We start from the raw sequence: 110,410 nt of genomic DNA, 5'->3' as shown, positions 1-110,410 counted from the left end.
CGTCTAATGCAGAAGCTGAATGTCACAGGCAGAAGAACCAACTTCCTGTTGAGCACAATGGGGCAAAAAACAGTTGTGCCAGCCTACTCATTGGCTGGGTTGGAGGTATCGGATCTAGATAGCAATGATGTTCATGTTCTCCCAGAGGTTCTCACACAGAGGAAAATGCCAGTCACTGTTGAGAACATGGTGGCACCTGAAGAACTGGCAAAATGGCCATATTTGTCCAAGGTGAACATCCCAAGCATAAAAGCAAATGTCGACCTGTTGATTGGCACCAACGCCCCCAAGATATTAGAGCCTTGGGACGTCATTAACAGTTGCGGGAATGGCCCGTATGCTATTAAGATAGTGCTGGGGTGGGTTGTTAATGGTCCACTGAATGGAAACAGTGGTGCTGCGGAGGCCAAAATGATGGAGTACCAGCAGCAGATCTCAAGTCTGGAGGGAGACTGTCGAGAGCTGAGGAGCTACCTGCAGGACCTGGAGAGGGCCAACCAGATGCTGAAGGACAAGTACGACGCTCTGCAGATCACCTTCTCTGCTCTGGAGGAGAAACTGAGGAAGACCACCAAGGACAACCAGGAGCTGGTGTCCTGCTGGATGGCCGAGGAGGCTGAGGAGGCCAACAAGCTCAACACCGAGAACGAGAAGGACAGCATATGCAGACAGGCTAAGCTGCAGAAGGAACTGGCTGATGCCGCCAAAGAGTCTCTGCCCATCGACCCGGCCGATGACATCGAGGTCCTGGCAGAGGACGGAGGGAAGGGCGGTGGAGAGACCTCGCCCAACATGGCGCTCAGCAGGACTCCCAGTAAGAAGATGTCCCAGCCTCCTCCTGGTGGTCTCCTGGACTCCATCTCCAGCATCTTTGGGTGTCGAACAGCCAACTCCTTCAGCACGTCACCTGAAAACACTGAGGACCCCTCAGGAGTGTGTGTGGAGGTTCGAGTCCCCTCAATGGCTCTCCACGTGGTTGAAGCTCACAACGGTGAGGTGAACGCAATGAGGTTCAGCCCCAGCTCTCGTCTCCTAGCAACAGGAGGGATGGACCGCAGGGTGAAGCTGTGGGAGGGGGTGGCCGGTCACTGTGAACCTAAAGGAGCTCTGACTGGCAGTAACGCCGGAATCACCAGCATCGAGTTCACCGCAGCACGTGGCCAAACCAACATGGCTGCGCCCTGTGCATGTTAGTCAGAAGTGGAACATAGATTTGTTTGGCTGCACTGTGTTTTGCTGTAACGTGGTTTATCATAACATTTTGCTCCTTTTTTGTTGTTGTTGTATTTTGAATTGTTATGTCAGGCTGCCAGTAACAATTAGGGGCCGGTGTATAGGAGCCAAATGTGTTATTGGGAGGTTTTGCATTTAACTGTGTAATTCACTGTGTGGGCATTGGGAAAACAGTAAGTTAGCGAAGCGCGTCAACCAGGTTACTCTGGGTCAAGCATCTCAGTAGCTAGTGTAAGACGTAGCTCCTTTAATACCTGCGTTCTCAGAGCGCAGAGTTCTGGTGGGATAATATGGCACTATGAGCTCTCTAAGATATGACGGAGCTTGACCATTTAGAGCTTTATAAGTTAACAGTAGGATTTTAAATTCAATTCTGGATTTTACAGGGAGCCAGTGCAGAGAAGCTAAAACAGGAGAAATATGATCTTGTTTCTTAGTTCCTGTTAGTACACGTGCTGCTGCATTCTGAATTAGCTGGAGAGTTTTTAAGGACTTACTAGAGCTACCTGATAATAGAGAGAAAATCACACAGCTGGTCTGCGACTACTTTCTCAAGGATCTTTGAAAGAAAGGGAAGATTAGATATTGGTCTATAGTTGGCTCTGGATCCAGGGTGGGCTTTTTTAGGAGAGGTTTAATTACAGCTACCTTAAAAGGCTGTGGTACATAGCTTGTTAATAAGAATTGATCATATCTAATATATGAGTGTTAACTAAAGGTAAGACCTCCTTAAGTAGCCTAGGTGGGATGGGGTCTAAGAGACACATTGATGATTTAGATGAAGAAATCGCTGCGGTCAATTCTTCAAGAGAAGTTGGGGAGAAGCAATCTAAATATATATTAGGTCTTACAGCTGTGTTTGAGGTTAGATAGGTACTATCTGAGGACAGGAGGTCATGAATTTTGCCTCTAATAGTTAGAATTTTGTCATTAAAAAAGCTCATAAAATCATTCATGCTAAGGGCTAAAGGAATACAAGGCTCAACAGTGTTTCCCACAGGATTTTGGGAAACCATGGGGGGGACAAGGGAGAAAATTTTGAACATTGTATATTGAAATTGAAATGAATTTGTATACAATATGTACAGAACGGTAAAATCATCAAGTTTTGAAAAAGTATTGCAATTTAATTTTGTCTTTAATGTTATTATCTTATATTATCTTTGTAATATGATTATCTTATATAATGTTATTACTATCCTAAAACATTCTCCAGGTCCTCTGTAACTCTGCAGGACTTATTTCCACCCTGCCCAGCAGCAGTACCGTGGCGAATGGTCCCTAACTGCGGGGAGAATGGAGCAGGCTTCCCCGGAGGTCCGCCGCTTTTCCCAGTCCCTCTTCTCCACACTTTGGGCTCTAGTTTCGCAGACCGGGCGAGGCGGGGGTGCAGTGCACCTGCGCTTCGCCAACTGGGTGTGGCCAGGTGGATTTTGCAAGTTTGGCACACCGTGCACGCTGGCGCAGCTACTCGTCTGTCCCACCTCCTTCCCTCCTACCTGCGCAAGTCGGAAAGAGGGAGGAGAGAAGGCGTGGAGTGGGTTTTACACACATCACACCAATCAAGTGAGTCCCTCTCCTCGCCCTTAAATGTGCCGCACGAAGGCGTAATGAGAGTTTACTCAATTCGCCATCGCAGAAGAGAGCAGCAGCGTCAGACGGCCAAACTTCTCCCAGGAGGAAACTGATGTTTTGGTCCGGGAGGTCCAAGCTCGCAGTGTCCGAATATACGGAACTGCGAGCAGACCTCCACGGGCTGATGATGCAAAGCCTGGGAGGAGGTCACCACAATTGTAAATCAATGTTGCGTTTCTCTCGTGCGCACGTGCGCTCTCTCTTTCTCTCTCGCAGTCTCACTCTGTTTCTTTTTTTTTTGGCTTTTCTAAGATGACAGATGCTGAATATATACTCCCTATCTGATGCTGTGGCTGTTTGTGGTTGGCTGAGAGGGATGTGAACTCATTTGTTTTCAGGCTGTGTTAATCAAATCAGGTTGGGTTTCCATTACGCGTGCCAAACGTGCCAAACGGTGCCAATCCCCTTTGATCTGACATCAGATGTGACGGGACAGAGATACAGGTATAGAGATACATTTATGTGCTGATTGCAGATAGTTGTATTGAATAGTGGTTTTGTGGCTATTTATTGCATTATTAATGTGCCTGACATTCTGGAAACCTGCCTGTGAGGTTTTGGTGACGTGTGCGCACTGTCCGCCGGTCAGCCAAACTTCGGCTTACACCGCCTGTGCTCCCCCTGTGCTGACAGTAGACGTGGTTTCAGATGGCGAGCTTTTAGCACACCTTCAGCGAAGCCTTTTGGCATGAAACTGTCACTGCGCCAAGCTGGATCTGTTGACACATCCCCCTGCTGCGCCACCACACCCATCTCAGCGCACCTGGGTCTGTCAAACTACCAAACTGAACGTGCCTCGGGTTGCGCTGCTCGAAACTAGCTCTGCGCGGGGTTCGCCACTCTGCGCTGCGCTGCGCTGCGCCGGGAAACTAGAGCCCTTTGACTTATTTCCACCCAGCTGACAGTGGGACTTATATTCATTGTGCCAACAGTGGCTTGGAAAAGCGCCCATAACCGTGTCCCACGGGGAAGAGGGAAGAGGGAAGGCGGCTGGAGTTCCTCCAACATTTGCGGTTAGATTATCATTTTTTTTTATTGACAAAAATATAGGCTGCTTCGGCTGATTTTTTTTTTTTTTTTTATGCGCACATGTGCCCCTAAATATTTTTTACAGTTTGCACACACCTATTTTTAGTCGAATTAGTGAAACGCTTGCACTGTCGAACGCTGGATCTGACAGCCTGAGCACATCGGCACAAAACGCTACAGCGTTCGAGATATTGTTTATATCATGAGAAGTCAATACTTTCGGCAGCCTAAATCTTTTATTTAGAAACTATGGCGGGTCAAATTAAACTATGGCGGGCCGCCATAGTTTCGTTAATTAATGGGAAACACTGCTCAATAGAGCTTTGACTCTCAGTCAGCCTGGCTACAGTGCTGAAAAGAAACCTGGGGTTATTCTTGTTTTCTTCTGTTAATGCTGAGTAATAGTTTGCTCTGGCATTGCGGAGGCCCCTCTTATACGCTTTGAGACTGTCTGCCCAGATTAAACGAGATTCTTCCAGTTTGGTTAATCGCCAATTCCTTTTAAATTTTCATGATATTTGTTTTAACTTATGGGTTTGAGAGTTATACCAAGGAGCGAACTTTCTTTAATTTTAGTGACCTCCGATTGGCATAACCGGGTGTCATTGCCGCCGACGTGAATAACAGTCTTACTGAATCTACGTTTAACTTTAGCCAGCAGTTTTAAATTTGACTCAGTGTCGCCCGCTCTGGCCCCAGGGATACATTTGACTATGGCCACTGGTGTTGCTAACTTCACGTTCCTCAGAATAGAGCTGCCAATAACCAGAGTTTTATCCTCAGCGGGTGTGTCACTGAGTGGGGAAAAGCGGTTGGAAACGTGAACAGGCTGGTGGTGAGCCGTGGCCGTCAGCTTGGAGCTGCGCCTCTGGCGAACAGTTACCCAACCTCCCGGCTGAATGGGTGTTACCGGAGGACCGCTAGCGGAGGCTATGCTATGTGGCTCCGCACCGGCTACAGGGGACTGGCTAACTACCGCAGCTACTGAATGGTTTTCCATGGTGCGGAGCGGCGCTTCTAATTCACTAAGCCTCGCCTCCAACGCAGCAAATAAGCTACACTTGTTACAATTACCACTGTCGCTAAAGGAGGATTTGGCACACCGAGCAAGAAAGAGCAGAGGGAGAAGCCATCACTAACTGTTAAGCTAATTTAGCTACCAATCTAGTAATGTGCAAACAACAGCTAAGAGATTAGCAGGGAAGTCGTAAGAAGGAGGAGAGCTATAAGTGCTTAAACAGAACTAGTGTGGGTTAAGACTTGAAGTAGATGTTAAAGCAACTGAAGTGAGAAAGCAGAAAGCAGGCTAGTAGAATTCACTAGAGCAGTACGCTGAGACGCTGTCACAGAAACACCGGAAATGACACAACTTGCTTACCGCAATACGTCAGCACCTTCTGATACACCCTCTGATGCTCTAAATACTCACTAGAGCTCTAAATGTGTAGTCATCAGCAGCTGAAAATAGTCCCCAACAAATGCACTGAATCCTCCTGTTTGACTAACATTTGCTTAAAAACACAGTGCCCAGCTGTTTTAGCAGATTACATACTATTTGTGTAGAAGTGAAATATTCAATAATTGTCGTACATCTTATGATGTTTGCAGTCCTACTTATCAGCTAAAATATCTGTTGCTACTTGTTTTTCTTTTTTTTCTGTCAGTTACATCTTTATTTTGCTATCTCCAAGTTTCCCAAAATGTACATCATCCAAAAGTTATGATTATGTTCTCAAGTGTTGTGAAATTCAGAGGTCATGGTGGCTCAGAGATCGTGTTTGTGATGGAAAACCATATTGTGTACACATGGGTCTACACCTTTCCCCTGCATTCATGTAGCAGCACTAAAGCAACAAGAAAAAACGAGGGCACAGCACCTACAGTGGTGGAAAAAAGTTTTCGGACACCCTTAAAATTTTACACAATCTCAAATATTATCATGAAATATTTGTGGAAAAATCTTTTTTGTGTTTCAAAAGGTGTGGCTGCATTAGACAGATACAAACAAATACAAATTATATTTTTTTGTTTATTGTTTACAAGAAAAACTAACAAAACTAAATTCTTGACAGTTTCAATATGTCAGTTCTCAACATTGTCGGTATCAAAGTCAACAAATAACAGAGAATGTGTTCAAAACTGAACAAAAAATAAATAAACCATCACATCATCAAATTAATATTTAGTAGTCCTGCCACTGGCACATAGTAGAGCTCTAATCCTGGCTGGCATGTTCCCCACGAGCCTTTCACACTGTTGAGGGGTAATCTTGTCCCATTCTTCTTGAATTACTGCTTTTAATTCTTCTGAATTCTTTGGTTTATGCTTTGAAACAGACCTTTTGATAATCCACCACAGATTTTCAATGGGGCTCATGTCCGGGGATTGAGCTGGCCACTCTAAGACCTGGATACTGTGCTCCTGCAGCCAAGTTCTACTGGCCTTGGATGTGTGGCAAGGGGCATTATCTTGTTGAAACATCCAGTTTTTACCTCGACGGAACAGTGCACGCGCAGAAGGGAGCATGTGGGTTTCGAGAATGGTACAATACTGGAGTTCAATGTGCCATCACAGACAGTGAGATGACCAACACCAGCAGCACTCATGCATCCCCAATTCAAATAAACACAAGAAGTTTAAAAAAAAAAAGGATCAGCATTCAGTGAATAACCTCCTAAGCCCTACGATAAGCTATTATGGCAAGGCTTAACTATACAGACCAGTGAGCAGTGATAACTAACATGTCTTTGGGGTCATCGGGTGGGAACCTCCTTTCACCGGTGTTTCGTCTAGTTGGTCCCATGACACCTCCAGGAGGCTAGACAGTGATCTCTGGCGTCCCAGAGACACTCCCCTAATGCCAGGTCTCACTGCTCCCCACACTAACCGAACAACCTCCTTTACCTTACCTATACTACCACAGAGGAGGTAGACCCAGCCTAACAAGGCTTCCTATCACACTCCCCCGCCAGGTTAGGCTGTACAGTCTACCTCCCCAAGACGAGCCCTCACAACAATGACACCTCCAGGAGGCTAGACAGTGATCTCAGCCCAAACAGCACTGCCACCTTCAACCAAACCCAGGCTCCATACATGCAAGCTCCAGGCAGAAGCAATGCTGATACTAGCTTTCCTGTCACATTCACCATACTCTATTTCACACACTACATAGCATAACTACAATATAAGCTAAAGTTAAAGGAGCTAACTGGACTTACAGGATCAGCAAGCACACTCACCTTGCCGCATGGCCTCAAACAAAATGGATTCCAATAGGCCACTCCCACACTTAAATACTTCCTCTTCCTGGATTTCTCCTGACAGGAAGTGGATCTCTCCACCTGATCTCAAGGAGTTATGTGCCCTGCTTAGTAGTTCCCCCTGCTGGCCCCCAGCTGACATTATTTCTTCTGTAATAGATAAACTGGCTGCATTTAATTGCTTCATCTGACATTTCCCTCACTGTCTTCCTCAAACTCTGTCCCCGCACTCCGAGTTCCCCCAGGAGTGAGACAGTTGATCTTGCTATGAATCCCCTACACCCCACTTCCACTGGACAAATCCTAGTCTTCCATCCTCGCTGCTCAGCTTCTGCTCCTAAGTCTGCATATCTAAGCTTTTTTCTTTCATAGGCTTCTTCCACTGAGTCTTCCCAAGGAACTGTCAGCTCAGTGAAATAAACTATCTGTTGACTCACTGACCACAACACTAAGTCAGGCCTCTGCCTGGTACAGACTATTTCCTGAGGAACAACAAGCTTTCCCCCTAAATCTACTTGCATTTCCCAATCACAAGCACCTTCTAGGCGGCCACACCCTTGCCTCCTCACTAACTTATCCCTTCTGTATTTCTCTCCCTCACGGACAAACTGAATTACTAAGCTCCTATCCTTAACACCTTCTGAATTCACCTGTCTTCGTTTCCCTTCGATGCCTGCAGCTAAACATTTCAACACCAGATTATGTCGCCATGTATATCGGCCTTGTGACAAGCTAACTTTACAGCCTGACAAAATATGCTTTAAAGTTGCGGTACGTGAACACAATGGGCATGATGGGTCCTCATTTACCCACAGTTTTAGGTTCTGGGGAGTTGGTAAGACATTGTATGTAGCCCCTACCAGGAATCTAATACGATTCTCCTCCATACTCCACAGGTCCCTCCAACTAAGCTTTCTCTTCTCTACACTTTCCCAATTCAACCACTGTCCCTGTTTAGCCTGGGCCACTACCTTTGCACCCCTTACTATCTCTTCCTGTCTGCGTATCTGTTCTACAACCAGCTTTCTTTTATCTTTGAGGCCCGCTGTATTTCATACCGGTTTACCTGAGCCAAGCCCCAGGCCTCCCCGGCCAAACTGAACATTACCTACAATCTCTGCATGTCTAAGAGCTGTCTCTGCCTCCTGAACTGCCGATCTTGGGTTCCACTTCCTCCCCTTGGTTGGATTTGGAACCACACTCCTAACTACCACGTCCTTACTCCCAGATAACAAGAGCTCTGTCCTGACCTTGGTACATTTAAATTCCTCTGTTAAACTAGATACTGGCAGCTGAAGTATCCCTTTTCCATACAATGCAACACTACTTAGGCACCTAGGAGCGCCCAACCACTTCCTAATGTAGGAGCTAACCGACCTTTCAGTTCTCTCCACAACAGATATTGGAATTTCATAAATTGACAGTGGCCACATTAACCTAGGATATAGCCCAAATTGCAAACACCACAACTTCAACTTTCCTGGAAGTTCTGATTTATCTATTCTATCCAATCCTTCAGCCACATCTTTTCTAAATTTCACCACCTGTTCCTTATCATTCAACTCTACATTGTACAACCTGCCTAAGCTCTTTACTGACTTTTCCCTAATTGTTGGGATGTCCTCATCATCTATGACAAACTTCCTATCACTTAACTTCCCTCTACATATCGAGATGCTTCTAGATTTACTAGGCTTGATTTTCATGCTGGCCCACTTGAGGTTCTTATTTACCTTCTCTAGTAGCCTCTTTGTACATGGCGTTGTTGTGGTCACCAGTGTCATGTCATCCATGTAAGCCCTAACTGGTGGAAGATGCAACCCATTCTGCCATCTCTCCCCACCTACCACCCACTTAGAAGCCCTGATGATTACTTCCATTGCCATAGTAAATGCTAATGGAGAAATTGTACACCCTGCCATGGTGCCTATTTCTAGCCTCTGCCAACCTGTTGTGAAACCTGCTGTACTTAGACACAACCTAATATCCTGAAAATATGCTTTCACTAAGTTAACAACTACCTGTGGCACTCTGAAGTAGTCAAACGCACTCCAAATGAGGCTGTGCGGTACTGAACCAAACGCATTTGCAAGATCTAAAAATATTACATGTAGGTCCCTTTTGTTAATCTTCGCTGCCTGAATCTGGTGCCAGATCATGCTAGTATGCTCTAAACACCCTGAAAAACCTGGTATTCCTGCCTTCTGCACCATGGTATCTATTAAGCTATTCCTTTCTAAGTAGCTAGCTAGTCTCTGCGCTACTACACTAAAGAAAATCTTCCCCTCCACATTCAAGAGAGAAATCATCCGGAACTGGCTAAGGTCCACAGACTCCTTCTCCTTAGGAATGAGGACACCCCCTGCCCTACGCCATGCTCTTGGTATAATTTGTTTTTCCCAAACTATTCTTAGCTGTTTCCACAAAAATTTAAGGGTATCAGGCGCACTTTTATAAACCCGGTAGGGGACTCCATTAGGCCCTGGGGCCGAAGAAGCCTTTGCACGCCTGACCACCTCCTGAACTTCCTTCCACCTAGGTGGCCTGACATCCATCTCATGCTCTATCCCTCCTAATGGAGGGATATCAGGTGGGAAACCTACTATCCTATTCTTCTCCAAATCTGAATATGTGTTTCTCAAATATTCTTCAACCTCTAACCTTTCTGCTTTAAGCCATGATACTGCCTCCACCATGCTTGACAGTGGGTACTGTACATGCTGGAGATAATGCTTCGCCTGGCCTTCTGCGTACCCTCACATTAGTAGGAGGAAGATAAAGCTGGAAACTGGACTCATCTGACCACAAAATCTTCTTCCAATTCCTGGCTGTCCAGTTCTTGTGTGCCTGGGCCCAACGACGCCGGGCTAACCTCTGTCTCTCATTGATCAGGGACTTCTTGATAGCCTTGTAGGACCTTAAGCCATGATCTAAAAGTCGGCCACGTACAGTGCGGGTGGAACACTGGACACCAGTTTGGTTTGACCACTGCTTCTGAAGCTCCTGTGATGTCATTCGGCGGTTTTGCCTGCATGTGCGGATCAGGATGCGGTCATTTCTTGCTGAAGAAACCCTTGGACGCCCAGATCTTGGTTTGTCTTCCAAGCTGTTGGTTTGTCTGTATTTCTGCAGAGTGTATCCAACTGCTGAAGGACTGCATCTGCACTTCCTGGCTATCTGGCAGCAGCTGTACCCTTCCTGGCTGAGAATCTTTATCTTCAGGCGTGTTTCCTGCGTTAGGTTCCTTGTTTTAGCCATTTTTGTGTCTGAAGAACTTTCAAATGTGCTGGCTTTATGTAGACACGAAGCTTGGCAACAAAAATTGTGTCTTTTAATAAAAAGAACGACCTTCATTACTGGTACCAAAATGACCCAATACTCAAAATTTCTTATGTATTTTTATGGAACCAATCAATTTTAAGTTTTTAATGGCTTTTTTAGGATTTATTTAGTATTTTGGCTGTGACTGTACTAAAAGAAATTGCACTTGAAGACCTAAGAGTGATTCTTAATGCAATATTTCACAAATGCATGGGGTGTCCGAAAACTTTTTATCACCACTGTATTTATACCAAATATTTAGGTGACACTGTTCATTTAAGAAAGCATAATTATAACCATGTTGCAGTGTTTGGACCTGTTCTCCTCAACGTGATGGTGACGCACCTTTTATTTCAAGTAAAGTAAACATAACAAATTTGCTCTACTGAAATTAAAATTGCACAACTTTATTGGTCGGAAGTTTGAATTCTTACCGGCTCTTAAAGACAAAACTGTGAACTTTTCTTAAAATAAAAAGTCCTAAAACATTCAATTGTCAAAATTAGAGTGCAAATCTTTCAGCTTATAAGGATGTAGTCAGATATACAACACATTTTTAATTTCAATTTATTGGCTTTACAGCCTCGAAAACTACACCTTTACCTTATTTTAGATGTTCCTAACAATATAAATGCTCCCCTGTTTTTAATTATATGAAACTGACATAAAGGTATCTACAAATCAAATTCCTGTTTAGGTTCAGGCTTGTTTATGGAATCAGTTTTACCGAGGCAGTGCTAAACAGGGCATGTTCTCAATACAAGAAACACAAGAAAGTCAGTTAATGCTTTAGTCTTAACCATAAATAATGTATTTGTTTGTCTGTGTTGGGATTAGTTTGTATTTAGATGATCTGTAACTGGAGTTCTCGTTTATATTTTAGTTACTGAAGCAGCTAAAGTAGAATAAGAAGCCCACTGCTCTCTGCTCTAAATATGACATTAGCTTTCTTTTCTGACGATGAAAGTAGATGAGGCCCCTGGATCACTTCCTTTAGAAACCATAAACACACACACACTCTCACACACACACACACACACACACACACACACACACACACACACACACACACACAAAGGAGGTGATCTAACTGCTCTGACAGGAAGTAACCTTGATAACTAAAAGCGGCTGTTCCTCTTGCTTTCTTAAATGTAGAGGATGGTGATGAAGATGGCTGCTGTCTCTGCCATCTCTCTGCTCCTGCTCTGTTGCTTCACCCTCTCCTCAGCAGGTACTGTACAATTAAACAATTACATTTCATTAAGTAGTAAGATATTATAATTTTAGGATTTTAAGGATTTTAATTTGACTCAAAAATGTAACCAGTATACATTTTGTAGGATCTTCATAAGCGACTTCCTGTAATGATTCTTAATGTTTATTTTCATAGGATTTTTAAAAGCAGAACCTCTTTTTAAAGAAAAATAATAATTAACTCTATAATTTGAACTCTATAATGGTGTAATATGAGTTAAATGAGGGTCATGTTTTCAGCACCAGAAAATTGATTTGCTGTTCTGTTAGTTACATCATGTTTTAATGACAGTCATTTTCCAGTGCATACTGTATTGTTTTAAAGTGTCTAACACATTTTAGAATTTGTCACTTAATCTGACAATTATTTTCTCAATTAATCAGTTTATTTTTTTTGGTCCCTAAAATGTGAGAAAATGATGGTGAAAAAATGTCAGTGGGTGTTTACGAAAACCCAAGATGACATCCTTGAATATGTTATTTTGTCCACAACTTAAAGATATTCAGTTTACTGTGATAGTGGAGTAAAGAAACCAAAACATATTCACATTTATTAAGCTGGAATCAGAAAATTATGACTTTTTTATTCTTTAAAAGAATACTCAAATCAACCAGTCAATTACCAAACTAATTGGGGATTAATTTAATTGTTGTTAGGTTGTTATTGTCCAGGACAATATTTATTTTACATTTTACAAGAGTTGCTGGATGATCTGTAGTTGATCAAAATAATAACACTTTAAAATCATTTTAAAACTTTCCAAAACTATTGTAATTTAAACTCCAGACATTACTTGTTTTTGTTATTGCATAAAAATGAAAATTAATTTTGTGTATGCTCAGCTACACAAATTATGAAAGCAGAGCAAAACCCCAATTTCAAGTACAGGACAATGGTTTAAAAAAACTATAGTTTTTGTTGCAATTGATTCAAGATAAACAGTAAAACGGCTTAAATCTGCAAGATCACCAGATTGATCCTTTAAATTTGACTGTTTTATTGAAAAAAAATCTCAAAAACTAAATAGTACAGATCCAAATTTAAGACTGTTTTCTAGCTCAGTAAAATAGGAAGTCGATTAATCACGGTGACACAAAAGGGGGAACCAATGAAATGTTCATGGAACGATATAAATGCTGCCGAGTTGAGGATTCAATTCCCACTTGAGTTGCTGTTAAATGACATTAACAACTTCTATATTATGAAAAAGTTGGTTTACATTCACATGTGCGTTTGCGCTGACTGTACTTATAAGTATAAATGTCTTTTCTATATTTGTTTTTCCATCTACAGTCGATATTTAGTTGTCTAAAAGGGGCCTTTGTGAATTCTGCCAGAAATAGACACGGGTTAGACGAGAGAAATCATGTTACCTGCAACAGAAACGCGCTGCTGATGTGGTAAAGTCGGTCTGAAATGAGGTTACAGAGGACGAACAGGAAGCAAAGCCTAAGCACTTCAGTACAGGTGACCTACAGACAAAGCATCACACAAGACAGGAAGCAAGAATACGATTCCCGCACCTAAAATAAGAAGAAAGAATACGTGAATATGCTAGAAATTAAATCACGTAAATGCAACAAATAATGGCCACGTTTTAGACTGTTATGTACAAAGTAACAAAAAATATTAACAATAATATAACTAAATAGATTTTTGCTGTTCATATGCATATAAAACATAGAGAGTGGAAAATTTGAAATGGTCAGAAGTTTTATTTTAAATCCTTTTCATTTTTAGTCTTTCCTATCAAAAGCAAAAACTGGCCAAATGTGTAGTAAATTTGATCAAATATAATGATCAAAAAGCAGTTTTCAGTGTTGCAGACGAACATTTTGAGGGTTTTATTGTCTCTCATACTTTAAATGTCAGAGTTGATATCTGGCCAGTTTCATGGTTGCAGCCTCGGAAAGCGTGAAGATGTGGTGTCATATGAAGCCTGCTCGCATTCTTCTGTTGCTTCCTGGAATTACACTTTGTTCTGTGGTTATAAAAGACCAAACCGTCTCCGTTTAATGAACAAGAACTGTCATCTGAGATCCCAACACAGCTTTTATAACAGACTGTTTCTTTTGTTTTAAAATCATTCTCCTGAGATACACAAATTGAGTTAAATTATTCTCTGGTGATCACGACTTTATCATCTCTGTCACCAGATTATAAATACTGTTCCTAATATTTCTGAGACTTTTATATCTGTTAAAAAGAAATGAGTTCAAGAAACTGACTTAGGTAGACCAAGAGGTACAGAATCCCATTATCCCAAAGATGATAACATTGAAGTTACATCAAAACAGTGTGTCATATCTTAAGTAATCGTTACAGGGGAAAATGGGCTTAAAAGTCTGAGTGTGAGCAGAAGTTATCTTTAAGAGGGGGCATACTGGGTAATAGAAATGTCTTAAGGTGAATTTTGCAGTTTGACATGTGTAGCTGTCGCTTTTTTCCACTTCAACGACTTTTAGATTTAATGAATTGCATCACTGAATTCAGTTTGATGGAAAAAGCAACAATATCCAGTATATAACCTTTCTGTTTTGGGTTAGAAGTGATTGTCAGAGATAGTATAACAAAGACAGGAGAGAAACGAAAAGCCAGTCAGTGTAGTGGATCATATATTATGCAACTGTTATTTTAGAGAACCCCACATAGCCTGCTTTTGTAGAGGTGTATGTGGAGCGTTTAGATGACTTTTGATTAAAACTGCATAAATGTAGACTGATATTATTATCATCATACTGATGAAGCTATTTTAAAAAGCCCATTCCTCCATGAGAAACTTCCACAAAAAAGGGTCATTTTCCTGCTAGATTAAAAGCTGTGCCATGAATCCAGTGTCATTCCTGCAGAGGTGCTCATAGATTCTCTAAGGGGCAGGGTTAAATAAAGGGCGCACCTCTTTCACATCACGGAATGACTTCCAGTCTCTTCCACTGTTTGTATGTATACCTACGGAAAATAATGCACCAAAATTCATGCATAACCCACATAATCATGCCAGTAAGCTAGTAATTAGTGTACAACCCACATATTTGGGGTGGTTGAGATCACATGACCAACAGGCTGATAGAAGTAGTCCTTGTAAGGGGCCGTACACATGCCGCATCTTTAACTGCCTGGAAAACACAAAGTCAGGCAGTGGGTGCAGAGCTGAACTTCTCCCAGGCGCTGTTTGTGTGTAGGTCTAATGTGCGTGGGACAGATGTAAAGCTCTGGCAGCTCTGCACTAAAATGATCAACTTCTTCTCCATATTTATCACAGACTGATATTAACAGATGAAGGGATTGTGATTGGATGGTCCTTGTCACATGACATGTGGAGCACTTTGGCATTCTAAAATGATGTTGTGCATAAACGTGTTCATACTTTTGCTAAACAGTGAACTGGAGGTATACATTGGCAACTAATGAACGTGAAAGCTTGCATAGTTAACTCTTGTGACAGTTAACAAATCTCACACACTGTGTTTTAAGGCAACTGGTATGTCGGTGTTGTTTCTCTGTCTATACTTTGTCTCCCCTTAACCGTAACCACAGACGGGGGCGCTACACATATTAACAGGAGGGAAACACTATCTGGCACGGGGAGCAGACTTTGACACAACACAAATATGGCTGTTGCAACTGACAGTTTAGACAGCTGCTGGTACTGATGAAGCCAGTTCATATGAATATTTGAGGGCGTTTTAAGAACTCGGAATTAAGTACATATTCCAACAGAAGAAATATGACATTTTTATGCATATTGTCAGCTGAAAGTCGAAAGCCGAAAGGAAAAAAACAAAACAAAAAACATAGTTATAAAATTCCAAATTGTGCATAATGAATGCAATCTAGTTCATTGCAAACTGAGCTAGCTCCTGTGAAGTGTGAACATGCACAACACCGCTCTGAAGCATGCGAGAACAGTTGGCCCCACATTTCTGTAACTGCAACTGAAATGGTGACTCTGTCTTGACTAATGACTGATGTGTGTTCCAAAGAAGGCCCTAAACCACAAATATGTTTTTTCTAATATTATATGGAAAAGTATTAGCGTTCCACCTCATCACATGATGACTCATGTAACCATTAATTTCCTGTGGATTGCCTTCACAGAGAATGAAACTGTTTAGGTTATACTCTGTGATTGTAAATCAAAGGTCCAAGCCCTTCTTTTGTACACTGCCTCATTACGGAAAGTGTTACTGGCATTTTGCTTCAGAACTGCAGACCAGCTCTGGTCTGATCTTCACCTTTAGCACGTGGAAATTATGGTTAGACATTAAGTAAGACACATACTGTTTTTATGCTTTTCTGTGTGTGGCTTGTGAGCAGACTGTGGTGTGAACAGAGACAACAGGATATAATACACATATCATGCAGTGTTCAGTGCAGTCAGGCTTTGCGACAAGGTGAAATGATCTGCGCAGTGCGGCTGCAGAGTTTCATTTGTGTACTTTTGTGAGTTTCAGATTTGGTATATGCACGGCGTAAAAGGTGCACACCTACACACGGGTGTGGGGGAAGGGGAGCAGGTTAAAAAAAATACAAAATAAATGTGGCTAAATGTCTCAACACCTTTTAAAAAGCAATAATCTGCATCTAATATATATAAAGAACCTGTGATTGATTCCAAATGTCAGCCTGTTATCAATGATTTCTTGGATTTCTCAGTTTTATACAGAACTTTGGTCCCTCAGTTAGGGTTAACCCACACAGGAAGCATTTTATTTGAACCTATTTGCCTTCTTATTCCCTCAGTTTCAGCATAAGTTTCCCAACAGTGGGTGGGGAAAGTATTAGAAATTAGTAACTTATTAAATGTATCTGAAAATCTCACGGCATATAAGAGCTTCCTCTTTTATTCTTGAGCAAACAAAAGGAGGGAGGCAGGAGGTGGTGGGATGGTGTTGGTTGGCAGTGGCACAACACACTCAGGGTGTAACAGACGAGTTGTTACGTTGGTTCCTCTGTGCTCTTACTAACTCTGACTTATCCCTAACTCATGAGATTTCCTGAGAAGAAGAGTATTGCATGGGTATGGTAAAAAAGTGTAAGCCCACAGTAATCATGTATCATTCACCACTAATGTTTGACACTGGTCCAAACAAAGGCATGGACACACACACACAAAAAAAAATAGTATTTCACATACCAGTTGTGGTGATTGTTTGAGAAAGTCGCTCCTTCTCAATGCTACATTTGCCACCTGATTCTCTGAATTTCTCCACCTTTCTCTTTTGCTCCTATTCTAAGGTTCTAAGGTGTGCGACCACTACGCCGCAACAGGCAATAACTTCACCGTGACTCTGGATCACAAACTGGTCAACTCACAACGACTGACATGGAAGCATGGCGATGTCACAATTATAGATCGAAGAAAAGACAACAAAATTATCACTGGAAATAGGGAGCACCTTGACGAAAAGGGATCACTGAGGCTGAAAAATCTGAACAAAAACCATTCAGGGATATACACCCCTGAAGTTTTCGACACAAATGGAAAGAAATTAGCAAACTTGAAAGCTACAAATTTATGTGTATTGGGTACGTAACAAGAAATTTTTATTATATTTCCATTGTCTGAAACTAATGGCACAGTTTTCATTATGTTACCTCATCTGTTTAATCTGTCCACATATTCACACTAATCATGTTTGGTTTAACTATTTCTGCTGTACTCAGACCGTGTACCAAACCCAAAAGTGACGATGGAGTGTCCCAAGCAAAATGTCAGATTTACCTGCAAGTTGCAAACTCAGGTGAGAACAAAAGTACAATGTGTTGTATTTGTATTTGTATTTGTATTTGTAGCCTACCTAATGTAATCCAGCCCCGAGTTTCTCAAGTTTTAAAGTGGCATGTAAGGTTTTACTTCATTCATTCATTACATTGTTACCCAGCAGATGGAGGATCTCCAGTATGAATGGCTCCAGAACAACAATGTGGTGGATAAGAAGAAATACTCTGGAAACACTCTGACACAAGTAGCTAAAACGGTGGAAAAAGATTCCTTCAGATGCAAAGTTTCCAATAAAGTCAGCTCTATGGTCAGTGAAGCTGTTGAACAAACCTGCTTTAAGCCCGGTGAGTATAGACGAGTGGTCACAATAGCCACTCGTCTCTGTGACTTTTGGCTCATATGATGGAAATCACATAGTTTAATGAGAATTAGAATTGATTACATACAGAACTCTATTATTAACAATTCCTCTGAATTAATCAGGCTGTTTGTTGGAACCCTGAATTTGAATTCTAAGGAGACATTTGATTATATTTCTGCCAAGACAAAAATAAAAAAATATCTTTCTGGGGAAGCACAATAGTTTAGTGGTATGATCACATCTATCTTTTTTTTTTTTTAAATGATATTTTGCCTTTAATGGACAGGACAGGTAAGCGGGCCACTGCGGCAACAGCCTTGTCACCTCTGGGGAAGCACAATAATTTCGTGGTATAATCACACCTATAACTTTTGGGGAAGCACAATAATTTAGTGGGATAATCGCACCCATCACTTAGGGGGAAGCACAATAATTTAGTGGTATAATCACACCTATAACTTTTGGGGAAGCACAATAATTTAGTGGGATAATTGCACCTATCACTTTTGGGAAAGCACAATTATTTAGTGGTATAATCGCACCCATCACTTCGGGGGAAGCACATTAATTTAGTGGTATAATCGCACCCATCACTTCTGGGGAAGCACATTAATTTAGTGGTATAATCGCACCCATCACTTCTGGGGAAACACATTAATTTAGTGGTATAATCGCACCCATCACTTCGGGGGAAGCACATTAATTTAGTGGTATAATTGCACCCATCACTTCAGGGGAAGCGCAATAATGTAATGGTATAATCACACCTATTGCTTTTTGGAAAGCACAATAATTTAGTGGGATAATTGAACCTATCACTTGTGGGAAAGCACAATTATTTAGTGGTATACTTGCATTTATCACCTCTGGGGAAGCACAATAATTTAGTGGGATAATCACACCTATAACTTTTGGGGAAGCACAATAATTTAGTGGGATAATTGCATCTATCACCTCTGGGGAAGCACAACAATTTAGAGGTATAATCAAACCCATCACTTCTGGGGAAGCGCAATAATGTAATGGTATAATCACACCTATTGATTTTTGGGAAGCACAATAATTTTGTGGTATAATTGCATCTATCACCCCTGGGGAAGCACATTAATTTAGTGGGATAATTGAACCTATCACTTTTGGGGAAGCCCAATAATTTTGTAGGATAATAACATCTGTCAGTGAATCCTGACATATTTTTCTTTCAGAAAACGACCAAATAATTGATGCAGGTTATCTGTTGCCTTCAGCTCATATATCCATCAATCACAAGCTGAATAAACCATATTAATAAACCCATTTGCTGGGAGAAGTACATGGAATCAATGCTTATTCAGTTTGTTTTTTCTCCTCTTCTTTCTCTCTCAAGACCCCATTTTCCCTGAAAAATTATTAGGAATTAATACCTGGATTTTCGTGGGTGCTGGAGGAGGTATGTTTTGTTCTCCTGTATCAGACTGTATGAATTGTCTTTAACTGTATATATATTTCTCCTCATAGTGTACTGTTCTGTATAAGGTGCAGCTAAAATACCTTGGAATTATGATTAAAGGAATTACACTTGATTGAAATACGCAGTTGCTGATATTTGAACGTGTAATACAAGTTACTACTATCCATCCTCATCAGGTATTGTTCTGGTGCTGATTATTGTCGTTATCGTTTGCTGCATCCGAACCAAGCGGAGAAAACGCATGCAACTAAAGGGTATGCTTTTTGATTGATTGTTTGTTTGTTTGTTTACCACCTGGTTGTCATAATTCATGTAAAAAAAACTGGTGATAAAATGTGTATCTGAAAATATACACATACAATAAATGGCTTTGTATTGAAGACCTTAGTTTAACCAGGAACATCAGACCCATCATTGTGCTAATGTTCTCACTCAATAGAGGAGGGAGAGCTTCGTTTGGCATGGACGAATGAACAACATCATCAACATAGCCATCCTCCCGATCAACATCAACGTCAGCACCATCACCACCACCATCACCACCACCAGCAGCAGCCGGCCGGCCACACCGGTCCTCGCCAGCATCGCTCCAAACAGCACCGCGACCAGCAGCGTCCCAGAGCCCCCGACCACCACGGTGGTCACCCTCAGCACGGTGGTCACCCTCAGCCCGGTGGTCAGCCTCAGCCCAGCCCCCGAAGACCTGCACATGTAGGAGACTGCAGTGGATCTGTGAAGGAGAACTCAACATCTTATGTAGACATCAGTGCGGCATCTGATCTCTACTTTTCCCTTTCTTTCAGGCCCCCCCCAGACCAGTGGATAACACTGATGACGAGCAGCCTCCTCCTCTTCCTCAGCCCAGGAAGAAAGCTCCGAAAACACCAAGAGTGTGACACCATGTGAGTGTTAGAGTTTAGAAAACATAATCTATCCTCTTTTGTCCGGGCTCATCTGCTCTCTTCATTTTCTTTTTCTTTTTGTTCCCAATTTACTTCTCTCTTCCCCTCTTCTCTATTGATGCGTCATTCAAACTCAGCCAGGAAATACAGATTAAAGGCACTTCACTCCTCCATACGTCCGTATTAACATCATGATTTCATCAGGGAGTGGTGAAAATTTGATCAAACTTTTGTAATTTGTTGTTGTAATTAAGTGGTTGAAAATCACTTAGAGCAAAGTCAAAGCTGTGAAAGCTGAAGTCAAACTATGAGTCTTAATAAGCTTTCAGTTAATAACATGATGAACAAACTTGGACTGCCCTAAGTCGTATAACATTGTATATCATTCGTTTTGTTATTTAGTCATCATAACTTTATAATTATATTTTAACTGTTTTTTTTTTTTTTCAACATAACCCACCATCTTACTATTACAATTTAATGACTTTATCATATGTGATAACAAATAATACTTTAAGGTCATGATGTCAAACTATTAGAGTGCTCTTTAAAAGGGTTATTTTTGTACTTCTGTTGTTTTTTAACACAGGTCCTCTTCTTTATATATTTTGATGTATGTGTCAGATATAACTCAACTTTTCAGAAAGATGTATGTGTCCAGAGACTCTTAACTTTCCTCTAACATGACTGAAATCAACATGGAAGGGAACAAAAATAATGAGCTACATTCAGCAAACTACATCTGTCAAGGAAGACCATGACATTCCAGAAAGATCAGGGAAAAGCTGGTTGTTCCACCTTGAGTTAAAGGTTAAAGGCGCACTCCCTGATTTTGTGATAACCTCTTATCAACCCCTATATTCAGCAAGCAGTACTGGGTGCTAATACAGAGTCAAGGAGCGTTGAGTTTGATGAGAAGATTGAGGGGTGGGCAGATGGATCTTAAAGTATCAATACTCTAGATACTACGTTTTCATTTTGAAAACTGATACTAGCATCAGTAAGATCAATACCTGAAAAAAGGATTAGTTCCTCTTACACATAGCATCCAAACCTCTGACACAAAGCCAGAGTTCAGTCTTCTCAGAGAGGTTCAGAAAAGGAAAATCCAGTTACACAGTAGCCAAGTGAAATTAATATTTTAGTCAAATCAGATCTTCAGCATTGGTTATTGTTGCATTTTCGTACTGTAATATTGGTCATCAGTTGCTGTTACTTAAGCATATTTATGATTGGCCTCATAAATCATGACACCGCTTCTTCCCAAATTAAAAAAGACACTTTTAAGTATCGTATCGTATCGTATCGTATTGCTATTGTCGACTCCAGCCCTCTATTACTTGGTATTGGATCAAAATCAAATTTTGCGGTATCGCCCACCCCTAATCTCTCTGCAAGAAACCAACTGAATGTAGTTCCCTAAATATCAAACTATTCATTAAACATGTAAGTTATTTCTTTGGTATTTAATTTTATATGACAGTTTTCTTGTTCCAGTTTCTGGATTTGTTTTTTCCTCCATGATTTTTTTATAACTATTTTATGTACATTTGTAAGCAGTTCTTTGTAGTCTCTTTTTTTATGTATTTGTGTTGTGAATTGATGAATAAAAGGAATGTTATCAGCTGCAATAGACTGAATCAAAATGTTTGTTGACAATAACGCTTGGGTAGAAAACTCCAGCGTCACATACGTACAATTAACGGCGCTGAGCAAACGGGGGCAAGAACCAGCTTAGTTAACAATAAAAAATGGTTACGTTTCGTTGTATTAAAGTGTACTGGGTAACAATAATAAATGGAGGAGGGTTTGGGTTTTTCTAATTTATCAGATTGGCCATGAACTAAAGAAAAGGACAGCTTGATCCCAAATCTAGCAGTTCAGTCAGGAACACTTTCGTCAGGGAAAACTTAATGTCCATTTGCAGTGTTATATTTGGTGGTATGGCTCTGTTCTGGGGCCTCTCTGCCTTTCCTTTGGGTGTATGCAGAAAGCCGCTAACGCGCCTACGTGGAAAGCATAAGGTGGAGAGTGCACATCTCTCTGCCCTTCCATGCACCTACATGGAAAGGGAGAGCAGCAAAATTACAATGTAAATAAATCACATTTCTCTGCAAGTCAAAATAATTGATCATTGTCCACCCAGAAGTGATTGTTGTTGTTAGCATGACATCATTTTGATTCGGTCTATAAATCACACAGACCTAACAAACTATGTTGCCGTCATTTATGCTTTACTTTTGGAAACTTGCTCGTCCCTCAGGGTTGGTCTATGCAATAACATGAATAAATGTCATTCATGTGTTTATATGCAGTATTATGCTTTTTATTTATGTATAAAACCAACGTGCCAAAGCATTTACATCATGTCCATCGAAGTATCTGCTGTAAAAATGTTGATTTGAAGTGTACACAGTGATGTCTTTAATAAATGGTGTCAATGCTAATGCAACTTTCTACTGAAATATGAGCAGGTTTCACACTGTGTCATTTTCACTTCTGCAGCCCGCTGTTTTCAGGCTGAATGCACAGAACAACGCAGACAGACTGTGTGTGTGTGTGTGTGTGTGTGTGTGTGTGTGTGTGTGTGTGTTTCAGTCATATATCCTGTGCCTTTTTGCTGAAAATGTGTTTGTGGTTTTGAGCATGTTAGCGTTGCTGAGCTCTGCCGAGTGCAAGATGATTATCTGGTGTGTGTGTGTGTGTGTGTGTGTGTGTGTGTGTGTGTGTGTGAGAGGTTTTCCTGTACTTGCAGCTTCATTATGGCAACAGAAAATTACAAAATTTGACATCAAAGACATGTTTTATTCTGAAGTGATCTCATTTAATTTAATAAATGTAATGTATTTTAATTTTCTGCTCACTACTTCTGTGCCTCATTATGCTGTTACTCTACACCCACATTGTGCTGCTGTTCACTGATTTTCACACATTTCTTTCCCTCTTTGTATGTCGAGCTATTGTCATAGTCTCTAATATTAGGTGTGAGCAATTGTTTGAAATGTTGATTGCACGTTAATAAGACTTGTGAAATGGATAGATAATTTCCTAGAGGCATAAAAAGCGACAACTCTCCAGTTTTTCACACGGCAGCTGCAGTTCTTTGAGAAAGCTCAAAACAAACTTAACATTTTTATGTTGAAGAAATGTTTTCTTTTAGCTTGAGATTTTGCTCTGCCTTCTTCTTTATGAATTTGGCTGGTAAAAAACATGCTCAGCGTGTGGATTGTTTCATCAACTAGCCTCCATGGCTGGGTGGTCTAAAAGTTAATTTAGGACACTGTACGTAACTTTTTGTTAAGTACATAACAAAATTCATGGGGCGCTAATTCATTAAATATCATACCAACCGTTGTATGAGGATATGTTGACACTTTGAACCTTAAATTAGACACCTTCTCACAATTCCTATATTTTATTTCAATCTACAGCGTGCAACTTAATTTTGTGTTGTTAGCCAACACAGGAGTCCAAGGTGTGTTTGCTCTTCCTGGGACGGTTAGGACAGTTACCCGGGGCAGTTTGTTGATTTCTATAAATAGATTTAGACTGCTGAGCTGAATTAATAGGTGTCATATAGGCCTACCTTTCAACCACTGAGTATATTTGTAATATACAGACTTCAACTATTTAACTTCATTTTCACTCTCAGGTTGTTGTTATTGACTTCTGTTTAATTTATGGCCTTCTTTTCGTACTAAAACTCTGCAGTAGTACTACTAGTGTTCTGTTCATGTTGATTTCTTGTTTGTTTCTTTTGTTTTATAAGAAATGCCATTTAATCCAAATCCTCTGGTACAGCTTGATTCTTGTTTGGCAAAGTGATCTATTGGTTGCATTAAAAACTGCAGATTTATTTAATTCTATTAAAATGTATGTTGGAAGAAACTTCAGAAACAGCAGCCAAACAGCATGGTGCATGTGCAATGTGGGGGACAAAACAAAGATTTTCTGATTTTGATTTCAACTCTGCATTGCCTGCATTGACTTACCATGTCCACCAGATGGTGGTGATGTAGCTTCATGCACACAGGACCAATCAATTGGAATTAGATCTGTTCACAGCATCATTATCAAACATGCCAAAATAATCAGATTTCATGCAGTTTATGCAGATTGTTTGTGTAAAATATGAATTTTATATTTTTACTCAAGTATAATGTTTTCATTTTACAGGTTAGGAAAATTCTCCAACCCAAACCTCCTTTAAAAACTCAATTTATTATCCAAAAATATGAGTAATGATAGTGATAACACACATCACACTGTGAAAACACATTTAATGAATCAAAGAGTATCATCCCCAACCTTTTCAAGGTGTCAAGTGTCATGTATGTTATTGTATTGTATTTGTATTGTTAAAGTTCTTTCTCTGAGGCCAGAAGGTGGTGCCATAGGTCCATTTTTTCTCTACTATAGGTCAGAATGTTGACCTGTACTGTTACATCACGGATGGCGTTTAATCCAACTCTGTCTTGCACCATCCAGTGTCCAGTGTTATTTTTCAGCTGTTCAAATTTATTTGTTCTTAATCTTGATTTTTCTGGTAGATTAATATTCAATAAAATGTTGTTTTTTTAATGTGCATGTATCTTTTTAAAGTTAATGAAATCTTCTTAGCTGAAATCTTCTTCAGCTTCTGAAATCCACTTTATTGTTTTCTGTTTCTGTGAAGAACTGATTAACTTCTGTAGATATAAAGATTTAATTCACTTTAAAGCCACCCCTACTACTTCAACTACAGATGCTACCTTGTTGGGACCACATACAGTAGTTGGCTACACACTTGTTTCTGCCACACACATGCACATTTTAAAAATAGGGTACTCCAATGTATCACAGTAAATGACCCGTGAGGTTTTAACCTTTGACCCTAAGGTTACGATCCCAAACTTCTCAGCTCCTCTGGCCGGGTGGTGAACTTTGCCCTGCCCAGTGGGTCTGTGTAAATACAGCACAGGGCTGTAGCTGACAACAGGCATGTGGCAGGCTTGTTAAAGGTCAGTCTGTGGGACAAATTAGACTTATCCAACCAGTTAAACCAGCTTTGGGAAACAATAGATATTAATGCATTTAATGCCAATTATTCTGAGGGTTAGATAAGAAGATTGATACAACTCTGGTGTCTGTCTATTAAATGTTTAGCAGGAGCCAGCAGTCAGTTAGCTTTGCTTAGCATAAGGACTGAAAACAGGCAAATGGTTAGCCTGGCTGAGTGTAAGGGAAACAAAATCTGATGACCGACACCTTTAAAGCTCACAATTTAAAGGAAGAGTGTGTAAGATTTAGGGGGATTTGGTGGCATTTAGCAACGAAAATTACAGATTGAAACCAGCTCAAACTTCTCCTGGTTAGAATTCCTTCAGTGTTCATTGTTCAGGAGATTTTTACAGGGTGCCGAATTATCCACAGAGGTCTCTTCCTCTTCAAAGCAAACAGAGCCATTGATTTAAACCGGAAAAAAACACTGAATAAAGCACTTGCATGTTACAAATTTGTGTTTTTCCAATGCTGTTCGGTATGTCAGAGAGAGGCAGTCAGCCTAACACCTGCTAATGTGTGCTTACCTTGTTTCTCTGATGACTTAAGATCCAGCGGCCAGTTGCACAAAACACCTTAAGCTGAGGTTTTCCTTAAAGTCCCAGTTAAGGTTTCCTTAAAATAAAATCAGTTCCAAAAAACACCTTCAGTTTTCTACCTAAACGTTTCCTTAAAAAGTTCACTTAAAGAGATAGTGCACCCAAAAATGAAAATTCAGCCATTATGTACTCACCCATATGCCGAGGGAGGCTCAGGTGAAGGTGAAGAGTCCTCACATCCCTTGCGGAGATCCAAGGGGAGAGGGGCAACACAACTCCACCTAATGGAGGCTTACAGCGCCCCAGATTCAAACGTCCAAAAACACATAGTTGAAACTCTCCATACCGCTCGTCCGTAGTGATCCAAGTGTCCTGAAACCCCGACATAAAAAGTTGTTTGGAAAAACATCATTTGAACTTATTGCAGCCTGTAGCTCTGAATGCCTCTCTGTGCACCGTGCTCACGTGAGACCAGCGAAAGCACGTGAACACACATGAAGGTGGTGCCCATGTCTCACGGTCTCGTGGGATCTCCACAAGTGATGTGAGGACTCTAAAACTTCACCTGAGCCTCCCTCGGCATATGGGTGAGTAGATAACGGCTGAATTTTCATTTTTGGGTGCACTATCCCTTTAAGTATTTATGGTTTTCTCCTTGTCTTGGTCTTACACTTAAGGAATCCCTAGACTGTTGCCTCAAAGACCGTAGTAACCAAAGCAAGGTTAAAAACGCTTAAGGTACCCCTGACTCTATCTTAACTGCAACATGACTGAGTTTATGGTGATTAATGAAAAAAACTAACACACTCTGGGAAGAGTGTTCTGTGACCAGGAGAACCCAATAGATACGCTTTTGATTTTACACTATAGATTTGACTGAATTCATTTTTCCAATAACTAAGGAAACCTTTTAAGGGACTCGATGCAACTGTGTAAGTCCCTCAGTTAAGAAGAAATTACGCCTAAAGTGTCATACTTAAGGTGTTATGTGCAACCAGTCCCAGACGTTCCGGAGGTTTTTACCTGGAGCTGAACTGTCTCTTCCTCTCTAAAACAAACAGACCAGGGATTATTCATTTATAAACGCTGCATACGCACATATCGAGGCTAAAGGAGGTACACTTCACACTCAAAAGTTAAAACAGACTTGATGGGAGAAACTTTGACCCAAGCTCACAAACATTTTGGAGACATGAAATTGGCGATGCAGATGGTGAGGTGGAAGCCTGATTGTAGAAACCGTCAAATATTTTTAACACTAAAATGCAAATGGTCCTATCTAGAGCCAGTGTTTAATTTGTCTGTTCTGGGCTACTGTAGAAACATTGCTGTGCAAAATGGCGATCTCCATAGATGAGGACCTGCTCCCTTTATCAATATAATTCACTACATCCTGTTTGTAATTTCTGTTTATTGCAGACCACTGGTGACGCTTTTCAGCAGTAAAAAGAAGTTAGCTGCAGCAGACGCCTCGACCTGAGTTATTTCCTCTCAACACAGGTCCTTCAGATGAAGTTTGGGCTGTATGTGGCCCATGAACTAAAATAAATTTGGTCAATATGCTACAAAAAACAGTAAAATCGACAATTTGCAGTTATAAGGGAGACTTGCCAGGCAGCCAGTGGAGGCATATTTACAGAACAGAAATTAGTTTAAATTTGAGGTGTGCAGATCATGTAAGTGTTTTCACCCTGGATTAAGAGCCCAATAAAATAGTCAAAGACAGTATTTTGTGTTTTGACCCTCCCCACTAACAGATGAACAGTCAGGCAGCAGTAATTCAGACTGTGTTCAGGAGGAATCCATCATATTAGCGGTGATTCACTGGAACTGGACAATATCTGTGATGTAATTACAGTTAATATCTGCACCATAAACCTTGTGACAGCTCAAGATTGATATGGGAATGTGTCTGTCTCTTCACCTGGGACCTCCCTGCTTCCCTCCACTCCTCCTCCAGCCCGTCACCTAACTTCCGGCCACTCTCCCTCCCTATCAGCCTCCCTCCCTCCCTCTCTCGCTCTCTATCGATCTCGCCCTCATTCTCATGCACACGTTAAACCGGTTCAGTGTCACTGTGTGTGAACCGTGTAAACACTCCCGTCGGGATTTGGCCTCCGTTTTACAGGATTTGGGAACCGCGCGCGTGCATCCGTTTTGCTTTGCGGCTCCGCCCGGTGTGCGGTGCGGACTGACTGCTCACATCTGAGACTTTTATTGGATTGACCGACAGCGGCGGGAGAAGGACTGGTGTTACCCCACACACAGGACAAAGAACACGGGGGGAAATTAAGGAAGAAATATCAGAGTGGAAGAAGAGAGGAGTGAAAATGGATAAATGTCTCCTCACACTCGTCTTTGGTCTTTTAATGCTCGGTAAGAAACGTTTCTTTGACTGTTGATAGCTAATTAACTCAGATACGTGTCGGCATTCTCCAGCTGGGAGAACCGAATGTTGAACCCTGTTTAGAAATCTCTCAATTTATTCTTTACTTGCTTGTCGGCTTACGTACACACCCTGTAAAAGAACAGTTAAAGCATTTTTAGCATCTTTAACACCTACTAGCTAGTTCGGCATACATCAAATCCATCAAGCAACACTTTATTTGAATTAATTTTGAACCTTTTCAAGTGGTTCACACTGCTAGCTGCCGCTGCCCACTGTGTAATCTGAAGGAAGAAGTTCGGGGGGGTGCAACAAGCCAACCGATTCAAAAAGTTGAAATTTAAGTGAATGGGAAGTATTGGATAATGCATTGCATAATGCCGAATTGAAGAATCAGTCCAAGGCATTGATACATCAATAAGCTATGTTGTCAGAGATGTCTACATGTTACGACAAGCAAAAATGCCAAATATGCCAAGTTGTTAAAGGGGGTTTGGCACGACAGTCTCTCCCTGTGAGGGCTCCGGGTAGATTAACCTCATAGCTGGCTCACTGTGTTGAAACTGCTAATGTAATGAATTCTTTTCGATGGATGACTCATTATTTACCGAGATTAAGATTAGATAAAACACAAGGGACGAAGACATGGGAGAAAACTTCCCATTTTCCCATTTTAACTAAAATGTGAAACAGCAGATGTGTGACAGTTCTGCTGTGGGGAGAGGACATATAGTGGAGAATAAATACTTAAACACTTTTTTAAAATGACAATCCTAGCTGGATGTGTTAGTCTCAGTCCTGTTCAGCCTCATTATCCAAAAAAACCCTGAACTTCCATGAGGACCAAGTGGCCAACATGAGGTGACCAGCTCTGACAAGGTCCCATTAGTCCGCCTGGAAGTCAAACTGTGCTGGTCATCATGATGAGCCTTATTATTTGCCTTGTCTTCATACCAGAGTCAAACCAGGCTGACTAATTAACTGACTGGTTTGAACCAAAGGGGCCAGGCCAGTGCTTAGTCATTATCCTGTTTTCACCACAGAGACAAACCAGGACTTGTTCATTGGCCCACCTCGGGGCCAAACAAGGCTAAACATGACCTAACAAATACTGAAGTTGCCATATGTTTGAGAGCCTTACAGTGAATGCCATAGAGGCTCTCCTGTGAGTGTGTGTGTGAGGGACTTGGCTTAAATTAGTGCAGTGTAAGATGATCAAATGTCGCCAGCTCTCCTGTGGTGTGTTTCTGTAAGTGTGTGTGTGTGTGTGGGTGTGTGGGGGTGTGTGGGTGTGTGTGTGTATTTTGACGCTGCAGATAGGGACGTGGTCATAATGTACAAATTACTTCCCTTCACATGGATTCAATTCGCATGTCTCAGCTAAATTATAAAATGCATTTACTGTTACACACAGCAATGACCTGCACAGTTTTGGGAACAGATGATGCACACTTACAACTGAAATGTTGCCATTTATTATGCAGTCTGCATGTCTTACAACCCCAGATTTTGCCCTTTATGTATGAGAAATATTTTATGACCGTTGGGTCAGGCCAAGAGAGCAAAGAGCTGTTCAAAGAAAAGTTAAAGTTGAAGAGAACAGTGTGTTTGTAGCATTTACCCTGTGAAATTTGAGGTAGAAACATTTATGGTCAGGACCTTCAATCTTAGTACAGTCCAATTAAATATGGATCCATTTCCTGTAGACTGATAGTGTATCAGGGTCTAATAAATCATAGAGTTAATCTTTAAATCTTAATTTGTGTTTATTTACAATTTTTAATATTTTTTTAATTTGTTTACCTATCTTGCTAGCTCTTTAATTTTTCTTTCCTGATATAGGCAAAAAAGCCTAATTTCTCTGCTCAGATTGCACAAAAAGTAGTGCTGTGATGTTGGATGTGAAAGGGACTGTGATAAATACGAATGCAGATCCCACTGTTGTGATTGCATAAGAACATAAACTTCTTAATACATATAATGGTGTATACTTTATGGCAGTTTACCCAAAATTAGATTTAAGAAAACATCAATACATTACCTTGCTTACAGCATTGCAATATATAGCAATATATTGACTTGTACCCGCTGTATCGTGATATGTATCGTATCGCCAGACTTTTGCCAAATTACAGCCCTACTCTGGTGTCTCATGCTTTACTTACTGTCATGTTTCAAACCAGTAATGTCATAAGATGAGATTCTGAAGTGCCAGGACAAATACCACAAAGACCAACTGTCATATCTTGACAGGTAATATCTTGACTATGTACAAGTGCTGAACAACTATGACAGAGGATGTAAATAAATATTAATATACGTTTTCTTGGCCACAAAATCTCATGAACTCACAGTGCTTTGCGTTTAAGGCAGATCATTAAGGTGAAATTTAAAGTAATGTAATTTAATGTAAGTGTTGCTAATGAAGTAGTGCATATTTAACATAGGATTAATTGTGTTTTTTTGGGTTTTTTTTGTTTGTTTTACCATGGTATTGAATTGTGTATCAAGAATCATGGAATTTCAAGCATAAGCTAAGCATCATCTGGCTGTAGCTTTATATTTACCGCTCAGACATGAGAGTAGTATCAAATATCCTCATCAGAAAAACTGAGAGTACAGACAGGAGGAAACCACGTCCTGTCTCTGCCTCCAGCTGGCGCTCCACACATGCCTGCCCAGCCACAGTGACATGAAAATGAGCCACTGTCCACTTTTTTTTCCAGATCCTTGACTTGATTATTAAACTTTGCGGGTGTCTTCAGGCTCCGCTGGCTGTGCAGTATTCCTTCCAGGAGAGACAGGCGGGCTGGATAATTGAGTTTGAAAACCATAAATCTCAGCAGCTGGCCAAGAAAATCTTTTATTTTTCATGATGAATGGCCCTATCACCTCTCACCCACAGGTGTACAATATATGATGGTCATTTTGTGGTATGGCACAGCAGAAATCTTATTGCGCCTTTGAATGCACAGAAAAGGACTGTGCAAAATGCAGAGTGTAGCTGGGCTGCTGCGCCTCAGATATTCTTCATGCTTGATTTTCTTGAGTTGAATGAATCACTTTGTCGTATTAGCTTGAAATACAACCACAGCCCCTTTGGTAGAATTATAAGTGTCATACTTGTTAGACGTCATATGGCTTGTACGTGTTAAATGATTCATTAATTCACTGTTAGAATAACATTGTGGCTGACAGGAATAAATCAGTCTCTGGTTTATCTGATAAAGATTACCTAAAGCATTTTGACCGCTCCTGACAGACATAGTAAACAGAAACAGAAACATACAGTAGGTTTAATGTGGCGTGTATTTCATCGTGACTTGTTACTGACTAAAGCAGAAAAAGGCAGCAGAGAAAAGCTCGCACTCAGCAGGCTCACACACATAACACCAGGCCAGCTGCCAAAAACTCAAGTATTGATGGAGTCTCTCAAGTATTGATGGACCATACAAGCACAGGACTTGGTTATGAAGCACTTTTTTGAACCCAAGGTCGATCCGAGAACAGATTTTTGTTAGGAAGAATAAAGGAGAAGATATCTGATTTTCTACAGAAACCCCTTTTTTTTGTTGACAGATTTCAGTGATGTCTTATGTAAAGAGTCATACAAGACCTAAGAATAAGTTAACAAGACCAGTTATACGAAGAATATGAGCAAGCATGTGCTCCCAAACTTGATAGTTTCTGATACATGGTCAATCTGGAAATCCATCGGTAAAAAAACAAAAACCAAAAACAATTGCAGAATCTGTCTTGAGAGATTAATATATGGTAGATAGATAGTACTCCAGATAAGCTGAGGCTCCATACTCAAAATGACTACATGTCGGATTTTCTAAAGATGGTTTCTAATGATTAAAACACTACTTAAAATACTGGACAGTTAATCACTATTAAAGGGTGACTTCAGTATTTTTCAACTTGAACCCTATTCTCTGATTTTTTTGTGTCTGAGTGACTAATGGGAACAAAAGTTTTTGAAATTGGTCCAGTACCGAGCAAGTGTCCTGCAGCCAACAGCAGTGAAACAGGCTGCAATGTAATCCCTGAGGGCAATTGTGCACCATCAATTTACGCCAACTAAAAGTGTTTGTTTTTGCCACTGACAGGCTCAGATTGTTGTTATAAATGTCTTACAACATTATGAAAGGATCAGTCACAAAATCGTTATCGCCAAACCCACCGGACTTCATTCAGTCTGGTTACAAGTGAACTGCTGTTCGTTTGTGGTGAGAACACCGATCCGAACCAACTGCAGTCACATTACGCATTGTTTGGGTTAAACATGAGCATGTTACAGTCCTGGAGGATTATTAATGTGCACCTCCTCCTGTACTGCCTTAATATGCACATTCAGCACATCCAATGCATCAAAACATTGTTTTCTAGTTGGAGCCGCACCTCGTTTTCAAACTGTATGGTTTGACTAAAATGAACAATAACAGCGATATAGTCCACGATAAACAGCACTAAAATCAACCTGCATAGTTGTCCCTCCATTGTAGTGCTGCAGGATTAATCTAATAGCAATCACAATGTCAGGCTGTGCGATTACATAACCGCATAAAAGGCTGCGATTTGCGATTTAATGTAAATAAATGTTAACGTGTGTGCCTGTGAATGTGACTACCTCTCCTGTAGTGTGTGGAGTTTGTTGACATCACGCCCACAAGCTATCCTGGTGTGTGCAGCATGTATGGTCAGGTGACCAGCCGACGTGCAGCAGTGACCAACATAGACGCTGAAGAAGAGCATGAGCACGACCAAGAACAGGCTGAGTTGGTGGCAAAAAAAACGCAACGTCTATTATATGGCGATACTTTGGATTCAGGTACAGCAACATTGTCAGATCAGGTCAGTGCCCCACAAATATAATGTAGGGGAAACACTGAATCAAGCAAGAAGACTAATGATACCATTTATGTATTATATTGTAATCGCAAATCACGATATTGTCCACTCAAATCGCAATCGCACATTTTTATCAAATCGTGCAGCACTACTCCATTGTGACATTAGAAAGTGTCACATTTATCTTGCAAGTGGACTCTTCTTCAATGTTTTGTTTACTTCCTGGATTTTTCCCGCATGGAAATTCTGACCAATCAAGAGCAGCTTTCTCGTGCAAGGCATTTTATCTGGTCCACTTGTGAATGCTGCCGTGAGAACACGAACCCACTCTAGGCAATTATGCAAATTGTAACAAAATTAGTCCCCGATTCAGACCAAAGGACACAACTCTAGGTCTGAAAGCACCCTTAAATAAGCATTAATTTTGTCAGCGTAAAACTCACTTTATTTAAAGTCGACAAAAGCAAAATAAAACTCACAAAAACCATCTTGATTCATTGTTTTGTGGTTCCATCAATCAACTCTTTAACCCTTAATTCACCCAGTTAAATGTGACAGAAGCCTGGCTCTATACACGCTAAAATTAATGTTTATTTACATGGAATCTGGTGTGTTAGGTGTTAGTGATTTCGGGGTTGTTTCTGTTTAAACAAAAATGATCTTACTTTTTAAATAAAAGGTCTTTCTCTGTGGGGATCCTTTCCATAATGTTATCAGAAACTCATAATAAGAATCTGAGCCTGTCAGTGGCAAAAGAAGCAGTTTTGTAGACATAAATTAATGGTGCTCACTTGCCCACTGGGATTACATTGCAGCCTGTTTCACAGCTACCGTCTGCAGCCCTCTCGCTCAGTAATGGACCAGTTAAAAAAGTTATTTTTCCTATTAGTACTTGGACACAAAACATGGGAAAGTAGGGTCCAGGTTGTAGAATATTGAAGTTACCCTTTAAGTATAAAAATATTCAGGCAATCATCTTTATGTTAAGGTAAATATCATAGAAGTATGATGATGAATATAACAATGTAAATCATATTGTTCTTCACATATTTTTAGAATATATAAAATCTCCAGGAGTACTGCATGCTTTCAAGAGAGAATGCAGTTATTGAACTCTTAGGGCTGTGTATAGTTTGAGATTTTTTGAAATTTTTGGCATCATTAAACCAAAATAATGCTGTCTGTAATAACTATTTTTCGCATTTAAAGAAAAATATGGATTATAACATTTTGGGTTTCATATGCCAAGTACAGTAAGTCAAAGTTGAACCAGGAAGTCAGTCTGTAAACTGTAAAGAATATTTACAACAGACAGTTTGAGTAATTACTTATTTATTTTAGTTTTCACATTGGATTTCTGTTATAAATAGGTTTTGCTAACCTGGGGGTTTCTTTACAACCTGTCAGATCATCTGACTCCTCGTGTTTCTTGACCTGTTGGACTTATTTTTAGAGATGTTGCATTGCTCCAAGTGTGCTCAGCAATTACCTTGGTATCAGTGTAACCTCGGAGACAGACGGAGCAGCCAAGAGCAGTGAAAGTGAAACTTCCATTCGTTAATCTATTAAGTAATAACAAGGTTTATTTCTCGAAACAGTAGGGCTCTCATTTTAGTTCAGAGCGTCAGACTGGATTTATGAACGCAACAACCTCTCTATCGTTTTTCCAACCCACTTCAGATAAAGCCAGCTGCGTTCCCATGGAAACTGCACACCCTGCAGTCCAGTGCTGGGTCTAACCTGTGTAAAGGCAGCAACAGAAAGTTTGCCGATCCAGGGCTCAACCCTCCCAACAGCTACCGCCTCACACAGAACCTAATTCTGTGTAAACCCTGGATATAATATCAATATATTGCGTGGTCTTAGTTGGTACCAAAGAAGTGACACAGTCAAAAGTCAATACCTGGCTGTACTTTGAGTGTATCATTTTCTCCACAGTGAACATTGTATTGGGCAACCTGCCAAGAAACAGATAGTGTTCAGCTGGAGTTTATTAACAAACCCAGCAGCATGCAGCATCTCCACCTTTAGCTGATCTCAGACGTCAGAGTTGTGTGGCAGCCTGCAGCCAGAATCCTCCAACCAGGAAGTGTCAGTGAACCAGCAGTCAGACTCGGCTGTGTTGCTACACGCTTCACTCAGCTGGAATGTCAGAGTTTTACACTCAACTTTGACAGAGGGAGAAAGTAAACAAGGTGGTTTGATCCAACCAAACCGTACAATCTAACCAAACAGCGCCAATTATATGATAAACAATGGAAACTAAATTTCAGTTGTGTAAACTTCAGTCTCTCACTGTTGGTTTCAGTTTTTGGGAAATGTGCTGCAGCGCTGACATATATAACCTGTGGTTGGTGTTTTTGCCAAATAAAAGGATGTGGACATGTGTGTGCAGAAATATGTGGACATGAAGAGTGTGATTCAGGTTGTAGCGTCGTCATCATCATCATCGATACTGTAACCCTACACAAGCTGCAACAAGCCCTGTGAGAGTCTGTGTGTGTTAAAACAGAGTCATTGCTTCTAGAAACTTACAGTGATTGAGATTGGTAGTCCATGTGAGTTTGGGTCAGATTTGTCAATGTCATATTTCAGCCTCCCATATATTAAACTCAGCCAGTGAGGCATTTTGCTTCCTGCTATGTATGTTACTGCTTCAATACTGACAGTGCTTTCAGCCTATTTGTTACTAGTCTTCAGGCTCCTAGTAGAACATGACAGGGCTGTACCGAATAGTTTAAAGCTTCATTGATAAGGTTAATTGCATGTCTATTCATTCTATCTTAACCTGGTATTTCTGCACAGTTGCTGTCAGGGAAATTATGACATTAGAAGTGTTTGTGCTTAATGAATTAGCCTATGTGTTTATGGTACTGAGTCTGCACATATTTTCATTATCCATTAATCTGCCCATTATTTTCTGGATTGATAGTTTTGCCAATAAAATGGAAGAAAATAGTGAAATGTGCCCGGTATAATTTTTTCAGAGCCAAAGGTGATGCCTTCAAATAATATGTTTTATGCGACAAAAGTCCAAAAATCCAAAGTTTTTCAGTTTATTATCATGTTTGACAAAGAAAAGCATCAAATTCTGACATTTAAGGAGCATGAAACCAGCAAATGTTTGGCGTTTTTGCTATTAAAAAAAAAAAAAAAAAAAAAGCCAAAAAACTTAAATAACTACAACTATTATCAAAATTGATGCCAGTTAATTTTCTGTCAATTGATTAATTGACTCATCGTTGCAGATCTATAACTAGAGTTGTTCTAAATAGTTCGAAACTTCATAATGTTGACATTGGAATTCTAAATCAACATTTGAAAACTGCATAGCATCTTTTATTTATTTTTTCGTTTTCTTGCATGGTCATACTATAACCTGGTATTTTTGCTTATTATGAATTATTTTCATACAATAGCAGGGCTGCAACTAACTAATTCACCCATAACTTTCTCAATTAATCATTTTGCCAATAAAATGTCAGAAAAAAGTGAAACATGCTCTGTGTACTTTCTCAAAACCCAAGGTGACATCTTCAAATGTTATTTGGTTTTGTCCAACTGTCCAAAAATCCCAAACTATTCAGTTTATTGTCGTGTTTGACAAAGAAAAGCATCGAATTCTCACATTTATGGATTCATGAAACCAGCAAATATTTGGCTAATTTTCTGGCATTCAAACAATCAGTCAACTAATTGTTGCACCTCTTTATGATCATGTGTGTCAGTGATAAATATCGAAGTATTATAACCGCTTACAGAGTGGAGAAGTCTCTGACACGTGTGGGAAATTACCAAGAGGAAGTAGAAACAAACATAGGGCAAAAATAGTGGAAAATGATAGAAAAAGAGGAAGCTGTCTAGACAGAACAGCTTCTATTGATTATCTTACTGAAATAGGTGTCTTCATCTTCTAGACTCATATTCATATGTAGCCTATCTTTTATTCTGCAGTAAAAGTAGTAGCAGGACAGAAAGCAGAAAGATCAGGCTACACATACATTATATTATTTGTCAAATAAGATTCCAGTGGTGGTGGTGTTGCATTGTTTGCGCCTCGTGTGATCCAGATATTTCAGATAACTCCAGAGCAGAGAGTTGTAGTGCAAAAGACAACATTTATTGAAAAAAGATAGGTGTAATCATTTCCAAAATTCACAGCATGTTTATATCCAAATAAATATTCTGCTTCATCACTGTTTGTTTGAGTTCAGTATTTCAAAAACAACATTTTTGAGGTCAAAAAATCTTTTGCTCTGGCACGCACTGGTTTTAACAGGGAGGTCCAGCAGCAATCTAACACAACAGCACCATAAATCCCATTTATTCACTGAAGAAGGTTGATTTAGAGAACTAATTTAATCAGATGAATCACTTCATTCAAATTGGGTATTTTGTTCAAGGATTTTTTGGAGGGGGGGTGATAACGTCATAAAATATGACAACAGACATTCAGAGCTTTATTTGAAGCATCAACAGAAGCTTCGAATGTAGAAGAAATGAAATGGAACAAACGCATAAAATGTTTTCCTTAACTGAAACATGTGAATGCAGCCTATTCATTCTATACATCTTATTTTATAAGACTGATATGCTGTTACATATGGGTGTGGATGTACAACACTAAGTATTGATTTGTCTCAGCCTTCAGAATAAAGATCAGAGGGGTCTTGCTTTCTAAAGATGGGCCACCAAAACAATCCATAATTTGTTTCTGCTTGTAAAAGTTTTTGTAGAACTAAAAATAGCAACTTTAAACTATAAAGCCACAATGCTTACTTAAAAGGTCATCATTTTCTTGTACTTTTTGAATATATATTATATTCTCTCCATCCCTGAAGGTGGATGCTTGGCCCGGGTGGTGACGGTGTCTCCTGGTCCGTTAATCCGGGTGGAGGGTCAGCCGGTCTCCATCAGATGTGATGTCAATGACTATAGCGGACCTCGTGAGCAGGTGAGTGTCTCTTATGCCTACCACATCTTTCAGAAAGACAGACCACAGGTTTAAAGGACAAAACTGGTGATTTTTTTTGTACCAAATTTTGTCCACAAAAAGACCGAAACCAAGAATATCCTCCTGAGACCCTGTGTCCTCATATGAGGACATCACATTTTGGGTTCATTTGACCTTATACTTCATTCTACTTAATTTAGACCTGTTGTCCTCGTTCATGGACACTTTTTTGTGTCATCTAGTGGTAGTAAGAGCACAATACAGTAATCGACATAAAAACAAGATGGCAGCCATCTCTGCCAAGTCTGCAGCCGATCCTGACACGAAATTGGACAAGATCCAAAACCAGATCACATTGTATGGTTAAAACTTGTTTATTTATGATTAATAATGTTTGTAGTTTGATATGGCAACAAATTTGGCCAATTTTAGCAACAGTAACAAGCTTGTTTGAAGACATTGGGACTTTAGTATTGTCTCATTTGAAGGCACTGGGACTTAATTATCATGACAATGATTAGTTTTTTATACCTGTTGGGTCCTACTGATCCCAAATAGCAAGAAGAAATTCAAAATGTATGCCAAACAGAAGTTCGGGTCTCAGGAGGATATGTTGGTCTTTCTCTCAATATCACTCAGCTTCAAGCCCACTGTTTCCTATAAATATATCTTCTATAAAAAAAAGGTTTAGTCACTTCCCAAAATAACTGGGCTCTGTAGTTTTTAGCAAACGTTACTCAACCACATGTTGACCATATGTGTGACTGTCTATATGACAAAAATGTGCACATTACCACTTCAGGTTCGTCCACCCGTTATACCGCTTGTATGTCCCAGAACTCCCTGCAATTAGAGAGCAGTTTAATTGTCACGTGAGTGTGTTTTAGTATTCTGTTTTAAAGCACATGTAGGGAGTTCCAAATGGATCATGAAATAGTTATATTATATTCAAACCTGTTGTATAAAACATACATCAAAAGGATTGGGATGTTGGTAAGTCATGGGAATTGAACCACTCGCTTTTGATTTCTTTTCGACAGAGTTTAAACATAAAATGAGGCAGGAGAGTGTCATTGTCCTCTTGGTAAAAATTTATATCAGTGTGCCCTTTAGATTTTTATATTTATGAAATATAAAGGGAAATTTTGACCAGAAATACATAGCTTCATCCTCTGAGGCTACCAGAATCATTAGTTACTATCCTCTTCCTGCGTTGGTATCATATAGCCGACGTGGTGATTACTGTTATCCTGTTCTGTCCCACAGGATTTCGAGTGGATGATGTCCAGGGAGGGGAACGCGCAGAGGACGAAGATAATCTCTACCTTTGATGCCAGCTACTCCCACCCGTCGCTCAGCAAGCGCGTTGCATCCGGTGACATCTCAGTGGTGCGACTCGAAGACAACGAAGTGGAGCTGAAGATAGCGGAAGTGAAGGCGCTGGACGCCGGTTTCTACTGGTGCCAAACGCCGAGCACTGACTCCGTCATCAGCGGCAACTATGAGGCTCAGGTCCAACTCACCGGTATGGGAGTGCAGTGTGTGTGTGTTTGAGTTTTGTCCTTTTGTCTGTTTCAACTAAGACTTTTAGTCTCATGATTTAAATTCTGATTCAAAAGCAAAATTAAAAATTAACTGTAATAATTTATAGTAGCATGTAAAGTGACCGATGCTAGCTGTCTTTGCTGTGTTTTACTGTGTGTGTGTGGTGTGTGTGTATGAAGCTAGCAGGCTATGATGGTTCATTTAACAGCTATCCCCATGACTTACTAATGCTCTACTGACCATGTATATCTCCTCCCTCTCTCACACACACACACACACACACACACACACACATACACACTCCCACTGGTTTTAGACAATTACTGGCTCATAATTTGGCTTTCACACAGACACCATGCACACCTCAACACACTCGTGGTGGGGAGCAGATGTCAGGTGGGAGTACTTGGCTTGTGTCGCACGAGGGCCAGGGAGAGAAAGGTTTGGGCAGTGAAATGAAGAATATAAATATGGCATATAATGATAGCACTCCACAGGGATAAATGTTAAATTCCATGGGCTATAACGAGCGGGAGAGTTATTGGTTGGCATTATTTTCCTGACCGTCATGTTGGAGGAGAAATACAATTTACAACAAAATTTAGTTTCTTTATCCATCATGTCTTTTTTCCTTTACTTGCTATAAAATGTAAAAAAATCACATCAAGTATTAAATTTCATGTTGCTCTGCATTTATTTTGGTAGGGCTTCAAGATTTAGCCAATATTTTAAAAGACAAGCCTATTATATGTGGAATAGAATCTAAACATTTCAGCAAAAGCATAAGAAAAACTTCGCTTAATGTGTTTTACTTTCAGGCCAGCAATTATTCAAGACATTGCAACATGTTGTTTGATCACTATCTGTCAAATCACTTGCAAAATGATGATCACTACATAGCACCTCACTGTCTACTTTAGGAAACCACCTTCACTTGAGTAGAAAACGCTTGTTGACATGAAATCTGATTTTATATTCAGCACCATACTGCGAGCAGCTGCTGAGGACCTGCACAGCAGGGAGGAAATATAACTAAATCATCTGCATATAAAACACGCGTGATAATAAGATTACACCAGAAACGCCTCATGCTTTACGAGAAGTTAACTGCCTGGACATGTCATCCATTTGCAAGTCAAACAAGTCGGAGATAATGCACCACCCCTGCGTGAGCCCACTAATGATTAGACAAAAATCAGACGCAGCACTTCCTCATCCAAGCTTGTCTCACTCTACAAACTTGAACGGTCTGATAAGCATTTTAGTACACCAGGGAAATACGCTTCAACTTCCTGGTTTGCACATTAACCCATTAAAGTTTCTCTCATTTATTTTAATAAAGTGGCATGCACGTTTAGAACAAGCATCAGAGCAGTTTTTAACTCAATTAAGAACCCAAACCAAACTTTCCAGCCTTGAACCACAGCGTAAAGGCCTCAGGCAGGTTTACTTTACTAAGACTCGAGGTGTTTTCGTACCAAACATTTCTGGGACCTCCTGAGAGGATTTGCCCACAGGGGAGCTCCCCTGAGAGCTACAGAAGTTCACACCTTTAATTGCTTTCGTTCTGTTTGCATTCACACAACCTATAGACCTTTTTAGGGCCGACGTCACCATGACATCAGTTTGTTAGCTGGAGGTAAAACATCCAGAAAACGCCTAAAGTAAGCCTATCACTGCTTACTGTTAGTTCTACAGATAATGGAGGGGAAGTTTCCTACAGTCATGCCAACAGGTCTATGGTCTAAATTGGCGAGAACATGACCTTGATGATTTTGCTGCCCTTAAATCCAACCTCGACCCCTGATTGTTTCCATGTGTGTCTGTTTACAGAAGAATGTCACCATCATTTTAGCCAACATGATATCAGAAAAAAACAGCAGGGTTTTCCCGACCATTTTAAGACTGGAGTGCAGCAAGTCCCCCTTTTTTTCCTCTCCAACCCCGCCCATATTCCAATTCCACTGTCTGAATTTTCTTAAGAATGAAAAGTTACTTGCTCATCTAACGGTTATACTTGCATTTTTCAGCTATTATTATGTTATTATATTGGTGGCATAAAATGGTCTCAAAATGACAATAATATTATTTATCGCAATTATTTCTGTGACAAAATATCATCCAACAAAAATAGTAGTGTTAGACCTATTCATCAGTGTATATAAAACTGTTAAAAGAAGATAACAGTCCACTAGTGAGGGTCATTAACACTGCAGAATAGATTCACATGTCTTGAAAACAAAGAATTATTGTCTGAAATAAGCGCTATGAAATGTGTTAGCGAATAAGATTGTGAAAGCTGGAGGTATTTTCATGCAAATTATGTAATACTAAACTAAATTCCCCATGTTTTATGAACTAATCTCGTCATTATATCTCACAGTTTGGTTGTAATAGCTAGATCTTGGTTAATATTTGAAAATATTGCCTCTAGTTATTTGACCTCAGACTCATTATTCACTGAGAACAGTAGGAAATTCCCTCGCTCTGTTGATGGCTCATTTTGACACATTTGCCACTCAGGCATACAGTGGAGATCTGTCCAGAAATTATTTTCTTTTCACATTGGAATCATCTACAGACTTTTCTGTGTACTGTTTTAATTTGGACTATTTTCTGACACAGAAACCGCAGGGAAGAGAGAAACCCATATTCAGCATTTTCCTTTGAATTTAATTGAGTTTTTTGCTCACAGTTATCTAGTCAGTAATTACACACATATTTTGGCAACTCCATTGGTTCAAATCCAGTGTTACCCCGAGCCCAAACACACACCATGTTTAATAATGACATTTCCTTTTTTTAGCAATGAAACATAAGAAGGGTTTCAAGAGCATTTTGTGCACCAAACCCCCAAATTTGAGAGATGAAGACATAAAGAGGGATTGTCTGACAGCGGGTTAGTTAGCTCCATAATGCACCATCATGTTCAGCTGCTCTCTGCTTCCCAGCATGGCTCCCCAGACACCTTGTTAAATTTAGACCTGAATTAACTAGGCAGCAGCTCTGTTTATGTGCGACAGAGATGGTGTCGTGTATATGTAGAGCATATGTATTAGTGTGTTTTGTAGTGTATGAAGGGGAGAGTGTTTGTGTGTGTGAACGAGACGGTCGTTAACAGAGATGACGAGTTAGATTTCTTGCCGGAGGGTCTATACCAGTCGAGACTTGTGCACACGCACACACACACATACACACACACACACACACACACACACACACACACAAACACACACACACACAGCTTCCATTGGCCCGTCGAGGCTGTTTGGTTATGTAAGAAACAAGTGAAGTACAGGTCGCTGAGGGTTTGAAAACTCCTCTCAGGCTAATTTTAATTGATAGAGCAAAACGCAGATTATTTGTACTGCCTTCGTTATCTGCCATAGACACTCACATCACTGCAGCACAGCAGCAGAGATTTAGACTTCTAACTTCCACTCCAAGTGTCCAGTACTGTCCGGTTTCGTCCACACTTCATGGGTTTATCTCTGTAGGAAGATTTTGTCCCCATTCTTTATCCCGCCTGCAAACCTCTGATTGATTTGCAACTGGCAGAAATCCATCACAGGAACAGTTATGTGCCACTGACGCTCCTTACCATGGATGTATGAAGAGAATAGGGTTGGGTATTGTTTAAAAAATGACAAAGCCAGTACTCTTAAAGTGATACAGATACTAATAGAGTATCTAATTAGACACTCATCATGTGAATAGAAGCATTCAGTTGTGTAAAATGCCACCAGATATCACAGGTGTGTGGTATAATCATACCTTCAAACGTTTTGGTGGCATCTCAGCACGCAGAACAGTTCAGTCAAATACACTGTACTCAAGCTCACCACACCACAGACTGTATGGGTTGCAGTTAGTGTGGTAGTTGGCTAACCACATGTCACATTAATTTGAAGAATGCTTGTGGTGATTGGCTAACTGGAGAAGTTTTGATACTACTTGGTAGGGTTGTCATGATCCTAAAATTTCAAACTCGATATCGATACCCAGGAAAATATTCAATACTCGATACCATTTTCAATACAGCAGCAAAAAATTAAGAGGCATGTCATTTTTTAAATAAAGATCAGAACAGTAACATCAATGATAACAACAAAAAATCCCCCCAAAATAAATAACAACCAGAAACTGATCTGTCCATACAAATGTATTTACCTACAGCCCTGTTTATTTTCTGTGCTTCTGGTGAATTGGCACCATATTTTCATTGCTGATCAAATAGAGTTGGTAGTTTAGGCTCAGGATGCTCCTGTTTCTACCTCACTATGTGATCAGAGAACCAGGGGTTACGGGAGAAACCAAATGTTTTTTCAGCTTCAATCTGTGACTTTACAGTTAACATAACTTTTCAGACACACATAATTGTGTTGTCCTGTTAAACTAACATTGTCTATTAATGTTACAGATGGGCATGACTGATTAAGTTTCCTGCTTAGCTCCCACATTAACGTTAGTGATCCTCCTGCAGCCGCGCTGGCCATATTACAGCAACAGAAATGTGTGCATGCATGCACAGCGACGACAACAAGCCGGGTTGCAGCAAGGGCTCTGTGCCTGCCAGACGCTGCCTGCACAGCGTGTGTCCGTCGGACCCGTCGCGCGCACCCGACAGGCGCTGAGGTGCCGTGCACTGTTAGTATCGATACTTTTGTAAATAAGTATTGTATCCAGATACAGAGTTTGAGTATCGATACTTTTCAGAGTATCGATACTTTTGACAACCCTACTACTTGGTACAACGTTATTGATACCTTAAAGCTATTGAGTACAGATACCCGGCCCTAAAAGAGAACTAGATACAGAGTTGGAGGCGGGACTCCATGCATTACCATGAAAGTTGCTCTGTGGCACATGAAGCCAAAAAAAAGTCAACTTTTGGATATAAAATTGCCTGGATCGTACGAATCCATGGGCCCATAGAGTAAGCAAAGTAGCTTTTCCTTTAACACCCCCTCCCACTTGGGCTCACTCACGTGAATGACAGTAGGACAGTAACTCCATATTCATATCCATCAGTTAATTTTTAGAATATGCTGTTTAAAATAATGGACGTAGCCACCGTGATGTCATCCATTGGTTTGGGGACGTTGTGATGCCTGGAGTTTGGCATTTTGACAGTCACCATCTTGATTTTTAGAGTCCAGAGTGACCATATGTGGTTGAGAGTGTGGAGATGTTGAGCAATTGGTGGATCTGACTCATAGATATTAGTAATGCCTGGCAGACAGCCCGTCACTCAAAGCAGCCACACCTTTAAATATATGTTAACTTTAAGCCTTAATAGCATTTAAATGATTGAGTTATAGAAAACTCACCCCCTGTACAGTTGTCATGAACGGGTAAATCAGCTAAGGAAACCAAAACTATTTTTTGTACCAGTCCAGAAACATGTTTATTTCTGCCATAAAGTTGGGCATTTTAACACTGGGGTCTATGGGGATTGACTCGCTATTGGAGCCAGCCTCGAGTGGCCAGTAGAGGAACTGCAGTTTTTGGCACTTGAGCACTGGCTTCATTTTTTCAGCCCCAGAGGTTGCCGCCTGCTTCTGGGACATAATGATTTAAATAAGGGCCATTTAAGTGTACTGAAACGTTCATGTGCCTAAACCCCCCCCCCCCCCCCCCCCCCCAAATTTCATCAGTTGATTTACAGACGTTTCTTTCATCTTGTAAGTCTGTGGAAGAAAAGTGTTTTGGGGCTCAATGGCATAACTTAGCCTAACGGGCAGGGAAGTTGTAATTACACTGTTTGGCCATTATGTGAAATTGGCTCTGAAGCCCAGCTCCATGCCCGGAGGCTTGCCCCTCACAGCCAGCCAGAGGATCCTTTTTCTTTTGACATCCCTCTGAGCCACAGCCAAAACTTTCCTTTTCCCACCTCCTCTGTCATGTTTAAGGCCTCCGCCAGTTTCGGGTCCCTGACTGTAAAGTGAGCTGAAGCTGCTGTTTTATGTCAACTCTCAGCTGATAAATGAAGGCAGTGAAAGCTGACGGAAACGGGTTCAATAGGTTAAATGACAAAATGCCTCTGAATATAGTTAAAATGCTGGATAAAGTGGAGGCTGATGATGATTTCCTGAGGAATTTCTGCAGATTTCCTGCCAAATCTGACCTGGTGGTCCCCACATTCCAGTCATCAGTCCAAGTTAATTACACAGAGTTATCATACTTGGTGGTGTGGCTCAGGATTTTCCCATCCTGTCCATGCAAACCTGCTGCAACTACTTGTTATTCTTTTGTTGACTAATAGTAGAGGCACTGTTGTCTCTAAATCAATATGCTGATAGTTTAATCATGAGAAAATGGTGTCTTAATAATAAAAGACTCTTGTGCAAAATATGAGCATTTGGTGTAAAAACACTCTAATCCAATATTTTAAAGTTTTGTTTACCATATAAAGTTGAGACAAACTTTTTTTTTTCCTTTCTGAACACTTAAAAATGGGTCTTTCCCACAGGACGTGAATTCCCATAATGCACAGCTTCTTACTCTTCATTCCCAGCCATCTGCCACTTCTTGGATTCATTTGTAACACGACTAGAATTAGCTTCCAAAAAGGATTATTCTCCATTTATGTGAAGTATTTTTGGGATGGAACTTCATGCTGGAAAGAGTTTAGAGCCTTAAAATGTTGATTTTGTGTTTATTAGTAGATTATTAATTAAATATTGCACCTAAAGTCAGTTAAGCATATGTGGAGACACCCCAGCCCTCGCTCACAATTCCGTTTTTTTGTGTTTTGATTTGAAAAGGATCAAAATAAGTTGGTGGTGATGATAAAACAGAGCCTGTAATTGTGCTTAGCAGCCAGCCAGCCTGCCACTCAGTTTCTTTATTAACCCCCCATGTCTTCGCTGCAGACGGGATTCATCAAAGCATCTCATGTCTCTTCCTTTACTTTACTGTTGTTGTTTTGGATGCATTTAAAAGCAAAGTCGTGCTCGCAACAGGATATCCAGCAGTGTTGTGTTCTCCAATTTTTTAATTTCCTCTCACACAGTGACTCATCAGCCTTCTTTGTGTGTCATAATAACAAGTAAAGAAACAAAGCAGTAGTGAAAGCCACTCTGTTAATACCTGCTCCTGTATGTTGAGGTACTTTTTCACTATCGGAACAAAACAAGAGTGAAAGAGAGTTTAGTGTTTTACCTGCACAAGCAAGTCATTAACCTTTATGACCACTCCTCTGGGTGTGTTTCATAAACACAGTCACACGGTTACAGCCTTATCCGGAGCTGTCTGTGTGTTCTTTAAACTCTCCTTCAGCCAGTGACCTTCACAAGAGTACAAGAGTTAACCCTGACCTGAACCATATCCCGACTTCTCGTATAACCTGAATCTGACGTGTAGCTTATCTGAAGTGTGACAGTGAGTCAACATTATTCATAATCCTGTCACTCCACCTGTAAAATGCCTGCATTGAACAGCTGAATCTTAAATCTTTAACATAAAGTTTGGGACATTCAGTCGTTCCTTTGATGTTATTTTAGTTTTTACATACATGCAGTTCCATTTTAACATGTCTGTTTTCAATCAGGCTCATTTCCTTCATGTATACAGACTTTCTCCCCTGCTCAACATCATAGCATCGGGGGATGGGCTGTGGAGAAGGACGAACAACACAGAGAAAGGCATTTCTTACCTTCATTATGTTGTCATTCGTTGCTTTTGTTTTTTGCCTATTTTCACCCAAAAAAAGCCTTTTTTAAGAAGTGGAAATTGTTCTAAACAGATTATTGCAGTAAACAAGATCGTCTTGCACATGGCTCAGAATATGCCTCCAGTAATAAACGATGAAGAAAAATGGGGAGGAAATGCAAATATGCTGCTGATTAGCCACTAAACTCTGTATGAGTAAGACAGAAGAACAATAAAAAGTAAAGAAAAGGAAGAAAAAGAACCAACATAAAATAAATTTTAATGAGCGTGATATTGATACTCACTCAGATCCAAAAGGCTTGACCAGAATGTCCGAACGTAGATTAAACCAAACTTGTAACCCTAATTCTCATCAGTAGAAGAGTTTTACTGTGAAGCAGCGGCAGGAAAATATGAAAGCCCGTTCTTGTCAGTGTGATGGAAAAAAAAAAAAAGATTTGGTTAGGTCATAGACTCACAAGTCAGTCTTTAGACGCTTTGCTTAGCTAAAGACTGATGACTTTCTCCCTGATTTTGTGTTTAGATGGGCAGATACAATTTCAGAGTTTAAAAAACTCCCTACGTTGCAGAACCAATAGTAAATCTGCAGGGCGGTCCTTCGGTGGCTCACTGAACTCTTGTGCTTGTAAACATAGTCCCACTAGAAACACGTATAGCGGTACAAAATGGCTCAGCCGTGCTTGCAGAAAACGCCGTCAAAGTGGGTGTTTGTTGCGTTTGCGGCGACACATTCTCACCAACTAAAAGAAACAAACATGATCTTTTACAAGGCCATGACTCATTCGTATGGCTGGACTATAGAGGGAATCGCCTTGTTGTTTACAAATATTTCTGGGTAGAAAACCAGCAGAGCTTTTAGCTATATATATAGCCTATATATCACATTTTTCACATCACTGTATCACCGTTTGGACTAATCCGATGTTTGTAAAGTCTATAAACACAATGATTGAACAAACATTACTATTTCTGTGTGCACGTTTAGCTGGGCTAACCGTTAGCTGTTAGCCGTTAGCAGTGTCTGTAATAGGTAATAACTCATTAAACGGTCCGTGAAAAAAATATCTTTTCCAGCGGATATCTTAGTTACAACATGATTGAGCTAGCAAAGCAGTTTTGTGTTGCTATGTGTGGTATTTATTCAGTTTTGGGAAATCACGATGTCTAGAAAGCATCAGTGGCTGCAGCTGACAGGGACAGCTAACACTAGCAGCAAAGCTAACATCAGGACGTCATCTGTTAAAAGCCTCCCGTTGTCGGATACGACATGACACTACTCCAGTTAGCTCAATCATGTTGTAACTAAGACATCCGCTGGAAAAAATATTTTCTTTACGGATGAGCACACGTAAAACGGAGTTTAATCTCTCGGCATCCATTTTCAAGCTCTCTGTGTGTTTGTTTCCTTGCGGACGAGAAAAGGAGGAGCGCACATTTCCGAGAAGGCGTGTCCTTTTCAAAAATGCAAGAGGCCTTGCTTTGTTGCCGGCCGTTTTCGCCGGTGTGTTAAACACACTTTAGAAAGGAGTGTCCCCAGACTATCAGAAGGCGGAGATCTCTGATTGTCTGGTGGCGAGACTAGTTAGGTCATAATGACAGACTTTCTCAAAATTAACTCATTATTTTGAGAAAGCTCATTGGTTTGTGACAAAAAGTTATTATTTCGAGATACTAACTCATTGTTTCACGAAGGTATGGAGAGTCGGCATGGAGAGTCCAAAACACTAGTCGGTATCTGGGTTTCTGTGAAGTGCTGTAAAGTTTAGTTGATTGAAAACACACATTGAACACACATCAAACATGGCTTAATAGCAACAATTTCAAACACAAGTACATAAATCAGCTTCACTATAACTCGCAGCATTCACAGATAAAGCACTTGTGTTTATATGGACACATTTTCCCCACAAATACAACATGCTAATGTTTTTAGCACAAGCCTATGGCATTTTACATTGTATATATTAACCTAGTGGCTAGCAGACTTTTCCTCTACTCAAATGAAGCCAGGGACACTGTATAGTGGTACAAAACATTAAAGAAAGGAAAGAAATTGGTAAAAAAAAAAAATCCCCACTCTTGCTGTTTTTGTTCTTTACCTCCACATGCATAGTCTTTACTGTGTGTATTTGTGTATGTGTGTGTGTGTTGAGAGCTCGCAGTTTCTTATCTTTGGCATCCAACAATATTCACCTTGTTACAGTTTCATTATGTTTTGCTAAAATTTTTGTTTTGTGTCTTTCCCCGTCAGTCATCCCCAACACGCTCAAGGTCTCCCCCATGACCCCACCCCCAGTTATCCCGGAAGGAAGTGACCTCACACTCTCCTGCAATGTCACCCGGGAGCTCACCCACCCCACCTACCTGTCCGTCACATGGTTGGTAAAGAGGGGAGCAACATCAGAGAACATTTTGACATTTGGCCCTCAGGGAGACGTGATTACAGGGGCTAAATTCGCCCGGCGCTATGCTGACGGAGGCATCCGACTGGTTCCTGGGAAGAACGGAGTGTTTGAACTGGTGATTTCCAAAGTGACAACATCTGACGAAGGGATTTATGAATGCAACGGAACTGAGTGGACGCATGAAAATGGAGGGAAATGGATAAAAATTGTGGAGAACAATAAAGAGATGGGGACTGTTGCTGTTACTCCTACAGGTGAGGAAAAGAAACTGACTGCAGCTAGTACTTTAAGTATCATAGTAGTAATAGCAGAAGCAGAATAACTATATATCAGAGTAAGTGCAGTCATAGTTGCAGCACAACATGTTTTCAGTCTGCCTCTCCTCTGTCACAGACACATTACTGCAAAACCATAGAACTTTACTTTTGACTGTGTTTGCTAAGCTGAGTTGTGGACTTGCAGTTCATTAAAGCTGGTCACCGCAGTGTTTACACCGGAGATTAAACATGGAGGACGGTGCAGGCGAAGTGATGTTCTTGCATTGGATTTCTTTTTGATCATTTGGCATCCTTGAAAAATCATAGTTGCTGCTACAGGCAGCAGTTGAAACAAGACGCCCGTGGCTGATTCTGTGTTTGTTACATGTCTGAAGTATGTCAGTATGTTACAGAGTACAAGTCGGGGATTAAACTAATGTCAGAATGGATTTTGTTACTCGTGGCTCTTCGTGACAGGAAACAGCTTTGGAATCGAGGCTACATTAGCAGCATTAGCATAACACACCCTGATTTTGATACTGCGTTTTTTGCTGCTCATCCTGAGTCCAACAATGTTACAAAAAAGCAACGCTTAAGCAGACTTAAAGGAACACTTCAACCCCCCAAATGACCATTTATATATCAATTACTCACACCGTCTTTCGTTGAATTCATGAAGAAAACATTGTTTTTTCCTGCATGTTGAATTAAGAATCCAAAAACAGAAAATTCTTGATGGAATGGATAAAAAAGGGGTCCGCTTTTAACAACAGCAAAACAATATCAAAATACCCCTTTTTCAAACTCAGTTTGGTTTAGTCGTACGCAGGTGTTTTGATATAGTTTCACTGTTGTTACTCGTGGACCCTAATGACTTCAATTCATCAAAAAAATTTATGTTTTTGGATTCTTCGTTCGCCATGGAGCCATGTGAGAAAAGCAAAGTTTGCTTCAGAAAATCAATGCAACACAGGCTGAGTAATTGATATATACTGTAATTGATTAGTTGGGAGGTGGTGTATTCCTTTAAAGCAAGCAACCAAAGCAGTGGTTCCCAACTAGTGGGTCGCAGGCCAAAAGTGTGGGTCCAGTCTAAATGGACCACAAGTGACTCAAGAACGTATCAAGTTTATTAAAAACATGCCTCATTTTGAAGTACAGTGAATTTCTGGCACAGAGCTTTTATTTTGAAGTGCTATAGAGTCAATGACTAACAGACAGAGAGAGCAAACTAGCTGATGGCATGCAAGTATGACGCTGAATATATTAAACTGTGTGGATCTTGAAATAATGACTAAGGAGATATCTGGACCCCATGGCTGGACCAGTTGGAAACCACTGCCCCAGAGTGCTGTTTGACAGGTGTTTCAGCCAGTCACGCTCAGCCGTGGTGGTTGGTGCTTTGTTGCCGAGCCTCAACTCCATTTGAAACTGTTAACTGAAATAGATGGTAGCAGGTGGTTAATCCAGGCTGCAGAGGCTCCCTGTAAAACCTGAGGGTTTTCTTTGTCAGAGGTTTTTAAAATTGTAGAGGGCGTGGAGGGAGAGACAGGAGGCGTAATTAGTGTCAGAATTCACACTCCTTCCCTGAGTCATAACTCAGTCATATGTGGACACACAGACGTGAGCTAATTCTAGCTAATGTGGCATACTTTTATTGGTGCCGATTTTCAGACCCTGTGGGTTACAAATGCTTCGTCCAGGTGATTGTGTGCACCATAAACTTGGCATTAAAGGGTTCCCTGCACATCCTTAACAGTAATTATGCCTGAAGTAGTAGTGCTGTAGTAATAAGATGCTGGTGATAATTACTCTGAAGGGAGCAACAGATAACCCTCAAATCTCAGACTTGGTTCCTGATTAAAAATGAGGTTACACTGGATGTGTTTCACTGCTTCCTGTGTTACTGTGCTGGATGTGAAGTGATACTGGAAGAAAATGAAGGATGAGGAGAGAGGGAGGGACGTGGGAGAGTTCCCTCTCTGTTGTGCGGCTGTCTTTATTTTAATGGCATCCTCTCCTCTGTGAGGCTTTCTCTTCTCTCTGCCTCGCTCTGTCCCAGGATGCCTGTGACCCTCAGTGTCTGTCTTTCTGTCTTATTCTGTCCTCAGAGAGGCTCCCTGCGCTCACTCTCTCTCGCTCATTCATTGCGGTTGCTGTGGTCACCGTATCTTATATCTTTCTGGGCTACCGTATCCTCTTTAAGTGCTGGAAGACACCCAGTGGTTTGTAATGAAACTAGAAATGAGCAGCACACACACACACACACACACACACACACAGGTCTCAGGTCCATTGTGTGCCAGTCAGTTCATATTGACTTACCGACTTGAGTAAAGAGGATGAGAAAAGTCAAACAGAGTGGGCTTTGTGTCTTTTGTCCTTTTCCAGACACCATACAGAGAGTCTTCCACACATACTGATATCTAGGTTGTTACTGGAGACCGTGTCCAAACCCCTGATCATACAGTTTAAGATGCACAGAAAAGACCGAAAGGATTTTAAAGTTCTTCTTTAGCATCACTGCTGAGAGGATGTTGTGGGAAAACAAAAGTACCCATGGGCTTTTCTCTAAGTCGCTGACATTTATAGATGATTGTCTTATAAGATCCTTTACCCGCATCTTGTCCAGTTTCAAACTTTGCCTCCATTTGGATAGGATGACCTTTATGTTCAGCTGTATGGAGCGGTACCCATTGGATTTTTGTCAAGGGAACCATGGCGATGCTAACTTCTGCATCGGTCTACGAATAAATGTCATCCCTGCACCACTGTGTAAATTAGTATCTAAATTTTATTCTTTTTATTAACTAATTAAGTGTTATGTGACGCAAAACTGTAGGACTTACTAAATCCCAAAGCACTGCTTGTTAACCTTTTTTAGTATATCGCCTGTGTATATTGCATGTACACTTAAGGATGACTGATGGTGTCTGTCTGTCTGTGTCCTCTCAAGGTCAGTCCCTCAGTGTGAAGGCGTCTCCCTCCTCCTCTCCCTCTTCCACGTCTCTGCTCCTCTCCCCCGGCGAGACGCTGACTCTCCTCTGTTCCGTCGCCGCCAACAACCTGCCCGCCCTCGCCCTGGAAGTGACCTGGCTGGCCGACGGCCGCGACATCGTCACCATGGAGCGCAGCGGGGTGGTGATCTCCAATACATCCTCGAGCAGCGCGCCGGGAAAGCGAGGGGAGGCGAGCCTGGAGCGGACGGGATCTGGAGAGTACAGGCTGGCAGTGAGGGGGGTGAGCGGGGAGGATGGAGGCGTGTACGCCTGCCGCATCCGAGCCTTCATCGAGAAGGGAGGAAGGAGCTCGGGAGGAGGGGGGAGGTGGCACATGGCAGCCGAGAAAACATCCAGCCCCGTGACAGTGAAGGTGGCGCAGATCAGTAAGTGAAACTACTGCATGGTTTTTTATTTTTTTATTCTTCACTCTAAAATATCCAGATAATTAATGAGACATAAAAACATGAGCTGCAGAAATCAGATCAGCAGCATAAAGAAACATTTCTGCCCAAAAATGAAAACACTCACATAATTATGACCTTATAGATATAATAATATAGCGTAATATCATAAATACTCCCTCAAAAATGTTGTCACTATGAATTTTATCTCCTTATTTGACTTCCTGGGCATCTCCCTCATCAGTATGAAGTTAAACTATATTTATTCAAGTTTCTCAGGAACACTCGTCATACATTTAATGATTTTTTAGCAACAAATGGAAATACAGTTATGTTTGGCGCTGATGGCTCCACTCTTAAGATACTCCCTGGATTAGACAAGGGAGCGCAATGCAGGAAGCCCCCGCTGGGTGTACAAGCGTGGGCCCAAAGCAAGACATAAAATACCCTTTTAACCTTTAAGCCATGTTAGAACTCTGAATTTAGGAAGGTGGAGGCTGGGGTGGAGGAGGTGAAGCTTTGCCAGCAGCAGCAGTGGTGTGAGGCCACATTGGTGTAGCAGGGTTCAGTGAGTAGGAGGCCATATTTAAATGAACCACCTTGTTGTGAGAATGGGCTGTGATTGGTGTGTGACTGATTAGAAGCAATGATCCATCAGCTGGTTACAGCTAGGTCGTATGACTTCCCTGTCCTGCTTGAACTAACGCAAAGCTTCATTTTACAAGATTACATTTGAACACATCATGAGAACGTTATAATTGACCATCGCCTAATAATTGTTTTTACTGAATAGAGCTTGAAAGCATCATTAACTTAACGCAGCCTCTGTTAGCTGTTAGCTCAGACCACCAGCTGCTAACTGCTAATGTTGATGGGCTCTTTGATCCCGAAGGGGTCCTGGTAAAAATCTCTGTTAGTCCCAAACACGTTTTCTGTTCTCCCCGGTACGCTGTTAGTCTTGAGCCCTGCTTTTTAACCTGTGCAAAATGGATGTGACAGAACAGAAAAACATCAGCCACTGCCATCTGTGTACGTCATCTTTATGTGCCGATATGATGGTGGCAGTCAACAAGCCAAATATCGGCCGATACTGATGTTTGCCTGATAAATCGGCGCATCACTACTTATAATTTCTCAAAAGTGTATCTTAAGAAAAGCACCAGTAGTCACCCCTAAACTATTACATCATCACTATCAAGGTTTGTGGCCCAAAATGTTTGATTTTGTCTAAATGGATCGGCATTTCTTGACATCAGAGTGGTTTGCCATTTGTAGCAGCCTCCGTCGAAGACTTGTGTGTGTGCATGTGGACAGCTCTGATTTCCAACACAGAGAGCTGGAAGACAAAGTGATAAATAGTGGATGTAATTGACCATGTGCATATTGTTTCTGTATGATTTCCTGAGTTGTGGATGTGCACCAGTGCTGCGGTGCCACAGATGAATCTGGAGTCTCAAGGGGAAACTCTTTAATCCTCTAGTCAGCCTGTCGACTCTCGCTGCGAGGACGATTGATTAGTCATGCCTGTCCTGCACTCTGCTACCTCTGGGTATGCAGTTTCTGTGTGTATATATATATTTCTGTGTGTGTATGTGTGTGTGAGATGCTCTGATCCTGCCTCTAAAGAGCAGTGGTGTCAAACACAGTCGACACAGCGATCAATTACTGGCATGGTGGGTGGTCTCCGTGTCTGTCTGTCTGTTTCCCTCCCTCTTGCACTGCATTTTTGAATTTTACATCATGTTTGGGAATATAGTCGGCTCACAAGGTTATGTATTGGATACGCAATTAGATATGGAATTAAGTGCTTTCTTTCCCTCTAAAAAACATAATGATCACAATTAGGATGCTCCTTCACACCTTCAGTGTTCAGGTCTTCTTTGATTTAGAATCTTAAGAAGGAGGCTTCAGTCAGCCCTGTAGGAACAATGATTTTAACTGGCTTATCCAGCACAGTCCACAAATGTTTGTTCTTAAAAGGTGACTTTGGTATTTCTTTAACCTGGGCCCCCTTTTCCTTGACCAGGCTAGTTGGGTCAGATCATATGATGAATGAGAAACCGACGCTGGAGGAGCATTTAATATCCTGGCGATATGATTTCTCAGTAGCTAACAGCCACAGTGGACAAAGAGTTGTTGATTGGACAGAAACTGTGGCTCGTGTCTCTGGAAACATGCTGAACATTTGAGACAGCATCACCTAAATGCCTCTATTACATGGCTGCACTTTAATGTGCATCCAGATCGTCCATAGAGAGAACTGCCACTGCTGCAGGGCCACAGAGAGCTGCTTAACTGTGTGAGACTTGACTTCATAAGCATGAGGACTTGAAGTGAATGTGAAAAGCGTAAACTTCAGAGAGGCACTAGAGGCATTCTGGTTTCTGGTTTGTTGACTGAGTTGTATTGACCAATCATGTTTGAACGGGCTTTGGTTGCATGCATGTAAACGGTCAACGTGGAGAGCGAAAGAAACACATTGGGCAAAATGCCACCTTAGGACCCACTGGCTATTATCTGACGACAGTTTACCTTTTTATTAATCTGTATAAAGGCTGTTTGAATATAAATGTAGAATATAAATGATTATGAATATAAATATGAATGAAAAATAGCATCATACCTATAGTTGATGGGTCCTGAGATTGGGAAAGGGGCAATCAGTTGATTGCGATCTGCAACCTTGTCACTCGTTGCCACTGAATCCTGCTAACTGAGCCTTAACGTTAACATTTTATTACATAAATGACAAGTGTTCACCAAAAACATATTAAACCATGACCCTAAAACCAAACATTGGATGTTTTTTGGTGCTGTTACGCCCCTGTATTAAAGACCCAGGTTAGCTTTAAAGGAGCTCTGTGGTGATGGTGATGGAGAGACGGGCGGATTGAAGGTGTGTACTGACTGATCTGAACGCCAGCTGCTGTTGTGTCATAACAGTTGGATTTCTGACAAACTCCCAATTCCCAATGAAATGAATGAATTGGACTTAAATGAATAAATAAACACTTGTTACATAATGGCGTTTGGTTCTGCTACAGTACTATATTTAATGCTTTTGGGAAATCCCAGGAAGTGTCGGATTGACTCGCTAAAAGTTTAATGCGAGCCGGAGTGTCATTTTCTTCTTTGTCCCACTTTCTTTTTGGGGTAAGCTGTGGTATGAAAGGAATAAAAGACTTTTAATGATATTTATGGAGTCCAGTTTGCTTTGGTGCGTTCTTGGCAGTAATATCGGCAGTTCAGTTCAAAAACACCTCACAGTGCTTTATTCCCTCTGAAGAGTTAGGAATGGACGGGTGCCACATGATGCTGATGTCAGAAAGAAATTAGACAAATTGAAGTATATAATAACATGTAATTTACCCATAAATCCCTGCACATCTGATCATTGATCAGTCAAAATCTTCTCTCCTCTTTAATTCAGTCATGTCAATCAGGAAATTAGATATAAAACAAATAAGGGAACACTTCTTTTGATGGAGATATATTTAAGAGTTTCTTTCAGACTTTTACTTTTAATCTAATCTAATGTAATCTGCCTTTTATTTTAAATGTTGTTGTTTTTTCATAAATGATAAAATATTGGTGATTTCTTCCCATTTATGAGCAGATTCTTCGTCCTTCTTTCAAGGGTTTGACCGCTCTGGGTTTCGAAGGGTCAATAAGAGCACTTCTATTTTACAGTTGCTGTTTTTTTACGCATTTTTGGACAAGCATGTGACACTAAATCTGCTTTGACACTCACCAAACCCAGTCAGTGCAGAGGGAAACACAACTCACCTAACAAACTAAATCAGAATAAGTTAAATGTCATTTTATAAAATACAGTATTTTAAATGAAATTGATTAAAATGTCACGGCAGCCTCGACAGACTATATCTGACATGTGTGCTCAGGGACCACTTGACTGATATCTGATATGTCATAACTGACTGACAGACTGTAATCACCTCCTTTACATCTCTTAACTGCGCTGTCATTTCCTCTCTCGCATGTTTCCTCCATTGTTTTTGCTGTGACCTCCCCGCTCACAGCTTCCTCTCCGTTCGGTTTATTTAAAAGTCCTCAAACACAGAAATAGCATGAACCTGACTTTAGGTTCAAGGTTCAAAGTTCAAGATTATTCATCATTTTATAACACAGGGTTGCACAAGTTGTGTCTGACTCACAGGATGGAGGCTGTGGGCATGAACCTGCCATTGGCAGCCTGTTCCAAATTGAACTCTCCTCCCCTTGCATTATCTGTCAACATTTTGTAAGGGCACTGTCACTGCATTAAATAGCCTAAATTGATATGTATTGATAAATCTATATTTTAAACGACACACGTTCATCATTGCACATTTTATTTTTGCATATATAGAACTCTCTGTACCTTTATAAGAAATACAACATGATGCAGTGACTTTAAAGTTGCCAGGAAATTAGAAAAAAACAAATAATAACAATGTTCTGCAGAAATGACACCAGCTTTACCATTTAATTAAGCACAGTAGTTTCAGGAAGAGAAACACGTCATATGGACAGTATTTTTCTTGATTACTGTACATGATGTCTGCATTGATTCTAAAATACCAGATCATTAAGTGTAAACCCGTCCATTGGGTGACTTGTCTTTAACCAAAATCCGTCACCCTCAACACAGTACAGAGTGTGTTTTCTGGCTGTAGAGCTGTAAAGAGTCCCACATCCTGTATTGTATGTCAACTGGAGCCTTTAGTTAAAAAAACAGCCATCTCTTCTACATGCACAGAAGATTCCTGAAGCCTCGAGCATCCATGTTACATTTAGAAATATCAACCAGGCTTCATAGACACACACACATACACACACACACACACACACACACACACACTTACTTAGAGAGAGGGCACAGCTGAAATATCAATGAGCTTGATCCAGAACATTTTGTCAATCTCTGCCGTGTGTGTGTGTGTGTGTGTGTGTGTTTGCATGGATGATAGTGTGCACATGTTATCTGCATACTTAGTAATGTGTGTGTGTCTGTCGGGCATTTTACAAGTGTGCAAGAGTGAAACTAGGTTTGTTGAAAGCTTTCTCTGGAGAGTAAATGCTGCACACACATACACGCTTCAAACACTGTCTTTATCTGTGCGTGTGTGTGTGCGTGTGTGTGTGTCCCACATACTGAGGGTATGAGGCTGTTCTCGCTGGTGGAACTCCTACATTTTGGCCTGGGGGTATACATTCCTTCATACTTTGTCTGCCGACACACTCACACACACTCTCACACACTTGCGCACCATGAGAGCAACATTTCTAATTGACTGCAGCTCATATATTTCATCCTCCTTCTATGAGCTTTAACTTGGTGTGTTTGTGTGTCTAAGCGTGTGTGTGTGTGTGTGTGTGTGTTGTCAACCAGTCCGTTCCGATTCTATTGATGTGTGGCCTTGAGGTTGCCCACTCTTCCCACGATGCTTTGCTGCAAGCACAGCCTACAAGGAAGCACAAACAGAGTTGGAGAACTTGTTTAGGAGCTCCCCACGGCACAGACACACACACGCACACACAGACACACACACACACACACACACAGAGCTAAAGAGGGTGTAATTCCTCTCACCCTTGGCTACACGTCCCCTGTGTGCGTGTTGTTGCGTCAGCTGGAATTGTTGTCACTGGAGCCACTTCACTCAAAAAAGGACTGCTTGTATTTCACACAAGCTCATATTTCTTATTTTTCATAGCTTATCAGAACATTTATGAATATATACAGTCGATATAAGCATGTCTGTATGTTTAAATTTTGTGTAGACATGGCTTTTTGCTCATATTTACTTAGTGTCAGTGGCAGATTCTTACTGCTCGAGCTGCTGCTTTCACACCAGCTAACTATGAACATGGGAGCTTGAATGGAGGTAATGTTTGCACTCAAGCTATTGAACATTTATTTCATAAATGTAGCTGTTGTTTTCTACAAGTACCATTTATCTATAGATTTTGCCATGTTAACATTTGTGCTTAAAGGTGGAACAAGATGATGTTTTATTTGTTATTATTTAATGTTTATTTCACCAGGTAAAGACACAATTAGATTCAATATAATAAAAGTCTGCATTTGTGCTGTATAAACGCATTTATAGATCCATAGTCAGAGTATCACTTACAGCGGTTGTTATGGTCCCAGTTTGAAGAAGCAGACAGGAGTACTGCCACAGAAGCTTAGCGATGTACCATTCTCGGAACCCATCGGCTGTATTCGGCGTCTGACTTCCGGCAGACGGCGATACAGCCTCTGGGGGCAGACCCCTGATTTTTTGGCATTCCGGTTTGATTTGGGTGGAGGAAGCAAATTTCTGTTTCCGACTTCCATTTATATATAAGTAAATATGCTGAAACATTGCAATGGATTCAGAGTTTGCAGTGACGCCAGTTATGTTCCGCCTCGTTAGTTCACTGCACGGGCCGTTTAACCTGGCAACAACTGCAGCCGGCTCAAACATGATTGGTCAATATCACGCGGACTACAAACAGCCTACAACCGGAAACCAGGGCTCTTCCGCTCTTCTTCCGGAGACAAGATCTCTGGGGTTTGCCTACAGACTCTACATTCACTGAATAAGAGTCTGTATATAGAGACTACACGTGTACTACTGCGGTCATTTCATTCATCTCACAGACTGATTTAGTGTAGCACGTGCAACATATAGACTCATGTCACACTGATTAACTGATGTCACACTAATTAACAGACAGATTAAACAGAGTAGCAGCTCTGTGTCTCTCTTTGTGAAGTTGTGAGTGAATGAGTGGGGCGGAGCTGTGTGGAGAGTTTGAGAGAGGAGAGATGAACACTAGTAAGTGAGATGTAATACAGCTTGATCCTGTATGGATATAAACCTTGTTGTCTTAATTTATATCTTGCTTGAAAGTATATCGTTATATCGTACATATATCGCCCAGCCCTACACCACGTTAGTTCCGTTCTAAAAGTCACACAAGAACACAAATAAACTAAGCGATTGAAGCAGCGGTAAAACACCAACTCCTGTGTTCTGCAGGTAAAATTACTGTTTCTGTCAAAGGAGTCTGGTGGCTGTGGGTGGGGGGCAGCAGCGAAATGTGTTTTAGCCTCCATACGCATAAAAAAATCATTAGCAGTGTACACTACATTTAGGTTATTTTACTGCTTTGACAGAGACCAGAATTTTACCTCACACCACATGAGAGTTGCTGGTCTACCCATGCCTTCATTGAATAGTTTGTTTGAGTTACTTTCGGTGCTAGTGTTCACAGCAGTACATGGCTTTATTTGTAGCAACAACATCAAATCTATGTCCGGTGAAGTAGTTAAATAGTATTTTGACACTAAAGCATAAATACTCTAGCTAAAATTTGAATTTTTGGATTTAAATACATCAGGAACATTATTAGGAAGCTATAGAATTATATTAAAACCTGAACTAATATTCATAATAATAATAACAGAGGTACCCATTAAAATTAATCTGCATTTTGTAGAACACAGGTTACTGCAAGCTACAATCAGGTTCAAAGGATTTAGAACAGCTGGATGGAAAAGATGGTTTCATGGCTCTTATTTATTGTGGATTTATCCATCATTTCTGTTGGTCATGGTACCAAAGGAAAAGTGCTGAGATTTTGGAATATGGCAACATCATGACAACAAAGAAAGTGCACCATGATCAGACTGGTCGTGCATGGTTTATCCTCAATCAAAACCACATTTTTTGGAGGTGAAATCCAAAGTGAGCACACCTGAATTGTTACTAGCTGCTGCTCCTTGATTGGAGCACTTGACTTTGTGGGTACATTGTTGTTATTACTGATAGAAATGGTGGATAACACTATGAAAATATCACCCAAGTTGTAATAATGTAGAATTATCCTTTCAATTAGAAGTCTAGAATTCGCCACAGTGTGTTAAGCTGCAGGGTTTTTATAGTCTCTAATTCTCTTCTTCACTTGCAGGGATTCTTATAGTTGTTATAGTCTAACGTTCACCCTTTCATACAGTTTGACTCTTTTTGAACCGTGGATCGAACAAGGAAAGGGATGCCATATGTTGATTCATTAAAAGTGGAGAAACAGGGTACAAAAGGGACAGGTGGCTGTTTGTTTCTAGTGTAGTGTAGCAGTTTGCTTTCAATTAGCCACCAACCATCAGCCTCTAGGTATGTGAGGCAGAGGCGATTGATCCCAGGCCCAATGTGGAATTGGCTCAAGGATCGGCTCAGGTCGTCCCATCAATCCCCCGAGCCTGGTTTTACCTTCAGCCTCTTCATTGTATTGTCCATATTTAGCTGTCAGGCTGTGATCTCAGATGTATACTGGAAATAATCCAATTCTTTTCTGTCACCATGCTGGTGAAGAACAGAGAGCTAGGACACTTAAACCAGTTGATCTTTTTGCAGTCACTTCCTTTGAGCAGCGAGTAGAAAATTACCAGTCAGAAATCAGGTTTCTCTGCAGCCCGGCTGGGTCTCACGCTACGACATGATGAGGAATTCAAGCGATATGAGTGGATCCCTGTGTTGAGCTGCTCACACTCACTGAGCGAGGTCACACCCCCACTCATTTGGAAGTCCTCCAGCATGACTGATAGGAGACCCCGAGACCTCGGTGCAGACACCCTGAAGGGACTGTGTCTCAGCTGACCTGCGAGGGCCAGGTGGAGCTCGAGGAAACTGTGAGAGGAAGAGATATTAAGCAACGTGTTTTGGTCCTCGTACAGCATGGAGTATAACCAACAGTGCTTCATATTACAGCTGCTCTCATCAGTGATTGTCTCTAAACAGTGTTAATAGATAATAATGTTTAAAAGGGATCGATCATAGTGACAAACCCACAGAGAAAAATGACCCAGCTCTGCAGTCCTCTCCATTTTAAGTCATCATTTCAAAGACTTGCATAAAGCAGCTTTACTGCACTCTTTTCATTCGTCCTGCAATGTGAGCAGGGATTACAGGATGTTTATGGAGTATGGGACCCTCGCCAGATGTTCTGACTGTTGGTGTGGGCGTGTCCGTTCAGGTACCAGAGAGACGGTGAAATACAATCCAGAAATTCCAGTTTGAGTTAAAGATCACAAGTTTGAAGGCTCATCGTGTCAAAACACTGCACAGCAGTTTGTAATGCTCTGGAAAGTTTTCATGGTAGATGTTATTGTATTTTTGCACTTTCTAGATGAATGCAAGGTGAATGGTAGACATTGAAGTGAATGAGGGGGCTCTGTTCATTCAAATTGTGCTACTATCAGTCCTTAGTTTGGTACTCGTCTTGTAAAATGTAAACTGCTTATAGTCCTTCAGCATCTCTCAACCTGGATCCTTTTTTCCCATGTTTTTGTGGCCATCTCCGAAGCAACCAGACTCCATTTGAATAAACACAATTTTTAGCATATTCAGAGACAGCATATTTTCTCATTTAACTGAGTGAATTAAGGATTTATTTCAACCAAACCAGAGTCGGTGATTGTTGGAAGAGTGAAAACAAAAACCAAGGCGGCTTTTGTGAGTTTTATTTTGTTCCAAATGGCGTTGAACAAAGAGTGTTTTTTATGATGATAAAATTACTGTTTATTTAAATGGAGCCTGGTGGATTTGACGATGGCGTTTTCAGGGCTATTTCTGGTTAACCAAAAGGATCTTTTTTTTTTTTCTTTTTTTTAATTACAGGCAAATGATAATACACAAAGCACAGATCATGACATGACATATCAGAATGAAAAACAAAACAAAACAAAAATTTAAACAAAAAGTTTGACTTACACAGACCAAAATGGAGGAAAGGAAGGAAGGTAAAGGACATTTAAAAGTTAGTAGTATCAAATCGGTAATTCAAATGATTAAATTGATAGTACTAGTAAAAACTCACCCAATACTTCAGCATTTTAAAAAATTGTTGTTCCCATTCGTCATTTACACAGGTTCAAAAATACTTAAGTTATCCTTTTTTTTAAAGATTATTTTCTGTGTTTATTAGATAGGAAAGTCTAGTGTGAGATGGGGAGCGAGAAGGGGGTATGACATGGCAAGGACAGAGCCTTTGTACATGGGGCACCCACTCTGCCAGGTGAGCTAGTGGGCGCCCCATGAAGCTATCCTTTAATGTTGGTGGTTAGATTCTCCCTCCTGCCCACACGTTGAAGTCCTTGAGCATGAAACTGAATCCCAAATTGCTTCTGATGTGTTTTCATGTGGGGGAAAAAACCCAAGTTGTTTCCTGTCAAATGAATGTAAAGTAACAATCTTTAGTCATGCTAACGTTAATTCATACAGGATTGACTGATGAAAACCACTTAGCATTTTCCTTCCCCAAGGACACAGTTTAAGATGCTTCCTGTAGCTCTCCAGCAGTTTCCTAAACTCTGTAAAAATCTGTCCTTCAGTGAAAATATAAAGCAGCAGAATTAAGGAGGCTGTGCGTCGCCACCGGCTGTATGAAGCTCCAGTCTGTGGTTCTATGATGTTTAGCATCTATACTGTGCAGTTGCTGGAGAGCTTCCACCTTAATTCACTTCACCAGCGCAGAGTGTGTGTGTGGAGCAAATGTTGGCATGATTTTCACACTTCCTCATCTATTATTTGACGAGTATTTATTATTTAGCCTTTATACATACTGTATATATCATGCAGTGCCGCATGACAATCTTGGACAATTTTCTGAACATAGCATGTAGCATGAAAATGATAAATAATATTTCATTTTTTAAATGTTCAGTAATGAATATCAATATTTATCTGATATTGGATGAGTAGAAATGGCTTTCTCTGTCTAGTAACAACATGAAGTCACTGGGAAGCCTGGCATGGGTAGTAACAGATGACTGTGATCTGTCTGCACACACAGTAATCTGATTACATGTTGTTTTAGCTGTAATCTATGATGTAAAATGTACATCTGTTCAGTGTGTATCAGCCAGCACTTCCCCTCCGTCTTGGGAGACACAGAGTGTTGACAGAAAGAGGGAACAGCTCGAGTGGCTTGTTCATATCTGGTTTTCCGATCACACACGCACACACAGACACTGCACACACACGCCTGCACACTCCAGTGAAACCAGAGCGCCTCACATGCCTTTGGTTGTTTTGGCAGAAAACAGCATTTCTTCTGTTCCTGGAAGCGGCTAACTCAGCCGTGGTTGGGAGTTCAACTCCCTGCCTAGCTCAGTGGCACTGTCACTGCCAAGGTTAGCGGGTCACTTTCTTCTGTTCTGCTTATTAGCAAACATATTATTATGGTGGCATACAGCCCGCATGTTAATGAGCTGGAGCTGAAAACACACCAGCCAAACACGTTCTAGTGAAAGCCTAACTACAAGCCTTCCTGTGTGTGTGTGTGTGTGTGTGTGTGTGTGTGTGTGTGTGTGTGTGTGTGTGTGTGTGTGCTTTTCTGCTTTTGTTGCTACAGACATGAAGGCTGAAGGTGTCCTAAACATGCATTAAAGAAATACCCCCTTTTGTTGCTCCAATATAAACATGTCCCAAGCTTGTCTCAAACTGTTGGGAAAGAACTACTTTTGTTCCTACAGGCACAGTTGAAAAAGTCCCAAACTGATGTTGAAAAAAACCCCATTTTTGTTACTACAAACACATCTTAAATTGTCCAGAATTGTTATTAAAATACCTGCTATCATTGCTACAGGGACATTTTGAAATGCTCCAAACTGTCTTTAAAAAAAATTGCTTTTGTCGCTACCAACATGGCTGGAGATGTCCTAAACTGTGGTTAAAAACACCTGCTTTTGTAGTTATACACATGGCTGGAGATGTTCTTAACTCTGGTTAAAAGTCACCTGCTTTTGCCGCTACAAACATTACTGGCGATGTCCCAAACTTTGGTTAAAAATCACCTGCTTTTGTCACTACGCACATGGCTGGAGATGTCCTAAACTGTGGTTAAAAATTACCCGCTTTTGTCGCTACACACATGGCTAGAGATGTCCTAAACTCTGGTTAAAAGTCACCTGCTTTTGTCACTACAAATGGCTGGAGATGTCCTAAACTCATATTTAAAATTATCCGCTTTTGTCACTACAATAATGACTAAAGATGTCCCAAACTGTTTGAGAAGTACCTGCTTTTGTCGCTACAAACACGGCTGGAGATGTCCCAAACTTGCGTTAAAAAATACCCACTTGACCACTAGACATGTCCCAAGCTTTTATGAAAAAATGTCTGCTTTTGTCACTACAAATGTTTAAGAACTATCATGAAAAAAATACCTGCTTTTGTTGCAACAGGCAGGATTGAAATTATCCCTAACTGTCGTAAAGAAATAACCACTTATGTTGCTAAAAACATGGCTGGAAATGTAATGGAAATTTTTTATTAAAAAAAAAAAAAAAAATACTTCAACTGTCGTTAAAAAATACCAGCTCCTGTCACCACAGGCACAACTTGAAATGTCTGGAACTGTTGTTTAGAAATACCCGCTTTTGTCGCTACAGACATGGCTTAAAATGTCCCAAACTGCTCTAAAAAATACCCACCTTGTCACTAAAAGCAAGGCTGGATAAACTCTCATTAAAAACCACCGTCTAATGTCTCAAACAGTGGTCTACTGCTGTTTTCTGCTTGGCAGCCATCTCACATGGGTTTCGACAATGTAACATCCGTGGTTTGCAGAAATGTACAGTGCCAATATTCTGGCGACTCAGCTGCTTTTTTACTATAATACACTGAATATTTTGGGGTTTTTGACTGTTGGTTAAAGTGACAAAACACGGGCACCCTGGGCTCCGGGAGCTTCTGAGGCCATGTTTCACATTTTGCTGACATTTTAATCATTTATTAATTGGGAAAATAATTGGTAGATTAATCGACATTGAAAATAAAACAGTAGTTGTGCTTTCGCTCTCTTAATTGAACAGTCAGCGTGTTCGCTAATGATTTGCTCTGTGAGGAGCAGAAAAATAATGAATGAGATATCATAACGTTTGAAAGCAGTCAGTGGCAAATGAAAATCACCATTACACCCACTGCAAACTAACTAAGAGCCTCTAACCAAGAGCGGCTTCTTAAAATGAACACATGCAGCGCGATGCAGATGAAAGCAGTTTGTTGTGTTATTGACACTGACCTATTTTTCCTCACTCTGCCTCCCCGAGCCACGCGCTAATAGAGCCTTTTCTTCTTTTTAAAGCTTGTTTTTACACAATTTCTGCTCTGCTAAACTCTACAGAGTGCAGAATGGCCAGAAGAGCAGCTCAAGCTATGAGTCTCAGTTGTGTGAGGACATGACGTGAGGTCGGAAGCATCGCTGACTCTTTAACATGAAGTTTGGGGTTTTTCATTTTCACAGAAAGTGCAGAGTGTTGAATGGCTTTGTGGTTCTGCAGGGCTCTTAGTGCACTGCTATATTTGCCTGATTGTCTGTTGACTGTTGAACTTGTGGTCAGTTTATGTCATATAGATCTATCTGTAGAACTTCCTTCCTTTTTAACTTGCAGCTGAATTGATAACGTTTAGGACACACAAATATCTCAGCTTTAGACTGTTGGGTTTAACCAGCAAACCATGAAGTGACTGTGCAGTTTTGTTTTCAGACACTCAATCAAATCACTGTATCATTTTTTTTTTTTTTTTTTTTTTTTTTTTTTTAAAGGAAGCTACATCAAAGACAACATCTGTGTTGCATCATCTTATACAGACAAGCAAAATAACTAATCACAATAAGAGTCAGAGGGGAGAGAAGTTTGTGTTTCACCCCACCAATTCAAGCAAAAATATGTCGGCCATGTTTGTGTAGATTATATCTGCAGTTGCAGCAACAAACTTGTTTGTCAAGCAGGGAGAAAGTCGCCAAACTCCCTTCAGATTTTTTTTTTTTTTATGTGTAAGGGGCAGTCATTATAACATCATCGTCCTTGTAAAACATTGTGTACTGCCCACCCTGCAACATTTATTTTAATTATTGATGAGTCTATAATTACATCCCTTAATCCTAATCTACAAACTGCACTGCGCCCAAAGTGACTTATTCTGTCTGACATGACTTCCAAAATTGCAAAGACTTTAAAGTGAATTGCACATTAGAGAAAAAGGTGCAAATTACCCCATTTGAGACTAATTATTTAGCAAGTGTTTGGTATTTCTTCTTGATGTATGACATAAACGATGCATTAATATTCATTTTGTTACAAATGAATAACCAGTGAAGAATTTGTATCTGCAGTGACTGGTACCAAAATGTAGCCCCTGTTTCATCTGCTCTCCATGTACAGTATGCTGCATGTAAACAAACAACAGTTGCCCACAGCTATTGTGGATTAACCTTTTAAAATAACACTGAAATCAGTGGGATGTGTTGTTGATTTTAAAGCACTAAATAAAGAAACATACATAATAAAGTGTAAAGTCTGTAAGTGATTAAAAACCTGCTAGATCAGAATAAAGCACTGCTTTGCTTCACTTCTGCTTCACTTCAGGCATCTAATCCTGAATCATTCAAAGTCTTAGTAACATAAAATATTAGTATGTTAAGGTTGTTTGCGTTTCCCTGAAATGTCTTAAATGTCCAATGTGTAAGATTTAGGGGGATTGAGGGGGGAATTTGTGGTATCTAGCAGTGAGGATTGCAGATTGTAACTTCCCCTGGTTAGCATTCCTTAGGTTTTCAGTGTTTGGGCCAGTGGTAGGCAACCTGCGGCTCTGGAGCCAGACAGTATGTGGCTCATTAGCCATTTTCCAGTGGCTCTCTATGGTTTCGACAAAAAATATCACATGAAATTGAGTAACTTGTTGTTGTGTTTTTTTAGCATTTTCATTTTTATTTATTATTCTTGTAAGCCTAAAGATATTCTTACATTCTCTAATTGAAAAAAAAAATATGTAGCCTGTGCACTGAATTTGAAGAGAAAAAAAAAAAACAAAAAAAAAAAACATTTTGTAAACTAAAATGTGCGTCGTATGTGTACAGCCTGGCACCTTTTCCTCCAAATTTTGCTAAACCTCAACAGCGGTGGCTAGTCTTGAGACTCCCTAGCTAGGCTAGTAATGGATCCCAAATCCATAAAAGTTAAAGTCTCAGAGGAAAATACAGAATTTAACAATGAATGCTCATTTAGACCTATTCTGTATGACTTTAGGCTAATTTCCAGAGTTACCATAAGGCCCAAATATGTTTTGTGGCTCCAGGCGGTCAAAAATAGCTCTTTTGATAGTTAAGGGTTTTTTTTCCAGGAGCTGAATTATCTTCAGAGGACTCCTCTTCTCCAAAACAAACACACTTGGTGATTTAAATTGGGAAAAACACTGAAGCAGTATCATGATAAAAAATGTGCTGCTTACTATGGTGGCTGATGCGAAAATGTGTGCCAGTGTCTTGGCTACTGGTGATCTCCATGGACAAGGACAAGGTAACTATGTAGATATAAACGGCTCATCCTAGTTTACGAAAACACAGTTCTTATTTTCAGGTGATTACACACTAAAGAAAACATACTTACTGTACTATCTTCCATTTCTGCCACTATAGCCCCCTTAATCCTACACACTGGACCTTTAAAATGTCTGAAATTACAGTAAGTAAGTCTTAATTTTAAGGCCTTAATGGTCTTGGTTATGGCAGAATTCATTGAAGTCTCAGACAATTCAGAATATTTGTTTTAATTTTTTTTAGGTTTTATTGTCTATTCCTATTGTGTTTTTCAACAGGCTTAAAGTCTAATGTGATTTAACCTGCAGGCGTTTTCCTTGTTATCCTGTCAGAAGAGCTAAACTGTCAGATTTTTGTATTTAATTTAGCACAAAATATTGGTACAGTCATTATTGGCTTAACCAAAATAAATGCATGACTGTTAAACCCTGTACTGGTCAGATCCAGTATCCTGTGGTATACTGGTGCTGCGCAGGACCACAGCTCCTGAACTGGTGACAAGTTGTTTGACTAAATAAGGCAACATATCAGTGTGGGAGAGAGAGTGAGGCGAGTGGCAAATTGGCAGAGAAAGTTCACACATTCTCATCGATCAAAGTGTGTGCGCACGCGTGTGTGTGTTTTACAGCAGATGGTGACAGTGCATGAGTCAGTGTGTGTGTATGACGTCCAAGTGACATCACGCAAAGCCCCTCCTTGGTCAAACACACACTCAGGCGCACTCTTACGTATGTGCTTGTATTAATCATGTTTCTGCTGTGTGTGTCTTAAGGCATGTGCGGTTTGTCAGTGACCACTTGTAAATACATATACAGTATGTCACCGCATGTGTGTGTGTGTGCTGGGGGGAGGGGGCATCTCACAGTTAAGCAGGTGGAAATCTTTCTGTGTGTTTCCTGTTCATCGAGGCGTAAAGGTGCAATCTGGATGTCTGACTGAGACGACCTGCCTCGCCACCTACACACACATACACAATCACGCACACACACTATTAACGCTGTGATACACACCTCATATCACACAGGTCTATTTCTGTTGTCTGGCTCGTTCACTCAGCTCTATATTAAGGACCAAACCACACACACAAAAACAGGATTCACTTTGCATTTGTCTGAAGATTCAGGGCTGTTGTAAAATGATGACTGATGAAAGAAACGCCCTGCTGGGATGGGAATCATTTCTCTGGAGGCGGCGCAGTACTGTAACTCGATATATGGTATTATTAGGTTGGAGTTGTTGTTCAATCACCAGGGTGCTGATTCTTTCTTTGAAAAGAGTATTAATTTCAGCCTCAGTGATACAGACAATAGTGATGATTAAATATATACTGAATGTGTAGCTGTACAAAAATGTTTCCTGTTTGCCTCCGAGGTGTAAAAGCACATTTACATAACGATGTGCATGTCTCACAGGGTCTTGTTTGAATGGGGAGCTCATGATTGTGAAACTGACCGTACCTTAAATGAACCGGCTGCGTGGTTTTGTCAGGAGAGCTGTGGTGTAATAAAGCTGTTTCACTTTGTATGACAATACAATGCCCTGCTTTTCATCAGCAGTTGTTGGGTCTCACAAAGCTTCAGGGTTGGGCTTTTGTGACATTCTTTAGGCCTTATGTGTTTATAGGTGTGTTTGCTGGTGCTGATGAGTGTCTCAGGGTGTCACAGCTTGGTCGCCCCTCCTCATCTCCACCCCCTTCTGAAATAAGAAAGGTGTTGCTTCAATAACTGACCAAGATATGCAGATATCAAGCTTCAAAATGTAGCTGCCCTGGATCTGATTCCTTTGTTGGGATCACACTGCTAACGTTTATGTCATTAAAAGCTTCTTAATGTTTGCATATAATGATATTGACTTTAATTTTATGTCACTTTTTCCCGCTAGAGCCAAGCTTCACGGTGACCCTCGAAGCCGTCTTGAACCCACAGATGACGGCTGAACCCACAGAGCTGGCATGCCGTGTGACCAACATTACCCATTTACCCCGGGGAGGCCGACTGGGTGTCACGTGGGAGCACACCACACTTCCTGGTACTTTCACCTCAGCTTTTTTCAAAATCTGTCATATGTCCACAGAATTATTTAAAGGTCTAGTGTGTAGGATTAAGCGTAAATGTTCCTCATCTTGACTCTCTAAATATACCATATGTCGCCTGCCACAAAATATTTAGTTGATCAATCACTTTGCATTTTTCCCCTTCCCCTCACAATGCCAGGACTGTCATAAAGTTTGTAGACTAGTGGTTCCCAACTGGTGGGTCGTGGTCCAAAAGTGGGTTGCAGTTCCATTCGGAATGGGCCACAGGTGGCTTTTGAACACGTCAAATTTGTAAAAAACACACTTTATTTTGAAGTAGAGTGAATTTTAAGCACAGTGCTGTCATTTTGAAGTACTGTTTCCTGCTGTAGAGTGAGTGACTAACAAATAGCTACTTGACAGAGACTGCAAACTAGCTTGATGACATGGCCAAACACAAGTATGATGCTGAATGTATTAACCTGTGTGGACCTTGAACTAATGACCAACGAGAAATCTGGACCCCGTGGCTGGACCAGTTGGGAACCACTGTTGTAGACTAGGCTGTTGTGTTTGTCCTGTTTGTGGCTTTTCTTTTTTTTAAATGACCCATTCAATGATAGAATCAGTTGGCCCTTAGGTATTTTCACATTATCTATCTGTCCCACGTTCAAAAAAGTTTGGGCAACCCTGGTTTAGTGGCATATCTAGAGTCAGTGTTTGGTTTGTTTGTTCTGAGCTACTGTGGAAACAATGTGGCTCTCTGTGAAAGAGGACCGACTCTGTATGTAGACAGAAAAGGCTCATTGTAAGGTAACGAAAACACAACAGTTCTTAGTTTCAGGTGATTATACACTAATGAAAATATAATTATGAATATTTTATAGCATTTCTGTCAATAGATTCACCTAAATTCGACACACTGGACCTTGAAAAAAACTAAAGAAATAACTAGAAATCACCTCTAAACTTGATTACTGTCCAATCACCTGCAGGTATAGGGGATGATCCTCAGACCTCGCATCCCATTGGCTCCCTGGACAGCCATGGCAACATGTTGCCGGGACAGACGTATTCTGACAGGCTGAAGAGCGGCGTGATGTCTCTGACCAGAGTCCAGCCCAACACATTCAAACTGCGGGTTCTCCGCACACAGGTAAACATCATGATGTTGGAGTCACTATACCTGTGATGACCAGATTAAAGGCAGCCTGTAAACAGATAAAAACAGATTAAGACACAGTTAGCAACAGCCTGATGAACATTTGGTAGAGACCAGAATAGAGCTAAATGAGAGTCATTATGGGACGTACATTCATGGAGTGAACAGATACAAACTAAGGCTAATGTTGCTCTTTGGCTGACATGTAAATTGGCAATTGTTTGCTAGCACGTTCGCCACAACAACATTAAAAGGTGACAATCTGTCAATGTGGCCATACACATGTACATAAAACAGTAGTTTTCTCTGTGAATCTCAAAATCCAAAATATGTTTAGTCCTAAAGCTAATGTTGTTGATGTTGATCACCGACTCATCTTCACTCTGTCTGTAGGAGATCGACATGGGCCAGTATGCTTGCACTGTGTCAGCCTGGAGTGTCAACAGCCAGGGTGACATGGTGAACACTGTCGAGTACAAGAGCTCACCGCTGGCTGTACAGTGGGATATGAAACGTAAGGAAACTTTATATGTCTGTCCTCATCTGTTGTGTTATCTTCTGTTTGGTGAATTATATTATTGCATGATATTGCAGTAGATGCACGCTGAGCGGTGATGCGGTTGGTGGGTGTAGTTCAGCAGAAAGAAAATAGTTCCCACATGAAACTGCTCACAACAAGGTCTGTGGATTATCTTGAGTAAGTGTGTCATGATTTCTGGAAAGAGACATTGCTGTTGAGTTTTTCAAATATATTTTTTGGCACTTTGAGCGCCACAAGCTGAGTGCCATCTAGTTCCGTTATATCGAAGACATCTCTACTGCCGATACCTCCAACACTCGGCACTATGGGGAAATCAACAATTACTCCACGTCGTAATCTTTGATTTAATGAGGCACTTTAAGAGAAATTCAGAAAAACCAAACCATTAACTCACATTCATGATTAAGAAAACTGTAATATACTGCCAGCCGGTGACAGTAACCCCGCTGTTGAGTTTTATGAATAAGCTTTAATGTCTACATATCATATCCAGACTTCAGAGTAAAATCCTTCAAGATAACAACAGATCTCTTGTCTCAGCCTCTTTTATCCACAACACACACACACACATCCTCTCTATTCCAGTCCCACTTTCTGAGCTTGGTGCCCTCAATTTGGTTAATTGAGCCATGATGTAACTGCGTTGCTGTGTATGTGTATATATATGTATGTGTGTGTGTGTGTGTGAGCCTGCTTTGAACCAGAACAAGTTCATGATGTAATGGCTCACTTCCTGTTGGCCACCATTGGGGATTTCCCCCTGCGGACACTGGGAGTTCACAGAGTTCAAGTTAATGGATTGATTGATTGATTGACTGGCATTATTTTCAGGTCCTACTCTTAACGTCGTTGCCAAACGTATCCGTGAAGCCACAGTGGGTGGAGCTACCTTTGAGATGAGCTGCACTGTGTCCACTGAGAACCTCGGGGAGGCAGGTTACTCAGTGCTCATCCAATCACAGGAGAACGTGGAGAGCAACGTGAAAACCATCATGACACTCAGCCCTGACAGCGTCCTGCAGCACGGAGGAGCCACAGACCCCAACAGGAGGTACATGTATACATCAACACATCACTTTAATGATGCACTGGAGTCAGTGTTTGATTTTGAAATGCTTTCATGTCTCGCACTCTCTCTGTCCACTCAGAGACGGTCTGGTTCTGACAAAGTCTGGTCCGGCAGAGTTTCGGTTTCGCCTGGCAGGTGTCCAGTTGTCCGACAGAGGTTTCTACTGGTGTGACATCACGGCATGGACCAAACAGCAGCCGGGACAAGCTTGGACCAAAGCCACCAGGGCAGAGTCCAACAAAGTCAAGATCGACTTTCAGGAAAATGGTGAGTCAGTGTGTGTGTTTGGTGTTTACACAATTTTAATTATTGATAGTTTTAAAAAATACTTCAAAACTTTGCCAAAGCTGAAAGCATTGATTGCTGTGTGTACCATACATAACCCTTTAGATTCTCTTGCTTGTTTCTAAATTATTCTTTTCTGATTAACACATTGTATTCATTTAGTTTGGCTGCCCTGAAAACTGTCTTTGGGTTCCGGAGCTTCGGTAGTAAAATGAACAGCAAATATTTGAGGCTTTGGCCGGGGGTGTTGCTGAACATTAGTGGTCATAATAATAGGCTCTGAATCCGGGACAACACCTGACACAGCTGTGAAACAGAAGTGCAGAAACGGCATACTAGTGCCAACAGATTTCAGATCTGTTCCACAGGTTAAATGCTTTGTAACTGCTCTCCTCCTGATGAATGGTCAGTTCAATGTCTGCCCGATTGGCGTAAGCTAACTCTGCAGCAGCGGCCAGCATCCAACACCGATCCGTTAAACAGTCTCAACAATCTCACAATCAATCAGTCCTTGTCTGCTGTGTGCAGCACTTTGATTGGCTGTTAAACATTTAAACAAGGCAACAAATTATATACCAAATGAAAGAATAACCATAAAAGTGAATATTCAGGTCCAGTCGTATGATTAAGTAAAATTTCCTACAACCAGGCTGTGTACAAAGAGCATAGCAGAAGACTAAATGTTGGGAGAATACTTACTAACACTCAGTAAGAATCATCATTAATTTAAAGCCATTTTTAAGCCATTCAATCCCATATTCACTTTGATACCAATCTGAGCAAAAATACCAGAGAAAAACAATCGATGTTAATCATCCTGGATATCCTGGAGAAACTGTCTACAGATAGAAGTACATTAGCAGTGCTGTACATTTCTAAACACATTAAACACACATACCATCCACCCACACAGTGTTTATGATAACCAACATAAATTCTCTAATAATGTGCAAAAATAAAGATGCACACACACTCACACACACACCTTAAGCCCTTTGACGCCCACCACAGCCACTGGCCTACTTAACTTTCTTTGATCTGACTGGGAGGTGGGAGACAAGGGGAGGAACAGGAGCGTCAGAGGGGGAGAGGAGGAAGAAGAGGGAGGCGACAAGGAGGAAGACAAAGAGAGGGAGGTGGCGAGGTGGGCTGAGGAGGCGGAAAGGAAAAGGCGACAAGGACAAAGGGTGAGGCGAACAGGGAGAAATGGTAAGAATGTGGGGAGACAGGAAAAGGGAAGTGAGGAAAGGAAAAAAGAGGAGAGGGAGGAAGACAAAAGGAAAGCAAGGAGTGATTGACAGATGGGTGAGTAGGAAAAGGTGGAGGAATGTGGCGAAAGAGTAGGGTAATGAGACAGAGGAGCAAGAAGGGGGAAGAGGGAATATGGGGAGGAATGGGTGGAAGAAATGAAGGGGGAAAATGGAAGAGAGGATGAGTTGGGAAAGAAGTATAAAACACTTTTCAAAACAAATCTTAAAAAATGCTTCACAATTAAAACCTTAAGCAGAAAATATCAAACAGGGAGGACAGTGCACATAAAAATATTTAACATAATTATGTTTAAGTGACGAACTCGGTTTCATTCTCTTGGCAGCACCTATGGCGATAAGCAGTAATTGCAGGTGTCTTTGGTGATCCTACTTTCCAAAATTCCAAACGATGTCACCTTTGTGGCATGAGTATAAGAGCGAGTCTGGTGCCACAACTCCGCCTTCCCTCTCTGGTGAATCACCCACCCAGTTTGTAATACTGCAACTGCAAGCGCTTTCAACAGCAGGCCATAGGCTCAGTCACCATTGTGTTACTGTATTTGGTGACAGATAGAGACTTAAGAGACATTTATGTAAATGAAAATTGTTGAGACTACACATACCAGCCAATCTGACCATTGAATGGTTGTCAGTGGTGATAAATGTCAAAGATATGGGTTAGTTGGCACTTTCCACACCTACTCTTAGGTTCAGAAGGCCATTATCAGGCCGTGAAATTCAACTTTCTGCTGTTTCTTTTCTTGTCTGTGTGTCCTTGTGTATCAGTCTGTGACCGCTCTCTAAATTCTGAGATTTTTGTGGGTCCCTGAATGCAGCGCAGGCAGAACTCTTCACAAGTCTCCATTTCCTCAGCGGCAGTTTGTGGAATTTTGAGTCGTGGGGTGGATAAGTGATCAGTCGATCAGATAGATTGATGAGAGAGCCTTTGGTTCATCCTTCACCCTCTCAAAATGATCCCACACTTTGGATTTCCTGCCCGACATGTTACTGACTAGCCTGTGTGATAACCACAGGTACCAGCCCTGTTAATTAGGGGCCGTACACATGCGGCATCTTTAACCGCCTGGAAAACGCGAGGCCGGGCGTTGGGTGCTACTCTTATGCCTTTTTTATGCCAGCTTTCAAGAGCCCGGTGGCAGGTTGAGTCTGAGGTTGCTAAGCAACCTTAACGAGCATTGTATAGCCTGTTTACCTGAAATCCTGAGTGCAGAGCTGATCTTCTTCCAGGAGCTGTTATAAGTGTGTAAGCAGATGTAAAGCTCTGGGTAGCCCTGCACTAAATGATCAACTTTTCCGTGTTTATCAGACTGAATATTTACAGAAGAAGGGAAAGATATCTGTCGGCTGTGATTGGTTTGTAACATGACTCCTGTCTGACTGCTGAACGTGGCCCTTTTCCTGTGTCGACCAATGAAATCTTGACCACTAATGACCTCTCTGGTCGACTACATTTGGTCGACTATTATGGGGCAACCCTACCAAAATCTAAGTCAGTATCTAATCTCATATCACGATATCAATATAACATTGATATATTGCACAGCCCTATTTCAATTTTACATTTTTAAAATCTCAGATATTTAGATTGACAGAGTCCAGTATATGTCAGGCTGTACTGGGAGAAGTCACTGGTTAGCTTGGCTGAGAGGCCGTGAGTTACTATATGAAACAAAATCAGAAATCTGCTCTTCATCATGCTTCGCTCCACCATGTAGTCCCTCCTCCCTTCACATTACTTTGTTACACGTTTGACAGAAGACGGGCTGCAGCGTTTTAAACCATCTGAATGAGGTTTACAGGGAAAAAAAAAACTTCAGGACTGTAGGAGTGAAGAGACGGCGCAGAAAGAAAGAAAGATGACAGCGAAGGAGAGAAAGATGGACTGAAGACTATCTTCCATCTCTCTCTAGGGAGGGCAGCAGCCCTTGAGCGTTACTTCCTCTTTCTCTCTCGTTCACTTGCCGTTTTTCCTCCCCCGTTCTCTCCGCCATCCTTTCACTCTGTCTCACCCCCACTGTCTCCCTCTACCTCTCTCCCCCCTCCCTCCTCCTCTCTCTGGGACATCTTCAAAGTGAAGCCCTTTGGCCAATCAGCCAGCTGCAGAGATCTGCACCGCTGCTTTCCTTTTCTGCTTGTGTGTGTAATCTTTCAATTGTTCAAGTGTGTGTATCCGAGTCGAACATTTTGAGTTGACCCCACACAGAGCAACACGCACACACACAAACACGCACACTGACAGTGTTCAAGCTTCAAGCTGAGCAGTTTTCAAGAACCCCTTATACTCGCCTTGGGGGACGGAAGTTCTGTGCACTCAGTCGTGTGTGTGTGTGTGTGTGTGTGTGTGTGTGTGTGTTACGAGCACATCCACAAACTGGCAAATCTCCCAAGGTTCCAGCTGTATCTTGAATGTTTCAGACGTGTTGTGGTGTTTCTGCCTGTATGGGGATCTTTTACGATGCCGTATATGGAAATGCAAAGTCTCACCAGCACATTTTCTGTTAAATTATTCAGTGTTTGAGTGATTTTGTGGATGGGTGGTAACATAAATATGGAGTGGCCAGTGGAAAAACATGTCATATTTCGTCTAGAGTAGGATCAATGTAAAGATTTCCCAATATCCTCCTTCATGAGTTGTATTTTATGGCTTTAAATCTGAGCTTTCAAATCAGTCCAACAATCCCACATTTCTAAGGGAAATTCTGTATTTTTACAACCTGGATCTGATTTTTATTGTTAATTCTTGTGGGTTATTCTTTAATCTCTCTGAGCTGTGCAGACACTGTGACTCTGCAAAGTTAAATGTACAATTGCTGTCAATGTTCATGAGATTTTGTAGAGCTGCCCTCTGGTTTAACCCATGCTCCATGCTGTAATTGTTTAGGGTGTGTTCCCTTTTTGTTTTTGCTTCCAAATAAGTGGTTTACATAATTTGGTTAAACTTGTTTAAAACCATCTGACATTTTACGATCTCAGCACTTAAATCAGCGGGTAAATATTACAGCCCATAACCAAACATGAAGACCCACACTGCAGAAAGAGAAACCCTCATATATGTTTAGAGAGGGACAGTCGTGTGGTTTGTTGGACACAATGCCGTTTGATTGTTCATTGTGAGAGTAATGAATTCTGCATCGCTCGTCTTGGAAGCAAATGAGACATTATTGTTGTTGATGAGTGGTTTGAAAGCTGTCTCAAAAGCTTGACAGCAGTGAAATGAAGACAATACATCAACATTTAAGGCAGTGTTTTGTCATGAAGAAGTGTATTGTGAAGGAGCCATTTGCTTTAACAGATTTTTTGCCCAGACTTGATGTCCCTGCTAGGGATGTCGGTTTCAGTCAATCTGGCTTTCAATGGCCCAACGCCCATTAACTGGTAACTAATAGGTACATTTTAAAGGAAAAAACACAAAGTGACGTGAAATGTACCTTTCCTTTTAGTTGTAATGTTTTGTGATCTAGATGTATTTTATTTTATTTTCTGTTGGCTTTGCTGACAGCCACCTTAACATGAGGAAACATAGTGCCCACTGCCCACCCTCCAGTCTCCACTGGTTAGCCAACATTTGCCTTGCCTGCTCTGCACTGCGCACCACCCCAGTCAGGTGGGAGCAACACATGGCCGCTCATTCTGAGATTTTCGGAAAACTTAAAATAAAATCCGAGAGTGCTTTCAGACCTAGAGTTGTCTTGCTTGTATGAAAGGAATTAAAAGCCTTTTCCATATAGACTACTCTCTTAAGTAGGTCAGTTGAGTTCAGTGGTTGAAGCAAATAAAAGCCCAGGCTATCATTTGAAGTTTTACCATGTGTTAGAACCACTAGCCACGCTGACACTGCTAACAGTGCTAACAGTGATAACATAGTTAACTATGCTTAAGGGGGTTTCTTACTTACCAGGGCTATGTGGGGGCAGATTGGGAGGGTTGGCACAATGTTTCAGCAGCAAAACTGTTGGGTCAGATCCACATTATTAGCAGTAATAGCTGTACGAGTGGCATTGCTAGCTAGCTCCCACCAGACCCAGTTGGTGCACAGTGACATAAACTGAAGAGCAGCAAAACTAACCTGTAGGCTGATGTGGGTAAGGTTGTCCTAGGCTGTCTAGGTGCTCCTGTCATGACCAAAGGTTTTGCAAGTGGTGCTGCAACATGAAACATTCACAGCAGTTTACAGCCCACAAAACACTTCTAGTTATAGAAAGTGAAGAAAAAAGTAGAGACATAAATAAGTTGCTAAAGATGCTGCTGATAATTCCCTCAGAAAGAGTATTAATATCCGACTGCCATGCTTTCTAATGTAAACACTAGTTATGTAAAACATTTTGGCATTGGGCAAGTGTTTCTTGAACGCTCCTGTTAGACTTAAGAAAAGACTGATTTACTCACTTACAGCGCACCAGTGCCAAGACCCAGGGAGGATGTTTTATATCCATCCACATGGTGTTTATGCAGCCAGGGAGCATGTATTATACAGTAGATTGTTTACACCACAGCATGATTAATGCAGCATTCTTGGGGAAAACTGTCACGTCTTAAATGTTATCCGAGATGACTTGAAAGTATCCATACACTGGAAGCCACAACATGACACTTGAGCATGAATGGATTTATACGTCAGAGTTAATGTTTTACAGGCAGCTACACACGGCACTTTCGAACATTAAGCCAGCAGTTATGTCCTTACAGAGCTGGGGCCAAATCACCAGATAACACTAGTATCCAGGAACAGCAGTTGGTTTGTCTGCCCTTCTGTCTGTCCGCCAGTCCATCTGTCTCTAACGTGTGAGTCCAGAGGAAAGTGACATTTTGTCGGATCAGGATGAGCTTGATGCCTCCCTGCAACCTTTCCTCCAAAGCCACATTCAAGTCAAATCAAGTCAAGTCAGTTTTTCCTTTTCAGAAATTTGGTTTCTCTTTAGAAGCACCATCAGTCCAGTGTAATAAACTGAATAAGGCTTTTTTCAGCGAAGACATGTCACAGCAGGAAAGGCACAGGTGTAAATAAAGAAATTAATGGGTCCTCTTAGTGTGCATGCCGGCTCACTGTCACACTGTCATGACTCACTTTGTTAATGTTATTCGTAACACCTGTGCTTCTGCTGTAACAAGTTAAGATGTCAGCTGTGAAAAGTACTGCCTGCCTTGCACAATAGATTAAATCAGAATCTAAAAGGTAATCATCATAAAATTCACTGTATTGCATTCCATCTAGTATTGTCTAAAATGTCGATTTATCGATATATATCTATTCTTAATCTTTGAAACAGTTTCAATACTAATTTTCCGCAGTATCCACCTGTACCAGCTGCGTTTTATTTTCTCTTTGTAACTTTTATGTTGTCAATGTTAAACTCCACCTTGACCGAAGTTAGGTACGTTTTTCTCCTGTTAGTTTCCTCTCTCTTCTCCCCTCTCTTCCCTCCTCAAAATTGGGGAGTAGGGGAGAGTTCAGTCTGCTCAGACGTCTCTCCTTGGCTCAGACTTCCCTGTCCTCCTTCTTTTCTCCTACATTTCTATCCATCTAACCCTTTGGCTCCCACTCAGACCCCCAGACGGCACTATTACTCAAGTATGTGCATCAGTTGTAACATCTAGTCCTAAACTGAACTTTCCCTGTTACTGAAAATGGTTTGGATGTGGACTTTTTCAAGGTATTGTATCAAAGTTAGAACTCTTAAGTTCATCCATTACTGACCATTTCCTTGACAGTGTACATTCAGATTCCAGTTGTAGCTTCGTAGGGTTCCTTATGACTCGTGTGATCCAAAAAGAGGGTCCATGAGCAAAACGTTCTTTGAAAGTAAATAGATTTGGGTGGCAGTAGCTCAGTCCATAGGGACTTGGGTTGGGAACCAGAGGGTTAGCAGCTCAAGTCCCCATCCGGACCCAATATGGAGTGTGAACTAATGAGGGAACCTCAACCTTACATGTGTATGTGTAGCCTATATATTTTAAAATGTTTCCACATGTATGTATAACACAACTATGTGTTATCTCCATTACCATTACAAACTATAAAGTGTATCAGCCGCTGTCAAGCTGTCAGTGGCTCACCTGACACTAAAGCTGCGGGGCGCACGGTGGTTTAATCTTGCACATCCAATAGTTGACGCCTTTGTGTCATTAGTAGACCTATTATTTATTGCTTTTCTGTCACATTTTGATAGCAGTGAATAAATGGTACCTGTGACTGTTTTGATTGAAAATGAGCATCATGCATCACATATAGTGCTGCGATTGTTGTTGCAGCTCCCATGCTCTTTAAGATGCGTTCTAAAAATAGTTTTTTTCCTCCACGAGGATTTGATCCTCCCTTGAGTAATTCATGTGATGACTAGATCTGGAAAATATTATATGTGCCCATCCGTAGCTGGGAGGCACACACCTTTTATATGTCTTTCTCTATAAGCAATGTAACTACATTAACAAAAATTAGTTTCGGCTCTTACACACTGGCCACTAATCGTCAAAAATGCCAGCATGATTTTGCAATAATCACATAAATTCAAAACAGAGCCAGTAAACAGAATGTAATACACAGAGCATGCAACTGAGCATGCAACCAGAGAATAAAATAACATACAGAACAAGAGACATGAATTGGGCAGACACATTTTGTTGCTAAAATAAAAACAGCAATACTGTTCAAAGGGGGATGGCGGACACTTGCATGAAAAGTCAAATCACATTCCAGTACAGCAAGTTGGAAATCCAGGATGTACAACACCAGTTGTAGCCAGGTTAGCCACTGTTAGCAATACCAGTTAATAACAATGCATTAGGCTGTACACAAGCCAGTAGTGATGTGTCGACAGATAGAAGTTGGACAGTACTGTGTGTATGACTGATTTAATGAGACAGAAATGATATTAAACACTAAATTACTTCAGCTTTCACTACTGTTGAAGCACAGAACAGCCATTTTGGATTTTGAGGTGGGGCTGGTTTCATTCCTCTGACTTTAGAAGTCAGAAATCTGACTTTGGGGAGTTCCAGTTGAAATTTCCGACTGGGAATGTTGAACGCACCATTAATCTTGTGTAAGACATATTAAAATGGGGCGGGGTCAGCTTTGCAGCAGCCAATTCTAGTGCAAATACCCTTAAACAGTGAATCTAAATGTGTTTACACCTTAAAAGTCGTCTATTTTCGTCGGTCTCTATTGATCTTCACCACAGCTGTTTGTCCTTGTTGATTTCAGCATATCAGTGAAATCACACACTGTGACTTTAAAGCATGTTTACCATCCCAACACCATTTTCTCCCAGTGTGCTCACATCTCAAGCCGCTCTTCAGGGACCTGAATGCAGAATTATAGTATATAGGTTTAAACACAGTCAGTGAATCCTTTTGATCTCACTTGAGTCTCTCTGATGTTTGCTGTCTGTGTCAAATGTTTTTTAAAGCTTATACGAGCTGGTGTGTTTGCCGTTGCAGGCCCGTCCTTCTCCGTCGCCATCCAATCAGACACCACCAGCGTGTATCCGTGGGAAACGGCCAAGATGGAGTGCTCGCTCAGGGTCTCTGGATCCTCCCCAAAGACTGGCTCACACACAGGTAGACCACATATATTTGTAGATGTTTTCACATAAATCTCTATCAGTCGCTGTTTCTGTTTTTCTCTTGAGTTCTCTGCTGTTTTGTTTTGTTTTTTTTTTTACACAGCTGTAACACACACATACACACACTTTGTACTTGTGCTGCGTTCCTCACCTGCCAACCTGTCAGCAGCTCTGCTAATGAGAATAATGTGACTCCTGCATTTCAAATGGTTGTAAAGATGAAATAGACTCTCTTTCTTTGCTCTTAACACACACACTCACACACACACATAAACACAGCCTGCTAAATTCTTTCCCTTTGGTTCGTGGGTGTGTGTTTGCAGCTTGACATCGTGGTTACTTATAACACTGTAGATTATAATAACACCTCAATCTTAACTATCACCTTTAACATTTGAATTAATCTTAATATTATCACAACATGGCTGCTTGAACTAAGATTAATGTAGAGATAACCAACTGCAAGTAAACAGGAAGAAAAAGCACTATGGTACCATATTACAATGCAATTATCGATTAATTATGGACAAAAGAAAGATGTTTTTGTTTTTAATTAAAGAAAAAAGCTTTCATTCATATTAGAACTTCATATTTATATATAACAAACTAAGCATGTTCAGTGAAATATGCAGTATAGCATCATGCTGAAATAACTCCTCACACAGCTAGCACAACTGCTACAATCGTGACAAATCACTAGCGCTTAGCCCACTCGCATGCTCTGAATTGATAGTAATTCCAATTATGTGTTAGCATCGAGCTAACAGAAATTAGCATTTCAATAATATTATCTTCCGATGCCAGTGATACTCAATTTATATCCCTATTTTGAGCAAGATTTGGCGCGTGAAAGAGTGCTCCAGGAATGAGTCCTGAACCCGCAAATGAGTTAGCATTTTAGCACTCCTGGTTCCCTCGTCTTGATGTCAGTTGTTTGTTGTTTTTTTTTGAGTGGGTTTTTGGTTAGATGCCTGAAATAAGGTCTGTGGAGAACACAAGCTCAAGAGATTTTCCTGTCTGTCTGGGTGTCTTAAAAAAGGCGGTTGCTAACAAGTGGCTAAATGAGACAACAGCACGCCATCACAGCCTCATGGTACTACGACAGTAAACAATGTACCATAGTGCCTCAAAAAGCATCAAAATAGAGCTTACCTATCAAAAAAGTGCTAGGGGCAGAACACCCAGAATGCCAGAAAAAGGCCCGGGCAAAGACCTGAATGTCCTCAAATCCTAGATTCTGGCCTCAAGCCACCTGTCATTTTACAAAAGTGGCTCCTGAGCAAAGCAAGTGGAGGTCCCTATCTTAAACTGTGAGGGATCAAACTAAGAGCTGCAGACTTCACATTGCTAGCTCAGTATTGTTATTATGATGCCAGTCCTGCGTGCTTCCGTTGACATGTTACTTTTTCCCGCTCAGTCACGTGTTGAATAGTGACACTGACTCCCATCCTGTGGACGTCCTACAGGAATCCTGTGACCCACAGGAGTCCCAAAAATATGTCAGCCTCTGCTGTGACCAGGAGCAATGAATATTGATAGGAAGGATATACTATATTCCCTTCTGAAATGTAATGAAGTTAGGGGAGACATACCTTAAAATGAAAAATGTACAGTGCAGTAAATGCATATTAATGGCTTTCCATCATAGAATAAAAATGTTAGATGCTGTCAACCTCCTCCCCTCCTTCCCTTCCCGTCTTTAGAAACTAACCATCTGCTGTGTAACTCGCAACTATTTCTCCATATTTCTTCTCCTGTCCTCCTCCTTTCCTATCTTTCCTCCCTCCAAACATCCATCCATCTTCTGTCCTTCCTCCTCTCCCTCATCACTCCTTCGTCTTGAACTTATCACATGACGGCATGTATCGCTCACCACCTCCCTCTGCCCATCTGTCACCATCTCTCTCCGTCTCCTCTTCTCTGTGCATCCGTCTTTACAGTCCAACATGTGTTTTCTATATTACATCCTCACAGTGAGCAGACAAAACACATTACAGACCTCACGTGTGAGTGTGGCTTTGGTTGTTTGTGAATTATTTTGCAAACACAAACAGAGCAGAATACCACTTCCTGTCATGTTTGAACATATACAAACGTTTCTTAGCACCTGCGTTCTCACAGGAATGTATGTGTGCATGTGATGTATGCACATACATAAACATAAATGTTTATCCACAGCAGCGGAGCGCTGCAGGGGTCGACGGGTTGGTGGTTGTGGAGCGTGCTCTCACAGACAGCTGCACCATGGGAAGAAATTCCCCCACAGCATCACAGCTGATAGAGAAGTTACGCATGGACGTGCTCACTATGGGAAGGAAGGAGAAAAAGAATGATGTAGTACACAAAAATATACTCTGTAATTATAATTATCTTTGGCAGTGTGAGTGTAGCAGTGAACACAGTCGTTTTAGAGGTTGTATTAGGTGTCATGTACTAGCCTATAATAGGCAGGTCTGCTCCAGTCTGTTGGTATTTAAAACTGTCTTGAAGCCAACAACATTACTTCCTGCTAATACAGTAATCATTAGCTCTAAGTCCTTATATGGACTGTGTTGGTATCCGCTGATTTATAGACATATCATTCCCAATTTAAGTCCAAGGGAACAAGTCTTTTTGGGCCTAATGGCATCAGGACCACTGTTTTGCGACTACGAAAATTGGCTTCAAAGCCGGGCTTACTTCCTGGGGGCTCGCTGTCCTTGCCTATTCATTTTGAAAGAGTAACAGCCAATGGGGAAACACCAACATTCATGTGATCACTTACTCCAACTAATGTGTAACTTCATTAATCACTAAATCACGGACAGACTTTTACATTAAATGGAAAGCCAGATGCCAGAAGTGTTTTCGGTCAGATGACCCTTTCGTTATTTTATCCTCTCCATTAGGCTGTTGTCTTCGCAGTCACCATGACTCATGATGTTTTATGGTGTGTGTGTGTGTGTGACGTGTGTGATCTGGTTTCAGGGTAAACTGTAACTAAGTGCTGTTCAGGAACATGCCTTGACAAAAGAAGTTGGGGACTGATTTTAGCTGCGCATTAATACATACTTGCTGCTCTAGTGAGTATTTCCAGCAGCAGGATGGTGCGTGTGGGACCGGCTCAAAATAAACTACAGTGCTCATGTTTATGGTAATGAAGGAACATGTGTTTTTAATAGTTTTTGGACAATAATTGGGCTCTGTTGCACGGAGATATGAGTCATATACAAGATTCAGCTACTTAGTACGATTAATTAATCACTGGTTTTGATCTTTGACTATAAAAATACACAGTATCACCAGCCTTATCCTTTGCCGTTATCAGCTTCCAGACGGGCGGGTACCTAATGGCAGAGAAAGTATCTGACAGTGTCACGAGTGTGCGTGACACACAGCTAAAACGTTAGCTAATGGACCAATTAGCAAACTGGTATCGAGTGACATATATCAACAAAGGTGTGGTTCTGACGTTGGCAAAGTTTGGACAACAGCCAAACCTTCACTTCCTCAGGTGTACTTACCTGCATGCACACACGCACGCACACACATACACACAAGCTAATGATATTTTGTTGGGCGTGGCAGTATACTGGTTTTCAAATTGCAGCACAATACAGTTATTCCAGTTGAGTAATAAATGCTGTGTTAACAATGACTGAGGGCTGATTAGTTACCGACTCACCTTTTGTTGCTCATTGTTCTGACACAATAAGAGGGAAGGGGAACTGCAAGATATCACTGAAAAGTTTGGGCAACAGCAAGTGTGTGTGTGTGTGTGTGTGTGTGTAACATTCCTCAGGGATGGCTGAAAACAGCTCTCCTGTTGGAGCTTGTTTTTATGATGGGCATTGTGCAACACACACACAAAGTATCCCTCATTATTTCTCACTGCTTATTCAGTCAGTGATCATATTTACTGTGCTGCCTTTTATTAGTGAAGCTATTGACTACCATCAGGAAAATACTTAACAGTGTGTGAGTGTGTGTGACTTCACATGAACCCTTTGCAGAGATTACAGATCTCACAGACGACATGGAACCTGTGTAGTGCTGCGGTGAAGTCGATAAGAACGACTGAAATTAACATTCATCTCTTTCAGAGCCACACTACATTTCTTGTTGTGTTGCTATTTACAGTATTACCAGGTTTTGCCTCATTAGCAGTGATGCTTTAGGGATAGAGTGATTGGTCTTTGTGTCAGTGGGTTAATCTGTTGAGTGCAACCTCACAGAGCTGGGAGCATGTCTGTAAACTCATGTCATATTAAATGGTAACTTCAATGTTTTTCCAACTTGCACACAATTTTCCAGTGTTTTGTATCAGTTAAACAAGCTGCAATTGAGCACCATTAATTTAAATTCACTAAAAGTGCTTGTTTTTGCCACTGACAGGCTCATATTGTTTTTCAAGTGTCTGACAACATTATGGAAAAGATCCCTACAGAGACAGACTTTTTGTTGAAGAGTAAGAACCTTTTCGTACAACCAGAAAAAGCCCCTTAATCACAATTACCAAACTCAGCAGACTCCATTTAAATAAACAGCAATTTAAGCGTATATAGAGCCGGCATATTTTCATATCTAACTAAGTGATTTAAGGGTTTATTTCAACCAAACCAGAGTTAGTGATTGTTGAAAAAAGTGGAAGGATGAACCGAGATAGCTTTGGGGAGTTTTATTTTGTTCTGTCAGCTTTGAATGAAGTGTGTTCTACGATGATAAAATTGCTGTTGTTTTGAATGAAGTCTGGTGGGTGTGGCGATTGTGATTTTGGGGCTGTTTCTGGTTAAACATAAAGGATGTCACTCTTTACCTGAAATGTTTGTCTCTCTAGGGATCCTTTCCATTATGTTGTCAAACACTTACGCATTATTCAGAGCACGTCAGTGGCAAAAACAAGCACTTGTTGTGGACCGACATCGTCAATGCATAGTTGCACCAAGTGATTATATCGCAACCTGTTTTGTGGCTGTCAGCTGCAGCCGTCACGCTCAGCTCAGGACCATTTGAAAAGATTTTGTCCTCATTAGGCACTTAGACACGAAAACATGGGCAAATCCAGGTTGAAAAATACCAAAATTATCCTTTAACATTTATATCATCAGTGTACTGTTTGTTTCATCCAACACTCGCATATTGTTGGGTGTAATGAACATGTAGCTTCGAGAGACTTCTTGTTCAGCTTTAGACTTTTAATGCTGTTTATGTTTAAGTTGCACTTAGCAGATTCACACATTGACAGCCCCAGACAGCAGCTGGTAGGCAATCCGGTGGGTGTGTGCCTGAGTGAGCTTCAGGCATGATCAGTGGCTTTCAATTCACTTTCAGACTTCAGTCGTAGTCTTTTATCACTTCCTGTCTGGAGATTTCCCACCACTGACGATATTGACATCAGAATTAAATGTGGATAAATATGTCAAATCTATCTCATGGAGTTAGGACTGGGCATTCTTATCTTCCCCAGTTTGTGATCAGTGCAGTCACTTTTCGTTTGTGCTGAATTTCTGATCAGATTTTACAATCGATGCTTTTTAAGCTAAACTTTAACACAGAAGCACGGTGTGTGTGTGTTTGTGTTTGAGTGACTGTGTATTTGACCCTGTGTTGTTGTGTTTTGATGTGTTATCTCAGCATGCTGCTGCGTGCGGACACATAGCATCCATTACCGCTGGAATGACTGGCATGTTATTGCAGTGATGGCAGTGTGTGCTCGTGAGACGCTGCACACTTGAAATCAGCGGCAGCGAGATGACATCACCATTAGAGATATTTTTCCCTCCTGTTTGAAGCACTGAAACTGTGACAGTTCGGGTCTTTTTTCAACATATCGCTGGATTCCTTTGTCGGAAATTGAAATTGAAATTCTTTTGTTAAAATAACAGCATACCACTCTGATCCTCTTGGGAGAAAATAAAGCTTTGTTCTTTACTTGCTCATGCTCACACACTCCTTTTAGGCTGGAACATTAAGGCACGATTGTCAAGTGTTGATCAGGATGATTTAATTTAGATTCAGTGTAAATGTGGTGTTAAAGGAACTAATCAAGTAAACTAAACTCTAAAATGACATTCTGTGTTTTCGAAACAGTTTTCTCTGCTTTCCATTTTGAACACCTTGTTCGCAAATAGTTTGCACCAGTATACTCTAACACTGTGAGGTAATCTAGAAACTTGAGCTTTTTGTTCACATGTACTTGGAAAGCAGAGACCTTCTTGAAGAGGTGGTCTCGGTCCGGTTACAACTTAGCTCTGGTGCGGTTTGTTTGTGGTGAGAACGTGTTCCGACCTCGATCTGAACCAACTGCAGTCACATGACACATTGTTTGGGTTAAACATGAGCATGTTACAGTCCTGGGGGATTATTAATGTGTGCCTCCTCCTGTACTGCCTAATATGCGCATTCAGCACATCCAATGCATCAAAACATTGTTTTCTAGTTGGAGCCGCGCCTCGTTTTCAAACTGTATGGTTTGACTAAAATGAACAATGACAGCAATATAGTCCACGATGACCAGCGCTAAAATCAACCAGACCTAAAGTCTGACACCCTCTCACTTCTACAGACAATGTGAGTTTTTAGTCACACACTAAGACTGAGGATTTTGCAGGGTCACTATTTGCAAGACAACAACTAGATTCCTTTTGAGATTATTTCCCATCCTGCTGCTGGTGGAAAATATTATTATTATATATACACCAAACTCCCTTTAAGAAATATGACATTTTAACAATTCTTCATATATTTGCAAAAACATGCAACTCTAGAAGCACGAGATAAAAGGCATCATATGTCGACAGTATTCTTGTCAATTCGGCATCAATATAATCCACTGAGATAAACTGTATCTGCATACAAACTTAACATTTTGGATTTTGGCACCTCAACTTGCTGCCAGCCTCTGTTGGTTGGCTGTGATATTTTAGTGGGAGGAGAATGTGGGAATTGGGGGCGAAACAGTAATAACGACAGCAGTAACTGTAACAGCAGTAATTGACCTTTTGCACAAACTTATAATGAAAAACATTTCTGTTTTATGCTCAATCAAAACACAAGGAGAACAGCTTCCATGGGCAAAGTTCTTTCACTTATTGCCTTATGAATTCAGTAACAAAATTAAGAATAGCTTTAAAGCTGCGGCAATAAATATTGCAATATAATTAGTGAATAAAATGGTTATGTTTGATATAAAAAGGGTAACTTCACCCAACTCTGCAGTTCCCCTCAGGTCTGAGTTGTGCTGTAGCCTCTTGTAACTTGTTGTTTTGGTGTTACGGCACATTTACTTTTTTGGTTCAGTCTCAATGTTGTCAGTAAAGTCGTTTCCAGCTGCAGCAGGCAGCTGTTTTCAGCAAAAAGGCTCTTATAAAATTAGCGGAGCAGAGCATTTAAGAAGCAAGATGCCACATAATGAGATTCATCTGGTGAGTTGGTCGTGGCTACAATGGAACTAAAAGGAGAGTGACTGTTGGACATTTGCCATATTTGCCATAAATTTGTAAAGTGGTTAAAGTCAATCTTGTGTTAACAGCTTGCTTTGCTGCCCCCCACTGGTTAAAAAATGAATTTAAAATAGCTTTGAACAATTTAACCTAATGAAGCTAATGTGAAAAAGTCTGTCAGCCGACATTTTTATATGGACTATGTTTAGTTTTACCTGGATCATCATTTCCTTGGATCCTTGCTGTTTCTTCAGGCATGCTTTCCCACTATTTCATTCAGTAATGGCTGCACATAACATCCTTACAATTTAATGAGGAGTATAACACCGGTTTTGTTTGTTCAATGCACACAGGATTCACGCTCACTTGCCAAACACCTGGCAACATGCACCATATTTTTAAATAACTCTGTGTGGTAAGTTTAATGACACAGCCCTCTCTCCTCTTTTGGCTTCTCTACTCCTCATTTCCTCCTCGGTCTCTCCTCCCTCTCTCCTCTCCACTGTCACCAAATTACCCAGCTGTCTTTGCAGGGCCGACAGGCAGCCGTTAATTAGCCAATCTCACGCTCCGTTAGCCGGCCGGGGAGACAGAACGAGGTAGAGGAAGAATAGACAGCGAGATGGAGAGAGAGGGAGAAAAGGTGGGAGTGAATAGGGGAAAAGTGGAGGGAGCTAAACAGATTGTTAAAGTGAGCGAGAGTGGAAGGGAGTGAATAGAGGAGGCAGTAAATGGAGGAAGAGTGGCTCGATGAAGAGCATGCAAAGTTTCCAAAAGAGGGAGAGGCAGGCAGTATGGGAAGAGCTGTTGTTGTGAAGAGAGGACGGACAGTTAAGAATATGAAGTGGTGAGGTGATGAGAGTGGATGACAGAAAGACGATCGAGATTTTCATGATTCTCTCTCCATTAACTGTTTCTGGAAAACTACTAACAGCTGATAATACTGATGTCCTTATTTTTAGATGAGATTAGAGATATGTAAAAACCGCAAACTTGTTTATTCCTGTTGTCATTTTCAGCCATAACTGCACATTTAGAGATATATAGTTAAACATATATCTGGTCTGACCTATCTGACGTTTCTGCTGTACTTATTTTATTGTACTTATTTATTGCCGCTTGGCTCAGAGGTAGAGCGGGTCGTCGACTAATCAGAAGATCGGTGGTTCGATCATCGGCTCTTCCAGCCCGCATTTCGAACTATCTTTGGGCAAGATACTGAACCCCAAATTGCTCGCAGTGGCTGTTCCATCTGTGTGTGAGTGAATGGTTACTGAATAGCAGGTGGCACCTTGTACGGTAGCCCCCACCACTAGTGTGTGAATATGTGTGTGTGAATGGGTGAGTGTGACATGTCGTGTAAAAGCACTTTGAGCACTTTGAAGATTCAGTCACACAGGTCATGATAATCCTAAGTGCTATATCGTAGACAAAGGGATTTGCTTGAGTTTAATGAACTGAAGAAGCCCTTTTGGATGAGAGGTGAAACGTCAAGAAAGTGAGACATCAGCACAGTACTAGCAATCCCTTTTTTAGTGCTTGTTGCAAAGAAAAGGACCACAATACATTGAAACAACATTATATGAAGACAATAGTTGGTTATTGTTATTTTTAGACCTTAATTGACAAAGAAAATACAGTTGTGTGTTTCTTTTGTTGCTCTTGCAGCCATCTTGCCGATAATTTCTCTTAACAGTCAGTTTGGACTGTGCCTCTGGAAAGGGCCATGTAGCCTAAACTGTTCGCCCTACCTCTCTATCCCAAAATGAATCAGGACATCCTACCCCTCGACGAGAACAAACAAAACGGAGGGTTAAGAGTGAAGTTGTAGGGGCAAGGGGTATATCGGGAATGGGCCTAGGAAATGCAGATTTGGTCTGTTTGTCAAGAGTCCAAAAACCCATATTTGTGCAAACGTCCTATTTGCTTTTATGCTATTTATGTTTCAGCTCCATTCTCTCACTAACTTGATGGCAAATGCGAGTGAAGTGATCACATCTAATGTTATTTTTCAGTTATAGGGGGATAAATAGTTAAAGTTCTTTGTGTTGTTCGCCCCATTTTAGAGTTTCAAAAGTAGCGAGACGTGAGAAAACATCCAGATAAAAGTTTCATGCAAGTTATTCAGTAGTCATTTATTCGTTTGTCATCAAAAACTGCTTTCTAGTATTCCGTGGCCTCAAGATGACTGCAAAAAATCAAAACTACCACTTCTTTTCAGGTGTTCAGCAGAAGCGAAAGAAGAGTCTTGACTGGAAACATCAAACAATGTCTCACTGTGGACATTTATACTGTAGTAAAAAAAAAACTAGAGCAAACAGCAGCTAGCCAAACATAAAGAGAGAGATAGAAGAGGGGGTATAAAAGCAGGAGTGGAAGAGAGGAGAGGACAGTAAAACACAAATTGAAAATGTTGAGCAGATAGTCCTAAACAGCAGAGCACTGCCATCATTTTCACTCCATTAGGTCTTCAGTTAAACAGGAATGGGAGCGGACATGCAGCTTTAAAGGGATCCTCAGAAATGGCAGATTTCAGTGGGATCAGACTGCAGTTTTTAACAAAAGGTTTTCAACAACATCATCACCTCACTCAGGGGGTTCTTCTGTTTAGGTTTACAGTGGAAGTCAATGACAGGAGAAACCCCAGATGACTGTCACAAGCTGCGAGGCTAGGCTTTGATTGATTTAGATGTCAAAATGACAAATGTTTCAAAATATAGACAGCAGAGTTTATTTGACTGCACAATACCTGATAATGCTTGTGTCTTTCACTCTCTACAAATGCCATGTTGGCTCCAAAAATCCTGCTGTTCACAGTTTCATTCTTGTCAAGTTGGAATAACCTGTTATTGCTTATTGAAGTCTTATTTATTTCATACAACCAATCACATTCAGAATTGTTCAAAACAAATACGGGCATGTTTGCTATAAATGCCTTAAATTAACACCAAAACACTGAGGTGGTTGTGGCATATTAAGAAATGATCCAGGAAGGCTGGTTTAAGTAATACATTTTTTGATTTTAACCAAGTGGCAGCCTCTGAGACTGAAAAATTAAGCATATACAGAAGTGCCAAAAACTGTAGTTCCTCTAATGGCCACTTGAGGCTGGCTCCAAGAGCGAGTCAGTCCCCACAGATCCCCTTGTTAAAATGCCCAACTTAACAGCAGAAATAAACATGTTTACAGCCTGGTACAAAAAACGGTTTTGGTGTTCGAAGTCATTTTTACTGTTCGTGACAACTGTACATGGGGGTCATTTTTATATGACTCACTCATTTGAATTGTATTTAGGCTTAAAAAATTACATGTAAAGTCAACGTAAAGACGTGATTAGACACAGATTCCCGGCAGGTGGGGCGATGGACATGACGTGAAATACTCAAATTAAGTGGCACGAATGAAGAGTGTAGCGCGATTTGGCATCACATGCTTATTTGCTTGAGTTGCAAAATTGGAACTGCAGAGACCAATTTGTCACACGATAGCCAATCAGCATTGAGGTACTCTGGGGATGTATGATGCCAGGGATGCACCGGCAGAAGTTCATTCATCAATTTAGCGATTTCATGCAGGTATGACACATTATTTGCATCTATGAAGCAGGTCAACACAAAATATTCTAGTGCTCAAACTTGCACAAGTAACTCGACTCGAAAATTTGTATTGCATTTGATGTTAACACAAGGGCATGGCCTCCTTGAGTGACAGTGTTGGTTAGCTATCACTACTGTGGCGTAACCCCAGATTCTCGTATAGGTAAAGCCGTAGCTGTCTCTGTTTTAGTGTGTTTTTAGTTCATCAAAGTTAATTTTAACGTTTCGGCTGCCTAAAAAAAGTCTTATTCAGCTTTTGGATGTTTCTCATGTAAGTTTATTTTTGTTTTAATGGTATTAAGTCTGTTTTTTGCTAGCAGAAATTAGCGTTAGCATTAACACAGTTAACCAGAGCTATGTATGCACTTTGCTAACCAAGCTAGCAGATAGTGTTAGGGCTAGCACCCCCTTCTCATCCAAATATGGTCACTTCTTGCTCCAAAAATACAAGACAGCAACAGCCAAAATGCCAAACTTGAGGCGACAAAACTGGAGTCCACAAACCAATGGTTGACGCCACAATGGCTACATCCATTATTTTATACAGTCAGTGGTTTTAAGGGATTTTTTTGGTACATTACGAATGCAAATATGACACAGTCAGGTATTGTTGTCCTCATGAGCTTCCACTGATAAGCTGCCAGTCTTCCTGTGGACCTTCAGTACACACAACTACATATCAGACATGATGTATACAATAACAGTGATTAAAAAGATTGATGTTAGATGTTAACGTTATTCCATATTAAGGTGTATATTGCAGTTTAAAACATACTGTAAGAGAAACATATTTCACTTAACATTTCTCGTCAAATGCTAATGTTTTGTGCTTGTGTATTTAAGTCAAGGGCAGTTTAGAAGTTGAGATGCTGTAGTGTTAGATTTGTTAGACATATTAGATATAGATATATTAATTCCTCATATGTCAAACAAATTTTTTTCATCCCCATCTAATATGTTGATTTATGATGTACTAGGCTAGACTGAAGCAATATTTGAACCCTCCTCTGTAAGCCTTTTTTTGCACCCTTCAAGTGATCAAATTCATATTGAAAGATATCAAATCTCTTATTTTAGCTGCTTAAATAAAACATATTTATAGATGTTTGCCTAATGAAACCCACATCAGTGTAACTTGTGTATTCATGTCATGTATTCAGAAGGCATCTGCAAGTAAAACATGCCAGATATCAAATAAAATTTGCATTCATTTACTGGAGGTCTTATTAAGCATGCAGCGAGCAAGCGGGGAACTTTGCTTCCCAGTGGTTTTGTTTCTGTGAGGCTAAATAGTGTTTTTATAGTGTTTAGTATTCCACTCTACCAGTGCTGTCCTGCTTTATGGAGCAGAGAACACACACAGTTTCATTAGAAGCACTGGTGGTAATTGTCAGTCTTTTGTGTGCATGTGTGTGTGTGTTTCAGGCAGTTACACGCCTTGGACTCTCCTCAAGGGATTAATCCAGAGAAATCCAATCAGACTGTCTTCATTTCCACAGACAGCCATTTTAGTTTTATTAGCCCAGACAGGAGCCAGATATTCTATTAGAGATGCACTGTAGTTCCTCCTCAGCCATCCAATCAGCAGGATCCCCCTCCTCTTGCTTAGTGAAGCTGTTCAACACAAAAAACAGCACTACTAGTAATGAAGCTAACATAGCTGTGAGGTCTGACAGATCATGTTGTCGTCAACGAGGCTGTCAGCTGACTGCTCAGCTCATTACACCTGCCAAAACTTTGACAGACAATTTTCCTACTGTCTTTGAACGTGACCATTTCACCTTCAAAGTGCTGTTTTACCAAATTGTCATAAAACTCAAACTTAGTGATATGTTATGTTCTGTATATATATTCAGAAAGCTTGTAGCATAGTCCTCTGTGCCATGGAGCTCCATAGCTTCTTTGCTTGTGACATCATACATCGGCGCTCTGTCCAGGCAACAACGACTACCAAGAGTTTCCCTTGAGTCCTGAAAACAGTAGTATATAAACGGGTCAAGTTAAAAGTTCTATATGCCACATTCAGAGCATTGATATTGCAGCAAACATGTCACCTGACCACGTCTAAAGGCAGAAATGTTTACGACAAAATCCTGTCTTACTAGGCTGCGTCCCACTGCTCTCTGGCTCTCTGATCTCTTTTCAAGAACTCTAAGGGATTTTATGTGCCTTTGCACTCTTAAGGCAATGTATCTATGGTTTTTAACTAGTCTCAAAACCTGTGCATATAAAAATCAAGTGTGCGCATCAAGGTTAGCCAGTTAGCTTTAGCAACTGAAGTAATGTGAGGGTTGTGGCAAAGTTTTGTATTACAGTGCATACAGCACAAAAAGTCAAAACCTTTTAACAATATTAAAATGGGATCTCGTAAAGATTGTCTCAGGCAACTGCCTCATTTTGACTGTGTCCAAACCAGACAGCCAATCAAAGGTCAGTATCCAAAGTGACCAATCAGAGGAGCAGAGACATCAGCCATTCCATCGCTGCCTTCAAAGTCTCAAAGGTCGACTTAATGATCGAGTGAGTGTTGAGCCCTTGCAAGCATATAGAGGGTTGAACTCGCTCTTGTCACAGCCCCGTGTTTGCAGGACCACATTTATGCATGCAGAGCAGAAATGCTCATTCATTGTTCTTTGCACTCCGATTACATGCATGCGGCTGTTTTTTATGTGCATGGATTTCAAGACTTACTAAAAAGCACATTACTCATTCAAAAGGCACACATGTTGGGATCGTCTCCTCAAAAGCATTTGTGGTGTTGCGCTTAGTTGTATACATAGAAAGTGACAGAATGAGTTTGTAAGCATATGAGGTCTTTTAGGTTTTGATGTAAGGTGTCACATTGTAGACCAATGATTGCTTGTTATGGCCAGATTATTCCACACTCATCAACTAATGGGCTGTCTTGATTTTGTGTTTATTAAAAATCCAACCAGCCTTTGATCACATTTTTTATCAGTCTGTTAGATCTCACTTTAAGTGCATTTCTGCACTGCAGAAATGTTGTATGCGCCTGCTTATGTAGCAACACACACACACTCTTCTGTTTATCTGTTCACTCTATACTGGGAGGCTGTGCAGGAAGGCGGTGTACACTGTAGCTTATCAAGTGACTGTCTGGATGGGAGTCAGAGAGTTCATCAGTTCATATAGGGGTGTAGAAAGGTCTGTATGGTGGGACGCTAAGAGTCTGCATTCAGCAGAGGAACAGCTGTGGGCAAGAGGCTGTGCGTCAGCCTGCTGGTGGGGGATCAGATACTCCTATAGCACCTCCCATGAGGAGGGGGCGGGGGTGTCTCTGGTGATACTACGTGCTCTCCAAAGACACAGCTTGAGATGTGCTCACATTGCTGAGGGCCCTCTCGCTGTTGATTTACGGCTATGTGATAAACAAAATAATCTCCTCAGTCACTAAGTATTTTCAAATCCCCTTCCCTCCCTCCTTCTCTCTCCTCATTCTCCGTCCTCTCTGCCGTCAAGAACAAAGAAAGTAAAGGATGGAGGCTAACTGTGAGAAAGCAGAGGCTTTCTAATTATAGCTCCGTTCCTGGAGTATGGGTGTCGTCTCTGAAACAAGCAGCCGGAGTTCATGCGTCAGTCCTGCAGAATTATGCAAAGTGCATCTTTGATCATTAACAGCAATGTCAGACACTAACCTGGTGTTATCAGAACGTCAGAGAAGCACACGTGTCTTTTGACTGTCAGCTAGTTTTCAAATGATGTGATTATATAAGAATATAGTCATAGTGATTATATAAAGGATTAAAATAGTTTTTGTACATCATGTCATCAAAAAAACCCATCTCTGTTCAAGTAAATATATGTAAATATGTTACTGTCATAACAATGGGTTTTTTTTTTACCTGCTCGTAAACAAATATTCAAATGAAAATACAGCTCTACCAACAATGCAGATGCAAGGGTGCCTAACATAGGGCCTGTGGACCAGAACAGGCCCACCAAAGGGTCCAATCCAACCAAGTGAACAATCTCAAAACTCAGGATGTCCATATATAACCGTAAATCCATTAACTGCTGAGAGTATTTTAAAGTGGTTACACCTTTCGGTCAGAAGGTTAATTTTACTATTCTTTAGTTCACTGCACTGCACACCAATTGTTTCTGGTGGGAGCTAGCTACTGGTGCCGCCGATTCGGCTATTACCGCTAGTAAAACCATCCCAGCCCAGCAGTGTTGCTGTGGAAACATGGTGGCCACTCTGAATAAGCGGCTCAATTTTGAGAGGCAAACCCCCCTGTTAGCATTATCACTATCAGCTGTATTAGCACTAGTAGCAGTGTCCGCATGGCTAGCGACGCTAACATAGTTAACGATGCTAAAGGGGTTTTGCAGCTTAAAATGAAGGTGCTTACTCACCAGGGGGACCTGGGCATAGACCGGAGGATGGCCATTATGTTTTCCGCAGCAATGCCGTCCCACTACCAAGACCGCTGGTAATTGCAGAATGAGCGGCGCCACTTGCCCTAGGTGGTTTACAGTGCAGAGTGTCCAAGGTTGATGTTCGCTAACCAGAGCTAACTCCAGTGGAAAGAGGCAGATGTATCTTTTTATTTTGTCATGTGTTGCGAATGTTCACAATGAATAGAACAATAAAACGCATCGGAATCAGTGTGCAAGGTTTCTGCGCGTAACAATTTTTTTCGGATGACAAATTAAAAGAAACAGCCTCAGTGTGCAAAGGGCTTAAGTTGTCATTGGATGATAGCCGATGAGTTCTAAGATTGCTTTACAGCTAATGCGTTCCGCCTCTCCACACAGACTGGTCAATACTACTCGGACAACAAATGGAAACCACAATGCTTCCAACACCAAAATTTTATCCCATTGCCTACATATTCTGCAGACATATCCAGATATATGTTTATAGAGGTTTATCAGTGGATGACTGTGAACAGCTAATGTTGCAGCACTTGTGAAGGCTGAGAGGGGTCAGGCTTCAGGAGCAAGTTCAACAGTGAAAAGCCTACTTCATGTGAAGTGCTGCTTCAGAGGCTTTTTCATCCTGACCAGAATACAGTTCTCTGAAAAAGCTATGAATATTTACTGTGGTAATATTTAAAGACATTAAACAATGTGCAAAATATGGTCAATCAGAAGCTTCAGTATGAAATAATCTGTATCAGACTTTGGAACCCTTTTGCTAAGGCACAAGTCATCTCAGGTTGCTCATCATCTGTTTTGTTAATTTATTTCTGTACACAAAAAGAAAGAAAATAATTTGGAGATGTTTTTATTTATAGGTTAATATGCCATGGTTTTACTGCTCCAGCCCACTTGAGATCAAATTGAGTTGATGTGGCCCATGAACTAAAATGAGTTTGACACCCCTGGGTAAAGGATAAATTTGGTTTATTCCAGTTTGGGTCTTATTTCTGTTTCATCTACTATGATAACATTGTGCTCAGCAAAGTAATTACTGAGATATGGGAACATGTCGCTACAATAACAGGTTGTAAACAAGCCAACGGTTTATCCAGATTATCCACTTTATTTGGAGGAGAAACTGAAAGTGAGCATTATTAGCACCTGAAATGTTGCTAATAATCCTTCATCGCACAGGAACACTGTGTACACACAAATACAGTAAATACAGCAGGTCAAATTTACAGTCTGGAATCTGTGGCGGATGTTTACAGCACACAGTGTGGGTAACAGCCTTCTTTTTCTTTTCCAAATTACCTGGGGATTTTTTTTTTCAACATGTGCCTCATGCCCTGTTTAGCTTCTGTTCAGTGGAATAAGTTGAAAATGTGATTATTGATAATATGAATGATGGCTAGAACTACAAAAATAAAGACACACATTATGATAGGATAGGATGGAATTATCCTTCAGCAACATTGCTGTGGTCCAAAATTTGCAGCTACAGAACACTTCCTTGTCTCTGTTTAGATAAGATAACTGCATAGATAATTGATTCATCGTTTTAGTCCTTTTTCAAGCAAAAATTCCAACTGGTTTCAGCTTCTCAACTTAGAGGGATTGTTGCTTCTCTCTGTCATAACTCATAGTGAATTCAAGGTGGAAACAGGCATGAGTTTCCAAGCATTTCAGAGTGGTTCTGGTGGTGCTGAATCACCTTCTGTTTTCCTCAGAGCCTAGCAACTACCATTTTCTACAGTTTGTTCAGTTGTTCCTCCATCAACTATTATTGCTACTGGGGAAACTGCAATGAACTCACATTGAGAGTCTTTGCTAACAGGGGATAGGTAGCGATAGCTACTGGGAAAAACAAAAGCTCTATCTTCTTGATTTGGTTGCGCAATGGTTGATGCACTTCCTTTCCTTTCCAGAGCATTAGTAGTGGCAGACAGAGCTGCATAGTCGGCTTAGAGGGAACTGATCTAAATGCAGATGGTTTTATTATTAAGGGTGTAAATCACCAGTTTCATCACGGTACACTGTTATATCGATTCTTTGAACAACGATACGATGGTTCTAAAACAGGGCCCAGTGAGTGACCCTGACCCAAGGAACCCACTGGTTGTCACTGGTTGTTAACGTTAAATTGTGGTTACTGTCATTAGTGTTTCTCTAGCACACAAATTTCCTTCAGAATAAATAAAGTTCTGTTGAATTGAATTGAATTGAATTGAATTAGAAGTTGTCACCTTTTGGATGTGTATTTATTCAACATAGTTTTAACATTTCATAGATAGCTTGTCACCACAGTAATATTTCATGGCTTCCATTTGTTTTCAGCGCCACAAGTGGAACCTGTAGTTATGTTACTTTACTCAGATGGACAGTTAATACAGAGTTATGTTCACAATATGGCTCACACTTGGTTCCGTCCCTTGAACTTGAACTTCTTTTGTGATCCATCCCGACCATCACTCGTACCAGGTGTAAGTTTACAACGTGATCCTCACATCAGGTCGCTCTGAGTCCACACCCCGGGTGATCGTCATTCTTCTCATATCTATCCTTCATCTTGCATGCACTGATGGGAGCCCTGACTGATGGATGGGTCCGGAGTGGTGGAGGGGTCAGAAAAGCCTCCACCCCACCCATGCAGAGGGTCTCAGTGGAGTATAGGCTTACTTTGAGGCAGGCCTCATATGCAGACAATATGTCTGCCTAGAGAACAGCCTGAAACACTTCTTTCTCACCCAGAGTGTTCTGTTGAAGATTATTTTCCCATTAACTTATAGTGCTACCAGGGTGCACTTTGATTTTTCACTGATCTTTCACTGAACATAGTTGTGCTGCAGTAACAGAGTTCATGTTGCTGTGAGGAACCATGGGGGCTTTCTTCAGGATGTTACTGGGAGAATCAGCCCCGCTCTCTGTGTCAGAACTTTACTCTTCAGTTGATTCTAATGTGTGTGTGTGTGTGTGTGTGTGTGTGGTCAGTCGACCCGTTCACCCCTGCTCATTCAGTGTCACTTCCTGTTTCCTCGTCTTTGGTTGGATGGAGCGCTCGGCTACTTGTCTTTGTGCAAAAAAAAAAAACAAGGTGCCCCCTCTCCCTACTGTCCTAATGCATCTTTATCATCATCGTCACCCTCAGTTTCGTCAGAATTTAACAGTGTGCAGGGAGGCTTTTTAGCTTTTTATGACTGCCAGTGTAGATGAGGAGCAGAGGTATTTAATTTTTTCCTTTTCTCTCTCTTTGATAGTGAACATTAAAAATGGTGGAACTTATTTCCTTTACTTAGAATAAAAATTTGAATTCCTCTTATGTCTGACAACATTCTGAAGTCTAGTTTAACGTTAAAAAAAGAGAAATAATGTACGATTATCTGGCAAGTGCAAAATAAATGTGTAGTCAAATGTTACTTTATCGGAAAATAAACTGTGAACTGTAGCGCTAGAGCGAAGCTTTCTGGCTGAGGTATGTGCTTATGTCTGTCTCCCCTCTAAAAGCTGAACAGGACTGATAAGAAAAATCGGACATACTGGACACTATAGAAGTTAACTATTGAGTCGACAATGTCATATACAACAAAATGTTACTAATGTTAAATATCTCTGGAACGCTGCACATGAGAGACTTACTTTTTTTCCCAGAAGCTAACTGTCCAGCTGCTTCAGTGAGATCTTGTCCCTTTCAGAAGCTTTGTAATCCAGCCTTGAACTGTGGTGTCTTTTTTGATACTTTATAAAAGAAATTTATAATGATAAATCTGACACTGAATAACCTCTGTGATTATTGGTCCATTTCTTCATGTTGAAAACAGTAACTGTTGGTGTAAGTCGTATCCTTTTCAGATGTTTTGTAATTCAACCTTGAACTCCAGTGTCTTTTTGGAAACTTTGTGAAATAAATCCAGAATGATGTCATCTGTGACTATTTTTCCATTTTCCATGTTGGAAACAGTTGTTGTTAGCTGTTCACTAGTTGTCCATGGTGCCTTGGGTGGAGTCTGTCGAGCAATCAGAGCCTGCGTTCCTGATTTGTCGACCACTCCGAGGCTGTGTTGCTGACTGTGTGGAGCATGTCTGGCAAATGTGGACATATTTTCTGTTTTGTTTGGGTTTTTAAAGTTAATAATTGGAAACAAAGACTTTAAGTTCCATTACTTTTCCTGATGTTTAGATTTTTGGTGTCTTATCATTTCAGTATCAGTATTGAGATATTTAGGCAGGTATCGTAGGCTAGTGTCCAGTTGGCAGGAAGAGTCTGGACTTCGGTGTCACAGACCTGACAGAGTTGTCAGATAATGACTAATATGAAGACCACGGGACACTAAACTAAAACCAAGGCCAGTGTTATTACTGCTGCTGCTGCTGCTGCTGCTGCTGCTCGTGCGACTACCGCTTTTTAATGATGTAGCACTTGAATATTAAAACCATTAGGGAAGAGAGGGAGAGAGAAATTGAGATGTGATTCATTACTCTGCTGTGGGTGAGTTCACTCCTCTCCTCAGTCTTTCTCTTCATTATATTCTCTTCTTTCTTCTCCCTCATTTCTCCATCTCTCATTCTTTCCTCTTTTTTTTTTTTTTGCCGTAATTGTTTTTCATCATCATTTGTCTTTTTTTTCCCCCTCCACGTTGTCGTTCGCAAATGTTCGCTTTATTTTTTCATCTGTATTCTCTATTTGTCTCCTAAATGACAGAGGATGACTCAGGCTGCATGGGGTTTTTATTGTGCTTCAGTGTGTGTGTGTGTGTGTGTGTAGGAGGTACAGTGCTAATAGTCCCTCTCTCCCTGGCAGACTAATGACTAGTTTGTGCCTCTCTGTCTCTCTCTCTCTCTCTCTCTCTCTCTCTCTCACTCTGTCTTGCTCTTGGAAATAATTAGCTTGCTCGCCCCCTTTCCAAAGATTACATCTATTATCATAAATTCTCTCTTGTCCCTGTTTTCTTTCTTTTGTCATCACTATCCTCATTTTTTCTGTCGTGTGTCCATCTCTCTGTCTTCTGGTAGAAGAAGGAGCAGCAGCTGGTGTGTGTTTAAATGTGGTGATAATGGAGTTGTTCTTTTGGTTTTTGGTTATCTTCGTTTCCTCCGTCGTCATCACAGTGAAATCAGGGCTGCATTGTACATCCAAAAATAACACGCTGTCTCCCACAATTTCCATATTGTAATAGGTACACTAAGACGGTTCTGTAAATACTTACAGTCACGTCATGTGATGACTACGACTGTTTCAAATCTGGTTAAAGTCATTTAAATGATGCAATAAAACATCTACAATTCCAAACTGACCTGTTTTGGTAATAAATATGGAAACATCTACCACAGTTTAACATTACTAATCGCAGGCTGGCTTTTAACTAAAGTAAATGTTAGCTTAAGATAAAGACTCCATAAAATGGGCACTTTAACTTTCTGGAGAATAGAGCCTCTTTAGTGATGATGTCATCCTGCACAAGTGGGAGCAACTGAAAAGTCAGACAGATAAATTTATCACACATCTTTTAACAGTCATGCCTCTCTACTAGAGCTGGGCAATAAACACCAACCAGCCAAAACATTAAAACCACTGACAAGTGAAGTGTCACAACCCACAGAACTTAAAGAATCCATTGCCAACACCCTGGCGCCAGACACCACTGGACACACACAAGGAGGCCTCACCGTGGATTGGGGCTACCTCTGGGGTGCTGGCATGTCCCAAGGATGCTTGTTCAGATTGGGATCTGGGGACGTCGGAGTCCAGGTCAATGCCTTGAGCTCTTTGTCACGTTCTTCTGGCCATTCCTGAGCAGTTTTTGTTAAGCATGGTGCATCGTCCTGCTGGGGGGCCACTGCCATCAGGGAGTGCTGTTGCCATGAGGAGGGGTACTCGGTCTGCAGAGGTGTTTGGATGGAATGCCAAGATCAAAGGTTTCCCTGCAGAGCACTGAATTGTCACGAGACTGGTACATTTATGGAAAGAGGTGGTGCTTAGGATCTATTATATCCATCCAAATACAACAACTCTACACATCTTTGAATCTTCTGATTTGAAACTCTTAACAGTCTCATAGACAGTAGAGTTATTTCGATACAAATAGAAATCTAAAAAGACTTTGTGGCTGTAAAGGTGGTTGGGGCTTTTCTTGGCAAATAAGGACCAAGCACACACTGCCTTTTTTTGTTCTTGTTATTTTTTTTTTACATATCACAGCCTCCCACTTGGTCCTCCAGATGGTCATATTATAAATATCAAACACAGGAGGTTATTCAATTTATTGACTTTTGCTGCCCAGAGGAATATTTTTCTCTTTTGGATCAGGGATGCATCTCCAACAAAAGAGCTGTGGCACAATCTGATAACAGAGTGTGTTCCCAGTGAATATATCTCATGTTTGTTCACTCATTGGATGCTTTCTATAAATTTGGGACCCTTACTTGGAATATGTTGGACTTCCACTGTCTTTTCTTATGTCTCAGTTTTTTTCTATGTTGTATATGAGAAATATAATGAATATATTCTTGAATGAAAAAAAAACATATAACAGCTTAACTTAAAGTTTTCTCTCTCCGTCTCTCTCAGATGACCTGGCGTATGAGGTGCATTGGTTTTTCACCAGGCTGCGCGGTGGAGAGACGACGACCCAGGTGGCCAGCGTCGACCGCTTCGGCGTTGTGAGGAAAGACACTCGCAACTCATCCAGTGACGTTTCGATAGAGCGCAAAGACACACACACCTACATGTTGAACATTCACGGCACTCAGGACAGGTGAGTGTGGAGATTTTCGACCGTGCTTTGTTCTTGTTCGTAGCTGCGGTCTTACTCCATGTCTGTTTGTGCTCTGTGGTTTCCAGTGACAGTGGTGAGTATCACTGCGTTGCCACTCCCTGGTACCTGTCGGCCTCAACTGGAGCCTGGACTCAAGCTGGAGAGCTGACGTCATCTCGAGTCTTCCTTACAGTTCGATTTGCTGGTGAGATAATACAACGAATGTCTAATTTAATTCACAGTTTTTACATTATTTGGTCTTGTTAAACACTAAATCTCTTTTTCTTTGTCCTTCTGCAGTGTGGGAGTCCCTTAAGTTACCTCTGTTATATGGAGTAGCAGCCTCAATAGGTAACGTAACCATCACACACTCAAGTAATAGGAACAATGCAATGTTGAATCATTGATTTTTGATTCAAAGATTCAACGTTTTATACTCTAGTACTGTGTACAGTCCATCAACATCTGGTTTATTGCTGTTGCTATAGAGAATGACAAACTATTATAGCCTGTAGTTTGCTGAAATGTTGAGGTAGATATTCTATTATATAAGTTTGAATGCAGTTTCCAGCCAGCAGCAGCAAAATGTCTCTAAAAATATGTAAAAGTGAGTTTTATTTGGTGTTCACTTGGCTCTGACGCTCACTGTCACTGTGGACATCTCCACTCAAACTGCTGGCTGATAGACTACAGTTACTCTTTCTGTGCTCGACTGGCTGACAGTGCTGTGCTCAGGCTTATTTAGGACACATGTCTGATAGCTGGCAATGGCAGTGCACAGTGGATTTAAATAAGAGAAGAATCTGAATTTTTTGTTTTAAGCTGAATATAGCCAATAGTAATCAATAAATTATGCCTGAACTGGCACTGATGCTAATCTTGTGAAAGAGCTGAGGACATCCCTAGGTATTATTCATGAAGAGAGTCTTAGTTTGGAGGCATTAGTAGTGGGTGTAGTAGTAGTGCTGGTAGCTGTAATAGCCTCTAATGCTGATTCTAGTTTCATTCAGTCCTTTAAATGAATAGTTAAGGAAGTTGTAGCGTCCCCTCGCCAATGTTCTTTAATCTTCACAGGCTCTTCTCACAGCAGACATTTTGACTTGGTATAGTCAGAAAAGCACAGGTGTTACTACTAACACCAACGATAGCTCTGTTCTATTCAAGTGCTCCAGTGAGAGCTGATGCATTTCATTATTTACACCTGTGTCAAGGAATCTGCAAAAGAAAAGACATGACGTCAGTGACAGTATTCAGATTTTGCATTGGAGCCAGAACTTGGTGTCAGTTCTATTGAAGTCAGTGGGATGGGCAAGGCAAATCACACTATAACCCATCATATGTTTGTTGTTTCACCTGAGACTGAAAATTCCTTCCACCAAATTACACACACGCATTTCATGATGTGGGCTGACATTTTTTATTGAAAAATGCACCTTTGTTTTCCTTGTTATAGGTCTCCAAACAGATCATGGCTCTGTCCATCAGCTGCAAAAAGCTGCTGTGAGCAAGTCATACTGTAGGTTACATGTATTAGATTATCAATATCTCACCAACCTGCAAATGGTTAATGATGTTTAATAATATTCAAAAGGGCTGATGTTAGCCAGCTCTGTAATGTTTCCTAATATGATCAGAGGGTGGGGCTAATTGTATTTATTATTTTGTTCGTCAGTGAACTAAGTTAGCATTTGCACCTTGTTTAACTGACATCAGCCAACAGATGCCCGACATTAATTGGGAGATAAAACTGTCAACGTCAATAAAAATAATCATGAAGGTGTAAAAGGAACAGCCAGGGAGCTGTGGTGTTAATAAGTGATAGCAAAATTTCACAGGCTCTCAAGGTTATGACTTATGTGCATGCTATCTGATAATCAAGGCTAACATTAGATAACTTTAGTACTAATGGAAATCACTGAGTAAACTGCAAAGCATTGTAGCTTATGGCCAAGTCCTCATTTGGTGGATATTTACCTAACTCTTGAGTCCAGTCAGAATAATATTCAGAGCCAATGGACTGTTATTATAAGGCAGCAATACTTGTGCAGCTCCTGAATTTCCCTACAGGGACAATAAGTATATGGTATGGTATGGTATGGTATGGTATGGTATCGTATCGTATCGTATCGTATCGCATCGCATCATACTGTATGGTATCGTATCGTGTTGTATGGTATCGTTATAGCGTGATTTGCCGTGCCCGCCTAATTAACTTCAATAGAACTGATACCAAAGTCTGGCCCCAACTGTGACATGTGAAAATGCCATCTGTGGAAAAAGGCCTATTGCTATGGCAACTTGCATGATAAACACATCGCAAAAGACTGCAATACTACACTTTAAATATAGGTTCAATGTATTAAATTAAGTCTGCCTGGAGGTGCACTTTTTGGCGAGTGAGGTGTATCAGACTAGTGCTGCCATGCTACTCTGCATTGTTGAGGGAGGAAAGTGAGACAACATGAGTGCAGACAAAGTGTGAATGCCAAAAAGGAACTGGTGCCTGAGAAAAATAGCGCTTCAGCTGTCTGGCAACATTTTGGATACAGATAGGAGAGACAGTATGGCACAAACACAGGTACTGTGCAAGTCTGAGTCAAGAACTAGGAACACTTTAACATCTGTTGATGCTCGAAAATGTCTTTATTTATTGCAAGTGATATTCTTGTTGTGTATGGCATATGACATATTTTCCTGGTATTGTGCAGCCAGAGTTAAAATGCAGGTAGGTTTCTAAAAAAAAAGTTCCTGGAAATATCTCTGAGGTGGACAGGCTTATAGTGATACCAGGAAGGGATTTGGCTGCTGTAAATAGCTCTTCTGCCAGTAATGGTAGTATGAGTAAAATTAGTAGTAACAATAGTAGAGGTACTGGTGGTGTAGGAGTGGTGTTGGTATTGTGGTTTTAACCTTATCGTGTGTCTCCAGGTGTGGGCCTCTTCTCTCTGGTCCTGGGTCTGGTCTGCGCCCAGTGCTGCTGCCGCAACACCGCGCACACCCCACGCTCACGCAACAAACTGATGGACCTGGAGATGGACTGACAAACACTTTCCCCCGCACCCACACACTGCAGCGCTCACAGGAAACACCACACACACAACCGACACACGCCCATAGACGATTTCTGGGACACCCAGTTGTTTCCATGCGACGGACGTTGGGAGTAAAATGACACGCATCGCTTTGGAAACAGAAGCCTGACACACTCGATCTCAGTGCTTTAAGCGGTGCTCAGGGTTTCTCAGCTCTGCAGTGGAGGAGCAGGGGACTTTTCTAAGCACCAATGAGACTTCTGTGAAGACACATTGAAATCTGTGGCGCTTCCAGTGAATTTTTTTTACACAGATATATTTGCTCCCAGTTCAGATCATAGCACTACAAGAAGCTCTGAAGAATCCAGAGTTGAATTTTTGAGGAACATTTGGCTTCTGAGACGTCACTGCCACTTGGGAATAAAGGACCACGATACAGATCTGCTGCCTCTGTTACCACAAGGGATAACTAAAGGAGCGCTCAGGCTGGACTACTTTTTTTTCTTCCAATGCCAAGGTTCGAGTCTCTCAGAGTAACGGCACACCAGAGTTCCCCGTTGAATTTTCTTTTTTGAGGAAGTGTGGAAAATTCAAGGGGTGGTTGGGGTTGGAGAGACGGACCGTATCTCTGTTACGTCACATGTCTAAAGTTATTTTATATTCGCAGAGACTGGAGGTTTAGGCAGCCTGAGCCTTATTTCTGTCACGGAGTACATGTTCATACGGGCAGCAGAAGTCCTAGAAAACGAAAGTGCTCCGCGTGCTTTCCACATGAGAGGTATTGCACTACAACTACCACCCCAGAGTATTCCTACCTTAACAAAAGGACAATATTTACTTTTATTCTCTAGTTTTTTTAAAAAATTAAGAGATTTTAAAATGAGAGACATTTTTAAGCTTTACACGGAGATATGCAGTTAGTGTGTTTGTGTGTGAGATATACTGTACGTGGTGCCAATATTTGAACTGATGGAGGTGTGCTTGGTTCAAATCGCCAGATCAACACTTGAACAGCCACTAAAAGTGGCGACAGCAAGCACTCTTCTTTTATAGATATTCTGAAATGTATCCTGCTGTTATTTTACCAGAGTCTCGTGTGTGTTGGTGTGAGTGCTGTGCTACAGTATGTGAGACAAAGAGTTGCATGTACTGTTTTATAACGACAGACTGACGAGCAACACAAGCCTTTTCCTGGGTTACATTTTGACGACATCAAAGTCTCCCACCTCCAGATTTTTAAAACCTTGCTTCACTAATCGAGTCTCATGTGTTCACACTGTGAGCAACATGACTCTCTGTGGGCTCTGGTGCAACAAGCTATTACTTCCATGTTTTGAAAAAGAAAACCATGCATGTTTCTCAGTTTTGCTTTTTAAAGGAAAAGTTCAACACTTGCGGAAATAAGTTTATTTGCTTTCTTTCCAAGATGAGAGGATCAACACAATCTCTCATGTGTGCTGTGTGGTCTTGATGTGGTTAGCTTAGCTTAGCTTAGTTTACAGACTGGAAGCAGGGGAAGACAGCTAGCCTGGCTTTGTCTGAAGTTAATAAAAAAAACACTCACCAGCACCACTAAAGCTCACTTATTAACACATTGTAGGTTGTTAGTTTAATCTGTAGACATTTTTGTGTGATGCCGTAGCTTTTTTTTTTTATTTTTTTTTTTTGTCTGAGCGGGTGGATAAACTGTTGATGAAGTAATAGTTCTACAATGTAATGCCTCCTAAAACCACAAATGATCATGCTGACATTACAGTTTGTGTACAGATTAAACAAACTTTAAAATGTGTTAATTAGAGGTGCTGGTAGGCATTTTTAATATTGGGCAGAGCCAGGCTAACTCTTTTATCTGCTTTCAGTTTTAATGCAACACTTTCTCATACCTAAACAAAAGAATAGATCCATTTTCCACTGACTTTTAAAACAACATATATTACTCTTATAACAGTCGCAGTTTTAAACCCATCCTTAACATTATGAAACAGTCGACGCTACAAAACTATGTAGTTTGGTTTAGGCAACAAAGTTAGGTAGTTAAGTTACGCAAAATCCTCATAATATGGCGTTAAATAAGTACTTTTGTCACTAACGTAACATGACTTATGTCTCATGGAAGAAGTCACATATGACACTAGCCTAGTATGCTTCACATAGTAGAATACTTGGCTTTGTTGTAATTAAAAGAAGTTAACATTGACTTTGTAGTACAAACAGCAGTCTCCTGGGTATAAGTCCTGTGCATGTTTGACCCATCCAGCACTGCTACCGTCTATCATACAGGCACTTTTCCCATCTTAATGCGACATTACTCTTTGTCACTTTTAATGCAAGTCACTTCACCTACATCTCTGCTCCCATAATAACTACTACAACCACTAGAGGGAGCCGCCTTACAATAAACGTAAGTATGGGTCGTAATAAGCTGCATGCACAGTTGAGCTGTGGGGTCGTTTTTCGGTCTTGATGCTAAGCTAAGCTAACAAAACTCTGACTCAGCACACAGACATGGCATTCAGATCGATCTTCATCTTTACAAAAGGGAGCAAATGTGCTAACTTCTCAAAATGCTGAACCAATCTTTTTAACATTTTTGTAAATCCTCTTGTTGTCATTTTTGGTTTAGCTAGGCTAGCTGTTTCCAGTTTTTAAGGTCCAGTGTGCAGGATTAAGTGGCACCTAGCAGTGAGATTGCAGAACTGAAACTTCTGAGCTACTGTAG

At 40.9% G+C, this 110,410-nt stretch overlaps 2 protein-coding genes and 1 pseudogene across 3 annotated transcripts; all 3 read left to right on the top strand.

Annotated features, from left to right (window-relative positions):
* The first annotated feature begins 408 nt into the window (after positions 1-408).
* On the top strand, positions 409-1,194 carry LOC144461855 (autophagy-related protein 16-1 pseudogene; annotated as a pseudogene).
* Positions 1,195-11,589: 10,395 nt separating this feature from the next.
* On the top strand, positions 11,590-23,023 carry LOC117254791 (T-cell surface antigen CD2). Of its 2 annotated transcripts, none has more exons than XM_033623194.2 (8): positions 11,590-11,709; positions 16,972-17,262; positions 17,401-17,477; positions 17,622-17,802; positions 19,186-19,248; positions 19,446-19,523; positions 19,709-19,980; positions 20,073-23,023. In XM_033623194.2, the coding sequence occupies exons 1-8, from the start codon at positions 11,637-11,639 to the stop codon at positions 20,163-20,165; spliced, it is 1,128 nt and encodes a 375-aa protein (XP_033479085.2). In that variant the 5' UTR covers positions 11,590-11,636; the 3' UTR covers positions 20,166-23,023. The 2 variants fall into 2 exon arrangements, with proteins under 2 accessions (XP_033479085.2, XP_033479084.2); XM_033623193.2 differs by having other exon boundaries at positions 17,619-17,802.
* Positions 23,024-27,938: 4,915 nt separating this feature from the next.
* Positions 27,939-107,836, top strand: ptgfrnb (prostaglandin F2 receptor inhibitor b). The gene is made up of 15 exons (XM_033624466.2): positions 27,939-28,126; positions 37,832-37,944; positions 39,211-39,469; positions 49,415-49,822; positions 52,782-53,210; positions 70,482-70,628; positions 71,610-71,770; positions 72,170-72,290; positions 73,149-73,368; positions 73,466-73,653; positions 82,380-82,499; positions 104,473-104,659; positions 104,746-104,864; positions 104,960-105,010; positions 107,588-107,836. Exons 1-15 carry the CDS (start codon positions 28,081-28,083, stop codon positions 107,698-107,700), a joined length of 2,682 nt encoding a protein of 893 aa, XP_033480357.2. The 5' UTR covers positions 27,939-28,080; the 3' UTR covers positions 107,701-107,836.
* The last annotated feature ends 2,574 nt before the right edge of the window (positions 107,837-110,410 follow it).

This window comes from Epinephelus lanceolatus, chromosome 24 (genome assembly GCF_041903045.1).
Source record: "Epinephelus lanceolatus isolate andai-2023 chromosome 24, ASM4190304v1, whole genome shotgun sequence".
In the NCBI taxonomy this organism is placed as follows: domain Eukaryota; kingdom Metazoa; phylum Chordata; class Actinopteri; order Perciformes; family Serranidae; genus Epinephelus; species Epinephelus lanceolatus.
The sequence above is the reverse complement of the archived record's forward strand: the minus strand, read 5'-3'. Positions and strand labels throughout refer to the sequence as shown.

Bases quoted from the DNA above. Each gene is read 5' to 3' on its own strand.
- LOC117254791 (XM_033623193.2), top strand. From the start codon at position 11,637: ATGGTGATGAAGATGGCTGCTGTCTCTGCCATCTCTCTGCTCCTGCTC. The intron at 17,263-17,400 runs GTACGTAACAAG...TGCTGTACTCAG, and splicing joins TACAAATTTATGTGTATTGG to ACCGTGTACCAAACCCAAAA. The intron at 19,981-20,072 runs GTAGGAGACTGC...CCTTTCTTTCAG, and splicing joins GCCCCCGAAGACCTGCACAT to GCCCCCCCCAGACCAGTGGA.
- ptgfrnb (XM_033624466.2), top strand. From the start codon at position 28,081: ATGGATAAATGTCTCCTCACACTCGTCTTTGGTCTTTTAATGCTCG. The intron at 72,291-73,148 runs GTAAGGAAACTT...CATTATTTTCAG, and splicing joins TGTACAGTGGGATATGAAAC to GTCCTACTCTTAACGTCGTT. The intron at 73,654-82,379 runs GTGAGTCAGTGT...TTGCCGTTGCAG, and splicing joins GATCGACTTTCAGGAAAATG to GCCCGTCCTTCTCCGTCGCC.